Here is a 144,179-nt window from a genome sequence, read left to right on the forward strand (position 1 = left end):
TTTTTTTACCCATGAAAGCTTATGCCCAAATAAATCTGTTAGTCTTTAAGGTGCCACCGGACTCCTAGTTGTTTCAGAAATGTAACTGTTTGATCAATAAGGCACAGACGCAACTCACCCATACATACAAAGATCCCAACATTGTTGTTAAAACAAGGAGAACAGAAATGGAATATTTATACAGCTGTTCCAACCTGCTGGAGAACAACAGTTCTTGAAGTGACTTTGCATTGTATAATGGACTGTTAAAACAAGTTCAAAGAATGTGGAGGAACTTTGTATAAACTATATGAACTTTAAACTGGACATTTCAGCAGCTAGCAGAGTGTTGATGGAGAAACTGCAACTTGACCAAGCATAGCATGCAAAGTTGGCTATTGGATGCACTGCAGAGGGGCCCATGAAAAGCACTTGCAGAAATAAGTTGCTTGAAGGGTTCATGTTTAGTCCATCCACCTGGAAACAGTCAGGGCACACCCTGACCGTTGTGTAGGAGCAACACATTGCTCCGTCCAAGGACGAGGACCAGATATGAACCCTGGGAAGTTAATTAAAGGACAGTAATCATGGGAAGCTTCCTTGGCCTGGCCTCAAGGCCTGAGAATTAGGATTGTAGTAGATAGAGGCTGGAAAATAAGAATATTAATCAAAGTCATGTATTCCTTTGTTGTGTCTTTTTGCGGTGGAAGTAGGTAATGCGCAGGGGGGAGAAATATAATGAAAGGGAAGGTGGAAAGCTGACAGGCAGCAGCCCATTTCAGCTAACCAGCTTCCTTGCTTGGATAAATCTGTGTTCTGTCTCATCATTGAACCGCCACAGTTGCTGACCAAAGCAAACAAGCCAGTGTTCAATGTATGTCCTAAGGTGGTTGTACCAACAGCTATGGCCTAATGTGTCTTACACAAGAGGTGTGACAAGATCTTTTGGAAAAAAGCCTCTGGAAAATTCTAGCCCCAGTTGCAAGAACTCAAAGGTGATGCCTCATTCCCTGATTGGATGGTGAGAGGACAATTGAGGCCCATAATGTAGGCTGTCTGACCTACTGGTTAGAGCCAGGAGTAGACTCAGGGTCAGAAATCACACTAAGGATCAAAGCCAGAGTCAGGATCCAAAGTCACACCCAGGGTTAATACCAGAGTCAACAATTAATACCTGGTCAGGGCAAGGATGCAGGAATCAGGCATAGTGACAGGGACAACGTATGGTAGCAGGAACCAGGCACCCAGTCTCAGAGGTCTGGACAGCAACAGGCCACACAACTAATTGCTCAGACAAGGGATGGGACAGGAAGAGGAAGAGGAGGCCAATCAGCAGTCTACTGTTAGTCATCTCACCCTGGTGAGTCAGTGGTTGTAGCCTCTCCTGGTGGTGTATTAGCAGCAGTACCCTTAACTAGTCCTCAGAGCTTCATGGTGTAGAGGATCAAGCACCCACTTGGCAGCTCTAGGGGCCTGAGCTTGAGACTTGCAGTGCCAGATACAGACAACCTTTCAAGTTCTTTGTGTCTACATGTGTTAATAAGATCTTGGGGCTAATGTAACTTGTTTGGGAAGTAGGTTAAAAGGGTATACTGCTATGGACCCATTGGGATGGAGACTTTAGTGAACTGGTATGTAAGCAATTGTCTTATGCTTTAACTTTGGATTGCTTTTCCTCTGTTGTGTTACCAACTGCAGAGCTCATAACAAATTAAATTGACACAAGTGAGGTCCTATTTTGAGGGACGTTTAGTCAAAAGTCTAAACAAAATCCCTTTTCAGAATAGTGGTTAAGTAGCAGTTATTGTCTATTGTGGTTGTATTATTTGATTCTGAAAACCTGGATAGTTAACATATCAACCAATTTTTTTTATATTAGCAAAATTATAGTCCAACACTATTTTTACCTCCTTATATTCTATACTTTTGGATGCTTTTGCTAAGGATAGTTACGCTATTGAAACTAAAAGAACCCAAAGAAAGGTGGCATGGGTATTCAGCTAAGCAGTTTGCTTAACTAAGATTTGCTTTATACCCTATCTTTCTTACAAGTTTCATAGTGTAATTAAACAGATTCTTGCCGGCAAGTGGCCAGATCCTGATGGATTTTCAAGCTTGCAAATTTGTCTGATAAATTCCCAGAATCCTCTGTCCCCTAAATCTATGGATGAAGCGCATGTTTTGTTGACTTTGAAACCTGCCAAAGACACCATTTATTTTGCCTCTTATAGAGAAATTTCCTGACATTTGCCAAGGTGCTCTGTGGTCTGCGCTGGCTGCTTATTAGTTTCTAGATGGAGTGTAAAGTGTAGTTTTTGACCCTTAAATCCCTAAATGGCTTCAGGCCTTCTTACTTGAGGGAATGCCTCTCTCCCATATTACCACAAATAAGTGGAAGCTCTCAAATTTGATCATTCTTAGTTTAAAAGATGGGGAGCTGATAGCAAAATGTTCACTATGTAGGACTGTCAGCTATGGACCAGCTCCCTCCTTGGTCTGAGCCCAGACCCACACACCACAGAGCACGCAGCAAAAGCTATTTATCAAGGGAGTGCTTGTGCTGTCCAAGCACAGGCCAAAGTAAGGGCTGGCATGGAAGCTGCAATGCCCCAGGAGAATCAGTGGAGGCAGGTGATTCAAAAAAACTAACCATAAATACCAGCTAGACACCCATCAATCAATGACTATAAAGCTCCCAACCTTCACACACGCCTTGACCTCCATCACGTCCCACCCCCTCCAAAAGCCTTGAGGCTTGACTGTGCCCTTGCCTTATGCAAGGAAAGTGCAGGGAAGCAGAGAGGAATAAAGCAGACCTTGGTTGAGCTATTTAATGGCTCCCCAGAATCACAGCCCTGCGATCAGGAGCAAATACAGGTTGCACCTTATCTGCTCCATGGAACAACTGTGCAGAGAGGGGCAGCCGTGGAGTAGAGAAGAGTCTTTATGATATATTTTATACATAAATATGTATAAGCTTGAATATTACTCTGTCCAGTTTCACAGAGTTTAAGGCCTGAAGGGACCACTAGATGACCTAGTTTGACCTCAGTGAAGGCACAGAGAAGGGAAGTGACTTGCCCAGGGTCACGCAGCAAATCCGCGGCAGAGCCAGTAATAGAAGCCAGGTTTGCTGCCTCCCAGACCAGTGCCATATGTGCAGCACCACACATTGCCAGTTCAGTAAATTAAATTAATATATGCTATCCACACATCTTCTGACACAGGGATGCTCAGCACTGGCCTTGAGTCCTGTGACAGCAGAAGCTGTGGACCTCCCTTTGTTATTTTTTTTTTTAAACTAAGTGAAGACAGCTCTAAATAATAATAAATAAATAAATATACACTGACGTGAATTGATCCCTCTGACCGAAAGGGGAAAGTAACTGGATTCCATTTCTGCAGCAGAAAGCTGGGAAGACACAAAATACCACACACATTTGTAACAAAAATGAGTTACTAAGTTTGGTATGTATTTCAACGCATCATCTCCCCCAGCCTCCCTAAAATCCTTAGGCCAGCCCTGTGTATAGCAGTAGGACTTTCGTGAAAAGGAATCAGTTACCGTTAGTTTTTGTGCAAGGGTGGGCAGCAAACATTTCTTTCAAAGGTGAATCCAAGGTCAGTTCTGTGTGCAAGACAAGAATCCACAGGCTGGAATCTTCTGCTGCTTCTTTGAGCAAGGAAGATGAGCAGGGCTGGATTACCCAACAGGCAGAATAAGCACATGCTTAGGCCACCAGCAAAGCACGGGGCACCAAAAAAAAAAAAAGATTTTTTAAAAAAAAAATTTGATATTTCAAAAAAAGTATCGAAGTAGTCATCATGAGAAAAATCAGAACTTTTTTAGACTTCCTTACACTCCACTATACACACTTCCCCCGTTTTTCTGTTCTCTTTTTATTACTTATCCCCACCTAAACCAGGAGGGTGTCCTACTAACGTAGATCGAAATAATGCAAGGAAATCAGATCCTGTCATGTATTGCAATAAATTTGTTTTATTATTGATATATTCTTCTGAGTTATACGTACTTGATTCATTTTCTTTCATATATATATATAGATATAGATATAGATTAGATAGATATAGTGTACATTGTGTAATATTGCGCATCTACTTACTACGCTATAATTGATACATTTGAAGCTCATATGAAGAGGAGAGGTGAAGTGTACAAAGAAGTATCAAATAGATTTTCTTTTCTAAACGATGTGGACTTATCTGACGAATAATATTCACAAGGTACCCAAAAGCTAGTTAACTCATACCCTGTTGACTTGAATATGAATCTCTGTGGAGAAGTACGGCAGTTCTACTGTTATATGCACGCAAAGTTTAATGAAACAGGAAAAACGAAATTCAGTCACATTGATCTTCATGACACAATACTGAAAGACGGAATACAATGTGTGTTTCCAAATGTAGAAATCGCACTACGTATTTTTCTAACATTGATGATTACTAACTGCTCCACAGAATGCTCTTTTTCTCAGCTGAAAAGAATAAAAAACCCTCAGAGAACAACAATGTGTCAGGACAGACTTGATTCACTTTCCCTAGTGTGTATGGAAGCAGACATGCTTCATCGAGTCAGCTTCGATTAACTTATCCAGAATTTTGCAATCAGAAAATCTAGAAAGAAGCTATTTTAATTTCAGCATACATGTAAGTTTTGTGTCATTTCAAAAAATAAAATTTTATTTTATGGTATAGTATTGTTTTTATTTTGAATTACATATGGGGGGGGCACAATAATCTTTTCCGTTCTTAGGGCCTCTAAAGGTCTTAATCTGGCCCTGGAGATGAGCATACCCAACCATCTGCCAGTGAATTCCTGCACCTGAGGTCAGTTTTGGCAAGGCACAGCTTGGGGACATGGTGCATTCTCCAGCATTATAACCAAGCACAATTCCTGTGAACTATGGAGGGAGCTGCCTGGCTGTGTGTGCAGTGGGAAAGGCTCCCTACTCCCATGTTCCCAGCCTTGCACACTAGTGCACCACAGGGCAGGCGTTAGCCCTCAGTACGTGAAGACTTTCAGGACACAGGCACCAACTTTTGTTGGCGCCGGTGGGTGCTTGCGCCTGCCCCGCCCCTATTGGATCCTTCCACAAATCCTCGCCCCAGCCCTGCCTCCTCCCCCAAGCGCGCCACGTTCCCCCTCATCCCCACTCCCTCCCAGGCTTGTTGCGCGAAACAGCTGTTTTGCGGCACAAGCGCTGGGAGGGGGAGAGAAGCAGGACCAAGTGGAACGCTCAGGGGAGGAGGCAGAACAGAGGCAGAGGCGAGCTGGGGCGGGGAGCTGCCAGTGGATGCAGAGCACCCACCAATTTTTCCTCCTGAGTGCTCCAGCCCCGGAGCACCCACGGAGTTGGCACCTATGTTTCAGGATACTTTAGGCTGACAACACAGTGTAAAATGGAAGCTTATTTAGGATGTATTTCTATTATATATTTAAAACACCTCATACTCAATTGGTATACACTGACATAGCTCCACAGAAGACAAGGGAGCTGCACTGATTTTCTGCAGCTGACTATCTGGACTGCTGTGTTTTCATTCTGGGGGGAAATCAATAGCAAATTTCTGTTTTGTTTGTCTTTTACTTCTACATACTATAGTGTTACTTGGCAATATGATGTAAAATTTCCTACTGCAAGTCAATATCACAACTATCAATACTTTAATAAGCCAGAGAGTCATAATTCCAAATTCCATTTTGGGAATCACTTGAAGTTGTTTTGATAAATTATTTCCTCTAGAAACCAAATTTTCCTGACCTGTTTGCAATTACTGCACTAAGGTAGAAAGAGTTAGACTGGACCAGAGGGATTTGCTATCTTGCACTTCAATCTTGGCAAAGATCTATACTATAAGCAGTTTCTGAGAAATTTCTCTAGAGATGTCAGCTAAGCATGCCAGAGGCTAACCTCTTCTTTTGTGATTTGTGACTTGTATTTGCATGATTTCACACTTAATCCATAGTGTAGACTGTCAAATGGACGTTATAACTCAGAATTAGCAATCTAATGTGTGAAGATTGATTGGAAAAGCCTAGAGATCAATTTAAGGTGAAACTCACATGAAAGTTGAAGCTTAATTTTCAGAATGAGTCCAGATATAGCTCCGCAAAAGTATAGTTTTAGTCCTATTTTTTCATTAACAAGAAGTATCTTGTCATATTCATAGCTAGCTCTTTGGCCTACTTATGCCCATATATTTACCACTTGTAAAAGGAACATGTATTTTCCCTATCTTACAGCTGTTGGGCTTTCATAAGCAATACTGTATTTTAAATCCCTCGTGGCTTCAAGGACTAATAAGGCTATCTACAGTCTAAATGATGACAAAACAAAATTCCTTCCCTTCCTAAACTAAATTTCCCCCTTTGACTCCAGCTCTGTAAGAGGATGAGCACCTCCATAAAGCCACTGGGAGCTGAGCACTCAGATGATTGGGTCCCTTCTTCTCCAAATGCACTCACTGCTCAAAAATAGATACAGCATCTGTAAAAAAAACCCCAAAACCTGTATCTACAGCTGTTCTCATTCAAAGTGTTTTATGTTACTTATTATAATCCAGAAATTATTAGCAACTGCCACAGAAGATATTCTAAAAGGCTGGTGTGTTGGTGTGTGTGTTTAAAAATTTTTATACGTTTTTTTTTTATTTCCACAAGAATCTATTACTTTCTTTTGCAGCTCACAGGTGTGTAGTGCTTGCAACAACAGAGTTTATATGTAAAGGTCAGCTAGTGTGTTCCACATTTTCCACCTAATCCTTATGGTCTTATCTGCTGCTATTTTCAATATGTGCTAAACTGGGAGTTAAAAAAATTGTGAAGAAGGTTAAAATGATTGATAATCTGCATTCTCATGAGTTTCACTATAGCACTTCAGTTCAAATATAAGGTGAAACATGACAACTGCTATGTAGAAATTGATTTTTTAAATACTAGTTGGAAATGTCATTTATCAAATAAAACAGTGTCTCATAACTCAATGTCCACTTATGTGTCTTGAGTGACAATAGCTGATTAACATCACAGCTCAGAAAGAATGAGCGTTCTCCTATAGCTTGCTTGGTAGAAGCTTAATGTTTACTATGAGTTTAAAGAGTATTTTTTAATATTTGGAAATTCTTACATAGTTTTATATCAAAAGATGCCCCTCCCTTCCCACTGTTATCTTTGTTATAATCAGTTTGTCTCTAAACTACATGTAAAAAAACAAAAAAAAAAGGATCGAAGTTCTATAATAGCTATGGAACAAGGAACAATGGCAAGGAACAGATATAATTCATATGATCCAGGAAAGAAAAGAAAGTCTACCTTTGTTGTGATCTACTGATTATTTAACAAAATTGGGAATCAGGACTCAAAGGTCTCAGCCCTAGACCAAAGACTTTGCTAAACTGGGATTAACACTAAACTTGTATCAACAACATAAGGAAAATAATCCAAACCTTTCAAATCAATAGATGAGCCAGAGCTGCAAAATTCAGATCCAAAGTTGGAAAACTCCCAAATGGCAGGAGTGTTTGGTTCCAGAGTTTTGGTTTAGCCAGTTGTAGAGAATGGAACCATCCATTATAGTTTGAATCTGTGATCTGGCACCCCTCCCCTACAAAAGTTCAGTGATGCTCAGATCAAATGGCCTGGCTTGGACCCATCTCTAATTAGAGCTATAACTTCTTTAAAAATAAAACATTTGAAATCCAAAAACACTCTGAGTTAAGACCACCCTAAAACAAGTAAAGGCCTGAAAATTGGAAATGCAGAGTTATGGGGCCAGATCCTCAGCTGTTGCAAATTGGCCTAGTTGCACTGACTTACATGGTGCTGCACCAATTTACACCAGCTGAGCCTCTGGCTCATAGTTTCTCAAAAAGGAGTAATTCTACCTCTTCACCCCTTCACTCTGCACACCACTGGTCCTTAGCCTATCTTGGATGTTTTGTTGAATGACATACCCTTGGCTCTGAATCTAGGATTAGCACCTAATATTTGAAAAATGGACAGCATTAAGATAGATATTGGGTTGTCTTTCTCAGGCTTCTGTTGGAATGCTGGACCAAGCTGGATTCCTTTTGGCTAAGAACAAGTTATCTCTACCTCTCATGCACTTTCTCCTTGACATCATTCCAGAGAAATTCAACTGCCTTGATGTTTCATAGAGATGCACAGTAGCATTGTCAGGGAGAGGACCACACGCTCATGCAGCCATTGCTGTACTCTGAAACAAGGCATGGCATGTGCTGCCTTCCTTTCTGCCGTGCTGGCTTCTGACAATAGCCTCTGCAGAAGAGTTTGGGGACCCTGAGCCCCACTCCAACATCTCTTGACAAATCTAGCAGTTCCAGCAGTGACATTAAGGTTAAACCTGTTTTTCAAGGATATTTCACACTTTATGAACTCTGGGAAAGTGACCTTGCTAGCTCTAATCGTACCTTTTTACATTTATTTTAAATGTTAAGTAAATCTGGTTTTCATGAGGTTTTTATATATATAGCTAACGTGTTCTGTTTCTAACGTGGCTGGGGTACATGTGTAAAATGTTTAAATCACATTAAACATACCCAAAATATAATATCCTCCATGCTGGTATCTTGACCTTATTCAACCATATCAAACGCTGGCTACCAGTATCAAGTGAGATTGCTCTTTAAAAAAAATGATCTCATATCTGAGTCAAATAAACTCTGCATAATTAGTAAATATCTTGTTCATCTCTCCATTACCTGTAACTTGAGAGCTCTTCTCATCTTTGATAGCATTAAGACCAACATCTCATTGTTTACATTACTTCAGTCAAGATGTCAATAGCGTACCCAGTTTCTCTCTCCCTCCCAATAAACAGATCCTAGCCAAAAAACTGCAGGTTCAGCTTTTCCATGCAAGATCTTGTGTTAAACATATACTTGGCATCCGGAAGCTACACAACAATACTTTCCTGTTCAGTGCTCTGTAGTTATGTCATTTGTACCTTTCTTTTTCTAAGTTAATTTGTTCTTGTAATTTGTGTTTTTTCAATTTGCTGAGGCACAAGGTGATCTTGTGATTTACAGAAATTTGTCTAGAACATGAGATATTACCCTCTATTCCATTTTCTTGAGCCATCTGAGTTTATGAAGGTTAAACCTGGTAAAAGCTCCAGAAATACAAATTTCACAAGTTAGAATGGGAACTGTTCTATACTTCATGCACAAAGATGCAAGGTCTGACAGCTATTTAAGGAGGCTATGCTGTTCAGAGTTGCACTAACTTGCTGTTTCAGAGCTATTTTTATTATGCTATAATGGGAAACAAACTTAATTAGACCAGTATCTGTACCTTATGCTGCATTGTGTATCCCAAAGTGAGTATTGTTTTTCTACATTCAAATTAAATTTCAGCTTAAATTTCTAGTAAAGAAAATTGCTCACCTGTAATAACTCTTCTGTAAAGATAGCATCGAATTACTCAGACTCTTGGCTCCTTATGTTAGAAACACAATGTCCAAGAATTCTCCTAGCTTTTAGGACCTCTGCAGTACTGGAAGTTGAGCCCCCACCCAAATCCCTCTATTCCAATTGTCAGGGTCCTCCTTAGAACCATCCAGTAACTTCCTGACAACACAGCAAGCAAAAATTCCCATAAATACGCTGTTGAAACAAACACACAAGAGTTATCTGCCAGGATGAACAAAAATCAATGTAATGAGCAGAGTTTGGTTTGGTATGTGGGTGAGTGGAAATCTTGTGTGGTCTTCAAAAGAAAAAGAATTACACATGAACAATTTTCTTTACTTTAAAGGCTAGATTTTGCATTATACTCCAGCCCTTTCACATCACCTGAGCTGCACAAAGGAACCAGATTCTAACCATAACCCACCTGCAAAGAATTTCGCTAAAGGAGAAGGAGGTGAACTGGAGGAATGCTGGCAGAAACATTTCCTGCCCCAGCTGTCCTGATTGCAGTGTAGAGGGTGCTAAGGCTGGAATCTGTTCCCCTATGATGAGCCTCCATTGGCATAAGGTCCCTTAGGACTAGCACTTTCCCCTTTGCCTCTCTACAGTAGAAGAGTTTGTGGAATACAGTGAACAAAGCAGGCCTTGGTTTCCTTTAACTCTGTATATTGACCTCAACCTTTTCACCAAAATGATTCTCCACAGAATAGGAGAGGTTGATTAGCTTCTGAATGATACGTATATGCAGCCATGGATATCTAATTTAAAGCAACAGCTCTTACCACCATAATTCCTGAATCAAAGGTTGCCAAACCAAACCAATACCTTACAAAGACCTCTTTTTCATCTCCTGTCTTACTTCTTGGGAAGAGACTTAATGAGTGAAAACACTATTCTACTATTATGTATTATGCATATTATCATAATACCAAGGAGCCCCAGTCATGGACCACGACCCCAGTGCGCTAGCAGCTGTACAGACACAGAAGAGAAAGACAGTCCAAAGAGCTTACAATACCTGGATACAAACAGAATGACAGGGGAGCACCAGGTTTTTCCTTCTGGGTGTGAATACATGTTCTCTCACTCTGTTCTCCAAACACTAAGCATATAGGCCATGATTCAGGAAAGCACGATTCAGGACAGCACATGAGCATGTGCTGAAGTACTGTCCTGAATCAGGGCCTTAGTCACAGACAGCTCAAGGAGTAACATTGCCTAAGTTGTTCCAAATCTTTCGTCTTCTGCATGTTAGTTCTCAATCAGAATTGCGCTGGCCCTACATCAAACATTTGTATTTCATGGAAGAACAGTTACGAGTTCATGAATACTACATTGTGTATAGATATGGCTAAAAACTGGTGCTTATCATTAGGGAAAATGTGGGTAGGAAAGGATTTATTTTATATGCAGGAAACAACAGATATTTCATTTTGTTTGCACAGAAGTCTGTCTCTTCCTGATATGAATGCTAGGCTGCAAGCACATTTCTGATCAAGGTTAGTAATTAAATTTAGCAGCAAATATGTTTTCTTATCAGGTTTGAGAATTTTTTGCTACCTCAGTGATTTATGTCATGTTGACCTCAGATCAAGGCTGGTATTTTTAATTTAACTGAGGAGAAATTCCTTCATTTTCCAAAAGCATATGGCTTATTGAGGATTCTTTACATTTCCTTGTTATGTTGGGACTGACTTGAAATAGATTGGATTGTTTTTAAAATGCTATTCTGTTTTTTATAAAGGTCATCAAACCAAAGCAAAGGATCAGCATGTCATTCTCCTTGAGTATGTGACTGTTATTACTTTATTCTACCTAATTTAATCATCAAACATATTCATCTTATGAGACGGTAATATTCTTGCAAGTGCAATTATATTTCGCAGTCTGCCTGCTGATTAGGCAGAAACAGAGAAATAACTCATCAGAAAATTACAAAAAGAATTAATCATCAACAACATGTATAGTAAAGATTGCAGTACTTGGTAGTCACTAATTAAACTCCTTCATTCTCAAACGTACTAGCCAAGGCTTAATAGGAAGCATGTATACATACCCAATGAATGAGTAAAGATCACATAACCACTCACTAAAGGTTTACACTTCTAATTGTGCAAGAAAGATGGAGGAATTTATTTGTTTCTTTATGAGGAACTTTATGTCTTAACTGATGGTGTGGAAGATAGTCCCCTGTAGTAAGCATGATATTTCATGAGTTGCAAACTACATCCTGGCCTGCATCATTAAAATCCTGAAACAGAGAAATGAAAAGATAATGTCAAAACACAGATGACTGTGGTTGTTTGTTATTATTACTGAAGTCCCCCAAAATATGATAGATGTTGTATAGACACCTAGGATGACACAGTCCCCACAAACAACAATTTACAATCTAAGGCCTCAATCTTGCTAGCGTGCTTAACTTTATGCACTGTGAACAGTCCCATTGACTTCAGTTGGACAATTCACAGTGCATAAAATTAAACAGGTGCAAAAATCTTTGCAGGATTGGGGGCCTAAGGCTCTGGTCCTATAGGTGACGGTACACAAGCAGACGGCTACATGCACACAGAGCCCCACTGAAGTCAATGGGGCTCTGCAACAGTGCATCACACTATAAATTGCAGGTTAGGAGCCTAACAAAATGTATATGAAAGTGCACAAAGAAAAACTATCACTGTAAGGCACTGAAGAGTTCACCAATTTACCTACTAAAATCCCAGTCTGAAACAATTTGACATTTAAAGCTCAGTCCTGATCTGAGATAGAGTTCATTGACAGATAAATAAAACTCACTGGCACCTATATAGGTTCCTTCAGTCAAGGATCTCAAAATAATATACAAAAGTAGGTATCATTATTACCATCTTTTTACACACAAGTGAGGCACATGTACCCAGGTTCACATAACAAGTCCGTGGCTGAATCCATGGTAGAACCCAAAGTCTCTAGACTCCCAGTCCACTACTGTTATCACTGGAAAACACTGTCTCCCTCACTGGCCATATGAATTTGCAAGCACTGTAGCTGCCTTTAAAAGTTATATAGAGATGCACTATTATGATTACTCAATCAGGACTAACTACTTAATGTTTAAATCAGGTTTGCTTATCCCCATTCCCTGCCCCCCGCCCTGCACATCTGCTTACGAGTTTCACTTTTAAGAATTATTTATTAATGTATTTGCATTTATACACACACTAAAAAGGTGGCTTTACGCTGCCTGTGGTTTTCCCCATGGAATTTAAGCTAATGGTTTAGGATTTACCTACCTGAAAAACCACCTCTGTCCCCACCCCACATTATCATAGTGGATGTCATCAGAGGCACCTGAGCTGTCATATACTCTAGAAGTCCTTCCCGTAAATTACAGACCCACCTCTAAAATAACACTTCAGTATCCCTAAACAGCAGCTATACTACTCAGTACAGCCTATAGCCAGCAAGCTAGCCAACTTAAATCACCATCCTGCTCCAACAATTCTCCTCCGGCTTTTTTCAAAAAAGGTTGAAGACTAGCTTTGCAGCATACCCTACCTCTGTGCTGCTATGGCCCGAGGGAGGTTCCAAAGCCCTGAGGCCTCTTGCTACATCAGCAGGGCATCAGCTCAAGCACTTTACTGATTTACAACACAAACGCCTGGCATGCTGGGATGGTGGATTCTTTGGTCAGTATGCGCTAAGCCATTTAGGGCTCTATAGATCAAAACCTGTACCTTAAACTCCTCCTGAAAAGCCACAGACAGCATAAAGCCACCCTCAGGCCCCCACTCAAGTTCTGTGTCCAGGAGAACCTGGCCGGCCCTGAGGATCAGGCCAGTGTCCAGCAGCTATTGTGAGATGATTGTAGCACAGTCATGGCTATTTCACCTTCCCATCCTCAGGAACCGCATTGCAAACAGGATACTAGACACCCTGAATCAATGGATGCTACCAGATATGATGGTATCCTCAAGAAAAGGGTAGGGGAAATCCATGCCCTGAAGCAGTAATTTTAGCAATAATAATATGGATCGAACACCATGATTTTATATCATATAGTTATTACATATAGGTAGAAAGTAAAGTATTACATTTATGAGGCAAAATATATTTCCTTCATTTAGTCAAAAAAGTTCAAACTGGAAAGATGACATTTTTAATAGGGAGGATAATAAAGTAGTGGAACATCTTACTAAGGAATTCAGTACCCTTTCCACCAGTTGGAATCTTTACATTGAGACTGGATGGCTTCTAAAAGGTATGCACTTGTTCAGCCACAAGTTATGGGCGGGGTGAAATTCTATGATGTGTTATGCAGGTGGTCAGACTAGACTATCACGGTCTCTTCTGGCCTCAAAAATCTATACATTTACTGAAAAATTTAAAGAATGCCTTCAAAAAATGTGGGTCACAAATCAATTTAGGAATAAAGGAACATTTTCACTTGATTCTTGGACAAATGCCAGAGCCTTAGGGCAGGTCTACACTTAAAACACTGAAGCAGTGCAGCTGTGCCGCTGTAGTGCTTCAGTGAAGATGCTACTATGCTGATGGGACAGCTGCTCCCATAGGCATAGTTAATCCACCTCCATGAGAGTGGGGTAAGCTCAGTATAACTGCGTCACTCGGGGGTGTGGATTTTTCACACCCTTCAGCGACGTAGTTATACCAGTGTAAGTTTATAGTGCAGGCATGGGCCTTATATTCCAGCACACTAGTGAGACATTTTCAGTATCAGGCATATTTAATCTCCAGTTTCTATTGTTTTTTAAAAAATCTTAAAGTCAATCATTTCAATCCAGCTCATTTTGCAAATCAGAAAGGAAGAGAATAAGGGGAAAATTAAGTATTAACATCTTTTGTACCTCTATAGCACAACATGACATTTGAAATCATCTCTTTATGTTCCTTTTTTTTTCATTATTTCTTCTGGTATGGGTTCCTCTGCAAGCTGGTTTTGTTCGGATTCTCCCTCTTTGTCTACAAAATAAATAAATAAATGTGATAAAACATTTTATAATTAGATTCTTTGTTTTACTTTAAAGTAATACAGATTTTGACTGCAATAAGTTAGTCTCCCTAAACTATGTAAAACGCTATATAAATACTAATTTATGCTTTCATTAAAGTAACTAGTACCCTTTCAAGAAATAACATTTATAGCTCCAGGAAAAGAAAGCAAAAACAACTTCCATGCTAAATAACCATGTGTGAGCGTTCACTAGACATGATGGACTCAATTCTGTCCCCAGATATGTATGTAGAGCTCCTATTGATCTCAATGAGACATCCACATGTCCAGTCGAGTGCAGAATGTGGTTGGATTATCTTATTTCTTCCTCTCACTCTTCATTGGCAGTCCCTCCCCTGGCCTATGTTTCTTCTGTCTTCCTGCTTTGTAGTTAAAAAAAAGAGCAGCTGGGGCTTCTTCTCTTCCCCTCCAGAGAGGCCAGTGTAAAGGCTCTGGGCTACAAGGATCTTTTTGTCTCTGAAATTAAGGGGGAAGGGGGAGGCAACTCACATCTCCACTGCATTCCAAGAGCGGGGAAGCCTAAGTACAGCTACTTCCAGCAGAACGGTCACAGGTGCCAAAAATGGGATTTACAATTTAATAAACAGATAAATCACCTAAAAGCTACGAATAACAACTGCCATCTAGTCATCTAATTCACTGTTGTCTATCTAGTCCATTCCCCTATCATCGCTTTAAGGACAGTTGTTTTTGTGGTCAGATTCAGTAACAACTCTTGTCCTTTCATGGTGCATAGGCCCAGGCAAGATGTAATGTTTCACAGCATGTATGGCCTTTTGCAGGTCAGAAGTTGGGAGGAGTTTTTATGGATATTGATATCTGAATGATAGTTTGAGTAGACATCGTTTGTGTGTTCTGTGTTACTGTGAAAGAAAATGGCAAGAGGTGATTTTTTTTCCTGATGCAGAAGATCTGCCAAGGCAACAACCAAGAATATACAACAAAACTAATGCATGTTAAAGTGATTCACCTGCATGCTTACAGAGTAGGCAGATTCACTGAAAGAAGTCAAACAACTAGGCATAGTTGATCACAGTTGTTACAAAATAGCCAAGCTACTAATGAAAATAATATAAAACTAAAATAAAAAGGGAAGACAAAAAGCAATATCTAAAAACATTATATGTTCATGAGGCATATGAAATATATAGAGCACATTGTATATGTAGTATGTATATATACATAAAAAATATATACACAAGACATATACTGTTTGCATATACGATTCTGCGTTCACAGTTTACAAAAAAATCAATGAAAGCACACTTTATTTTGTTACTACATTCATGACACATTCCTCTCATCAGTCATCTACTCACAATAAGTCAACCAAAGATTGAAGACATATGAAATCTACATTTGAGAAGAACAGCCAATGGTGTGTGTTCCATAATACACTATTTGGCACATCAGTAAGGCTGCCAACACAGAGAACAAACGGTATTGCAAGGATATTGCAAAGCAACCCATTTTACCACTAGTAGCCAGAGCTGTGCAAATAATTAGCCTAATCTTGCATTCCTTGGGCACCAAAAGCCATCACTGGAAGCAGTGGAAGTTTTAGGTGTATAAAGAATGCAGGTTCAGAACCTCTAAGAGTTCCATACAAGAAAGAGTTTTGGAAATAGAGCAGGTTTTATATAATATATGTTGATAGCTGAACTCTATCAAATCTGTTGCCACAAAAGTAAAAAAATCAAATAGGCAAATGAACTAAAAACTCCAGTTCAACAAAAGAGACTGGAAAACAGTAAGGAAAATGACAAACACCAACTCAGCAGTATTAAGGGGTTTACAGAAAGATACACAATAGGTTTTACTGTAAAGCCCTCCTCCCCCCATAGAGTATATAAAATAGGACTCTATCAGGGTAAAAATGCAATAAACCTGTAAGTACATCTTTGCAGACCCATGAATTAAGAAAGCCAGTGTTGCATATGGTTATCTTTATCACCAAATCTGGAAGTAACAGAACCTGTTTACAGAAAAAAATCAAAGTGTATAATGCTACTGTCCTCACAACATTACTCTATGGATGTGAAACATGGCCCTGTTATCAATGGCACATTAAGAAGCTTGACAGTTTCCATTTGTGACACACAACATCTTCTGGGCATCAAATGGCAGGATTGGGTGTCCAACACAGAAGTTTTGGCAAAAGCCGGTTTGGTTGGTATTGAGGCTCATTTGATTTATGTCCAGCTGGGATGGGCTGGTCATATAATTCATATGCCTGAGACCTGTCTATCAAAACAAATACTATATTCCAAATTAAGCTCTGGCAATTGTAAATGTGGAGGGGAGATGAAACGCTTCAAAGATACTCAAAACAAAATCTGCATACGATGAATAGTTCTGATCTGATCTTCGAGCATCTGGCAGCTGACCACATAGCATGGCACCATGCTGTAAGCATGGGTGTCTGCAACTTTGAGAAGATGTTGCACAGCTGGAAGCACAGCGCCAGGTACAGAAACAACATGGTTGTCAACACAACCAGACAATGGCTCTGTGGTCAGTGTGGTAAACATTGTTCTTCCCAAACTGGTCTATGGATCCATGCAAAGATCCCCTGCTACAAACTATGATTGTTGAAGTCACCCTCAAAATCAGGATGACTGGATAAAAGAAACGTCTGCGAAGGATTACAATTCTCTGAACATCAGCAAACAGCTAGTATTTCACAATAAGATTTTCATATTCTGAACTGATTTTTTGGCCAGAAATACTTAATAACCTCTCCACAGCCTTAGAAACAAATATCCCCTAATCAAGACATTATATGACTCCTTGTCCTTCCAAATTAATACACCTTTACTATTGACAAAATGGCTCATAATAGCCTTGACAGTCGGAAAAATAATTCTCATGAAAGGGTGAAACAGTGAAGGTCTATCTCACACTGAACAGCTAATAGCTAGAATACCGTAGTAGTAAAGATCACACTACTGGAAGAATAAAGAGGAAGACAGTTCAGAATGGATTAGATGAATGAAATAACTACCTAGGACAAGCATTGCTTTAAGTAAAAGCCTGAGTCCACTGCCTTGACAAGGAAATAAATCTCTGCACCATAACCACAGTCATCAAATGTTAACAAATTGTTATTTTGAATATAAAATAATATATGAACTTATGTCTCTGCAAATTTCTCTATCACGAAGCAGTTACAGAACAGATTTTTAAAGGCACAACTCTGCATGCACCTGATGTACACCAGCCAGGTGAACACATAACTACATCTTTAAAAATGTGCATCTAAAAATACCCAAAATATGTACTTTATAATTCATACAATTAAAATACAATACAGTTAATAACAATTTCCAGATGTGTCTTCCAGTGAGGTGTGTTCATATAATAAAAGGTCAAAATGTTATAATACCTTTACATTATAACTTTGCAAAAAGAAAACATAGGCACAGTGTCCTACTGCTATGTTATGAAATTATGAAGGATATACACACAGTATTATAAATCAGATACGACTGTGATATGACATGAAAGGCTGCATGAAACACCTAACTCAGGCACTGATTCAGAAGTTTATTTAAGCACTTGCTTAAGTTCCATTGACTTAAATGGGACTAAAGCACATGCTTAAAGTTAAGTACATGTTTGTGCTTTGTTGAATCAGGGTCTCAAATAACAGTAACATTGGATAGGGTGACAAGGTGGATGAGGTAATATATTTTCTGAGACGAACTTCTGTTGGTGAAGAGACAAGCTTTTGAGTGACAAAATTAAATACAGTCCCATGGAAAGAGCAGCATCCTTTGAAATCCATGCAATAAAGACCATCTATAGAAACAGTAGGAATAGAACGATAATATTCAATATAAAAATAGATTACTTCCGTAACCCCCCTTCAATAGCGAGGCTAATATATAGATATTTAACTGAATTATTGAATATTAAACTAAAAAGACCCTATCACATTATGATCTCCAGTTCAATGAAAACTAAGCACTCATCTGCTGCATCTATCCAGAAATAAATAGTGCTACTGTATTAGCCATCATCTTTTAATTAAGTTTCACTTCTAAATGAAGAAAATGAAAAACAGAATTTTCAGTCACAATATTTACCCTAAACACTGGACAAGGAAGCAGTTCTACAATATGATGTAACTGAGTGAAGTGTCCAATTATAGAATTATTATTGTTCCTGGGCCAGATTTTCCCTTGGTGTAAATCCACAGAAATTAAAGGTCCATAGATGTAACTGATTGTTGTCAGGGGTCTGATTTCCAATGAAGAAAACAGGAAAGAGATTGCAGGAATTGGTAGCAGTACATACAGTAACATTTGCAGTAACTAACTGACATGGCGTTCTAGTAAAATGGTTGTTTCATGACAGGAACCTGTACACATCTCTTTTTTTTCCTTCACCTAGCAGATCAGAAACCTCAGTTTCTGCTAAAAGGACATCATCATCATATTCTCCATGACATACTCATTCCTACAATTCAGAATGATGTGAGCTACCTGACATAAGTAGCCCTAAAAGAAGTGGATGACAAGAGAAACAACAACTTGTACTCATTGGGAACCCTTTCTGACTGCAGGTGAGGTAGGTAAGCATTATCAACATTTGACAGTGGAAGTAACAGACACAGGGTCTAATTCTGACCTAATGTACAACTCAGGTGAAGTCAATTAAATTGTAAAATAAAATTGGGATTTGATCTAGTGTGACTTACACAAAGTTGCATGACTCAAAAATAGAAGTGGGATTACCCACTATCCCCGTGCCCCCAGCACCCTGTTCAATTCTCTGTAACACAATGCCTCTCAGAAGAACCTAAACACATCTCTTCTCTCTGCATCCAGTACATCTAAAAATGAAACTGAGCTTTAAAAAAGGCAGTCTATGAAGTTAATCTTTCTTATAATGTCTACCAAAGAACAGCACGTGAAATAGGGAGAAGCCCTGTATACAGTATTCCAAGTATACCAAGTTAATGGAAAGAAGGGAAGTGAGAGCTAGAGAACAATATAATTTATTTGGCTTTGAGTAGGCTGATTCTGCGTGTCTGAAGTAGATGTCAAAATAGACAGGATTTAAATTAATCACAAAGTCACAATGAACTTTTAAAATTAAAAATTGTTGATCACAAGGCAAGTCAATTTAATCAGTCCTTTTGCATGCTCCACTGATTACTCCAACACTTCCTCATTGTCCATTATATCCAAATACTCTCACACTTGAATTGTCTACATGATCATCAACATCCGATGAAGTGAGCTGTAGATCACGAAAGCTTATGTTCAAATAAATTGGTTAGTCTCTAAGGTGCCACAAGTACTCCTTTTCTTTTTGAGAATACAGTCTAACATGGCTGTTACTCTGAAACCTATCAACAATCAAAGAGATTAGCCTGATTTGAAATCTGAAAGGGTGCTCAGAACAAAACAATTCTTTCACTATGTCTTCGTCTATATTAGATGCCTTTGCCAGTGTGGTAATATCTCTTAGGGCTGTGATTTTTCTTTTTATGACATTTTTATACCATCAAAAGCCCTCGTGTAGATGCAATTACTTTACCAACAAAAACTTTTTTTCAGGGAACTGGTATAAGCCATACCAGCAAAGCACTCTTTTGTTGGTGTCAATTGCATCTACACTTGGAATGTTTGCGGTTATAATTGTACAGGCGTAGTGATACCGACAAATCGTTTCTAGTGTAGACAAGGCCTAAACTTAATCACAGCAGTAACTTTAAAATCATTCTATCTTTGTCCTTTGATTTGTCTAACAGCTAAGTAAGTTTTAAAAATTAGACAAGATGGGTCAAATTCTCACAAATGTGTGTAAAAACACATGAACTATTGCATGCCAACCCTGAATGTCCATTTCCTGTGACTGTGCACATAAACAGCTAGTTATATGCATAAATGGAAACCGTCACACAAAAGGAGGTGCATGTGATGGGGTGTCCACCCCACACAAGGTCTGTGGGGTTACACTGGCTAGCTAGGCCAATTAAGTCCCCAGACTGCATCTGGAGGAGTCAGGGAGCAGGGATTAATTAGATAAGGCTCGACTGGGCAGGAACAGGAGGAGCCTGTATAAAGCCCAGGAGCTGAGAGCAGCTAGGCGCTGCAGGGAAGGAGTCTGCAGTCACCCTCTGGAAGAAGGGAGGTATGTTTGGGACTATAGAGGATAGTCTACAGTTACTCCCTGGGAGGAGGGTGTGTGAGTGGCAAACCCAGACTTCGGGAAGAGCCAGAAAGGTAGGAAAGGCTCAGGGGAAAAGCAGCAAGGTATGGGATAGGACAGATCTTGGGTGCTGATGAGAGGGCCCCAGAACTGGGTCCTGGAGTAGAGAGTGGGCTCAGGTTCCCTTACCAGGCACTGGGGAAGTGGCACAGACCAGGCGGGGAGAGCGGACTTCCTGGGACAGTTTGTCCTGAAAGACTTTGATACCCCGAAAGATGAGGGCGCATAGTGACCTGGCTTGAGGGCCAAGTTACGAAGGAGTACCTGGAGTTGCAAAGATGGGTGGAGAGACTGCCAAAGGAAAGTGCAGCATGTGGAAGGAGCTAATCCCCAGAGTGGCCAGGAGGAGGCACCCCTAGTGGTGAGTGAACCCCATGACATTGCACACATGGTTTTTGTAAAGAGAGATCATGCCTCACTAATCTATTAGAATTTTTGAGGGTGTCAACAAATGTGTGGAAAGGGTGATCCAGTCTGAGATTGTCCCTCACCAAAGGGTCTTAAGCAAAGTAAGCAGTCATGGGATAAGAGGGAAGGTCCTATCATGCATCAGTAACTGGTTAAAAGATAGGAAGCAAAAGGTAGGAATAAATAGTCAGTATTCACAGTAGAGAGAGATAAATAGTGGTGTCCCCCAAGGATCTGTACTGGTATCAGTGCTGTTCAACATTAATGATCGGGAAAAGGAGTAAACAGTGAGGTAGAAAAGTTTGCAGAAGATACAAAATTACTCAAAATAGTTAAGTTCAAAGCTAACTGTGAGGAGTTACAAAGGGATCTCACAAAACCGGGTGACTGAGCAACAAAATGGCACGTGAAAACCAATGTTGATAAATGCAAAGTAATGCACATTGCAAAACATTATCCCAACTATGTATATAAAATGATGGGGTCTGAATTAGCTTCTTATAGCATTTGTAGTGCTTGCCGAGCCATCCAACAGCCACTTAATAAGCTAAATTAGCTGTTACCACTCAAGAAAGAGATCTTGGAGTCATCATGAATATTTCTCTGAAAACATCTGCACAATATGCAGCAGCAGTCAAAAAAACTAATAGAATGTTTGGAACCATTAGGAAAGAGATAACAAGACAGAAAATATAATGCCACTATACAAATTCCACAGTACACACACACCTTTAATACTGCATGCAGTTCTGCTTGCCCCATCTCAAAAAAGCTATCTTAGAACTGGAAAAAGTACAGAGAGAGCAACAAAAATTATTAGGGGTATAAAACAGCTTCCATATGAGGAGAGATTAAACAGATTGGGACTGTACAGTTTAGAAATTGGATGAATAAAGGAGCATATGATAGAAGTCTATAAAATCATGACTGGTGGGGAGAAAGTGAAAGTCATCCAATGAAATTAATAGGGAGCAGGTTTAAAACAAATATAAGGAAGAACTTCTTTACAAAATGCACAGACAATCTGTTAAACTCATCTTTAGGGGATGTTGTGAAGGCCAAAAGTATAACAGTATTCAAAAGAGAATTAGATATGTTCATGGAGGATAGATCCTTCAATGGGTATTAGCCAAGATGGTCAGGGATGCAATTCCATGCTCTGGGTGTCCCTAAACCTCTGACTGCCAAAAGCTGGGACTGGACAACATTTGATAATTGTCTTGTTCTATTTATTCCCTCTGAAGCATCTGGCATTGGCCACTGTCAGAAAATAGGTACTAGGCTAGATGGAACATTGGTCTGATCCAGTATGGCCATTCTTATGTTCTTAAATTCACAATTCCAAGTGCATTTTGCCATGCCTCCTATTATAAGATTCAGATAAAAACTCTTTTCAGTTTATTGTAGAGATAACAACATCAATAGAAACCATTTTATAGCTAAGCTTAATACATTGAAAAGGAAGGTGGAAGTTCATAGTTCATATCTGTATATGAAAGGAAATGTGAGCTTGAGGTCTAAGTACAAAGTAGGATCCATAATGTCTTGAGTTCTACTCCTTACTCTGTATCCCCATAATCTAACCACATGCTATCCAGCAGACATCTATTTAATAGCTCACGTTGTTGTTGTCCTTCATGACCAAAGATGATGCTGATGGCGGTTTTATGTCTTGATGCCGAGGAAGGGATTATAGTCTGTGCCTGCCGAGGTTTACAACTCTGCCTGTATCCTTTAAGATCCATACTGCAGTTAATCTTGAATTGGGTAAATCCATCATTGACCACTGCTTGCCAGCATGATCTGTAAACATCAGTCCAGCTGTCAAAATCAACATTGAACTGTTTCAAGTTATGTTTCAGTGTGTCCTTGAAGCGTTTCTTGTGCTGCCTCATATGCAGTTGCACACTGTGTTTGCCAGACAGCTACTGCTTTGGCATGCTGGTGTCATCCATCCTCAACACACGACCAGCCCAGGGTAACTGTGATTTGATAAACATGGCTTCAATTTGTGTAGAGTGACTACATTCCAGAACCTCATTATTGGTAACCTTATCTGCCATATTTGATGCCAGGTACGGCATACAGATGTTGTAAATGGAACCTATCTAGCAGCTTAATATGATGCCTGTAGCAGGTCCAGGTCTTATGCCCATACAAGAAGTTTGACAGTACAACCACTTTATAGAGTTTAACTAAGTTTGAAGCTTAGTAACATGTTGCTGCCAGACTGCCTTATAGTTTGACAGATGATGAACTGGTCTTGTTGATACAACTTGTCAGCTCCTTGTCTACAGTAACATCATTCGACAATATACTACCAAGATAGTAAAAGTCTGTAACAGCATTCAGATGTGTGTTGCTGATAGTGACTTTTGGTTTCATGTAGGGTTTTCCTGGTGACATGACCTCTGTCTTTTTCAGACTGATTGTCACCCCTTACCTCTCTGCAGACTGCGTGAATCTGTCTGTAATCCATTGTATATCTTCTGGAGTATGTATCTCTAGAGCACAGTCATCGGTATACAGCAGCTCATAAATAATTGCCTTGAAGATCTTCATGGAAGATTGCAGCCTGTTCAGATTAAATAATTTTCCTGAGGATTGGAAATTTATCCTGATACTGGCATTCAGGTCTTTTGTAGCATCATCAAGCATTGATGCATAGAAGAGATTGAAAAAGAGTGGACCAATAATGGAGCCCTGCTTAATACCATTAGTAATAAGAAATGGGTTGGACAGAACACCATCTACTATTTCCATCATGAAATAGTCTCAGAATGTTGGTCAATTTTTCTGGACAACAAAACTTACATAACACTTACCAAAGGCCATGTCTACTGATGGTGTCAAATGCTTTAGCCAGGTCTATAAAGACAGGTTGCTGTTATCTGCATTTCTTATGCATCTGATGGACTACCAATATCAAGTCTGCCATACCTCATGTTGGCCCAAAACTGCATTGCGATTCCAGTAGTGTGAAGTTAATGACGGGGTGGGGGGAAGCCGAGGCACAAAATGAGATCATACTAGCTAGGGACATAAAAGGAAACAAGTACTCCAAATATATTAGAAGCAAGAGGAAGACCAAGGACAGAGTAGACCGATTACTCAATGAGGGGGGAAAGACAACAGCAGAAAATGTGGAAATTGCAGAGGTGCTTAATGACTTCTTAATTTCAGTTTCCACCAAGAAGGTTGGTGGCAATTGAACATCTAACATAGTGAATGCCAGTAAAAATGAGGTAGGATCAGAGTCTAAAATAGGGAAAGAACAAGTCAAAAATTATTTAGACAAGTTAGATATCTTCAAATCACCAGGGCCTGATGAAATGCATCCTAGAATACTCAAGGAGCTGACTGAGGAGATATCTGAGCCATTAGCAGTTATCTTTGAAAAGTCGTGGAAAATGGGAGACATTCCAGAAGACTTGAAAAGGGCAAATATAGTGCCCACTTATAAAAAGGGAAATACGGACAACCTGGGAAATTACAGACCAGTCATCTTAATTTCTGTACCCAGAAAGATAATGGAGGAAATAATTAAGCAATCAATTTGCAAACACCTAGAAGATAATAAGGTGATAAATAACAGTCAGCATGGATTGGTCAAGAACAAATAGTGTCAAACCAACCTGATAGCTTTCTTTGACAGGGTAACAAGCCTTGTGGATAGTGGGGAAGCGGTAGATGTGGTATATCTTGACTGTAGTAAGGCTTTTGATACTGGGTATGTCTACAATGGAAACTTCAAAGTGCTGCTGAGGGGATTACCTCTGAGTGCTGGAAGCCCGGCTCCCAGCGCTCAGAGCCTGTCTACACTAGCGCTTTAAAGCACTCAGACTTGCTGTGCTCAGGGGGGTGATTTTTCACACTCCTGAGCCAGCAAGTTAGAGCGCTATAAAATGTAAGTGTAGACATACCCACTGTCTCACACGACCTTCTCATAAACAAACTAGGAAAATACAACATAGATGGAGCTACTACAAGGTGAGTGTATAACTGGTTGGAAAATCATTCCCAGAGAGTAGTTATCAGTGGTTCACAGTCATGCTGTAAGGGCATAACAAGTGGGATCCCGCAGGAATCGGTTCTGGATCCGGTTCTGTTCAATATCTTCATCAATGATTTAGATAATGGTATAGAGAGTACACTTAATAAAGTTTGAGGATGATACCAAGCTGGGAGGGTTTGCAAGTGCTTTGGAAGATAGGATTAAAATTCAAAGTGATCTGGATAAACTGGAGAAATGGTCTGAAGTAAACAGGATGAAATTCAATAAGGACAAATGTTAAGTACTCCATTTGGGAAGGAACAATTAGTTGCACACATACAAAATGGGAAATGACTGCCTAGGAAGGAGTACTACAGAAAGGGATCTTGGGGTCATAGTGAATCACAAGCTAAATATGAGTTAACTGTAACGCCGTTGCAAAAAAAATAATCATTCTGGGATGTATTAGCAGGAGTATTGTAAGCAATACATGAGAAGTAATTCTTCCGCTCTACTCCATGCTGATTAGGCCTCAACTGGAATATTGTGTCCAGTTCCGCGCGCCACATTTTAGGAAAGATGTGGACAAATTGGAGAAAGTCCAGGAAAGGTCAACAAGACCTATACGAGAAGATTGAAAAAAAATGGGTTTGTTTAATCTGGAGAAGAGAAGACTGAGAGGGGACATGATAACAGTTTTCAAGTACATAAAAAGTTTTTACAAGGAGAAGGGAGAAAAATTGTTCTTAACTCTGAGGATAGGACAAGAAGCAATGGGCTTAAATTGCAGCAAGGGCGATTTAGGCTGGACATTAGGAAAAACTTCCTAACTGTCAGAGTGGTTAAGCACTGGAACAAATTGCCTATGGAGGTGGTGGAATCTCCATCATTGGGGATTTTTAAGAGAAGGTTGGACAAACACCTGTCAGAGATGGTCTAAATACTTAGTCCTGCCTTGAGTGCAGGGAACTGGACTAGATGACCTCTCGAGGTCCCTTCCAGTTCTATGATTCTATGTTGCATAGTAGATGATCAAAGAATATTTTAGTCAGAATCTTTCCAGCCATGGAGAGTAATGAGATACCGCAATAGTTACCACAACTGGACTTTTAACTTTTCCTTTTGTATATGGTGACAATGGTGGTGTCTTTGAAGTCTTGCGGTACATCTTCTGTACTCCGCGTATTGAGAAATAGTCTTTGCAGTCACCTCAGCAGGATCTCACCTCCATACTGGAATATTTCTGCAGGAATGCCATCAGATCTAGGAGCCCTGAACTTCTTTGTGGCACTGACTGCAGTGCTGACTTTGTCACAGGATGGGGCTGCATCCATGTTATTACATGTTGGCTGATCAATTACTGTTATTAATGTCTTGTTTCTGATGTCGGACAGTGTGTTAGATCACTTAAACGCTGCTGTCACCACTGAAGGATTTCTCTTTTGTCAATAGTCAGTGTTAGGCTGTCCACACTCTTCAATACCACTGTAGTGGTATGTGTAGGAACATATATGTCTTCAAAGCAGCACAAAGTCTTTGTTCTCATGAGGGTCAGCATAGCCCTGGATTTCATCTGCCTTGGCATTCCACCATTGATTCTGTATGTCTCTAAACTTAGACTGGATCTCATGACCAGGGATCCTAGAAATCCATTTCCCACAGAAAAACGTGGAATTTGCGTTTTTATAGAATCTTTAATTTTTACATTTTGTGAAAAAATAAAAACATATATTAACTATTAACTAAATTTTACTGAAAGTACCAGTGTTACTTATTCAGTGTGAGTAACCTCCCCCTCTTGTGGTTGATTTTTGAATGTGATTTAAATTTACATGGCTAAACATACTCCCTTACAAGTGCTATGCCTCTCTCAGGTCGGCTGGCAGTAGCGTTGTTGCATAAAGTCCTAATATTCCATGAAACATTTATAATTGGTGTTGTGAGCCACCTACATTCAAATGTGTGACTACAACCACCAGCATCACCACACCTGTGGCTTTGCCGCTTGCCCATCACTGTAAAACTTTCCCCCATCATCAGATCACGGGCATGAATTATTTTCTGTGGTGATGGCTTGTGTCACACCATCCATGCTCTCTTTTCCATTCAGCTGTGCTCCAGCAGCACGCATTCCCAAGAGAACTGGTAAGAGTTAGGGTTCAGGCTATAGCTGTCAATGTGGAATTATTCCATGAGCCCTCTATAGCAGTGATTCTCAAACTTATTTGATTGGGGCCCCTTTCTTCGTGTCTGCAGTCGTTTACACACACACACACAAAGTACACATACAGCAACCCAGCTCTGAAGACAGAGCAGAGAGCAGCGGCTGCTGGCCAGGCACCCAGCTCTGAAGGCAGCACCGCTGCCAGCAGCAGCACAGAAATAAGGGAGGCAATGTGAAAAGTGGTATTTGTCAATATCACTTTTCACAGCAGACTTAACTCCCCATTGCCACCCTTACTTCTGCGCTGCTGCTGCCACCCCGAGGTGGACAGCCAGAGTCCTGCCACCTCCAGGTGAGGGACTGAGGGAAGGAGAGCCCAAGCCAAGGCTATCTCCCAGTGAGGGACTAATTGTCGGGGGGTGGGGGGAAGAGCAAACCCAGGTGGTGGGGCTCTGGCTGTCGGCCCCAGGGTGTTGGGGCTCCAGCTGTCCCTTTTATCCTCGCCTCCCAGGTGTGCATACCCCTTCTGCATGAGCCCCAGCCACCAAGCGTTGACAGCCAGAGCTCTTTTAAAAAAAAAAAAAAAAGCACCCAGCTCGCACCTCCCTTGATACATTCCCGTGCCTCTCTTGTGTAGCCCACCCCATAGTTTGAGAACCACTGCTCTATAGTAGTAGACATCCTCTTGCAATGCCATTGTAGAGTAGAATACTCTCATCAGCCACAGAAACCACAGAAATCAACATAGTAATTAGGGGCATAGGTTAGTGAGTGTCAGGGCATGTTCACTACATTTCTGGGACCCCTTGCTGCTCCAAGATCCCTCACAGAATTTGCCTGGGCATGCAAGGACCCAGTTACCAGTTGGTACCACTTTGGAGGTACTGCGAGGATCTTGCCTATGGAGAGGCTATGTACCAGCAGGGAGGATTCATGCACTTGGTCTCCTTTTCACCTAGATTAGGCAGCCAATGAAGATAGTAGTAGAATCGCTATCTTGATCACCAGCACTAGATATTTCACACAGGCCTGTTCCACTAACAGTGCCGTGGCACTAACCAATCTATTAGCTATGTGAGGCAGCATAAAAATAACTTTGTCAGATTGTTAGCCAACTTTATTTCAAAGAGCAAATTTATAATTTAGCAGCAGGGGAAAACTGATGCCAAGTTCTTTTTTCACTCATACTTATACCCTCCTCAGCCAGTTCAATACACTTATACACGCTGGCTTGCAGCTCAAATTTCAAATCTGCTGATTCAAAAGATTCCTAATCTACATCATTCAGTGTAGGAAACCTACAAATAGAGATTTGACTGGGAGAGTTTATGCAGGAAGGTGAAAGTCGGCTACATCTAACACAAAATTAGGATGACTGTATTACCGTTTTCTGTTGTAAATTTGTCTTGTGCATGAGTTCTTTCTAATCCATCAATAACTGCATAACATACCTTTAGATTCTTCAGGCTTTTTGAGAAAGAATCCAAACATATTTTTGAAGCTCCATTCTTTCTTCTTTTCCTGAAATACAAATCATCAGTATTTTTCTATTCAAGACTGTGACACGTTGACTTATAAGGAAAAATTAAAACAGCTAACATGTATAGAATGGCTACAAGAAAATAAAGGGAGACTTGCTGGCAGGCTACAAATATCTGAAGCATACAAAAAAACAAATTCAAACACAATTTAAATTATTTTCTTGGATACACAAATGCAATTCCCACTGAAGTCACTGGAAATGTCCAGAACATTTCCAAGGAAGAATTTGGCCCAAAAGATAAAAGAGAATTATTTGGGTGTAATTTGGAGTAACCGGATGGAATCATGGAAGGTTAGATATAGTGAAAAACTTCCCGATGGGACATTATTACAGCATTAGGCTGTAAAAGAGCTCCTAAGTGAGTACGCAAACTTTTCCCATCACGCCACCCTTACCATTCACAGAATTTGTCCCCCACCAACTTCCCGTCACCAGCTCTGAAGGCCAGCAGAAGCAAGGGTGGCAATGCTGCTTCTGCTGGCAGCAGCCCTGCCTTCATAGCTGGGTGATCAGAGAGGCGCAGCTGCTGGTTGGAACATACATGTTGTTTGCGGCTCGGAAGGATTATCTTTTTTTTTAATCCCGCTCCCGTACCAATCTGCAATACCCACTCTATTTTTATCCCATTCCTGCTATTATGGCAGTGAGTCCTGCAGAATCCCAGTTTCTTTGTGCCTCCCCAAAGAACCTCTGGTGCCCCCCGAGAGAGGCATGCCTCCTAGTTTGTGCACAAAAATTAGTGGGTGCCAAGCTCCCCTCCCCACACTCCCGCCCGCCAGCAGCCTCCTGCCAATCAACTCCTCCCCCTTCCTCCAATCGCCTCCTGCATGCCGCAGAACACATGTTCTGCGGCATGCAGGAGGCGCTGGGAGGGAGGGGGAGGAGTGGAGATGGGGCGCACGCGGAAAGAGGTGAGGAAGAGGCGGGAGTGGGGAGGAGCGGGGCGGGAAGAGGCAGGGCAAGGGTGGGGTCTGGGGGAAGGGGTGGAGTGGGGGCAGGGCCGGGGTGGAGTGGGGGCAGGAAGAGGTGGGTTGGGGGCTTGGGGAAAGGTGTGGATTTGGGGCAGGGCCTGGGGCTGAGCGGGGAAAATTAGAAGCCAGCACCTGTGACTGCTCTAACTCATTGTTGCATTAATACTTGATCTTCCTCTACATACAATATGCTAATGAATATGGATAAAAACCTAAATGGATGGATAGGACATTTAAAAGTTCAGTTTTGAATGTTCTCTCCATTGTTTTCCTGTTTAGCATTATTGATGACTGATGCTTAGTTTATACAACTTCTAGGTGATCAATGGTGACCTTGTCTAGGTGGGAAGTACTAAAATACTTAATTGTAGCCACAGAACAGTATAAAGAAAATAAGTGGATAAAAAATTAAAAGATACTGTGTGGGCAACATATTATAAAAATCAATAAACAGAATCAATGTGGCTTTGATTTTTTAATCACAAAATTTCTATGCAAGAGACACTTGATCAAACAATCTGAGTTTTATTGGCAGTTCTAACAATATTAATTAAAGAGAAACCCTTTGCTAGTATACTGATAAAGCAACCAAAAATTATCAATTACTGTTATAGTTTTTTGCATATATTCAAGTCCCATAACTTGTTTAAACCTACGTAACCAGCTGTACACACTGATAATATTGCCAGTGCAAATATCTAATTTTCAGTTTAAAATTTTCATGAGAGGGAAAAATAATAATTTCTCCATGATACTTGTCACCTTTAGCTGAGGGTCTCAAAGCATTTTACAAACATTAACCTTTACATTCTTTAGACACACACAAAAAATAGGAAAGAGTTTAATACTCATAAAGGAAGAAGATTTGTAACAATCAAAGTATACAATTCTTTTGGGTATTAAATTTTAAACATCCAAAGTCAAGTTTTGCTTTAAGTTACATGCCTGCAAACCTATTTCAAATGTACATTTCAAATACAATTGTTATCATATTCCCTTTCTGAGTATTAAACTCTTCACTTTTCCCTCTTAGTTTCCTTGAAGCACCTATGTATCTTATGTCTGTTGTTTTTGCAGATTAATACTATTTTGATATATAATGTGTTCTATAACATATTACAGAGATTATGGGGGGGGGGAGAAAAACTTATCTGAATTTGAATGCTTAAAAGTTAGTAACATGCACAGATCCAAACCCCATAAATTATAGAGAGTGTAGCTGGAAGCAGAATTTGGTCCACAGGACATAATGAATTGTAAATACTAAAGGATAATCATGCTGACATGTAGGTTAAACTAATGTATTGGTGTCACATGAAACTAAACTAAATATATATAGAAATGCACATACACTCCCTTCATTAGAATCACAAGTAAAAGATGAAAACTATTTTACTCACATTAATAACATTTTACTCCAACATAAAGTTGTTTAAGGCCTTGTCTCAGGAAAGAACTTACGCATGTGCTCTACTCTGTCCCTAGTCAGGACAGAATTTGTGGTCATGCTTAACTTTAAGCATGTATTTGAGTCCCATTGACATCAATGGGACTCAAGCACATGCTTAAAGTTAAGAACATGCTTAAGTGGTACACTGAATAGAGATACTTTCCTGAATCAAGATGCTTTCCTGAATTGGTGACTGTTAATGGGCTATTCCTGTATATATATTTAATTTGTTTACTACTTCTGAAACACAAAATTTTCACTCTGAGCTCTACAAATGTTTTACAGATTCTCTGTCATATTTTTAATCCGACTAATGCAGTTTTATTAAGTGATTTTTGTACACTATAGGAAGATATTGCCTCTTAACAATGGGTAATTATACATTTCTCCTAAGCGTTGGCCAAGTTTCAATGCCAAAATTCCCATGGGGACAGCATGTATGATCATGTTTCTAATACAGTGAATAGCCTTAGACAAATCGTTCCTGAAAATAGCATGACAACTCACTGTGAGGGGGCTCACTCACTTCTTGTCCGTTCGGTGTGAACCTGCACTCACTCTCTCTGCTCCCAGCACCCCCTGTGAGTTGTTAACTTTGTCAGGTGGGACTTGAGTGGCCCAGTCCTCTGGCCAAGTCACATACAGTCTCTATGCACAGACAAATCCCTTCCAGGGTAAAAGGTCCAACAGGGCCTATCCCTGTGCCCTTGTTAGTCTTTAGCCTGTCTCTAGGCTCAGTCCTCAGCCCCTTCTCGGCTAGCTTTAAGTCCTTACCAGCCCTGGTATACAGCAATGCCCACAGGGCTTCATCTCTGGAGACTCTGCCTTCTCTCTTATTGCCCCAGCTCTCCAGCCAGATCACTCCTTCAAGTTCAGTCCCCTTCTTGGGGTAACAAATGATTGGCCCTTTGCAGGGTCTTCAGTCCTAGAGCCCTTTAAATTCCATCCCTGTGCTTGGGTTTCCACACGAAACTATTTCGACCCCATTTGAAAACCCAGTTTCTTTGCTGTCTGCAATGTTACCCTTTCCATAGCTATGAATGAGATTCATGATGCCCCTAAAAATCCTCTGTAAATCAGGAGATTAGAATTGTGCTCTAAATCTCTCTCCAATAGAGCAGCCCCAGTGTTAACCCACCTGATCTTCTTTGTAATAGGAGCATTAGGGGACGAGCACTAAGGAAGCGTCGTTCTAAGTCAGCCATAAAAATGTTGGCATACTGTGGGGCCATGCGGGTACCCCTATTCTACTTGTGCTACATTGATGCCATCTTCATCATCTGGACCCATGGAAAAGAAGCCCTTGAGGAATTCCACCATGATTTCAACAATTTCCATCCCACCATCAACCTCAGCCTGGACCAATCCACACCAGTGGTCTATTTCCTGGACACTACTGTGCTAATAAGCGATGGTCACATAAACACCACCCTATACCGGAAACCTACTGACCGCTATACTTATACATTCTTCCAGCTTCCATCCAGGACACACCACACGATCCACTGTTGACAGCCAAGCTCTAAGATACAACCGCATTTGCTCCAATCCCTCAGACAGAGACAAACACCTACAAGATCTCTATAAAGCATTCTTAAAACTACAATACCCACCTGCTGAAGTGAAAGAACAGATTGACAGAGCCAGAAGAGTACCCAGAAGTCACCTACTACAGGACAGGCCCAACAAAGAAAATAACAGAACTCCACTAGCTGTCACTTTCAGCCCCCAACTAAAACCTCTCCAGCACATCATCAAAGATCTACAACCTATCCTGAAAGACGATCCCTCACTCACGGATCCTGGGAGACAGACCAATCCTCACTTACAGACAGCCCCCCAGCCTGATACAAATGCTCACCAGCAACCACACACCACACAACAAAAACACTAACCCAAGAACCTATCCTTGCAAAAAAGCCCAATGCCAACTCTGTCCACATATCTATTCAAGTGACACCATCAGAGGACCTAATCACATCAGCCACGCCATCAGGGGCTTGTTCACCTGCACATCTACCAATGTGATATATGCCATCATGTGCCAGCAATGCTCCTCTGCCATGTACATTGGCCAAACTGGACAGTCTCTATGCAAAAGAATAAATGGACACAAATCCGACATCAGGAATCATAACATTCAAAAACCAGTAGGAGAACACTTCAACCTCTCTGGTCATTCAGTAACAGACTTAAAGTTGGCAATTTTGCAACAGAAAAGCTTTAAGAACAGACTCCAATGAGAAACTGCTGAACTAGAATTAATTTGCAAACTAGATACCATTAACCTGGACTTGAATAGAGACTGGGAGTGGCTGGGTCATTACACAAATTGAATCTATTTCCCCATGTTAAGTATCCTCACACCTTGTTGTCAACTGTCTGAAATGGGCCATCTTGATTATCACTACAAAAGTTTTTTTTCTCCTGCTGATAATAGCTCATCTTAATTAATTAGCCTCTTAGAATTGGTGTGGCAACTTCCACCTTTTCAGGTTCTCTGTACATATATATCTTCTTACTACATGTTCCATTCTATGCCTCTGATGAAGTGGGCTATAACCCACGAAAGCTTATGCTCCAATAAATGTGTTAGTCTCTAAGGTGCCACAAGTACTCCTGTTCTTTTTGCAGCTACAGACTAACATGGCTGCTACTCTGAAACCAGTAACTTGACATTCTTTTTTATACAAACCTTTTTTTCAATATCCTCATAGGGACTGCCATCTTCCTCAACCTATAAAAAAAAGATACATGATTAGTCACTTGCACTTTCAGTTGCAATGCCATTACTAACGTTTATCACTCTTTCTTTGCTCTCAGTTTTAATCTCACACACGAACAACATATAAAGAATAGTTTTGACATGCACACCATTTTCCTTTATTTTAAGTTCTATTTAATTTCAAATTGACTTTTTCACTGTATTTTAATGACCTGAACAGTGTTTGTACATTTTTACTAAAAGTAAGTTATAGGCATCAATTTCTCAAGAAACATAGTGCTTGGAGAATTACAAAGACAGACAAGTTTAATCTTTTTTCCATGAAGAATATAATGTCATTATCACAAACACTCAGTTATGCTAACATTTTGGATCAATATTCCAAACTATACATATTTTGTCATTTAATTTTTTTTTATCACTATACAAGGGGTTGAGTTCTGCTTTCAGATATGCAGGCACAATTCCCTTTGTGTTCAATTCTAAGGGCAGAGTATGGCCCTCAGGGCAAAACTGGGATTAGCCCTTTGAAGGTGTGTGTAGAAGAGAAGGAAAGCCACAAGTAGCTCATCCTCTTCTCAAGCAGAAGCATTCTGTAATCTGAGCCTTGAGATCATCCTGTGAATAGCCTACCAGAGTCTTGTGTCTCAGGCCGATTATGGGGTTGGAAGGGACTAGGGAGAAGTCTTCTCTCCCCAAATCTGCAAAGAGCTAGGCAGGTGAAGACTGCAGAGTGGAACATGCTATACTCTTTGAAACAACTCTTTGAAGGGTGTAGAGTAAGTGCCACACTTTGCTCCCCTGACACTCCTGGCAAAATTGCACCTTAAGAGAGGCTTAAAGCTGCAATATGGATCTAAAAATGTAAAACTAGAACTTGGAATAAAAGGGTATTTAAAAATATCCATTAGAACTATATTAGAAGCAGTACAAAGACAGTACAGTACACTGGAAGTATGATCAGACACAGACATACAGAGCCTAAAGTCCTTACTCTGCTTTTACTTATTTTTTTCTCAGACAAAACTGAAAATACTTCTGGATTTGATCTGGTATGACTGTTAAAGGTCAAATAAAGGTGCAAAAACACTCCATGTTTCTTCAAAATTCTTTGTTCTTCCTCTTAAACAGTATCCCTTCAAGTGCCACAAGGTCACTCATTTCATTATTTCAGTCCTCCATGTTCAGAATGATAGATGATTTTCAGTTTCTTTCAAATTTTCTTTTCACAAATGAAGATGTTCTTAGAACTGTTTTGGAGGAACACAAACCCCTAACAACTTTCAGATTTATTCATTTATATATTTGCTAATCAGAGCACTCCTTTGATATCCAATCTCTCAGGGGTAGATTTGTATTTAAAATTATATTTAGCTTCCTCTTCCCAGTATCTGTTTTTGGGCAATGGCACAATAAATCTAGAAGATTCCCCGTTTCCTTCCACGACAATGCCAGTAAAGAACTAACGCCCACATCCTGACTTTATTTGAGTTCTTACTGAAATAAGAGATTCTCTGTATTTCATTTGTGTGTGTCCTTCACACTTGGAATGATAAAACAAAAAATAGTTTTATGTAGTTATTGTCTGTTTCAGGCAGATCCAAACTCCTATGCCCACGTTCCCTGCATATGACTTGGGCCTGATCACAGTTTTGACAGTGACTTCAAGTTCTAAGTCCAAAATTTGCAAAATAAGGTGCTTAAAGTCAGGCTCCTAAATCCATATTAAGGCACCCAAATAAGGATTACAGGGCCCGAACTTTAGGCACCCTTTTTTTTAAATCTCGGACTAAGCCATTAAACTGCCTCAGCAGCAGATGGCAATGCATCTCCCAGCTGTTGAGTCATTACAAGTAGTAACTGCCTCACCCATAATCTTTTCTTTTTTCCACCAAAAAAAGAATCAAATAATGAAAAAAAAATATATTTCCCAGTTCCAGCTAGGAAAAAGAGAGTGAGTGTGTATCAGCAAACACATTCAGAACAAAAGGTTTCAGGATCCAGGTACCATAGTTGGCCTTAGTTTTCACCACTGTTTCTTGTGATCACTGTGGTTTGCAAGTACCTCCTCCCCACTCCTCCTTATGAAAACCCCACTAAAAGAAAAACCGGTTTGCTGGAAGTGAACAGTTAGTTCATGGATTTATTTATTGTTTATTATTTGTGATACTATTAATCCCTGTTCTGATACTGATTAACTCTGTGTTTCAGACATATCATTTAGCATCCTTGTTTCTTCCATATAAACTCTAGATCGGGGTGGTCAAACTACAGCCCGCGGGCCGCATCCAGCCCGTCAGGGCTTTGGATCTGGTCCACAGGATTGCCCCCCATGGTGTGGCAGGCCCCGTGCTACTCTCAGAAGTGGCCGGCATCATGTCCCTGCGGCCCCAGGGGAGGGGAGGGGGGGCACAGAGCTCCATGCATTGCCCTTGCCTCCAGGCACCACCCCCCGAAGCTCCCATTGGCTGGGAACAGGGAATCACAGCCAATGGGAGCTTCGGGGGAGGTACCTGGAGGCGTGGCAAGGGCAGCGCATGGAGCCATGTGCCCCTCCTACCCCAGGGGCCGCGCAGGGACGTGGTTCCAGCCGTCCGGCGTGGCATGGGGCAAGGCAGGTGTGCAGGGAGCCTGCCCTGGCCCCATTGTGCGCCGCTGCCACCCCAGAGCCGCTTTAGGTAAGCGGCGTCGGGCCGGAGCCCGAACCCCTCCTGAATCCCGCCCCACAACTCCCTGCCCTAAGCCCCCTGCCTGCACCCCAACTCCCTGCCCTGAGCCCCCTGATGCACCCCGCACCCCGGTGCACCCCAACTCCCTGCCTTGAGCCCCCTGCTGCACCCCGCACCCCTCCTGCATCCCAACTCCCTGCCCTGAGCCCCCTGCTGCACCCCGCACCCCTCCTGCATCCCAACTCCCTGCCCTGAGCCCCCTGCTGCACCCCGCACCCCTCCTGCATCCCAACCCCCTGCTCTGAGCTCCCTCCCGCAGTCCGCACCCCTCCTCTGCCCCAATCCCTTGCCCTGAGCCCATTCCTGCACCCCGCACCCCTCCTGCATCCCAACCCCCTGCCGCACCCTGCACCCCTCCCGCATCCCAACCCCCTGCCCTGAGCTCCCTCCCGCAGTCTGCACCCCTCCTCTGCCCCCAATCCCTTCCCCTTAGCCCATTCCTGCACACTGCACCCCCTCCCACATCCCGCACTCCCTCCCTCACCGCAACCCCCTGCCCCAGCCATGCACACAATTTCCCCACCCAGATGTGGCCCTCGGCCCAAAAAATTTGCCCACCCCTGCTCTAGATAATGCCTTACTCAAAGGCTCATTGTGATCATTAACTGATGTTTGTAAATGGAAAGCACTATGTGAGAGATTATGAGAATAACATCTAGTTTTGCATTAAATCTTTAAAATAATCTATCAGATTATTAACAGTGTGTCCAGTTCTCTAGCTACAGAGTATAAATTGGTTATAAATCTATGGAAGGGGTTGTGTGTTAATAAACAATGTGATTAATAATTATTGGGCTTATTTTTACAAATAATTATCAAAGGTTTGTTTCTAATTATCCTGTGGAATCTGGGATCAAAGTACTTACTCCATTACTGAACCATTTAGTTACCTATTATTTATGTTGCAAAGGGCACAGTGCCTACAAACCACCCCTTGGCTTACTTGTGGCATTGAAATAAAAACAGAAGCAAATGTGTGTTTAATACAGGCTTGAACCATTTTGATTAAACAATATTGATTACAAACACTTTTCTTCTTTTTATTCCTTTTTTATATCCTTTAATTAATCTGAGAAAACTGTCTTGTACAATATCACACACCTTCGGCCTACAATAAAGATGATTATTTTTGGGTGCACCGAACCTTAATTAAAAGTAAAGCTATCCAACCAAAATCTTGTAGTTATCACAACTGTGGCAGACCAGCCTGTCATCTGTACAGGTTGGTGTACCTTGGAGCCAGCATACACTGCCTTTCACAGCTGCTCTGGGCTTGAAAGTGGTGGAATTTGTGTGCATTAGGCTCTAGGTGCTGAACAAGCTTTGATAATTGTCAGTTTTTAACGCACATTAAAGACACGAATTAAGCAAACCTTACAACACACTTGTGAGGTAGATACTATTACATACATTTTACAGATGGCTAAAGCAAGGCACAGAGACCTTGTCCATGGTCACACTTTGTGGGAGAATTAGGGCAATTCTACACTGCAGCGCTACATCAGTGCAGCTGCACCACTGTAGTGCATCTGGTGAAGATGTGCTATGCTGACGGGAGAGTGCTCTCCCATCGGCATAATTACTCCACCTCAGCGAGAAGCAGGAGCTATATTGGCGGGAAAGCATCTCCTGCTGACAAAGCGCTGTTGTGGAAAGCGCAAAACTTGTATGGCTCGGGGCAGGTTTTTTTCACACCCCTGAGCGACGTAAGTTAGATCAACTTAAGTGATAGTGCAGACTTGTCCCTAGGAAGAGAACCTCGGAATCCTTTGTGCAGTGTTCTGTTCTAATTACTAGACCACACTGACTCTGTTTTTCATTTTATAGTCCCCAAAGGGGAAGGCATTGATACAGGAGCAATGCTTTGCAGATTAACAATTCTCTCAGAATGAAAACTACATGCTGGATGAAATCCTAGCCCTATTGTAATCAATGGCAGAATTCCACTGACTTCTATGGGGCTAGGATTTCTGCCACAGTGTGTACTGCACAAGGCTGAGAGTTAGCACTTTGTCTTAAAATCTTTTTTAAATAAAATATGAATAAAAATCTAAGCCAAGATTTTCAAAAACAAGTGCCTAATGTTAGGTTTGTGAATCCAAATTTAGGGACAAAAATACATGTCCTGAGTTTCAAAATTGCTCAACAGCCAGCTACTTCCCTTGACTTCTGTGTTGGCTGCTGGATGCTCAGCACTTTGGAAAATCAAACTACTTATTTAAGTGCCTAAATATGGACTTAGGAACCTAACTTTAGGCACTTGGTTTTGAAAATTAAGGACATTTACATCACTACAAATGTAGTGCATTTTAATTTATGGTACAGATGGGTTAAGGAAGTGATGATTAGCTATAGGCTAGGTTCAAGTCTCAGTCAAGGCTGGTTCAGTAGCCACTGAAATTTTATGAACTGTTATTGTAAATCTGAGGCCCCAAATGACAGAAATATAGTTAGTTCAGATGATCCTGCAAGATTTCCACTACCTTTGAATAATGTATATTTCATGAGATCAGATGTTCTTTTGAGAGTTCAATGGCATCAAAACCAAAAGAAGAAAATAGATCCAGCCCAGTTTGGGATCCAACATAGGACTAAAGCTACATTAGTTGGTTTGGATCTCAGAATCAAATACAAGTGTTTCACATTCAATCCTGAAATTCAAAAAGTGGTTAGATTCAAGGGTTGCTAGTCTAGTCCACTCTTAATTTACAGATTTATACACTTTCCTCCCTACTGAGAAAACAAAAAAATCTAACCTCATCAGCAAGAGTACTGGCAGGTGCCACAATTTCTTCTTCTTGGACAATCTGAGCTGGAACCTAGGTGAAAAAAAATCAAAGTAATAGACAGAATTTGTATCCTAGCTACTAACTACTTTTCTATTACACTTATTTTGGTTTCAATTTCATTTTAACATACATTTTAAAATAAAATTTTAGTCTACCCAACAGTAATAATAGACAGAGAAATACTAGCTTAATAATTTGTGCTTCAAAATATGTACACACAAAAATTATGTACTTGTTAAGAAACAGAAGCGCTGATCCAGCAGACTTTACTTTGACTTCAGGCTGAATATAGACTTCAATGGGACTTTTGCCTAAGTTATGGCTGAAGGATTTGGCTCAAAGTATTTAAATAATGAAATGTGTATATTTCAGATCAGTAAAAGAAAGTCAGCTCATAAATAATTTATATGAACTCATAATCAACATTAATGTTTGAAAGTGATTTATCACAACCACAAGGAATGAGTGTCAGATGTACAATACCAAAAACATTATACCAAATACCAAAACCTCCTTCCATTATGCTGAAATGGCTAATGATTAGCTTAGTAGAAGGTTTCTGAGTAAACAGGTCATTTAAGGAAGTTTACAAAATAGCATAGTTATGACTATCTCTATAAAGTTTACAGAAATTTAAATCCGCACTAGACTGAATTTGGAATTAAAAAAACTTCAGAAAGTAATTCTAACAGTGAAAAGGAAAAATCTCTTTTCCACAATATACAACTAAAAGTAAAAAGTAAAGTAAAAGAAAAGTAAACCATCTTTTCCTGCTATACAATGAGGATATAGATTAAACACACTGGGCCACAATCTGCACTTCTTTCTCACATAAGTAGTTATATTGACTTTGTAGGGATTAGGTGTATGAGTAAAGCAAGCAGCACTTGATCCATGTCAGGACACCTTAGTTTCCTTTGCAATGTTATGACACCACTTTCTCCATAGAAACAGAGGTATTTTACTTTGCAAGTACCAGCTTAGCAGGTGCTTTGGAATTTTAAAACAAGAATTAATTGTAAACACTAACAGAACATAGGGAGTGAAAGCGACTAGGAGCAGAGAGAAAATTTAGCTAGGAAGGTTTGTGAGAGCAGAAAGCTGCAAATGCTCTGCATAAAGTCAAGGAATTTCATTTTGGCTTGATGGAGTAAAATAAATTTTGGGAAACTACCTGACTAAATATATTCTAAGAAAAATATAAGAGAAGGAAACAATTAACAGTCAGAGTAATGCAAAGTAGCTTTAGAGTAGAGATAACCTTAGATGTATTGTTTTTCCAGGCAAAGAAAAATTTTGCTGCCCCTCCCACAATGCATCTCCCCAAACCAAACCAAAATAAATCATCAGAATTTTATACTACAAATGTAAAATCATATCCATGATGGGATCAACCTTACAAGACTACCTGACAAACAGAAAAAAGAAATGTGTATTTACTGCTCTCTCTCTCATTCTCTCATTTACAACACATTCTATTCTTTTGTATCATATTTCATTTCTTTCTGTTTTCCTCTGTATCATTTATTATTTCTGTTCCCATCCTCCATTTGTCCCATTCTCTCTCTTTCCTTAGGACCTTTATCATTTTTCCCCCTCTAGGGCTATCCCCATATCTTCTGATGGCTTTCCTTCACACATCTTTCTGAACGACCAACTCTCTGCGGCTGTCTTTCTTTACCCTTTGCCCTTCTCTCATGCATTCTGCACCATTTCCTAGAAGCTTAACTTTGCCTCTTCCAAGGATATCCCCCAGTAAAGCACACTGCATTCTAGCCTTATAGTTACTTAGGCACAGATTATTGTGGTAGCGACTTCAAAAGGGTTTATTTCCCGAAACTGAGGGAAATTATGGGCAAAACTAATTGAGAGGAAAAATTTAGACAGAAATACATGAATGAAAATTGGGAGTTCTTTAAGATGAATTTCTTGGATGGCCATCTGGTGAGGCAGAGTGGCCTCCTACTGATGCAGAGGGGGAGGTGTTGCCCCTCGAACCCAGATGTGTGGAGTCCGGCCAGTTATGCTGGTACGCCCTGAATATGAGATTTGAACATTAGACTATAACCTAGGAAATATCTGACTTAGGTACCTGGATGGAGGCCTGAGGCTTGATCACTTTAAGGGAACTGTATTGTTTGGACTTCTGAGTAACCAGTAAGGTAATAAAGAAGCTGTTCTATGCTGTCTTGGTAAATCTAAGTATTGGAATATCCACCAGCTTTATAGGGATTGTCTGCCCCATTTGTTGCAGTTCACCCTAATTGAGTGACTATAGCTGGCCCCCACTGGGACTGCAGTCACATAGGGAAAAATCCATGCTAACAGGGCTAAGGACAATAGGAAGGAGTTTTTTAAGTATATTACAGGGGTGGCCAAACTTACAGACCCCTGAGCAGCATACGACAATTTTCAGAAGTTTGCGAGCCAGGGTACACCTGCTGGGAGTCAGGGCTTCAGCACCTTGGGAGGCACCTGCCGGGGCTCGGGGTTTCAGTCCTGCTCCTGCTGAAGCCCCGAACCCAAGCAGGCACGCCCTGTGAGGCTGAAGCCCCAAGATCCTCCTCCCCACTGGGCAGAAGCCCCTATCCCACCACCCTGCTGCAAGGCAGAGTCCCAAGCTCCCTCCTCAGTCTGGTAGGTGGAGAATGGGGGAGCCCCGAGGGGGAATCTGTGAGCTGCACTTTAATTATAAAAGAGCCGCATGTGGTTCATGAGCCAAAGTTTGGCCATCCCTGGTATACTAGGAACAAAAGAAATCGTAGCAATGGTAGATGGAGATGGTAAAATTATTAATAATGGTGCAGAAAAGACAGAAGTGTTCAATAAATATTTCTGACTTTTTTTAAAGAAGAGGGAGGATGTACTCATATCACATGAGGACGATGAAGCAATTTCCAGTCTGTTAGTTGCTGAGGAGGATGCTAGACAACATCATCTACTAATGATAAACATTTTAAAATCAACAGGCCTAAATAGCTTGCACTAAAGAGTCTTAAAAGAATTGGCTGAAAAAATCTCTGGCACACCGATGTTAATTTTTAATAAATCTTGGAAGACTAGGGAAATTCCAGAACACCGTCAGAGTATTAATGTTGGAAGTGGCAATATTCAAAAAGAGAAAGCAGGATGACCCAGGTAAATATTGGTCAGTTAACCTCACATCAATTCAGGAACAATAATAGAAAAGCTGGTACTGGATTTAATTGATAAAGAAGTATACAGGATTTAATTGATAAAAAAAGAATATAAAAGATCCTTGGATGTATAAACTGGGGAGACAGAAAGTAAAGGTAGACAAGTGATTTTGCTTCGTGTACAGCAGAGGTCAGCAACCTTTCAGAAGTGGTGTGCTGAGTCTTCATTTATTCACTCTAATTTAAGGTTTTGCATGCCAGTAATACATTTTAACGTTTTTAGAAGGTCTCTTTCTATAAGTCTATAATATATAACTAAACTACTGTTGTATGTAAAGTAAATAAGGTTTTTAAAATGTTTAAGAAGCTTCATTTAAAATTAAATTAAAATGCAGAGCCCTCCGGACCGGTGGCCAGGACCCGGGCAGTGAGAGTGCCACTGAAAATCAGCTTGCGGGCTGCCTTTGGCACACGTGCCATAGGTTGCCTACCCCGGTGTACAGCATTGGTGAGACCAATATTTGAATATTGCTTATAGTTCTTCCACCCACATTTTTAAAAGGATGTTGAAAAATCTGAGAGGGTACAGAAAAGAGTGACAAAACTGATTCATAGAATAGAATCATAAACTCATAGAATATCAGAGTTGGAAGGGACCTCAGGAGGTCATCTAGTCCAACTTCCTGCTCAAAGCAAGACCAAGAGCTGGAGAAAATATCTTAAAGTGATACATTTAAAGAGCTCAATCTCTATCTTTTAAAAAAAAAAAAAGATTGAGAGATGACTTAATTACAGTTTATACATACTTTCATGGAGGAGAAAATACCAGACTCTACTCTATCAGAGAAAAGCATAAACAAAAACTAATGACTGGAAACTGCAACCAGTCAAATTCAAATGAAAAGTTAGGTACGCATTTTTAACTGTCAGAGTGATTAACCATTGGTACACTTACCAAAGGAAGTGGTGGAGATTCTCTACCTCTTGATGTCGTCAAATCAAGTTATTTGGTTCAATGCTAGGTAACCAGATGAAATGTAATGGTCTGTTATATAGAGAGGGTCAGATTAGATGACACCTAATGGTACCTTCTGGCCTTAAACCAGTGGTTCTCAAACTTTTGTACTGGGGACGCCTTTCACACAGCAAGCCTCTGAATGTGACCCTCCCTATAAATTAAAAACACTTTTAAATATATTTAACACCATTATTAATGCTGGAGGCAACGCGGGGTTTCGGGTGGAGGTAGACAGCTTGCGACCCCCCTTGTAATAATCTCATGACCCCCTGAGGGGTCACGACTCCCAGTTTGAGAACTCCTGCCTTAAACTCTATGAAACTATGAAGAATCAGAAAGAAATGATGGCAGTCTGGGTTAGCTGTATCTGAAATAGCATCACCACCAAGAGCAGAGATGCATCCAAAACTTTCCTCCTCCTGCCCAAGAATGAGAATAATGAAGATCAAAGACACTTCAAATAGAAGACCATGCCTTCTAGATAGTTCCTCCTCCTCAAATCAGCATCTCCTCCATCTTATCTGTGCTCATTTTTAACCAGTTTCGTCCCAACCACTTCACCACACTTGTCAGATTGAGGACACTGCAAAACAAAAAATTCTCACTATTTCCCCTGAAGTCTTGACATACATATTGGAGAGGATGGTTGGCAAGTTGGAACCCTGCAGTATTCTGCTTGTCAAAGATCTTGGGGAACTAAAATAATGCTTTCATTCTACCCTTTAGCACCTTTCAAAGAGGAAGGAAAGAGTCCACTGAAGGGTTATCTTCCTGAAAGATCCCAGAGACAAGTTATCAAAGCCTAGTAGTTATTAGTATCAAAGGCTGCTGATAGCTTTTGATCCTCATCAGCGTGTACACCATTGCTGAGAGAGATTGCCATCAACAAAATCACCTGTGCAGCTAAAACAAAACCGATAGTGATCTGCAAAATTTGCAAGTTCAAGATACAGCTGGAGCTATTCAGACACCACCTTTCCAATAACCTCCCCCAAAATGAAATGTTAGAGACTGAGACTCTTAACTTCATGAGATTTTTTTTTTATCAGTGCCTCAATAATGGCAACCTGCCCTGTTGAATACTCTTTTTTCCGAAATATGATCTAAAATTAAAATATATTTTCAAATATTTTAATATTTAAAGCCGTGCAATTTGATTAAAAGTGCTTTATGACTAAATGTAGTAAAATGCATGCTCAGCATATGCGATTATTTAAAAATATAAATAAAATTAGTAGTTTGCAATGTTGGTATTTGCTGCTCTATATTAGAAACTCTTTGAGACACTGGTCTTGTCTACGCTAGATAGGCTTTGCTGGTATAGCTATACCAGAAGAGCTATACCTGAAACCTCTCCTAGTATAGATGCAGTCTATTTTATTTTAATTATTTTGCCAGTATAGTTTATACCAGTTCCCTGAAAAAAACAAGCAAAAGGACTTTGATGTCACTATCACCGTGTCTATGCTCCTTACTGTACAGCTGTGCTGGCAAAACTTTTAAATGTAGACCAGGCCGCAGACCAAGGTTTCCTAAGTGTTTAAACAAAGCCTAACACATCAGGAGACCCAAACCTGATTGCTGAAAGCTTTTCATCTTCACCTTCGGACCAAATCCTGATGCCAATGAAGTTAGTGGCAAAAATCCTGTTTTCTTCCATGGACCAGGATTTGACCCCAAGTACTTTAGCATTAAAGGCACAATATCAGTTTGAAATTCTCAGTTAAAAAGTGTGTTGAAAGTGTTGAAAGAGTACCCTGCCCGTTGTTGTGGTTTCAGAGCCCTATTTATTTTTAAAAATACATTTATCTTCCCTGTTGCTGTGTAAAAGATTCACACACAAACAAAAGAGGGAAGTGACCAACTAATGGACTATACAGTGGAGACAATGAAAATTAACTTTACACAATGGGCTATGAAATGCACAAAATAAAAAGAATTTTTGTGGGGAATTTTCTTCCTAAACTTTCAATTATACTGGATTTTAGGGGTTACTTGTATCAATAGTAGACAAAACATCTTCAGAAATAAGTGTGACTTTTAAATTTTTGACAGGTTTCAGAGTAGCCGCCGTGTTAGTCTGTATTCGCAAAAAGAAAAGGAGTACTTGTGGCACCTTAGAGACTAACACATTTATTTGAGCATAAGCTTTCGTGCATCCGATGAAGTAAGCTGTAGCTCATGGAAGCTTATGCTCAAATAAATGTGTTACTCTCTAAGGTGCCACAAGTACTCCTTTTCTTTTTAAATTGTTGGTCACCCTTTAATTATGGGCAAATATCAAAAGCCTGTCTGACTTTTCTAGTAAAGTCTGCAGTGGTGTTCTGCATTGATATCTTCAGCAAAACTGAACAGACTGTCTTCTGGAGAACTGCTTGGAGGGCCTCCAAGATACACCTTTTAGGATTGCAGCAAGATGCGAAAATCAGATAAGCTCTCTGTTTCCATCTTTCCACAAGGTCGTGTTTACCAAGCCAGGTTGGTTCTATGTTAACTATCCCCATTGCAAATTTTATCACAAATCCCAAAGGCTTGTATTATCCAACAAAATTTCTTGACTGGTGATTACATTTCACTTTTTGGTGTTATTTCAATGGGAATGATATTTGTATTCTTTAGCTGATTTTTTTTTCTTGCTAGTCTTAGTCCTAGTCTTCATTTAAAAATTGGATTGACCTAGCTCCATTTCTCAGGCCTGTGAAAAATTTTGCACCCTGTGCATTGTAGTTGGGTCGACCTAATGATTTAGTGTGGCTAAACAGTGAAGAAACACAGTTTAGTATTTCTGATTTCGTAATTCCACTTATCTGTATTTTTTGCCCTAAAGTATAATTTGAAAGTGTCCACTGATGGTAGAATAATGGAAATGCAGTGTTACTCCCTGCCAGTCTCTTGAATGAAATCTTCAAAGAATTTCAGCATTGTAAATATAGTATCAGTTAGAGAGACACCAAAGTTGTATTTAATTTCTTAGTAAAAGAGACAGATGAAGCCACTTTATTTTCAGGATAATCTTTTCATATATAACAGGTTGAGGTCTATCTTGTTATAATATCAGGAAGGAGCTGTGTAACAGGCAGGCCCAGTTCCTGAAATATTATATGAGTTCAAAAATGGCAGTAAAGAAATTCTTACAATAGCTGACCAGTTTCCAATCTCTATATGGCTAGCAGAGTTAATAAAGCATCATGAATAGACAGCTGAAATGTATATGCAAACCCATGCAAACTGTGAACATGAGTCACTAAAGACTTCTTTTAGTATTAGTATCATAGAGGTGAACAACACAGGTATTATCTTTGTCTCTCAACCAATGAGCACATGGTTCTTGTGCTTAAGTATTCAGAGTGGAGAACAAAAGTATTCTGGCAAATTTTTTATTGATCTAATTATCAGTTAGATGGATTTATAATTAAAAGTAAATAATGGGTCTGTACAAGAGCCATTTTTCACCAAGGAGGTGATGTAGTGTTTGGCCGAAATGGAGCACTAATATATGGGAAGCCTCGTTAATAAAGCCTAGAGAGTCAGGTTTCATTCTGCACCTGTATATAGAGCTATGAAAAAAAAAAGTGTCCGGTGATATACCCAGGGAAATTCAGAGAGCGGTGATGATAAAGCATTTTCTGTGCAAGAGTGTGTGACCCACTTCCTTTCAAGGCCAATTAAAACTAGTCACAGAACACAAGAGAAAGCTTCTAAGCTCTTAGCATGCCCTCAACAAACAGCTGTCTTTTTCTCAGTCTCCAAAAGTAACACTATGTAGCTTAGAGTGCAGGCAGGACCAAGTTTATCTCTTACTCTGAGAATAGTAACTTTCAGTTGTTACTAGAATTAGGGGACTTTGTGGGGAAATTAGAAGAAACTATGTCTCCTTTTATAACAGCAGCTGGCACTGGGATGTCTTAAGGAGGAATATGACTCTCAGTCTCTATATGATTAGAATGTATATGAACAGAGAGGCAAAGGAGTGTCAGGTCATGAAGCAAGCTAACCTGAGCTAATCACTCCAAATAAGTTCCTACATATTGGTGGGCTAGTAAGCAGCAACCCACTGCTGCATCTTGAGCAGCATCTGTTCCATGAATAAACAGATGACTTCACTTCCCTGGGCTGTCCATCTGGCACCTTTCACAAGCTCTAAATTCAATTTAAAATACAAACAAAGATTTTACTGTCACAAGTGGTTTGACCTGATAGATGAACTGAATGAGAGAGTTCACAGGAGGTAATAGTTCATTGCCCTTAGGCAATCTCTCTCATTCTTCCTGAAACTGAAAGATGATGGTGTCTTTAATCAGATTTGTTTATGCAAAAAAGAAACATAAAAGCCATTATTTGTATTTGGAGAAGATCAAGATAGAGATGAAGTAGCATATATCATGTATTCTGACTGGTAAACACTTCTCCTTGCTTCATTTTTAAAGTATCAGCAACACTGATGTTTTAACCAGTCTGTTGGAGTACTGTGCAACTATTGTTATCCAGATGTTTAAAACATGGAACTGGTCTAATCCCTTCCTCTATACACAGAGCAGACTGAGAACTGTATCTGTTAAATTAAACATGAGATCTAGGCTCTTCATTGGCTATGTCTACACCACAAATTAACTGTAGCATGGGTAGACATACCCATGACAGCTTTAATCTAGCTAGAGTACATAAAACGTGGCACAGACCCTGACACAGGCTAGCAATCCGAGTATGTACCCAGGGTCCCTTGTGAGGTAACCAATGACACCATGACTTCACTGCTGTTGTTACCCAGGCTACCTAGATTAAAGTATGTAGACCAATGTCTGATGGTTGCCTTAGACAATAACTAGGAATAAACTTACAACAAAAGACAACAAGCCTTTAAAAAAAATTCAGAAGCTGGCAAACATAACCTGCATCTGCCATACAGTCCACAAATACAAGAAACAAAAATAGTTTGGGTCTTGTCCTGAAAGATGCCACAAATGTGCAGAATAGTCACAAAGATATCATGTTAGATCATAAAATCAGAGAAATGTCAAGCTGGAAGGGACCATGAGAGGTCATCTAGTCCAGCACCCAGTACTGCAGCAGGACCAAGTAAACCTAGACCATCCCTGGTCTAACTTGTGCTTAAAAACCTCCAATTGTGGGGATTCCACAATCACCCTTGGAAACCTTAACTATCCTTATAGTTAGAAAGTCTTTCCTCATACGTAACCTAAATCTCCCTTGCTGCAGATTACAGCAATTACTTCTTGCCCTACCTTCTGTGGACATGGAGAACAGCTGATCACCATCCTCTTTATAACAGCCCCTAATATGCAGGTCCTTTATGCAGAAGACAGCCTAAACTATTATGTGGAACAATAAACAGTTCCAACTTTGAGGATCCTAACTACCACAAATTTTATCCCAGTTCTCAATGATCAAGTGACCTCTGAATCTTTTAAGGGGGATTTTCTGTAAAGCAAACAGCTTGAGGTAGGAACCAAGCTGAGTCTGGAGACATGAGGCAGGCCTCACATTCAAGGTTGTCTTCAGAGTATAGCAGAGGCACTTTAAGGAACTAACTGGTTGAATCTTTAATTATTTGAATTAGGATAGTACCTAGAAGCCCAACCACAATCAAGGCCCCACGATGCTAGGTGCTGTACATACACAAAGTAAAAGATCTCCTCCTCCCAAAAGATGTTACAGTCTAAAGAGACAAGAAGATTGATTATCCCTGTTTTAGAGATGGACTTTTAAAGCACAGAGAGATTAAGTGATTTGACCAAGGCCACACAGGAAGTGTGCTGGAAATCAGAAATTGAACCCCGATCTCCTGAGTTCTCATTGCATGCCTTAGCCACAAGACCACCCTTCCATTCTCCGAATGAAGAAGTAAACAGAGTTGTATTTTTATCTTCTTACTCAGCTTATAATACAGCAGTGCAAGGATTACAATTTCAAATAACCCAGTGGAGATGTTCCTTAAATACATATGAAGAGAGCCTCATGCTTGCCTCACACAGAGCTCCAAAGATTTGACTGACTGACTTTTCTGCAATAAGGTAAACCTGGGCACTTTAATATTTATCAGCTCATAATGAAGTTCTTGGTTTTGGAGGCAGAATTCTTATGAACAAATGGAGTTGTGCTTCATACCCTTCATGCAAAGTCACACTCTTATCTTGGTGTTACATTCCACCAAAACTCTTGATGGAAGGAAAAATCTGTCAGATTTGAGGCACAAAATCTTTAAATACCATATACTTAGATCTGAATAAAAGGAGGCAACTAAGCATCCATTAGTCTAAAGTGAATGTTAATATGTAACAATACAATAAGTGTGCGTGTTCACACAATTAAGCGTTGAAACTGAAGTGGGATAAAGAGATTTCCCTGCCTCCGGCAAACTTTCAATTCATCTCCACCTCTGTACATGACTATACATTAGTCTTTCCAGGAATAACATATAGTCCTAGATCCAAAAAATACATTTGAAAAGCAGAGGGTTAGTCTGGTTTTAGAATGCATCAAAAGACAGGTATTTTCAAAATGCTTCTTGAGGTTGAAGCCTCCTGAACACCCTACTGGGGTCTTATCTTTCCATTTGTCAAATACTGCCGAACTGGACATAACCAGTTTTATTTCCCATCCCTTATCACCACAATTTACAAACTATTCAGTAAGCCATGGGATGATTTAAATGTATTGTGGGAGACATTCTGAAACTGCTAGATGAGCCTTTGAGCCTTGAGAGCTGCACTGGAGAGCTCCACTTACAGCTTTTCAAAAGAAGTACAAAGGAGCATGCTCACTGACAGCTGTTCACAACTTCAGAGACTTTATGTTTGCTCATGCCCTGAACAGAAGAAATGCCTCCAGGCACTGTTGTTTGTCTGGTGCAGCTCCTTCTTCCTCCCCACTACAGTGGCTGGTTCTACTTTCAGTAGCTTAATTTGGCTTTTAATGCCTAACTTACCATAGTTGGAGAGGTGTAGCCTGGTGCAATATACACAGACATATACCATGGCTCAATAGCAAAGAAATTAATAGAAGCAACTCCAAAACTTAGATAATTTGTGGAAACATAAAACAAGGTCAAATTTAAGATTCATAGCCATTCTGAAACATCTGGATAACAGTGCTGATAAAACTTCTGCAGCAGTTGATAGCTGATAGCAAAGCACAGCGCTCCAGTCAGCTAACCATGGATTAAGAGACTGTACCAATCTTAGAAACCAGCCTCTTCCACCTCCCTACTTCAACACATATATATTGCCGGCAATATTTCTACAATTTTCTAACTGGGGGTACTCAAGGAACTCAAGGAAATAAGCAAGTTGACATGAGATCATTTAATGTGTTTCCAGATATTCAAGCAGACAGAAAGACAGGCAGACAGAGACACACAAAGAGAATCAGTGATGTGATTCAAACACTTCAAGGCTAGAGAAGCTGAATTTGCTTTTCTTTATTCAATAAAGCTTGTTTTTCATCTGTACAGTAAAGGCTGAATGATTCTTACCCACACTGCAAGAAAAAGCCTAAAGTTCACTTGAAATGAATAATGCATTCACACTCAGTTGTGCTCAACAACTGTCCAGTAGTAAGTTTTTGTAATATTGTGTTGTTATATTGTCTGGGAGTGTCTGCATTTCTGCATAATAATATGATATAGTAAAATCTTAAACCAAACAGTACCATAAAATCTCTATGGATAGAAATGCCATGCTTCAATAATAAGAGCATAGCAGTAGGAATACACTACCAACCTAATGGTGATTGTGAAATGCTCAGGGAAATTAGAGAGGCTACAAAAACTGAAAACTCAATAATAATGGGGGATTTCAACTATCCACATAATGATTGGGTATGTGTCACCTCAGGACCAGATGCAAAGATAAAATTTTAGATAGCACTAATGATTTCTTCTTGGAACAGCTAATCCTGGAACCCACAGGGGGAGAGGCAATTCTTCATTTAGTCCTAAATGGAACACAGGATCTTGTCCAAGAGGTGACTATACCTGAACTGCTCAGTAATAGTGGTAGTAATAGTAATAGTGAATATAATGTAATTAAATGTAACATCCTTATGGGGAGGGGGACATCAAAGAAGCCCAGTACATTAGCATTTAATTTAAAAAAGGGGACCTAAACAAAAACGAGGATACTAGTTAAATGGAAATTAAAAGGTACAGTCACAAAAGTGAAATGCCTGCAAGCTGCATGTTATTAAAAACACCATAATAGAGACTCAAATTAAATGTATACCCCAAATTATAAAACATAGTAAGAAGACCAAAAAAGCACCACCATGGTTAAGCAAAGTAAAAGAAGTGGTCAGAGGCAAAAAACAAAAGAAGGCATCCTTTAAACGTTAGAAGTTAAATCCTACTGAGGGAAATAGAAAGGAGCATAAACTCTGGCAAGTCAAGTGTAAAAGTATAAGTAGGCAGGCCAAAAAGAATCTGAAGAGCAGCTAGCAAGAGACACAAAAACTAATCATTTTTTAAAGTACATCAGAAGCAGGAAGCCTGCCAAACAATCAGTGGGGCCACTGGGCAATCGAAGTGCTAAAGAAGAACTCAAGGAAGACAAGGTTGTTGAAGAGAAGCTAAATGAATTTTTTGCATCAGTTTTCACTACAGAGGACGTGAGCCATTCCTTTTAGGTGACAAATCTGAGGAGCTGTCCTAGACTGAGGTGTTAGAGGGAGGTGTTGGTACAAATTGATACATTAAACAATAAGTCACCAAGACCAGATGGTATTCACCCAAGTGTTCTGAAGGAACTCATATACGAAACTGCAGAATTATTACCTGTGGTATGTAACCTATTGCTTCAATCAGCCTCTGTACCAGATGATTGGCAGATATCTAATATAACTGATTTTTTAAAACAGCTCCAGAAGTGATCTTGGCAATTACAGGCCAGTAAGGCTAACTTCAATACCAGGTAAATTATCAGACACATAGATGAACATGGTATGTTGGGTAAGAGTCAAAATGGCTTTTGTAAAGGAAAATCATGCCTTACCAACCTATTACAATTCTTTGAGGGTGTCAACAAGCATGTGGACAAGTCTGATCCAGTTGAATAAGTTACTTGGATTTTCAGAAAGCCTTTGACAAGGTCCCACACCAAAGGCTATTAAGTAAAGAAAGCAGTCATCGGCTAAGAGGGAAGGTCCTCTCATGCATCAGTAACTGGTTAAAAGATAGGAAACAGAGGGTAGGAATAAATTATCAGTTTTCTCGGTGGAGAGAGGTAAATAGCAGGGTCCCCCAGGCATCTATACTGGGACCAGTGCTGTTCAACATTTTCATTAATGATCTGGGAAAATGAATAAATAGTGAGGTGGCAAAGTTATTACTCAAGATAGTTAATGTCAATGCTGACTGTAAAGAGTCACAGAGGGATCTCAGAAAGCAAAGTAATGCAGATTGGAAAATGTAGTCCAAACTAGACATACCAAATGATGGGTCTAAATTTTTACCACTAAAGAAAGATCTTGGAGTCATCGTGAATATTTCTCTGAAAACATCTGCTCAATATGCAGCAGCAGTCCAAAAAAGCTAACAGAATGTTGGGAACTATTAGGAAAGGGACAGGTAATAAGACAAAAAATATCATAATGCCACTATATAAATTCCCAAAACCAGGAGTCACCAATTGCAGCAGGTTTAAAACAAAAACAAGGAAGTACTTTCACACAATGCACAGTCAACCTGTTCAGCTAATTGCCAGGGGATGTTGTGAAGGCCACAAGTATAACTGGGTTCAAAAAAGAATTAGAAAAGTTCCTGGAGGATAGGTCCATTAATTACTATTAGCCAAGATGGTCGGGGATACAACCCAATGCTCTGGGTGTCCGTAAACATCCAACTGACAGAAGCTGGGACTGGAAGACAGGGGATGAATTGCTTGATAATTGCCATGTTCTGTTTATTCCCTCTGAAGCATCTGGCACTGGCCACTGTTGAAAGACAGCATACCAGGCTATTGATCTGGGTCAAACAATTGATCTGACCCAGTATGGCTGTTCTTATGTTCTTAATAAACCTCAAAGTGCCAGAGTTTACAGAGGGAAATGTTTCTTTTTTTAAAGAACAAGTTACATTTCTATTCCAGTGCTGAATACCACCATAGCTTGGCGCACATATAAATTTTCTAGAGTAAGCCCGGTCCTGCTGCCCAAAAGAGAGCTGTACTGACTGATATTTGGTCTGTTAAGGAGAAAGGGGACAGGAACTTTGAAATCTGTAATTCTGACTGCTTGGCTGGCTACTGACCAGTTCTGGGGTGGCAAGCTTCCAGGTGATGATGGCCACATGGTTCTGAATGGTTGTGGGAGTATTCATGACAGTGTGCTACAGCTGCAGCTCAGGGGTGAGCCCAGGGCAGATTTAGGAAAGTGCCTCCGGCAGAATGCTGGACACTAAGTGAGCCAGCACTCTAATCACTTAGGGTAAGTCTACGCTGCAATGTAAGCCCTGGTTTCAAATTCAGCGTCACGCCTAACTCCTCTTTATCTACACATAAACTGAGCTAACCCAGGGTTCAGACGAAGGGTCCCAGGACCCCACAGAGGTGAAGGGTCTGAGCCTGAGTCAAGCATAGGTCCTGGGACACAGGACTCAAGCCGGGACCCTGGGTTCAAGCCCTATTGCTCTGCAGTGTAAACACAGACCTGCTGGACTGATGCTCTGGGACCCCACGAAAAGTATTCCACAATTCCACAGGACAGCTTTCATTGTCCTCTGGACAGTTAAGTTTGGTGGATAGTCAAGTTTTCCCTCACTGCACCACAAGCAAAGGACACCTTTTGGGAGGGCGCTAGGAAGTCTCGGATATGGGGGGTTGGACTTGGGCCCACATAATGCAGTGTAGATTCCCATCCTAATCTAGGGTTACAAATGAATGTAGATGCTCAAACCCTAGATTAATAAACCATGGTCTGTTAAGTAAAGTTCTGCTAACTCTGGGCTTACACTGCAGTATAGACATAGCCTTTGGAAAAGGCTGACTGGAGATATGCAAGCTAATTAGCCGATCAGGCTAGGAGGGCTCATGAACCAATTAGCCCATCAGCTGAGGAGTACAGAAAGACACAGGAAGGAAGGGAGTCAGGAGAGGACCTGGGCTAGCTGAGTCCAGTGTGTTCAGAAATCTCAAGGAAGGGAGACCTCTGGCCTGGTGGGAAAGGTTTAAACATAGAGAAGCACTGTATATTATATTGCTGCATGGGTCTGCATTCCCATATTGGTGCTAGAAATGTAAATAAATAAATTGAGGTTGCCACTCAATGGGGAGAGTCTCAGAGGTTCCTGGGGTATCTGCAAACAGGGACAAAGTGCACCCTATTACAGTGCCCTTTGTCATCCTCACATTCTGCCACAATGGCTGATCACCCCAAGTCTCCAAAACAATCTGGTACAGCTGCTGTTGCAGCTGCCAAAAGTGCTCGGCATATGGCATCCAAAGCCACAGTCACCTGGCGATGAGATCTCAAATAAATGTTCACCAGTCTCTGTGGATTGGCAGTTGTCAGCATCACAACTTGGAGCACTATTCCAGGATAGCAGACACAAAATGCCGGATGTTTTGAAAATGGAACAGGCTTGCCCACAAGAAATGAATAAGATGGCAGGAGAGGAATCATGGGCACTGTTGAGCTTATCCCCAAGTGCCACAATTCCACTCACTCCCAGCTAACTTCTGCTATGTATCTGTAGCGGGGCGGTCACCCCGCTCCAGCTCAGAAAGGGTTAAAAGCCAGCCCTTGGAGAGGGCTGGGGCTAAGAGCCAATCAGAAAAGACTGGGAGGCAGCCAATCAGGGCCAGGCAGGGCCCTATAAAAGGGCTGCAGGATCAGAAGGCAGTCAGTCTTTCTCCAGCCTTGGAGAGGGAAGGACTGGCTGCCTGCAAGCAGAAGGGGGGTACCTTGGGCAGAGTAGTGCTGGCAGGAGCAGGAGCAGGAGCAGGAGCAGGAGCAGGAGCAGGAGCAGGAGCAGGAGCAGGAGCAGGAGCAGGAGCAGGAGCAGCTCCAACCTGGCAAACTCCCAGGCTGAGGCTTTGCTTCTTAGGCTTGAGGGGGCACTGGGGCTGTGGGGAGCAGCCAGAGTAGGAAAAGGCAGCAGTTCCAACCCCCTGGCTGATGATGAGTGGCCACTTCAGACTACAGTTTGCCCCTGAGGGAAGGGGCTAGATGAAGACTGGCAGTGGGTCACTGAGGTGAGGGGGGCTTAGAGGATTGGGGTTCCCTGGGGAAGGGAGGAGCCCAAGTGTAGGGGTATTGTCACTGGCAGTACCCAGGACAGGAGGCACTGTGGGCCGGTGAGGGATGCGGCATCAGAAGTACTATAAGTGGTCGAGATTGACCAGTAAGCAGATATCGGTAGGGAGACACCGGCCAACAGGAGGCGCTCTGAGGCTGGGATGAGCTAATTCCTGGATGACCAGCAGGAGGCGCTGCAGCGGTGAGTGCACACTGCTACAGTATCCCACAACGCAAAGCAAGAGAAGTCCCAGAATGCATACAGAATAGCAACAAAGCAAAGCACTCCGGGATACTTGCACAGAATGTTGCTCACCTACTCCGCCCAAAGTCCATGCCATGTATACAAACCAATCCATACTGAAACAGAAAATATTTTACAGTGGATGCACGATTATTGCAGACTGTCTAATATGCACCAATCAATGTGCAAGAAATATCAGTGCAAATTAAGACCTCATCTAGACAAGGCCTTATTTAAGGCTTGCTGATCTTTTTCATTAAGACTAATAGAGAAGACATGTGCTTTGATATGTATAATTCAGCAAGGAAAGTGGAAGATCATACACCAAGTTTTTTCACTACTTCTATCTTTAATTCAACCATGGGATTTTTACAGACTAGTAGCTTAGTCAGGTCTCACTAATTTTTCTAATATAATAGTTACAGTAACTTAAACAAAGGGCTGCTTTTGCCCAGAGACTCTAGGAAATCTATTTCTACCTTATTCTTGTCAAAGACAGACAGAGGGAGAGAGGGGATGTGCTAATTAAATTCTTTCTTCCTATTTTAAAGGGCCAAGAATATTTTATACCAATAAATTTATTAGAGGGCAATAAGTTTGCCTTGAATTTACCTGATCAATAGGCATTTCCACTTTCAGATTTTTGTCTTCTTGTACCTCTACTGCCCCTTGAATTTCTCCCCTGGGTTTACCAGCTTTAAAAATACTTGGTGCTGGAAAGTAATGGAAAACATTAGTTATCAAATACTGCTTGTACACCTCCATGAACATGTCACAGTTCCTTGTTCATCAAACTGACATGTAGGATTATTAAAATTCATTATTTTTCTTAGTAAGTAAAGAATCAATTCTATAAGAAGAAAAAACATTAATCTTATTGGCTTTATTTCCAAAAGTTGCACAACCTAATCAGTTTCAAGGAAAAAAATGTATTCCTGTTGAAATATTTTATTTTTGCCTGAAAGGACTTACTAGGAAGTGTTGTGCAGAACACTTGGCCAAAAAAGGGTTATGTAGCAGTGCAAATATCAATGTCTAGTGAACTAAAACTATTACAGAAACAGACTAAAAATGTTGAATTATCAGTCTTCATGCCCTAGAAGAGTAAAGGGCAATCAAATAGCCAAAACATAAATTTCTTCTTGTCTTCTCTTAATTTAATTTATTATGTTTTATTTCTTAATAAAAAGGAAGAATATACATTCAGAAGTTTGAGACAGAATGAAGATCAGCAATTTGCATAATTTAATATTAATATTAATGTATGCAGAGGACCTGATTACCCCTCATGTGCTAGGTTTTGTACAAATGTAAGTAGGCAGGTAGACAACGCCCAGTCTAATGAGTTTACAACCTAAGATGTTTAGAAGAAACTTGCATATAAACAGAGGTAGGCAGGTGGACACAATCCCCACGTGAGGTGCTCGGGCTCTAAAACCCCTCTAAAATGTCTGCTGGTTCAATCCACACTGCTACCCAACAGCTCCAGTGAAGCATGGAACAGCAGATTATGAGCCCTATAGGTTCAAGCATACTGGATGTCCCACCTATAGCAGTCCTGAGTGGCAAAGCCTACTGTGTTCCCTGATTGGCCCAAGAATGCTATTTAAGGTCTGGGGTAAACACCTGGAGGCTGTCTGCACAACTGTTTGGGTCCCTAGATTGCTGCTGCAAACAGATTGTGCTGCACATTCCTGATACCTTACCTTGCTCCTGGTTTCTGACCCTAGCCCTGCTCTTGACACCTGGCCTCACTCCTGGACCCCTGCTCTGCTCCTGACACATCAGTTCCTGGTCCCCTGCTCCACTTCTAATGCCTAGCCCTGCCGTGGTTCCACTAATCCTACTCTGGCTGGCTCATTTGGCTCCAACCCGATGCAGCTCATTGACCTCAACTACGACCTGATCCTATGGCATGACGCTGGTACGGACTGCTGCTTCTGGCCTTGACCCTCTAGACGGAATTCAGACCATGTTCTCAAGTTCCCTCCAACCCAAGCCTTAGCCTCAACCCTGCACCCCAATAGCTGGGATCCTGACACCCCAGGCTAATGATCTTACAATCTAAGAAAAGTTTAGAAATATGTACACAAATATACATAGTATGTATACAGTACAACAGCTATGTTTTTTTTTCCTAAAGTATGATTTTATACAAGAAATAAGTGATATAAATGGATATATTTTCACACTGTTACATTCACCATAAACCGTTCACCATGTTCACCATAAACCGTTCTAAAATGGCTGACCAAATGACATGGACATTGCGAGGAAATTATGGATTAAGAAGTCTGTCTATATGCACCTATATTTTAAATATTGGTTTGTGTGTTTTCTCTGTACTACTTCCAAAGGAGCAATAAATATTTTCACTTCTCTGCTCCTCATACATTATATTTAATAGAAACATTTCAGCAACCATTCCATAGACTTAAAAAAACAAAAATGGAAATAGTTCATCAAAATAAAATTCTTAAAACATAACTGTTGCCTTACACAACAGAAGCAGTATTTCATATTACCCTTATCAGATCCCAGGGGTATAGTCCTTTCAGGTCTTGCCTTCTTGACTTCTTTGCTTTCTTTGGCATAAAAAACTGAATGTGCTTTTCCATCTGCTGGTTTGGGACTTTTCTGTGATTTTGCTGAATGTTTACATGAAGGTTGACTTGCACTGTGTTTCTCTGACTAAATGAAACATTAAACAGAGAACATCCAAATGATTAACAATCTCTTTTATATTAACTGTTAAATATGCCCAAGTAATTTGTTTGCAACTGTGAACATTCAGCATTAACAACAATGCACTTCAGAATCCTTCACATGCATCTGCTTTATTGCTTTAGTTTCTTAGAAGGCCTTTTGACTTTGCAAAGGCTGGAAAAGAGCAATAGCCCTTCCACTTTCATTCCTGCACTGCCGCTATTACAGGGCTGAACAAGGAGCAACAGCTGGAATTGGGAGATTAAATGGATTTTAGACTATTAAAAATTACTAAATGGCTTTCATCAATTTTTACTGCAATATCAAGGATATTTCTATTAGCCTCTAAAGCCTTTTTCCATAATCAGACCATGACTGTAATTTACAATGGCAAAGAACTAATCCATATCATGATTATTGCTGTTATAATGTAGATTTTCATACTGTTATAGTTGCAGTTTTAGATGCATGTGGCTAAAAATTATGACTATGCTTTTTCCAGAGAAGCTGCTAGGTTCCTGTGTGTGGGTCAGCTCATTAGATTTCCACTGTAGGTAGGGACCTAACATTGACAAGTTGTACTTACATATGTATAGACAATAAACATATCTTTATGAGACTTCTAATACAGCAGTCCTTATGTAGAAATAGCATTAAGATAGCAGGAAAGACTAATCAGATTTGCAATTAAAGCTGGTTGAAAAATATGATGGAACAATTTTCTGTCAAAGAAAACATTTTGTGAGACTTCATAGTTTTTAATGAGTTTTGCAACAGGGAAAAGGTTAAAACAATTTAGATTTTCTCATTTCATTTTGATGAGGTCACAATGTTTCATTGGATAAGGTGAAAATGTTTTGTTTTAATTCATTTTGATTCATTGCATTTAGACTTTTATATTATATATAAGTATGCACATTAATGTTTTAATATAAAAGTCTAAATTAAATGAGTCAAAATGAAAAGATGAAATGAAACATTTTGTTATTGCAGTAACATGTTTTTATGTAAATGAAATGATTCAACATTATCAAAATGAAATGTTTCAAAAGTTCCAAACAAACATTTTGGGGGGTTTCACTTCATAGGAAACTTCAAAATTTAGCTTTTGCTTTTTGTTCCAATTTGGAACCAAAAAAAAAAAAAAAAACTTTTAAAAATGTTGACATTTCCCACAGAATGGAAATTCCAGTTTCCAACCAGCTCTACTTGCAACCCCCTTGGTTTTGCCACTTTAAACAGACAGCCCATTAGCTTGTCCTGGGCTAGCTTTGCTAAAGCAAACAAACACTAGTAAAAAACCAAACAAAATAGCACATTTATTAACAAGAGTTAAGGTGTGGAACTACTCAGCAAAACTACTGTGCAAATGGTATTCCAGGGTTCCACTTCCAGAGAAAAATCACACAAGCCGTGGTAGTAATAGGAGACTTTAATGCAGCAAAACCCAAAATGTCCAGTGAGTTCTTGAAATGTACTGAGGACAACCTTTTGTTTCAGAAGGTGGAAGTAGTAACAAGGGGAACAGGCATTTTAAACATCATTCTGACTAACAGGGAGGAACTAGTTGCAAATCTGAAGGCAATCTGGGTGAAAGTGAGCATGAAATGATAGATTCATGATTCTAAGGAAAGGAAGGAGTGAGAACAGTGGAATAAGTACAATAGAAGTCAAAAAAGTCAGAAAATTTTAGGTAAACCCCCATGGGAAGAAAATCTAAGGGGAAAAGGAGTTCAAGAGAGCTAGCAGTTTCTCAGAGAGATAATATTAAAGAAGCAACAGTACACTATCCCGATGTGAAGGAAAGACAGAAAGAAAAGGAAGAGGCCAATATAGCTCCATCAGGAGCTCTTTAATGGCCTGAAAAATCAAAAAAGAATCCTACAAAAGTGAAAACATGGGCAAATGTCTAAGAATGAGTTCAAAAGAATAGCACTGGTATATAGAGACAAAATCAGAAAGGCTAAGGCAGAAAATGAGTTATACCTAGCAAGGGACATAAGGCAATAAGAAGAGGTTATATAAATACATTAGGTACAAGAGAAGGAAAAAGGAAAGAGTAGGTGCTCTTTTTATTGGGGAAAGAGAGCTAATAAGGAATGACCTCAAGAAGGCTCAGGTGTTTAGTGACTATTTTGCTTCAGTCTTCATTAAAAAGGTGAATTGTGACCAGATATTAACAAGGGGGAAGGAACGCAAGACAAAATAGGGAAAGAACATGTTAAGAATATTTAGATGTATTCTCGTCAGCAGGGCTTGACGAAATTCACCTTAGAGTACTGAAGGAACTAGCTGAAGCAATCTTGGAATTGTTACCAATTATCTTGGCGAACTCATGGAGGGCAAGTGAGGTCCCACAGAACTGAAGAAGGGCAAACATAGTACCTAACTTTAAAAGGGGAACAAAGAGGACCCAACGAATTATGGACCTGTCATAAATATAAAGGGAAGGGTAAACACCTTTAAATCCCTCCTGGCCAGAGGAAAAACGCTTTCACCTGTAAAGGGTTAAGAAGCTAAGATAACCAGTGGTAGCAGATGATAATCAGTGGTAGCAGATGACAGAACAAGGAGTCATGGTCTCAAGTTGCAGTGGAGGAGATTTAGGTTGGATATTAGGAAAAACTTTTTCACGACGAGGGTGGTGAAACACTGGAATGCGTTACCTAGGGAGGTGGTGGAATCTCCTTCCCTAGAAGTTTTTAAGGTCAGGCTTGACAAAGCCCTGGCTGGGATGATTTAGTCGGGGATCGGTCCTGCTTTGAGCAGGGGGTTGGACTAGATGACCTCCTGAGGTCCCTTCCAATCCTGATATTCTATGATTCTATGATAACCTCGCTGGCACCTGACCAAAATGACCAATGAGGAGACAAGATATTTTCAAAGCTGGAGGGGGAGGGAAAACAAAGGGTTCTCTCTGTCTATGTGTTGCTTTTGCCAGGACCAGAGCAGGAATGCAGGTCAGAACTCCTGTAAAGAGTTAATAAGCAATCTAGTTAGATATGCATTAGATTCTGTTTTGTTTAAATGGCTGATAAAATAAGTTGTGCTGAATGGAATGTAGATTCCTGTTTTTGTGTCTTTTTGTAACTTAAGGTTTTTCCTAGAGGGATTCTCTGTGTTTTGAATCTGATTACCCTGTAAGCTATTTACCATTCTGATTTTACAGAGGTGATTCTTTTACTTTTTCTTTAATTAAAATTCTTCTTTTAAGAACCTGATTGCTTTTTCATTGTTCTTAAGATCCAAGGATTTGGGTCTGTGTTCACCTATGCAAATTGGTGAGGATTTTTATCAAGCCTTCCCCAAGAAAGGGGGTGTAGGGCTTGGGGAGGATTTTGGGAGGAAAGACGTTTCCAAGTGGGCTCTTTCCCTGTTATTTTTGTTAGACGCTTGGTGGTGGTAGCAATAAGGTCCAGGGACAAAAGGTAAAATAGTTTGTACCTTGGGGAAGTTTTAACCTAAGCTGGTAAAAATAAGCTTAGGGGGTTTTTCATGCAGGTCCCCACATCTGTACCCTAGAGTTCAGAGTGGGGAAGGAACCTTGACAGGACCAGTCAGCCTAACTTTGATATCTAGAAAGTTACCAGAACAAATTATTAAATAATCAATTTATAAGCACCTAGGTGATAATAGGACGATTAGTAATAGCCAACATGGATTTGTCAACAGCAAATCGTACTAAACCAACTCATTTCCTTCATTGACAGGGTTATTGGCCTAGTGGATAGGAGAGAAGCTGGACATGGTATGACTTAATCTCTGTAAGTCTTTTAACACAGTCCCTTAAGACATACTCATAGGGAAACTAGACAAACGTGGCCTAGATGAAATTACTATAAGGTGCAAAACTGGTTGGAAGACGAAACTCAAAGAATAATTGTCAATGGGTTTGCTATCAAACTGGGGGAATATATCTAGTAGAGTCCTTCAGGGGTCTCTCCTTGGTCTGATACTATTCAGTATTTTCATTGGATAATGGAGTGGAGGGTATACTTATAAAACCTGCAGATGACACCAAGCTGGGAAAGACTGCAAGCACTTTGGAGGACAGGAATAAAATTCAAAAGGACCTTGACAAATTAGAGAATTGGTCTAAAATCAACAGGATGAAATTCAATAAATACAAGTACAAAGAAAAAAAATCAAAATGAATAAACTACAAAATGGGGAATAACTTGATAAGCAGTAGTCCTGCTGAAAAGGATCTGGGGGTTATAGTGGATCAGAAATTGAATCTGAGTCAACAATGTAATGCAGTTGAGAAAAAAGCTAATATCGTTCTGGGGTGTATCAACCCGAATGTTGTATGTAAGACAAAGGAGGCAACTGTCCCACTCTACTCTGCACTGGTCAGTTGGAGTACTGTGTCCGGTTCTGGGCAGTTAAAGAGAATGATGATCAGTGTTCCATGTCCACTGAAGGTAGGGCAAGAAGTAATTGGCTTCATCTGCAGCAAGGGAGATTTCGGTTAGTGTGAAGGGGAACACTCACCACCAAGGCTGCCTAATGATCAGGAGGGGATGTGGCAGGTTGACTTCTTCTCCAGCATTCACCTTTCTTGTTACTGCTCTACTCTGCAGTGATCTGTCTTTTCAGTGACTTAGTTCTCCAGACAAGTCACATTTTCAAGTCCACCCCTTTCAGGGTATATATAGAGTCTCCAATAACAGGGAGGTCATCATGATTAAGCAAGGGATTCAGGGCTTCCCCTTTGGGTTGAGGGTCTTGTGGTCCAGACCCTTGCATCTTTAGGGTCTTCCCCCAACTAGGTTCCCCACCAAGAAATGGATTTCCCAAGCTGTCCCTCTTTAAGGCTGGTAAGGGAGCCCAGGCCCACCCTTTCCATTGGGCCCTAATCCAGAGCATAATGTTAGGTAGCTAAATCCTGCACCTTCAGGTGCTATGCAGCTACCTCCTTGGATCACTTCCTACCAGTCCCCTCTCTTCCCACAGGGTAAAGTAAAGAATTAAACACAAAAATAAAGTCTCTAACCTTCAGAGTCAACAGTCCTTTCTTTGTAGGCTTGTTCACATCACTATAGCCAGGCCTCAAGCAGCAGAGCTCAGAGAGTGTAGATCAGCTGACCTCCACTATCTGCCTGCCACGGAGCTACTCTGCTCCCCTTTCTAAGTTCCTCCTCCAGCCTGTGCAGGAGCAGTGGGGCAGGGCCTCCTGGCCCAGAGGAGCTCCATAACCCTTTACTCTCCAGTTTGGTGTTTGTATACCCCGCCACAGTTAGGTATTAGGAAAAACTTTCTAACTGTAAAGGTAGTTAAGATCTGAAATAGGCTTCCAAGGGAAGCTATGGAATCCACATCATTGGAGATTTTTAAGAACAGATTAAACTAAAACCTGTCAGAGAAGGTCTAGCTATACTTGGTCCTGCCTCAGCACAGAGGGCTGGACTAGATGACCTCCAAGGTCCCTTCCAGCCCTACATTTCTATGATTTAAGTTCACTTTGTTTGCAAGCAGAAATATGATTATTGTAAATGCTAGCTCTGAAAACTCAAGCTGCGGTTTCATAGGCTGGGAGTGAGGGGGCGTGTTCTTCTTCTTTAAATAGTGTTTTCAGTAGGGTGTAACCAATGGTATAATTTGGGCCTGCAATTGGAATTTAGGTCAAAATTTTCAAACTTCGTTGCCCAAATCCAAAAACATGGCCTGATTTTCATAGATGCTCCCAGTGATTGGTACTTGGAGGTTGTTTTCACTGCCAAAAATGGTATGTTTTAACTTGAGTTAGATATCTTGTGGCAAAATTCCTACCATAACATACTGTAGTTTTTACTTCTATGTACCTAGTTGAGGTAAACTCCAGGTGAGGGGTACAAGGTTGACCTTGATTAGCAACACTGAAATAAAAACTACCTGTGCCTTGACTCCACAAGGATTTTAAAGCAAGATAGCTAATTCAAGTTAACTATCTAATTGTAAAAATACACCTTTTTTGGCAGTGAAGGCAGACTGAAAATCCAGACACTTTATTTGGGTGCCTAAACACGGATTTAGATGCCTAATTTTAAGGACTCAAGTTTGAAAATTTTGGCCTCAGTTAATTATTTGGTTGATGATTTGGGAGCCAGAACAGAACCTTTCTTACTTTCCTGTTGCTATACTGACTTTACGATGACCACCTTTCCTCTTTCAAGTGGCATTCAGATATGTATGTATCAATTTACGGTGAGCTGTGATTTTTTTTTAAAGAAATCTTTTTAAATTACAACATTTAAAACATAAAAGTAAACATTTTCTTCTCATCTGATTTCTTATATTAGGGATTTCACTGTACAGTAAGAAACACCTTTATACCTTTAACGTAAAAGATATACTGTTGCTTTAATTAGATATGAAAAATGTTACACTAAAATTACATTTATAGATTTTAAAGCAAATCTGAGAAAAATATATGATTTGTTAAAAATGGATATTAGAGAACAGATCCAGAAAAAGGGAAGTACTGTATACTTATTAGTGATAATGGACTATACATCATCTGGAGGTACTCATTCAAACCAGATTCAAAAGACAGTAAAATGTATTAAGCATTCTGTAGAAATATGTTCTATTGCTCTAGAGGTTGCACTTTAGTTCTCTGATGTAACTACAGTATTCTGTCAGCTACTTTAATTTGTTCCCTATCCTTTCTTATGCTTGTATCGACATCATTTTTATCTTTTGCGGGGCGGGGGGGGGGGGAGGAGGGGGACAGGGAATGCTTGGTTGGTAAGTTAACTAGGAACTTATTTATAGAAAACTACTGTGACCAAGAGTCACACGTTAAAAAGTGCTCTTCAGTTTGGTGGTTCAAATATTCTCTATTAGTGCATTAGGAATTTTATCTCACTAGATCAGCTTCCAACAGAAATTTGTCATTGCAATGTATTATAGGTATGTGTGTGTGCGCGCATGTCTGAGGTGCATCTATATTTCAAAGAAGTTCCATCACCTCAGCCCAATCCCATAGAGTAGTGCAACAAGTATCTTTCTCAAACATAATACAAAAGAGAAATGTCTATAGGAGACGTTGGCTACTGCTGCTCCTATGAATCCAAATACTAAAGACTTTGCAGATTTTATACTATCTACCCAATCTAAATTATAAATACATAGTTCTTTTGCTGCTAGGATCATCAGTTCTGCTGTTACATTGACCATTGTTATTCTATAGATCAGCATCACTTAAGAGGTTGTCTAACAAATACTTGTGAAATGACTGTTGGTTGTCATTTAAGTCACTGGAACTATTCACATTCATAAGTGCTGCAAGATGGGGCAGCAAAATGTCATCTAAAGATAGTGTCGACTAACGACATTGTGCCGGTACATTTGCTCATTTAATTTCAGACCAGATAATGTAGATTATTATATTTGGCTAATGGATAATTGGGCTAGGGCAACGTGCATGAAGAACTGAAAAGAAACTGAATGCCAAATATTTTATTTTAGAATATATTTGTAATTTTTATAGTCTAAATTCCTAAGGATACATTCACTTTTAACTTTGTTCCAGGTAAGATGTCAAAAATTACCGAAGTGATCAAGTTCAGCACTGCTGTAAACAGGCACGCTTCCATTGAACTCCTTCCACAAATAAACCTGTCCCTGTACTGAAGTCAGGGAGACAACTCACAATAGTAAGCACTGTGCCCAGTAGTAAGTGTCTGCAGAACAGGACACTTATAGGAGATTTATATACAGTACATGTGTCTTTTAGGTTTAACCTATATTGCCTTAACAATCCATAAAAATACACATAGTTAGAATACAGAATCTTTCACTTCTTGCTTACAGTCTCAGTCCATACTGGATTGGAAATGACTGAATGTTGTTAATATCTGATGTCTGTTCCGTGGCCTATCTGAAATTAGCAAGTAGTCTCAGTACAGTTCCTAGCGAAGTATCATAATTGATGCCAATTGTCACCCTAGCTAACAACCATAATCCAAGACATAAATCAGCAAGGGATTTGAACTACTTTCTCATTTCTAGATGTAGTTTCTCAGTTGGATAGAATTATGCTAGTAAAGGCAATACATGGAAGATTTCATTGTAATTATCCACACTGTGCTTATTTTATAAGTAGAGACCTTCAGTTTCCATTGCTTTACATAAGAACATAAGAATGGTCATACAGGGTCACATTAAGGATCCATCTAGCCCAGTGTTCTGTCTTCCAACAGTGGCTGCTCCCAATGCTTCAGAGGGAGTGAACAGAACAGGGCAATTTATCGAGTGATCCATCCCCAGTCACTCAGCTTTTGCTCTGGCACCTTTTTGGTGTTCTTAATTCACTTAAAAATAAACACCATTTAACCAATCCATATTCAGAAGTTACAATTACAGAAAAGGAAAGAAAGCACTAAACATGCAACATTCTATTACAAATACTATATTTATTCATTAATAACACTTATTTCAAGAAACCTAGTTACATTTCAGTATTATTGTAATAGGTTAGAAAACTGAGATACTAAAAAAATAGTTTCCCAAGACAGCCTTGGATGAACTATATAGCCACCTAAACAAAGAACAGTAGCAGCCTGTTCTGAAGTCAATCCATCTCCATAACAAAATGACTGAAGGTGCATGCAAAAGACATTGTGCTGTTTTCTCAAGTGAATCTCATCAGAGCAGCGTCGTCTGTGTTTTCCATCATATGACATATCTAATCTGAACATGTATTAAAATGGAAGATTTGCTAACATTTGAACTCCAGTGTTGCTTCTTTATGATGTTGATTGATGACGGGAATGTTTCATATTTATCGTGAGATACTGCCTTGTCCCTGAAATTACTAACCTAAAATGTCAAGTAAGAAGCATGTGGCCTTCACTGAGTTTTATTTATATTTTCGGCTTAATTTATTAAACTGCAGTGCCCATGCTATGTACAAAAAAAAATTGCAAAAAATTAAATCTTACCCTTACCTGAATTTTTCACTAGTTACATAATTTTTCTCTTCAACAATTTTTGTGAATGAACTAGTTGTTTTTAATACAGAAGTCTTATATTAACAAGCTTTATTGCGTTTAATTTATGCATTCAGTAGTTACAATCTTACTAAATCTTTCTTTCTAGCAGCTGGAATAGTGATTACAACCTTACGTGTTAGACATGGGTAATCCTTATTGCATGTGTAATAATACAAAATATATCCTATAGTCCACATCTTTTTTCATTATGTTAGAAATGTTCATATTAACAAGCCAGCTCTACAGCACATGAATTTTGAAAGGTTGGTTTCGATATATAACTTCAGCTATTCATCCATCTGAATCAAATAAGCAATCAAGCTACACTTTAACACATTGCACTCATCTATGATACTCTATGTTGTCTGTAATCACTAACACTCTTGTAAGGTCACTTTTCTGCTACTCTTTCAACCCTTCTTCCAATTCACTATAGCTGGATGACGATAATTCTATTAAACTGAAAAAAGAATCAGATACATAAGAGGCAAATCCGACAAACACCATTTTGGTCAAATTAAGATTCATTCTATATTTAAATTACACAAAAATAAAGAACATCTGCCAGAAAAGAGTTTGTGTAAATAAATATTTCCTAAGTGCTTAGTGCAAAATACTACACTTAGTGCTCTATACTATAGTATAGTATAATATTCCTTAAATACTGTTACTTACCTTGGCAGTTCCTCCCATGATTCATCTTTCAAATGTGAATGCATGTGCACGTGCTAGGGTGACCAGATAGCAAGTGTGAAAAATCGGGACGGGGGTGGGGGGTAATAGGAGCCTATATAAGTCCCAAATATCGGGACTGTCCCTATAAAATCGGAACATCTGGTCACCCTAGCATTTGCATACATGCAGATCATTATTAAAGATATACACAAAAATACCACAGGCCTATGTACATTCTATTTGTTTCCTACATTATAAAAATAGTTACAATGCCTCCCCTGGCACCATTATCATCCTGCACTATTGATAATCAAACTGTAGTATGCCAACCCTAATTTACTATGATCTTTTTATCCTGATCCATATTTTTACAACCGTACACCTTTCACAGCAGGGCATTTCTCATTCCTTCACTATAAGGGCTCAGCCTTTATAATTGATGCCTAACCTCCTCCTTTGCACTAATTATTCAAATAAAAGATATCTTCTTACAGGAAACCCACCTTAATGATTTGGATGCAGAAAATTTAGGAAAAGAGGTTGGGGAAAAAGGGTGTTTTAACAATTTCTCCTCCACTGCCAACAGTATAGCAATTTCATTTCACAGAAGACTCAAATTACAAATTTTAGGAGTAATAAAGATGAGGAAGGTAGATTTTTGCTGGTGAAGGCTAAGATCTCTTACACTATATATACCTTAATTAACATATATGGACCCAATAAAGATGATCCAAGTTTTTCTTCTAAAATTAATTAATATCCCACTAGAATCAATCCTAGCAAGAGATTTTAATGAGGTGTTGAACCCCTTTATAAACTAGCCAGTCAGCCCCAGTGTACACAATCATATGCTAGAAAAATTATAAGATTACATAGAAGAATTGGGATTAAAAGATGTATGGTAGTTACAGAACCCTACAATGAAGGATTTCACTTTTTTTTCTTCCCCACATGCCCCATATTCACAAATACATTTCTTCCGATTTCTACAAATCTGGTGGACTCAGTGCTTAATAAAGAAATCAAGTCTATCATGATCAGAGACATTATGATTTTCTCCTCCTGAGCCGAACTAAACTCATAAAAGATGGAGACTGAACCCCTCTCTTTTGAAAAATAAAGATTTTCAGAACTGTGTCACAGAAGAAATTAAAGTTTTTCTTCAAAACGACACACCAGAGATATTCCCATCCATTCTATGGGATACACTAAAAGCATTTATTAGGAGCAGGTTCATTTCCTACTCAGCAGGTAGGAAGAAAGCTAGCCAGGCTCAGTAATTGAAATTATATGTTCTACTTAAAGCTATAGATTTAAAATGTGAAAACTACCCCACCCAAGAAAATCTTAAAAAATTAATTAATCTAACATATGAAGTAAACAGACTGACTTCAGCACAAGCTGAAATTTGCTCTTTTTTTTTTTTTTTTAAGAGTCAAACATACTGGGAGTCGGGGAGAAAATGGGGAAACCTCTCTCATACAGATTAAAAGAGAGAGATCAAAGGTTCCAAAAACATCACTCAAATCAGAACAAGGGCCAATTATTACTAATCAAAAAGAGATCAGTGATCTATTTTTGAAATTCTATCAGGCTCTTTACAATGATGATTTACCTCCTCACCCAGAAGAACTGAATAGTTTTGTTGGAACTCTTACCCTCCCAGAAATCTCAGAAGAGCAGCACCCGAGGCTAACCTCTCCCTTGCAATCAGAGGGAATAATCAAACCCATGGAAGAAATAAGTCTGGGCAAGACCACCAGCCCTAATGGCCTTCTGATAGAATTATATCAAAGTTTCAAAGATATTCTAGCCCCTAAGCTGTTAAATATTTACGAAGATGCCTTAAAGAAAGGTACATTACCTCCTACTATGAGGGAAGCCCTAATTACTGTACTACGTAAACCTGGTAAGGATGTACAAATGTCTTACAGTTATAGACTCATCTCTTTAATCAATACTGGGTATAAAAATACTCAAAAATATTGGCTAAGATGTTTGAAAAAGTAATGAGTGATTTGGTTCACCCCATTCAGCTGTGTTTTATTAAAAAGACATAGTGCAGACAACACATATCTGTTGATTAATGTTATGGCATTCCAGCATCAGTCCTGAAATTCCCATGCAATCATTTCACTTGATGCATAGAAAGCCTTTGACAGAGTGAACTGGACATATCTGTTTCTTACCCTGGATAAATTTGTGTTGGGGAAATCCTTTATTTCATGGATCAAGCTGTTATATTCCAATCCCAACTCTCATCTTCTAACAAATAGCACAATATCCCCCCTCTTTGATATGTTTCAGGGAACTAAACAGGGATGTCCCTCAACCTGCCCCACCATGTTCAGTCTAACATTAGAACCACATGCAGAACTAATTAGGGAACCAAGGGATTCAAGGGATCAAATCAGGGCCTCCAGAGACAAAAATTATTCTATATGCAGATGACATGCTCCTATTGATTAAAAATCCGGATCAAGCTAGTTCAAATATTGTACAAACAATAGATAACTTTGGTAAATTATCTGACTACAAAATAAATTGCGATAAGTCGGAAACAATGAAGATCTTATTGGATTTAGCTGGCAGTAGCTCTCTTATTGGGATATTTAGATGGCAACAGATGCACCTCAGATATTTGGACATCCTGTTCCCTAATTAAATTAAAAACATAGTCAAGCCCCTATTAATCATGATTTAAATAGATGACAGATACTACCTCTCCCCGTTTGGGGGAAAAAACAAAATCAAAATGAATGCCCTTTCCAGAATCCTTTTATGCTGAATTTCCTCCCTATCCACATTCCTATTTTATTTTACCAAAATAGACACCATGTTCAGGTCCTTCTTGTGGGGTGCTGGTAACAAACCCAGAATCTCCTGACCAAGTTACAGCCCCTGTCAAAACAGGTGAATTTAGATTTCTGAACTTTAAACTTTACCATCATGCAATAATTCTTAGCCAGAAACACAGTGGATCATTCCCTTATGCTATAGAATCCTGGATTAGGTCCAGATGGAAGAAGAATTGGTTGTTCCTTTACCACTTTCCAATGCACTGCACTTGGATTACTATTGATTCCCTAAAGAACAATTACCAACTATTGTGGCAGCCAGAAATACATGGCATACCAAGTCTACTAAATCTAAAAACCACCCTCTTCTACATACCAAAGCATCTAGCTGCAGTAACTCAAAACTCTAGAGCTGGCAACCCCATCATCGGGCCAGACTGGATTAGAAAAGGGATTTTGACCATCAGTCAATTTATTGAAAATTATACCTTTTTCCGTTTTACAATACTAAAAGAAAGTTTCAGTCTACAGACTAAGAAGAAGTGGCAATATATCCAATTTAAACATGCCATCTCCCATCTGTTTGGCCCCAATACCTGCACTACCCCCTACCCATTTCTCCAATTATTACTCAGATTGCCAAAACCTATGGCAACAGTACATGCACACTTGGCCAAGAAATTTTAATTAAACACTGATTCCCTAAATAAGAAATGGGAGGAGGAACTAGACAAATTATTCCATCTCTGTTAAACAATGGAAACAAATTTTAGCCAGCGCTCTGACCTGTTTCTTGGACCTCCTTTTAAGATTAATCCAGCAGAAAATCATATTAGAAATGCATTGGACCCCTCTCAAACTGTTCAAACCACGTGCCACTACATCAGAAAAATGTAGGCACTGTGATTCATAAGGACATAAGAACGGCCCTACTGGGTCAGACCAAAGGTCCATCTAACCCAGTATCCTGTCTACCAAAAGTGGCCAGTGCCAGGTGCCCCAGAGGGAATGAACAGAACAGGTAATCATCAAGTAACGCATCCCCTGTCACTCATTCCCAGCTTCTGGCAAACAGAGGCTAGGGACACCATTACTGCCCATCCTGGCTAATAGCCATTGATGGACCTATCCTCCATGAATTTATCTAGTTATTTTTTGAACCCTGTTATGCTCTTGGCCTTCACAACGTCCTCCGGCAAGGAGTTCCATAACCCTAATCATTTTTGTTGCCCTTTTCTGAACCTTTTCCAATTCCAATATCTCTTTTTTGAGATGGGGTGACCACATCTGCACACAGTATTCAAGATGTGGGCATACCATGGATTTATATAGAGGCAACATAATATTTTCTGTCCTATTATCTATCCCTTTCTTAATTATTCCCAGCATTCTGTTCGCTTTTTTGACTGCCGCTGCACATTGAGTGGATGTTTTCAGAGAACTATCCACAATGACTCCATTGACTGGTAACAGCTAATTTAGACCCCATCATTTTATATGTATAGTTGGGATTATGCTTTCCAATGCGCATTACTTTGCATTTATCAACATGAAATTTCATCTGCCATTTTGTTGCCCAGTCAAATTTCATCTGCCATTTTGTTGCCCAGTCACCCAGTTTTGAGAGATCCTTCTGTAGCTCTTTGCAGTCTGCCTGGGTCTTAACTATCTTTAGTAATTTTGTATCATCTGCAAATTTTGCCACCTCACTGTTTACCCCTTTTTCCAGATCATTTATGAATATGTTGAATAGGACTTGTCCCAGAACAGACCCCTGGGGGACACTACTATTTACCTCTCTCCATTCTGAAAACTGACAGCAGACGCTAACTTAACCCATATGCTCTGGGAATGCTACTTTCCAATGCTTTTGGCACAATGCAGAGTTAATTTTTTCCTATCAAATAAAATTGTGTTACAAGCTAAACAGGTCATCTTAAACCTAATGGATGTTAATTGGAAGCTGAATACATCTGAAAAAACTTTGGCTCAGCGGAGCACCAAACGTCTAAAAGACTAGTACTACAAAAACGGAAACGAAGACTGGAGCATAGATATCATAAACTTGGCCACTATGAAAAGAATTGTATTCCACAACAGAAATACCCTAGAAAAACTCTCAGATATGGGATGCTCATCTGGGAGTATTTGAATGACTCTCTTAAATTCATGGGCCTCTTCTTTTTCTTCCCATTCTCTCTCAATCAACTTCCTTCCCTCCCTGTCTTTATCCCCCTTCTCTGAATTTTGCTTCTATTTTTATCTTATTTTAATAAATTCCCTATAGCTTGCTGGATTTTTATAAACAACTTTCAGTTGTTTGTCAACTGAGTAATAAAATATAAATCAATTTATTTGTAACCATTCATATTATATATAATTAAATGTTTCAAATATAGCTAAGATAAGGTAGCACATGATTAATATATTATGAGAAGTTTACGCATTATGACAAGTTTATATATAGTTGTTTTTTTTTCTGTTTTCAGAGTAGCAGCGTGTTAGTCTGTATTTGCAAAAAGAAAAAGAGTACTTGTGGCATCTTAGAAACTAACAAATTTATCTGAGCATAAACTTTCGTGAGCTACAGCTCACTTCATCGGATGCATTCAGTGGAAAATACAGTGGGGAGATTTAAATACATAGAGAACATGAAACAATAGGTGTTACCATACACACTGTAACAAGAGTGATCACTTAAGGTGAGCTATTAAATTAAAAATTTAATAAAAAGTTGATAGAAAAACATTAGGTTGTTTGCATCAAGTGTCCAGTGGGATTTACCTTATTCATAGTCCATAGGTTCTTCTGCTCTGGAGTTTAACATCTACCAGATATTTTCACAACCAGAAAGCATATCTTCCCATGCTTTACTGCCACAGGTAAATCAATCCACTAATCCCTTCTCCACCCTATCCACATCCATCTTCTTCTGTCATATTAGTTCTATATGAGCTCTTCATAATTCAGCATAATCTTGTTTTCCAAAAAGATAATTCCCAATTCTTTTCTGTAGCTTAAAGTCACAGCAACAATCCAATGTACAAAAAAATAATTATACTGGGGCTGTTGATTAATCACAGTTAACTCATGCGATTAACTCAAAAAATTTAATCATGATTAATCGCAGTTTTAATCACACTGTTAAACAATAATAGAATACCAACTGAAATTTATCATAAATATTTTGGATGTTTTTCTACATTTTCAAATATATTGATTTCAATTACAACACAGAATATAAAGTGTACAGGATTCACTTTATATTATTTTTATTACAAATATTTGCAATGTAAAAATGATAAACAAAATGATAAACAATCTAGCTCCTAAGTAGAAATGGTCACTGCTGCTAAGTGCTCACAATCTAAACAGACAATTGACAGTGCCCTGGATAAAGGAAGCAATACAATTTTTGGTTCATTTGGGGGGGGGGGGCTTAACCCTATTCCATAGCATGAAGACTCTTCTCATAAAGTATCTAATTTCTCTAAATTTAAATAATGAAACTACTGAATCTTCCACTGGGATTTACATAAACAAGTAAAGCCAAGATGGGGAGGGCAGCAAAAATAGGGATTTAGTAACAATTTTCTTCAATTGGATTAGAATGAAATTTTTTTTAATGATTACCCAGTTTTAAAATGTATCAATATGTTTTTAATGTTTGTTTGCATTTTATCTACTTGATGTGGCAAAAGCCTAAAATTAAGACCATTTGAGCTGAAATATAAATTAAAGCAGATTTCCCATTATGTAATGAGTTATTTTTATCAAACTGTTAACAGTGAAATATTTTACTACTTCTACAGTGTTGATTGTACAAAAGAAACTAAAATATACTGTAGCAAAAGTATAAAAAATATTAATTTTATTTTTTCACTTACTCTTGCCTTTTTCTTTCTGGGCCTTTTTGGAGACTCACCATATCTGCTATAAAAAAAAATATAGTTACCCTAATATGAGTATTTGTCAATTTTAAACTAAAAAAGAATACTATCCATGCCAATCCATTTCTTGCTATTTTAAACATATTTTAAATGAATGCACTACTTATGACAGCCCTAAAAACTGAACTCCTGTTTCCATTTATTGAATAGATACAACATGGGAAGTGTATAACACATTGTAAAAGATCATACAGTTAATGCTGGTTATTTGCACTCTTGATAAAGACAACTTTCAGTTATTAGCAACATTTTCCCAAGAACCGATCACATCCCACTGACTTTAGTATTAACAGAATTCATATATGAGCAACTCTCATGTCACTTATCGACAACTTAGAACAGGTTCCACTTGTAATGAATCTGCTGGCTCCAAATGTGAGGTAGTACATGACTGTTTGTGTGTCTCCCGGACCTACAGTGCACACACATTACTGCTGTACATGCTTTAGCCAACATTCATAACACACTGCACAGTTGTGCACTTTTGGCTTTGTGTCACAACTTCAAACATGTGGACTGTCTCACCAGTAAAGCTCAGACTCTAGAGGCCCCATGTGAATCCCAGACTAAGCTAGTGTGAGTAGCTGAGAAGTGTGGTGTCTTTAAAATTTGTTGTTTTGTGGATTCTAAAGAACAGTGATGACACTGGACAAATTGTGGCTTAAAACTGTGTGACATTTTACTTTGTGTGACACACCTGAAGCACTGACTGTAAGTATACCAAAATTTCTTTTTTAATTTACCTGTGCCTGTCACATAAACAGTTGGCAGGGAGGGTGAATACAGTCTGACTGTTTTACTTCATTTGCTTAACTTACCATCTTACTGCAGAAGCTACACAGAGAAAAATTGTAATGTTAAAGGAAACAATTTTGTATGTGTGGCTTTTTCATGTTTCCTGTTTATTTTTAACATTGTATCAAACAAAAATACAATACAAAAATACGACTATAGTATATCATTGTACATGTATACTGGTATGTACTGTACACATCCATTTGAAAATGGGGGGCCCTTTCACTTATTGGCAGCTTTCAGATAATGACAACTTTTTGCTGGGATCCAAGAACCTGTTTACAGCATAGTTTGTAACGTACTGAAATGGGATAGCTTTTATGTGCACCACTGACCTCTCTTGGCTGGACTTTCAGACCTACTCATGTGTTTGTGATCATGTCTTCCACTAGTGGTTAGGACATGAACCTGAATACTAATGCAACAGAAGATGTCTTATTTAGACCCTGATCCTGCAAACAGATGTGTCAGTGCTGACTCTTAGTCCTACACAGAACACCTTTGGTTAATATTTTCTGACTTTATTAGGACTCAGTGCAGGAATGAGGGTCTGCACCAGTTCATCTGTTTCCAAAATCAAGGTCTCATTTTGTAAGTTATAGCATCATGTGGTTTTTAGCATAGAACTAAGTGATTTTTAATCTTCACTGGCAACCCTGAGTCCATGTCATCACAACTTGTAGTGTAGCTGATGACTATAAAGTCAGTCTAGCCACAGAATCATAAGCAGCAGTGAAAAATCCCATACAGCTGCCTCCTCATGGGCATGCCATAATTATTTGAGCAGAGGTCCCCACAGAAACCAGTGAAGAAGAATTCTGCCCAAAAACTGATGGCACAATATTCCTCAATATGCTTCAAACCCTGACTTGAGCATGAAAGCATTCAATTTCCAAGGCTGAAATGGATTTCTGTTTGTGCATTTGGGATTATTGTGAAGTATACACATGGCCACTAGCAACTACAGTTAGAACTTTAACTCCCTTTACTTAGGTCCCTCAAAAGACCTTGAAATGGTGACAACTTTTAGTCACTACTGATCTAGATTGAACTGACTACCTACAGGTGAAAGGTTCTGTATCTCAGTGCAAATCCCCCTGAATCATCCAGTCCCTATCAATGCACAATAATAATGTGAATTCTCTTCATAGAGTCTTTTGAACTGGACAGCAGATTTAACAAGTTCCAAAAAAGACTGCTTTAAGTACATGAGAGACAAGGTGAGTGAGGTATATATTTTACTGGACCAATTTCTGCTGGTGAGAGAGACAAGCTTTTGAGGTTACACATAGTTCTTCTTCAGGTTCTTGAAGTACCTGAGGCAGACAGTTTTAACAATACGCAGAAATATAAAATGTCAAAATTCATTAAAACCTAACGGCAAAGCAAATTTTAAAAATATAGAGATTATCTACATACTACTTGCAAAAATACTTTTATAAAACTATTTTTAAATCAAAGTTTTTAACAAAACTACAAACTATTTAAATTATAATATAATCTGCAGTTATTCAAATATAAAAAAAATAAGGATGTTTCGGAGGTCCAGTATTTATATTGCAGGTATTTGTGTTCATTGTATGAGTACTTATATTTTCCACATAGTTCTTTGAAAGGCTTCAGGGAGACGTTCATGGTGCCATAGCACCACAGGATATTACTGTGGCACCATAAATTGCTTCTGGAGATATATTAAGAGATACCAAGATGAAACAAATACATACACTTTTCACTGAGCACATCAGTCCATATGAATTTGAACAATTAACAGATGCACTAATTAGAGACTACATTAGTTGCTAGGTTATTGAGAGAAATTGATTTGACTTTGCAAACAAAAGGATATTTGTAGAATTAGCAAAAACTACGCCTTACAAATGAAAGTGCTAGCAAGCAGCGAAAGAACTGATCACATCTAATTAAAAATAGAATCACAGAATCATAGGACTGGAAGAGACCTTGAGAGGTCATGTAGTCCAGCCCCCTGCACTCCTGGCAGCAATAAGTATTACCTAGACCATTCCTGACAAGTGTTTGTCTAACCTGCTCTTTAAAATCTCCAGTGATGGAGATTACAACCAATGATGGAGAATACAACCAAGACAGATACTAAGCAACCTACAAAGACCAGATTTGATTCCAGTAAATGTGAAGGCAATCACAACATTATGCAAAGATGAACAGCACATTTTGCAAAATGTATATGTACAACCATTTTGCAAAAGTGTATTGCTCTCTGCATAAATTGCAAAACTGCCCTTATCAAGACATCAATGTGGTAAAACCATGATATTTTGGAATTCATGTTCATCACCATATCACAGACACAGGTCTCTGTCTTCCAGTAAAAGTAAAAATCCTAATGGAAAATCTCAGCTGGAAATACAGTGCACAGTAAGAGTAATTCTGAAAGTGTCATTCATCAACATTCTGTTCCCAGTATGGAGAACACTTCGGAAGACCTGGTTGCCAAACAGCACAATATCAAGTGCATAATCCTGGGTCTCCAATAGATGCATTCCTCTTGGACCAGATGTTTTTTTCAGTGTGTTCCCTTTTATTTCTCTCATCCCAAAATGCTGAGGAAGATCAGACAAGATAGAATACAGATGCTACTACTCATAGGTCTAGAATGGGCCTATCAATTTTGGTGGTTCAACCTGCTGGTCCAGGCAGCATAAACTCCAGTGGCTCTCCCCAGCCTGCCAGAACTTTTATCCCAGGAATAGGATCAGATTCTACACCTCAATCCAAGGTGCCCAAGTCTGAGAACAAAGATGCCAGCTGTCTGTGCAACTTGGACTGTGATGGCTCTGAGAGAGTCCAGAAATCTTCTGCTCTGTGAAATGCAAGAGGTTCTTCATCTAAGCAAAACAAAAAGGATCTCATCCTCACCAGTCTTCCATTTTCTTTAATCTGTACTATCTCTTCACTTTAAAATAATCAGGTCTCTCCCACAGTTCAGCAAACATGCATTTAGAAGAGATTTCACAAGTCAAAAACCACTAATGCCCCCTTTGTTGAGATATAAAAGGCTCACACCTTCATTACTCCTTGGACTACCCTTGAGGCTAAGATGTTCAGCCTGGGATAGCACTCTTGCAATCTATCCAAGTAAGACTCCTCAGACCCCACCTCCTTTGGGTCTGGGGATTGGTTTTTAATCAATTATAGTGGGAACTGTTGAAGAAAAAGAACAGTTACTTACCAAGTTAAATTGTGGGAGGTTGGGAAAGATTGCCTGCTTACATAGATTTATGCTACCTGCATAAGTAGGGTCCACATCCAATGCTTTCCAAAAAGGTCCAGGTTTATGCACCAAGGGTTCACACATCACAAACAGAATATCTATGCAAACAATTTGTTAAAGAGCCACAAATACTGTTATGACCCAAGGACCTCCTGGTGCCAACTGACAGAGGGCACAGTAGGGTGCATACAGTTTTACAGGGTTAAATATATTAGTTCACTAAAGTGTGGCATCTGAGGTCTCTACCAAAAGCTAGAAGTCCACTGGTCATAATTGTTGCAAGAAGTTTGTATAGGAAATAGTTCAAGAGATATGTAAAATATTAGGTTCCAAAACGGTTGAAGCAAAGCTTGTGACCTGAGGCGAGGTGAACCTCAGAGCTAACTTAATCACCATGTAGAACAAAAAACATCCATGGAGACAGGCTATGTTTCCTATATGAGCCAGGTGCAGACCTGAGAATTTACAGAAACAAAGGAACCCCAAGCTAAGTTTCTGAAAAGGGGACCTACTGGGGTAAGAGACAATAGCCTGTAACTGCATTTCAAAAAAGGAGAGGGGACAAGATTTTATCCTTCACCCAGGAAACAAACTGAAAGTGTGTGTTTGCTTCATGAAAGTGGGATCACAGCCCAGCCTGGCTGTAAAATTCTGCTAGGACTTTGGGTGAGCATTGTTCTGCAACACATAAAGGTATCTAGTTAAATAAGTCTAGGGTCTAGAATGTATGTTATGATGGTATTTTATATGTAACCATTTGTTTCCAATACTTCTATTTGCTAATACCAGAATCTCTATCATTTGTTAAATAAACTTATATTTGTTTTCATTAGAACCATATCTAAGTGCTGTCTGTTAAGAAGAGTGGTGATCTAAGGTGGAACTGATAAGTTGGGGTATATTGATTCTTTGGGAGCAGCAAATCTGTAAATACTGTGAATGTCCAATGGATCAGGGGCTGGATATTCCAGGGAGATGCTTAGAGGTTGGAGTGTGCCTATTGCTAACCTGCAAAGAGACATATGGGCACGCACAGACCTTTTGGGGTGTGCTTGTGTTGCCCGTATCCAGTGGAGTTGGGGAGCTGACCCCTGGCAGGCACAGGTTTGTAGCGAGGTGCCTCACAGCTCTGGGTACCCCCAGGAAGGGTCAAAGCTATCAGAAGAAACTGTTCTTTATTAAATAAAGAATAAAGAATAAGTCTTCTAAAAAAGTATCTATTCAGGAAATATATCAAGTCAATATACTGAATAAGTGTGTGGCAAGAACTCTACCACATGGAACTCAGCTATAGGTACCTGACAATACAGACTGCACAAGAGGCATTCCAGTAAAATAAGTTCACTGACCTTTAAGAATGGGCACCTGAGCTAAATCAAGGCAAATAGAAGTACATTCAACTATCCACTCTGACAAGTGTAGCTTGAAAATGAGTTTCCCTCAGCTTTAACCCAATATAAGTCAAAAGGAGACGAGGGGATTTGTAAAAGTCCCTCAAATCATAAGTGTAGCAACAAAGAGCTCATTTGACACCAATCTTATGATAAACAGCTTAGCTTGGGGAATGAACACTAGAAGAGGGAAAAATTGGTTCATATAAAAATAAGACTCCCATTGACTTTAACAGTCTTTGTATGGGCTTTTACTACCTACTTTGTCCTTCAGAAAAAAAACAAAAAGGCCTATGAGGGCTTGAAGCTCGCTTCCCCATCTATCTAATGTAACTGCCCCAAATAAAGAATATGAAACGCAAGTGACAATCATTAATAGGCTCAGAGGGAGGATCTTCTCACTTGTTCAAGTCTAAATTAGATTCAAATCATGCACAGAAGCCAAACTGGTACATAAATATGTAAGGCCTTTTAGAAAGTGCCTGACCTATGATTCACAGGGAGAACTTCAATCGTTACAAGATCAATTGCAAGCAATTCTAGGTGAGTTTTGATGGATTAGTCTTCAACCCAGACGTGTCAATGAAATCCAATACACATAAAGAAACAAGAAGCAATCTACCAGATACCACCCATCTAAGCAAGTATATGCTTCAGAGAAGAGGCTTTATGGATAAGGAATTTCTTAGCTTCAAGAGAACTCACATTTGGGAATGAGTGGACAGAGCTATTAAAGTGATTATACATTCCTTTTGGAAAAGCCCAGAGGTCTGTGTTGGGCAGGTCTTCCCTGAGTGTTATCACTTGTGAAGTCTCACACAGTTTGAAAATCTTGTTGTGACCCCTTTTACTCAATGTATATTTAAAGAAACTGGGGAAGACTGCAAGGCATTATGGCTTACAGTGTTACAAATATGCTGATGTAAAGGATACTTACAGCTGAGTTATATCAGCCCTGAACATAACTGTTTCCCTGTGTTCTCAGTATCTGGCTGAGATAAGAACCTTGGTGAAACCAGAGTCAGTTCAGATGGGATAAGGGGATTTTTGGCAGAGAGAAGTGGAGTTGGCAGACGTTACTGCAATACCTGCAAATGAGGGCCTCTGCCTACAAATTTTCGAAGTGATTTGCAATCTCCGGATTTTAGTGGTGTAATTTCTGCTCCTGATAACAGTGGGTTACTAGAAACTGGTTATTTCTTCTTCAACTGGACAAAGGATTGCATCCTTTCATCACAGATGCAATCCTTGCTACAATTATCTATGATCTCTATGCTAACCTCCTATTTACTATTCTTCAAAATCACTCAGCAGCCTTAGCTAGAGGAGTATATTCCGGCCCCCGTTCTGATAGCCCTGGTATCTCTGTGCTCCATATTCTGTGCTGTTTGCCAATTCAGTTTCAGGTGAAATCCAAAACACTGATCCCTTTCTATAAAGACTTCTTACAGTTCAATTAAAGATGAGCTGGATTCACAGATTAAGACGTTGATAACTCAAATACAATATTTATATAAACAGGTGGAAGGATTCAGAGATTGCCACCAGAATTTCCAGAACAGCAGATGCCAGATCACCTACCATTTACATTTCAACTATAACCGTTTATGAATGATGAGATGATCAGTTTTTTTACTGTGTTTATCACCCCGTATCAGAGCACTGGCAATAAAGTTAGATAAAAAGTAAATTGGGCCTTCTAAGTTACGAAGCAAATGATTAGTAGTATTGGAACTGCCAATCACCGTAGAGAAATGTTGATATAGTGGAGTCCTACCATGTCTTTAATTAGCTGAACCCACCACTTAACTGATTTCACTACAGTTGGAAAAAGATGAATAGTCTTGATCAAGCAATTTCTCCTGGAAGAAGAAAAACGATGTGGGCATAAACTAAGGAAGTGTGCGCATACTGTATACAGGCCAAATCTATTAGGATTAATGCTGTTATGAGCTCTAACATTCTAATACAACACAGTCATTTGAAAGAAATCTGAATGCTGGATAAGCAACTTCCCAGAAACAGAAGGAAGGCTGCTGACTTAATGGAGTCTCCAACAATTCCCAAAAAAGCAAGAGCAATAGACTAAAACGGAAGCTGAAACTTCTCTTGTATATCCAATTTAAGGTCTGAAAGATATAAGTTGACAGACTCAAAATGCAGAAATCCACCACAATTTATATTTCAGTGACCAATCAACCAAATACATTTTTATAGACTAAAAGAAAAGGAGGACTTGTGGCACCTTAGAGACTAACCAATTTATTTGAGCATGAGCTTTCGTGAGCTACAGCTCACTTCATCGGATGCATACTGTGGAAATTGCAGAAGACATTATATACACAGACACCATGAAACAATACCTCCTCCCACCCCACTCTCCTGCTGGTAATAGCTTATCTAAATTGATCGTCAAGTTGGGCCATTTCCAGCACAAATCCAGGTTTTCTCACCCTCCGCCCTCCCACAGACAAACTCACTCTCTTGCTGGTAATAGCCCATCCAAAGTGACCACTCTCTTCACAATGTGTATGATAATCAAGGTGGGCCATTTCCTGCAGAAATCCAGGTTCTCTCACCCCCTCACCCCCCTCCAAAAACCACACACACAAACTCACTCTCCTGCTGGTAATAGCCTATCCAAAGTGACCACTCTCCTTACAACCTGCATGAAAATCAAGGTGGGCCATTTCCAGCACAAATACAGGTTTTCTCACTCCCCCACCCCCATACACACACAAACTCACTCTCCTGCTGGTAATAGCTCATCCAAAGTGACCACTCCCCCTACAATGTGCATGATAATCAAGGTGGGCCATTTCCAGCACAAATCAAGGTTTTCTCACCGCCCCCCCCGCCACACACACACACAAACTCACTCTCCTGCTGGCAATAGCTCCCAACCTGAAGCGAATACTCACCAACAACCACATACCACACAACAGAACCACTAACCCAGGAACCTATCCTTGCAACAAAGCCCGTTGCCAACTGTGCCCACATATCTATTCAGGGGACACCATCACAGGGCCTAATAACATCAGCCACACTATCAGAGGCTCGTTCACCTGCACATCCACCAATGTGATATATGCCATCATGTGCCAGCAATGCCCCTCTGCCATGTACATTGGTCAAACTGGACAGTCTCTACGTAAAAGAATAAATGGACACAAATCAGATGTCAAGAATTACAACATTCATAAACCAGTCGGAGAACACTTCAATCTCTCTGGTCATGCAATCAGAGACATGAAGGTCGCTATCTTACAACAAAAAAAACTTCAAATCCAGAGTCCAGCGAGAAACTGCTGAATTGGAATTCATTTGCAAATTGGATACTATTAATTTAGGCTTAAATAGAGACTGGGAGTGGCTAAGTCATTATGCAAGGTAGCCTATTTCCCCTTGTTTTTTCCTATCCCCCCCCCCGACGTTCTGGTTAAACTTGGATTTATGCTGGAAGTAGTCCACCTTGATTGTCATGCACATTGTGGGGAGAGTGGTCAGTTTGGACGAGCTATTGCCAGCAGGAGAGTGAGTTTGTGTGTGTATGGGGGTGGGGGAGTGAGAAAACCTGTATTTGTGCTGGAAATGGCCCACCTTGATTTTCATGCAGGTTGTAAGGAGAGTGGTCACTTTGGATAGGCTATTACCAGCAGGAGAGTGAGTTTGTGTGTGTGGTTTTTGGAGGGGGGTGAGGGGGTGAGAGAACCTGGATTTCTGCAGGAAATGGCCCACCTTGATTATCATACACATTGTGAAGAGAGTGGTCACTTTGGATGGGCTATTACCAGCAAGAGAGTGAGTTTGTCTGTGGGAGGGCGGAGGGTGAGAAAACCTGGATTTGTGCTGGAAATGGCCCAACTTGACGATCAATTTAGATAAGCTATTACCAGCAGGAGAGTGGGGTGGGAGGAGGTATTGTTTCATGGTGTCTGTGTATATAATGTCTTCTGCAATTTCCACAGTATGCATCCGATGAAGTGAGCTGTAGCTCACGAAAGCTCATGCTCAAATAAATTGGTTAGTCTCTAAGGTGCCACAAGTCCTCCTTTTCTTTTTGCGAATACAGACTAACACGGCTGTTATTCTGAAACCTGTCACTTTTTATAGACTGTGACCATCGCTACAAAGAGAATCTACCACATCTGACCAGCATGGAGACCCTTCTGGGTGAGTGCTCCCCAAGATGAATTCTGCAATGTGGAGAACCTTGAGTTGTCTATCTCCACCAGGGCTGAATTTCACCATTAGGGTTTTTGGGGAAGCTAGTGTTTAGCGCTGTAATTTTGCATTATACTGTATAAAATTTATTAGGCCCTTGTATATTTCCAAATGATAAAACTGCCAAAAGATATGTGTAGATCAACATCAATTCTAATCCTACTGGGTCTAGGTTCTACCATTCATGACATTAGTTCAAAAACTAATAAAAGAAAGCTTGATAAGAACAAACCCACTAAAAATATCAATTTTCTAATATCAAACTGATATGAAGCACTTTATATACAACAGGCAATTTACGGAAAAAAGTGAGATTCCATGCATTCGGCTGATTGGTCACTGCAAATTAATGCTTGTAGTATTTTTGTGAAATATAAAAATAAAAATGAAGTTGGAAGGACAACAAAAACAAAAAAGCAGAAGCCATATGAATAAGCTGAACAGTCTGAACCATCCATCCAGTTCCACTATACGAGAGAAAATGATGGATATTTTTCTTCTCTTGATAATAATGACCATTAAAAAACTTGACAGAAAAATAGCTTTAGCAAAGATTACTAGAAAACCCACAAATATTGCCTGATACTTCAACCGTATTTTCAGTATAGCAATCAGTTCAGAGCAGTCAACACACATCCCATAGAGACACTTTACAAAAATTGCTTAACTCAGCAATTCCTGATAGACATGAAAACTAGTCACTATTCAGCAATACCTTTGTCGGTGCCCTTTAACTGACATTTTCTACAGTCTAGAAAACTGTTCATAGACATTCCAAGAAAGAAACCAATTTAATAATTGAATTCAATAAAATTACACTTTTAGCTTTTATTTTAAAAAAAGAAAAAGCTCCAGCAATATAACCCTGGAAAAGTAATTGAAAATACATCTTAGATATGAATGATAACTATGTTTAAATAATAAGAAAATGCAATGAATGTGTGTGTGTGTGAGTGAGAGAGAGAGAGAAAATGCAGTGCTAAGGCTGTGATTTAAAATACACAGAATTAAGAAATTCAGAGAAAACTTCACAACAACAATGTGCACTATGAAAGGGTGTTTTAAAAGCATCACATACTATAACTCTTTGGCAAACATTTGTTGCAGAAATGAATGCCAATATATGCCGGTACAGAAATGGCAGATATTTTAATGGTGAAGCTGTATAAGGCTGGTTATGCAGAAACACGTCTCAGTTTCCCAGGCACATGCCCTGCCTTTACTATTATACGTTAGATAATCTACAAACTAGCAATGACAGCAGTCACTGAGAACATTAGCAAGGTTAAGTCACCATTTGCCTTCAATATTTAAAAAAAAAAAAACAAAGACTGAAACACTTCAGTGAAATGAATCCAAGTATCGGGGGGGTAGCCGTGTTAGTCTGTATCCACAAAAACAACAAGGCATCCAGTGGCACCTTAAAGACTAACAGATTTATTTGGGCATAAGCTTTTGTGGGTAAAAAACCCACTTCTTCCATTCATGTTAGTCTTTAAGGTGCCACGGGAGTCTTCGTTGTTTCAGTTAAATGAATGTATTGATATAGTCAAACTAAGAAATATGAGACAATGCATTGAATCCAGAAAATCCAAAAATCTATCTGTCAGAAACTATAACTATGGACTTTAATCCCACTGAGCACTCTGACTCTGAACTAGTCAAACTCTGAAATCCTATGGGACAACTCGTGTGCTTAAAATTAAGCGCATGCTTAAGTTTTTTCCTGGTTCACTGTCAAAGTCCTCAGCATCTTGCATGATCAAGCCCTCCAAATTAAGATTACATTACAAAAGAGGTTTCAGAGTGGTAGCTGTGTTAGTCTGTATCAGCAAAAAGAACAAGGAGTACTTGTGGCACCTTAGAGACTAACATTTATTTGGGCATACGCTTTCGTGAGCTAAAACCCACTTCATTGGATGCATGCAGTGGAAAATACGGTAGGAAGATATGTAGAACATGAAAAAATGGATGTTGAAAGAAAGAGCTTACCGCTGAACTTCTGGTGAAACTCTGGAAGAACGCCAGTATGGCAAAGATTTAAACTTTTCTTTGCCCACTGCAACATAATAATGATCATCTTCTAAGCCATCTGAGTCATGTACAGCATGACCATCCAATGTGTACAGGCTTTAAGCAAAAGAAATAGAAATAAAGATTAGGAAGTAACAATGAATAGAGTATAATGCAATACTCAGACTTGCAGTGCAAGTTTCAGGGTTTTTTCAATGCTCCACCCAGCTGTGATTCAGGAGAACAGAGGAATTATACATGTTAGGGGGCTTATTCCTTCACCCACTTACTTCCCTGGTCCTTCTCACATGAACAGAGAGCAAAAATACCCAAAGTCCAAAGGTGCAAACAATTCCATGTTTATTGGGGTGAACTTCCAGCAAGCATGGTTCCAGTTTCCTTCCTTAGTGTTCCCCTTCCCAGCTCTGACACCACAGAGCCTTACCTGTGTCCCTGTTCCCATTTCCCCCTTTAGCTAAACATGATTCCAATTTCCCCACCCCCATTCCCCCCACCACACACACACTCACTTCCTGATTGACTGCAGACTATATAGTAAAACTTGAGTTCTGCTTAGCTATACCTTAACCAATCATTTTCCTGAAATTTAACTAACCAATCCTAACATATTATAACATGATTATGTAACCAATTATATCCCACCACCTTAATTAGTTTACACCCAGCAAAATTAATTATACAGCAGACAGGAACAATCACAGAACCAGACAGAGATTATACAGACAAACAATAGCAAAGTGGGAACTATAATGACAAAACAATACAGAAGTGAGGATTTCACATCCCAGCTATTGATAAGTGAGTTCTTGCCAGACAGGATGCTATCAAACTAAGTTTCCTTTTACATCTTCTAGGCACTTCCCTTTCTCTGGAGGCGATAGGCATTATCAGGACAGGACTGTATTCCTAACAGCCCAATAGCACCTTCTTTCAATGTGACTAGTTTGGAATGTGAGGATGTGACCAGTCGCTTCCCAGCTTATGGCTGCCTCTGTTGCTTAGCCAAAGGCCTTAGCCTGACCTTACACCGGCAGACAGTGATTTTGATTCTTTCTTTTATACCTCTATAACTAGCCAAGTGATAAGAATACACCTAAATTCTTAGAGTATAGGCCTTTACAGACAGGCCTGAATAGCTATATCCTAACAATATACATAAATTAAGTTACTATTTTAATACGGGAGGACAATTTAACATTTTATTGCAAAGCCTCAGAAAGCAAATTAAATATTTATTAAATAATAATGACATATTTTATATATTTGCAAGCACCATAGATAGTGCTGGAGGATGTTCAAAAGATATAGACACTTATAGTAGCAGCAGCTGGTGACATGTTTTGGACCTTCAGCAACCTCGTGGGATCGTTGTGACATTAAGCTTCCTACGAAGTTGCAAATCAGCATTGTAGTGAAACATGGGAACTGAGGAAGGCTGAAGAACACTGAATTGACATTTTCAGTTCTTGTCAGCTGCTTCACATCAAGTGGCAGAACAAGATCAGAAATTTAGGATATTTGAAGCCAAACCCAGCAACCACCTCCATCAGCGCTGGTTCAGTTTCAGCAGTTTTCTTGGTATGAACATATCATTAGAATGGAAGACCACTGAATTCCAAAGTGTATATACCAAGGAATGCTGCTACACTGCTGGCGATCACCTGTGCGCCAGAAGTTTCTATGGAATGACACGACTGCCAGTAATGGACATAATCTGAATATCTGTCAATTCAGTCAATTCAGGTTAGGGATGCAGCCAGAGATCAATCCAAGTGGCACTCGATATGCAAGAAGGCCATGTCCCTTCGGGCTTTGCCCTGATGATGATGATGCAATAGAAAAGGAAACAGCTACAATTATAGAGCAAAAGCTATAGTTAAGGTTACAATTGTTTTCTATTAAATGCAGACACAATGGCGAAGATACTCGGCTGGTGTAAATGGGCGTAGCTAAGTGGAGCTATGCCCAATTTCACTAGCTGAGAAGCTGGTAAAATTTTCTAAAAATTTCATGTTTTGGCTGAACATATCCATGCTTTGTCTCCGAATGATGGGTTTTCCTATAAAAACCGAGGAAAATCCATTTAGTCAGTTTGGAGTTATAATAACATGGGGAAAATTACTCTCATTCTGACCAAGATTTTTTTCATGCACATACGGTAACACAAAAACTGCTGAACCTTAAGGGCCACGAGTTACTTCCCCAAAGGTACTGCACACCTCTTGCAAGGAACCGGGCCTTGGGGCTGTCTGCTTGTTTGTTTCAGGGAAGCCTGGCTGTTTAAAAATAGCCAGAGCTTCGCGAACCAGCTGAGCGGTGGCGAACCAGCTGAGCAGCGGGGGACAGCAGAGCAGCACACAGCAGGAGTTTGCCTGGAGTGAGCCCAGTGAGGCTTACATCTTGCCAACTTCTCCGAGGAAGCTCATAGTAGGAAGGTGATATGGAAGCGGGGGGTTCAGCTGTTGTGACCTGCACTGGATGTGCCATGTTTGTCTTTCTTCCACAGGACAGAAGCGACTTTGTCTGTACAAAGTGCAAGCTGGTCTCCATATTGGAAGAGAAGATTGAAGGTCTGGAGCAACAGATAACGACCCTGCGTTGCATACGAGAATCTGAGGATTTTCTGGACAAACGTCAGGATATGCTTCTACAGGCACAAAGCTCTAAAGATTTAGAGCAGGTTGCACAGCGGAGCCAAGAGGCCAGTGAAGAAGCTTGGCAACATGTGACCTCCAGAAGAAGAAGGGGGAATGTCCGAGTTCCAGCAACGCAGACACAGGTAACTAACTGCTTTCATGTTCTCTCCACAGGTACCATTGCGGAGAGTGGACCAGACGATACGTCTGGGGGGAGAAAGCAGAAGGAGACTCCGCTGGTTGGAAGGCATGAGATGCGATGTCCTGAGGTTGGGGGTTCCACGACCACCACTCCCAAGAGAAGGAGGCGGGTGGTGGTGGTCAGGGACTCTCTCCTCCGGGGGACTGAGTCATCTATCTGCCGCCCTGACCGGGAAAACCGAGAAGTCTGCTGCTTGCCAGGGGCTAAGATTCGCGATGTGACGGAGAGACTGCCGAGACTCATCAAGCCCTCGGATCGCTACCCCTTCCTGCTTCTCCACGTGGGCACCAATGATACTGCCAAGAATGACCTTGAGCGGATCACTGCGGACTACGTGGCTCTGGGAAGAAGGATAAAGGAGTTTGAAGCGCAAGTGGTGTTCTCGTCCATCCTCCCCGTGGAAGGAAAAGGCCAGGGCAGGGACCGTCGAATCGTGGAAGTCAACGAATGGCTACGCAGGTGGTGTCGGAGAGAAGGCTTTGGATTCTTTGACCATGGGATGGTGTTCCATGAAGGAGGAGTGCTGGGCAGAGACGGGCTCCATCTTACGAAGAGAGGGAAGAGCATCTTTGCGAGCAGGCTGGCCAACCTAGTAAGGAGGGCTTTAAACTAGGTTCACCGGGGGAAGGAGACCAAAGCCCTGAGGTAAGTGGGAAAACGGGATACCGGGAGGAAGCACAGGCAGGAACGTCTGTGAGGGGAGGGCTCCTGCCTCATACTGAGAACGAGGGGCGATCAGCAGGTTCTCTTAAGTGCTTATATACGAATGCACAAAGCCTTGGAAACAAGCAGGGAGAACTGGAGGTCCTGGTGATGTCAGGGAATTATGACGTGATTGGAATAACAGAGACTTGGTGGGATAACTCACATGACTGGAGTACTGTCATGGATGGTTATAAACTGTTCAGGAAGGACAGGCAGGGCAGAAAAGGTGGGGGAGTAGCACTGTATGTAAGGGAGCAGTATGACTGCTCAGAGCTCCGGTACGAAACTGCAGAAAAACCTGAGTGTCTCTGGATTAAGTTTAGAAGTGTGAGTAACAAGAGTGATGTAGTGGTGGGAGTCTGCTATAGACCACCAGATCAGGGGGATGAGGTGGATGAGGCTTTCTTCCGGCAACTCGCAGAAGTTACTAGATCGCACGCCCTGGTTCTCATGGGTGACTTCAATTTTCCTGATATTTGCTGGGAGAGCAATACAGCGGTGCATAGACAATCCAGGAAGTTTTTGGAAAGTGTAGGGGACAATTTCCTAGTGCAAGTGCTAGACGAGCCAACTAGGGGGGGAGCTTTTCTTGACCTCCTGCTCACAAACAGGGAAGAATTAGTGGGGGAAGCAAAAGTGGATGGGAATCTGGGAGGCAGTGACCATGAGATGGTCGAGTTCAGGATCCTGACACAGGGAAGAAAGGTAAACAGCAGGATACGGACCCTGGACTTCAGGAAAGCAGACTTTGACTCCCTCAGGGAGCAGATGGGTAAGATCCCCTGGGGGACTAACATGAAGGGGAAATGAGTCCAGGAGAGCTGGCTGTATTTCAAGGAATCCCTGTTGAGGTTACAGGGACAAACCATCCCGATGAGTCGAAAGAATAGTAAATATGGCAGGCGACCAGCTTGGCCTAATGGTGAAATCCTAGCGGATCTTAAACATAAAAAAGAAGCTTACAAGAAGTGGAAGGTTGGACATATGACCAGGGAAGAGTATAAAAATATTGCTCGGGTATGTAGGAATGAAATCAGGAGGGCCAAATCGCACCTGGAGCTGCAGCTAGCAAGAGATGTCAAGAGTAACAAGAAGGGTTTCTTCAGGTATGTTGGCAACAAGAAGAAAGCCAAGGAAAGTGTGGGCCCCTTACTGAATGAGGGAGGCAACCTAGTGACAGAGGATGTGGAAAAAGCTAATGTGCTCAATGCTTTTTTTGCCTCTGTCTTCACTAACAAGGACAGCTCCCAGACTGCTGCGCTGGGCATCGCAACATGGGGAGTAGATGGCCAGCCCTCTGTGGAGAAAGAGGTGGTTAGGGAACTATTTAGAAAAGCTGGACGTGCACAAGTCCATGGGGCCGGACGAGTTGCATCCGAGAGTGCTAAAGGAATTGGCGGATGTGATTGCAGAGCCATTGGCCATTATCTTTGAAAACTCGTGGCGAACGGGGGAAGTCCCAGATGACTGGAAAAAGGCTAATGTAGTGCCAATCTTTAAAAAAGGGAAGAAGGAAGATCCTGGGAACTACAGGCCGGTCAGCCTCACCTCAGTCCCCGGAAAAATCATGGAGCAGGTCCTTAAGGAATCAATCCTGAAGCACTTAGACGAGAGGAAAGTGATCAGGAACAGTCAGCATGGATTCACCAAGGGAAGGTCATGCCTGACTAATCTAATCGCCTTCTATGATGAGATTACTGATTCTGTGGATGAAGGGAAAGCAGTGGATGTATTGTTTCTTGACTTTAGCAAAGCTTTTGACACGGTCTCCCACAGTATTCTTGTCAGCAAGTTAAAGAAGTATGGGCTGGATGAATGTACTATAAGGTGGGTAGAAAGTTGGCTAGATTGTCGGGCTCAACGGGTAGTGATCAATGGCTCCATGTCTAGTTGGCAGCCGGTGTCAAGTGGAGTGCCCCAGGGGTCGGTCCTGGGGCCGGTTTTGTTCAATATCTTCATAAATGATCTGGAGGATGGTGTGGATTGCACTCTTAGCAAATTTGCGGATGATACTAAACTGGGAGGAGTGGTAGATATGTTGGAGGGCAGAGATAGGATACAGAGGGACCTAGACAAATTGGAGGATTGGGCCAAAAGAAACCTGATGAGGTTCAATAAGGATAAGTGCAGGGTCCTGCACTTAGGACGGAAGAACCCAATGCACAGCTACAGACTAGGGACCGAATGGCTGGGCAGCAGTTATGCGGAAAAGGACCTAGGGGTTACAGTGGACGAGAAGCTGGATATGAGTCAGCAGTGTGCCCTTGTTGCCAAGAAGGCCAATGGCATTTTGGGATGTATAAGTAGGGGCATAGCGAGCAGATCGAGGGATGTGATCGTTCCCCTCTATTCGACATTGGTGAGGCCTCATCTGGAGTACTGTGTCCAGTTTTGGGCCCCACACTACAAGAAGGATGTGGATAAATTGGAGAGAGTCCAGCGAAGGGCAACAAAAATGATTAGGGGTCTGGAACACATGACTTATGAGGAGAGGCTGAGGGAACTGGGATTGTTTAGTCTGCGGAAGAGAAGAATGAGGGGGGATTTGATAGCTGCTTTCAACTACCTGAGAGGTGGTTCCAAAGAGGATGGTTCTAGACTATTCTCAGTGGTAGAAGATGACAGGACAAGGAGTAATGGTCTCAAGTTGCAGTGGGGGAGGTTTAGGTTGGATATTAGGAAAAGCTTTTTCACCAGGAGGGTGGTGAAACACTGGAATGCGTTACCTAGGGAGGTGGTAGAATCTCCTTCCTTAGAAGTTTTTAAGGTCAGGCTTGACAAAGCCCTGGCTGGGATGATTTAATTGGGGATTGGTCCTGCTTTGAGCAGGGGGTTGGACTAGATGACCTCCTGAGGTCCCTTCCAACCCTGATATTCTATGATTCTATGATTCAATGGGAGTTGAGGTACTGGAAATTATTGAAGATCTGGCACTCTAGTTTTAAAGGGAGAGGCCCACGTTCCATTGCAAAAAAGTGCATAAATTTGTTCACCTATATTTTTGCATACAATTACTGTAACATGTGCAAATCAGGATTTCCAAACGCAGATAGGTAGATGCCAAAATCTAAGTGCCACAAACCTGCATATGTTTTTGTGCATGGACCTCAGACTTCAAAATTCTGGTGCAGAAAACTCAAACTTAGCATCGAATTAGTCCTCTGTGCATAGTGCATTTGCTAACAGAAAAAAAGTTTTTAATTTGTGGTTTTGAATATTTGAAATACTGTAGTGAGTATGGATAGCAGGCAATTTAACCAAATCTGAATATGCACACTTCCTGACATATGAACAGAAGTGTAAATAAAGTAGTGGAGAAAACAGAACACTTATAGATTTTCAGCTGTTTATATCTTTCACAAAATTTCCCTTTTAGGCTTGGAGTAGGTTGGCCTGCTCTTTTATGGGTCAAGAAGCACGGAGCTAGCTAGGCCTGTTCCATCAGACCACCTCAGCAATAGTCAACAGCATCTTAGTCAGAAGGGGCAGAACTAATTGGGTTCAGGTGACAGCCTGAAACATCTAGGCCTCATGAAAGGGCTGACAAGACTATTTGCAGAAGGAATCACACCGGGGCTTCTGTGGAAGGCCCTGAAGCAGTGTCTGGAAGAAGAGATGCGAAGAGAGTCCAGACAGCAGGCTGAAGAGGAGCCCAAGGAAGGTCTAAGAACCTAACAACAAGAATTCTTGCTAAAAGCTGAGGACATATCATCTAGAAGCAACAGAGTAGGGAAAAGACTTGGGTCTACTGGTTGATCACAGTATGATTGTGAGCCATCAGTGTGATGTGGCTGTGAAAAAAAGGCTAATGCAATCCTAGGATGCATCAGACAAGGTATTTCCAATAGAGATAGGGAAGTGTTATTACCACTATACAAAGGACTGGTGAGTCCTCATCTGGAAAAGTGTGTGCAGTTCTGGAATCCCATGTTTAAGAAAGATGAATTCAAACTGGAACCAGTGCAGAGAAGGGCTACTACGATTATCAGAGAAATGGAGAATCTACCTTACAAGAAGAGACGCAAGGAGCTTGGCTTGTTTGGCCTAATCAAAATGAAAGATGAGGGGAAATATGATTGCTTTCTATAAATACATCAGAGGGACAAACACCAGTGAGGGAGAGGAGTTTTTAAGTTAAGGGGCAATGTTGGCACAAGAACAAATGGATATAAACTGGCCATCAATAAGTTTAGCCTTGAAATTAGACAAACGTTTCTAACCATCAGAGAAATGAAGTTCTGGAACAGCCCTCTAAGGGGAGTAATGGGGACAAAAAGCCTCACTTGTTTTAAGACTGAGCTTGATAGGTTTATGAGGGGATGGTATGATGAGACTGCCTACAATGGCATATGCAACTTCTATTAGCAAATATCTCCAGCAGTCAGAGATAAGAAATGAGATGGATACTTACCACAGAGAATTATTTTCCAGGTGTCTGGCTAATGGTTCTCACCCACATGCTCAGAGTCTAGCTAATCACCGTATTTGGGACAGGGAAGGAGTTTTCCCCCAGGTCAGATTTGCAGAGATCCTGGGGGGGTTTCCTCATCCTCTGCAGCATGGAGCATGGGGTCACTTGCTGGTTTGAACCAGAGTGAATGATGGATTATCTGTAGCTTGAAATCTTTAAACTAAGATTTGAGGACTTCAGTAACTCAACCAGAAGTTATGAACCTATTACAGGAGAGTGTGGGTAAGATGCTGTGGCCTGCAATGACTATGATTATGATGGTCCCTTCTGGCCTTAAAGTCTGTGAGTCTAACCTTTTGTTTATGTGAACTTTTTTTTCGATTTTTGTTACCCCTGAAGGGGGTCCGGACTAGACATGACCTAGCCAGAGAGGTAGGTGTGAACAGAAACAGGCTGCTGCAGAGCCAAAAGATCAACAGAGGGTGCTAGGGGCAAAGACTCTGCAATACCATGCTTTGACACCAGGAGGCACTGAATGAAACTGCTTACAGTGCCAAAACTTTACACGCTTAACCTAATGGGACATTTTCCTGGAAAATCTGAGAAAGAATGGTTGAGCCATTTTTGAATTACCATATGTGAGGAGGATATAATATACTTTCTGGTGTAATCACTAAAATGGTTTCACAGTTTAAAGCTGTTTCCTAAGTGGGTGCTTTGAACAGTATGGATTGTCTCTAAACTACTAAGTTGAGGAAGGGACAGAAGTCTGCCCATGGTGTGCGCATTTTATTTAAATTCTAAGGAGAGGATCTGTGAGCAGAAAAGAAAATAAACTTCCCATTAATCTGAAAGGCATCCAAGAGCTTTGAACCCAAAAAAATCTAAATTGGGCATATATGTTGAACCCCTTCCTTTTGCCCTCAGTCATTTGTCTGTCTATATACTGCAAGCTCCTCAGGGCATGATTTGTCTTCTTTTCTGCCTTCTTTCATGCCTTCTTTTCTGTTTTGAAACCACATAGCACACTCTGATCACTACGAAAAAAAATAGTCACTAATAAAACAACAACCTTAGCCAAACAGGAAGTCAGCTGAAGTTACGCCAGTTATAAATTTGACGCACTGTTTCACAATTAAAGCATTGGTTAATCTTATCTTCACCATTATGTTAATACTAGTCCATTTTATCTTCCTGACCCCAGCCCTTCCATAAAGATTGTTCCTTTTCAAGGGTAGAAAAGGTGTCTTTTATGTTACTCTTGTGATCTTCTCCATTAATGTCTGTACTAAATACAAAACACCAGGTTTTTAAAGCAAAGATACATACAATGGTGTCCTGATGAACCAAAACAACTGCTATGAACATTTTTTAAATGTAGATATATAAAAAGGTACTAAACTAAATGCAATAGGAAACACAAATTCTCAGAAACCTGGAAAAGTCCTGCCCTTGATATTCCATTTTCTTTCATACACAACCAATCAAAATATTAGATTGTCATTAATAACTGGTGTAGCATATGAATACAAAAAGAACCCTAAATTGCCAGACTCAGGACTTTTGTATTAAATTACCAGTTGTAATCTTACCTATGAACACCACCGCAGTGAAGAAAGATTTTTTCATTTATTAGTGCAAGGACGCAATTCCAGCTTTTCAAAGTAAACCTGGGTATGATAAATTTTACAGGTGGTTTAAGCATATCTCCATTTGTGAAAACACTGCCAAAAGACAAAAAAAAAGCCATATTTCTTCAGTAGTGAAAGACATAGACAAAAGAAAAACTAAAAATATCAGTTGACAACATTATGTAATCTGGATCGTTAGTAGTGTAGCCATGAAGATTTCAACAATACATTTTAAATCTTAGTCCATTTCATAAAACATGAAAACTCATCCATAAAAAGAAAGAATTGTATCCTTTAATATGTTTCTGTCTGACATGATGGGAGAGTCAGTGAAATATGTCCACTTGGAGAAGCCAAGAAGAATATAGCCCTTGAAAATTCAATTACTTTCTCTCCATATTGTCCAAAGATGTCCTCACAATTCCCAGAGGAAATAATGTACAATCCTTTAAAAGAGATAATAGAATCAATTGATTTCTTCACTGGTGCCCATATTAGAAAGCTGTTCCTACTCAACCTTTAAGAGTGGCTGGAATCACTTTTTGGCTGACCCCTCACTTCTTAGAAGGAGTCACAGTAAAGAAGTGTTGGTCTCTTTAAAAAGCAGTGTTGGTCTCTTTAAAAATAATGTTGCTATTTGGGCCATCAGCCTTATAGGCCCCCTCCATATAAGCAGCCTCACCCTCTGGTGGTAAGGTGGCATTTTATATCAGCAGCAGGGGGCAGGGCCAAGAGTAAGCACTGGCTGACTGCAGAGAATGTTCAGGCTCTTGGTGCGGCTTCCAGTAACTCCAGTGGCCCTAGAACATTTTGCTGTAGAGGGGAAGGAGCACTTGTGCTTCTTCACATGCAGAAAAGCAGCATCCCTACCCCACAAAATGGACAGAAACTCTGAGGAATGACAGAGGATGTGCTCCTTTGATGGAGGAGGAGGGGGCAGTCAAGGTAACCCATATACAGTGTGAAATGAGCTCTCCCCCTGCATAGCCACATAGTTGTACATTGATACTTCTCCATACCGCCACACACTCCACCCAGACTTTTTTGAGGCATAGGTGTTCTTTTCTTTCAGAAGAACAAGCAGCTTCTGCTATCCCACCCCCACACACTTATGCTGATTACATAGGGAGCAATTTCAAGGAGATAACAGGGTTTCTCTCCCTAGAAAGGGTGAGGGATCCTGCAGGCCAAAGTAGATTGAAACAGGAGGAGAAGCTTTGACCTTCTCACCAAGGAAGAGGACCAGCTGTGGGGGAGCGCAGCTTGGCTAACCCAGGGAGTGGAGAGAAAGCACCTCTCTTCTTCAAACCAGCTAAATTAAAAAGACTAAAACTAGTCTATTAGTTCAACCTGACCGTCTTGTCTCTATAAAGCACAGATGGTGATCTGAACAACGTTCGAATATGTTTTATTTCCTTATTACTCTTCATGATGCCACTAACATTCTAATGAGATTTTATCCCATTAACAAAAATGATTAGTGCAACAATCCAAAACTGACTACATTTTTTGTGGACCTGCCTACACTGAAGCACCAAACCGTGCTACGTATCTGGTTCTGCTTAGCATAGTATGGCACATCCAAAATGCCAAAACTGCGTGAGGCTGAACCATGCTTTACAACCATGTGGTGTACACAAGAATTGGCATCAGGTGACTGCAGCCTACACAAAAGCCCTAAAGCAGGGCTGTCAAACTCCTCCTGTGTGGAGGGCTGAGTTACATTCGTAGGTATAGTTGGTGGACTGGAATATACACTTGGGCTGTTTACTATGTAAAAGCAGATTTACACAAGAGCAGATCTCCCACGATGTAAGTGGGAGGTTTGCACAGAGATCACAGATAGTATATGGCCTGTATGTAGCAACTGAATGTTCAGGGTCATATGCTGCGACTCTCACTCACAGTGAGTAATACCGACTCCATAAATGTTAGTCCTATTAAAACCATGTTCCCCTTCTCCTTTTTCTCTTCCCTTATTTTGTTCCCTTTCAACTCTTGTCTACACTACCACTTACTTCAGTATAAATTACGTCACTCAGGAGTGTGAATAATCCACACCCCTGAGCGACGTAAATTACACCAAAGTTAGTGCCGGTGTAGATAGCGCTAGGTCAGTGGGAGAACATAGCTATCACCTCTTGCAGAGGTAGCATAATTAAGTCAATGGGAGAGCTCTCTCCCATCAGCTTAGAGAGTCTCCACTAGTTACAGCTTCCAGATCCTACACCAGTATATAGTAGTTGAGAGCCTGTTCTAACTCCCACCTTTGCTGTAAGTTCCATAATTGACCTTGCATCTGTGCAGAATGAATGTAGCATTTTGGAGAATGCTACATTGGGGCAAGAGGGGAGGGCTGGAAAAGGAGCCAGCTCTGCCAGCTTTATGCCAGAGAATTTTGCTACGCAAGAAGAATTCTCCACTGGCCAGCTATAGCGGGAGTTCAACCACTTTATGATGCCCAAGTGCTGAAAAGCTGCTGCAATACCCGTGAGACTCTACCTTCATGTTTCTCCTTCTCCATCCCAACACTGTTTTATTACATCACATGGGAACTTAGATTATAGGTCACTTGAAACAGGGACCAGGTACTAGTTACATGTAATTCAGGGCACCTAGCATATGTTTGAACACTGTAAAAATTAATTAATTGCCTATTATGAATGTATAAGTGTTTTATTCAGTTCAGCTTTAAATACCCTATGCACTGGGGCTTCCACCCATCCCTTTGACATTTAATTTTCCTCATTATGCCTTTTTCTCCAAGAGCATCTGTGCACTATATTTTGTAAATACACATTGAAGTTACACATTGTGCCATAGTACAACTCCCTTTATAGGTTAATATTGTTGTATGGCCAATGCTTCTCATGAACACTACTCTTAAAAAGTATAAAAAATAATAATCATAATTCCTGGGATGAATAGTACAGTATGTCAAATTGCAGTCAAGAGCAGATATGTGTGTCCGGATGCCACTTTAAAACAATATTTTAAAATGAGAAAGGCTGGGTTTGGAAGATATTTGGGGCCATCTAGTGGAATTTTCAGTAAATTAATATAAAACACAGAGATCATGCATTAAAACAGTGAATTAGATTTACCAAAAAAAGTGTTGCTATGGTAAATTTTAAATACCATTATTTTCTGAACTATGTTAATGGATATAATTTTTACAGAATAAAATTAAGAACAAAATAGCCTACACAAGGGGAAAAGTGCCTGTTGGTGAGAAATATAAAACCGTAGAATAATCCCGAACGATGATTTGGAGGGTCCAATTTAAATTTAATTTAATAATTTAAAACTAGATTAGACAAAGCACTAGAAAACATATTGTAGGGAGCAAGCCATGACTGTCATGGGAATGAACTAGATGACCTAATGGGTCTTTTTTGTCTCTAAGTTCAGTTATATTAATGTACTCATGGAAAACATCCAATGTTTGAGAGTTATGTAAATAAATAAACACCCTCTTCCTTTCTTTGAAGTAGCAATTCAAATCATACGTGATATCATAAATACTCTTTAGTCTACATTTTTTAATCTCAACTCTTTTTGGGTTTGATGCTGAAATTAGTTTAAACTGCTTTAAGGCTATGGAAGATTAAATATTTCAGCACTAGCCTGTTAGTTACATTTATCACCAGAAGCACAATACCTCTGGATTCTGAAAACTGCACTGGCTTCCTATTTACTTCTGGGTGCAATTTAAAAGTTATTGGTTTTGACCTCAAAAGCCTTGAATGGATTGGATCATGATTACATCTGAAACCACCTCTTTCCCCACATAATACCATAACAGATGAGATTATACAAAACTCCTGGGCTAAAAATCTCTTTATTTAATTGCATGGAGTATGGAAGGCAGGGCATTCTTCGAGTAGGATCCTCAAATGGAGGTGTAAAATGAATTCTACATTTGCCAGAGCCCAAATCTGTTAACTTTAGGTCCTAGTGCAACCTCATTTATTTTTCCCAAGCTTCAACTAGGAAAGATAAATTGTTGGCAGAGGGTGATGGTAGAAGCTTAATGATTAATTGGTGGGATTCAGATAATCTTATTATTGTCTTTTGGATTTTGTCACTTCTTGTAATTTAAATATTTGTACATGCATACAGTGGGAACAATGGGCATTTTAAAAGTTGAAAAAATACGTAAATAAAATACATAAACTTTTAAAAGGGCTCTTCTTGGAATGCTCATCGCTTTAAGTAACCTATGAGTATTATCACTGTAGTTCTCTCAAATGGAACTTAAAGTGGCATCATATGTTAAGGCACCACGCATTTTTGGCTCTTCTCCTCCACATCCAGTTATTCCTTCCCCACTTCTTGTGCAACAGAACTGCACTGCTTCCACTGCCCACAGAGCATCACACTTTTAGTAGAGGTAGTGCAGCCATACAACACGCTTCCTTATTAACAACATATGGAGGGCAGTATATTTCACCACAGATCAATATCAAGTGTGACCATCCCTTTGGAACTCCCTCCTTCTGTACCCCTATGAGAGTCTGCTCATTTCTGGTCCCTCCATTCATGGCACTTCACTGTTTTAAAAATCTATTTTAGTGATTCTAATACAGATTTTTTTAAATATGACTTTCATCCTAAGTGTCCTTTTACAATATTATCTGTGACACAAAAAAGCTACATCTACATCCCTAGAATATGTAATTTTTTTCCAAAGAATAGTTTGCTGCAAAAAAAAAAATCAATATAATTATAAGGAATGCGGTGCCCTCTTTCTTGCCCCTCCCTCCCTCCACAATGATAGAGGGAGCCAAATTCTGGTCTGGCTCACACATGATACAAATTACATTTAAATTAATAGGAGCTACACAGTGTGTAAATCAAGACTGAATTTGGCCCTTCCAAATTACGTTTGTTGTACCTGGGCTTCATTATAAACATAATCTTTCCACTGAACTAGACATTTGGAGTTTTGCAGAATATTTAAAACCAAATCTAGAGTTTTGATTCACAACATACTTACTTGATATTACGTGGCTTATTATAGATCAGTTGCCACCTGGAAGGCACACGTATTTTACTATGAACTACTGGTTTAATCTGCAAGAAAAATAAAACACACATTATGCGGGATGTTTAAAACATTTTAATCTTAAAAGTGCTGCTCAGTTATACACATGGCAGACCCAGGTTCAAATGTTATAGAGTCATAGAGCCATAGAGTTTAAGGCCAGAAGAGACCACCAGATCATCTAGTCTGCCCTCCTGTATCTCAAAGGCTACAACACCACTAAACCAAACAACCAAAATTAGACCAAAGTATTATAGACTATAGGAGACTACACTATTATGTCCACAGGCAGTGAACATGAGGGACCAATGTGCACCAGTGATCAAGGCCTCCACAATGGCAGGGAAATGATTAAGTGAGATATACCCAGCCCACACCTACATACTGCAGAGGAAGGTGAAGAAAATCCCAAGATCATGGCCAATCTGACCTGGGGGAAGATTCTGTCCAGATCCAACATATGGCAAGCAGTTAGACCCTAAGTATATGAGCAAGAACCAGCCAGCAAAGCAACTGAGAGAAAGAATTCTTGGTGCCAACTCAGAGCCATGCTCTCCTCCCCTTCCGAGTCTCATCTCTAGCCATGGCCATCCCTGATGCATCCTTCAGAGGAAGGAAATTAAACACACAGAGACATAAGAGATAAAGACATAGACACAAACTGGAAGTGAGCTATGGGCTGCTGATCCCTGCCTTCTACCATCAGAAGCAACCCCATCATACAATCACACTCATAAATTTGTCCAGCTCTCTCTTAAAACAAGTTAAGTTGTTTAACCCCCACAACTCCTATTGGGAGACTGTTCCAGAACCTCACCCCTCTGATGGTTAGAATTAGAAACTTTCTTCTAATTTTGAACCTGAATTTTTTCATGGCCAATTTTTAATCATTTGTTCTTGTGCCAACACTGTCCTTTAGCTTAAATGGATCTTCCCTTATATTCACCTACTTGATGCATTTATAAAGAACAATCATATCCCTTCTCAGCCTTCTTTTTACTAGACTAAACAAGCAGAGCTTACAGTCTCTTCTTGTAAGACAGGCCCTCTGTTCCCCTGATCACCTTGTAGCTCTTCTTGGCTCCTGTTCCAGTTTGAATTCATCTTTCTTGCACATGGGACACCAGAACTGTACACAGTATTCCAAATGAGATTTTACCAGTGCCTTGTGCACGAATACTTCTCTACCTCTACTGGAAATGCCTCCTCTGATACATCCTAGGATCGTATTTGCCTTTTTCATAGCTGTAGTTCATTGGTGGTTCAGTCATTCTGTGATCGACCCACACACCCAGGTCTCTTGCCTCCTCTGTCACTTCCAACAGATTAGCCCCCTGCCTTCTAGCGGAAATTCTTGTTATTAGAGCCTAAGTCCATGATCTTGCATTTTGTACTATTGAATTTCATCCCATTTCTATCACTCTAGTCTTCAAAGTCATCCAGAGTTTCCTGTATAGCATTCTGAGCCTCCTCTGAATTAATAATGCCTCCCAACTTTATATTATCACAACATGGGGGGAGGGATAGCTCAGTGGGTTGAGCATTGGCCTGCTAAAGCCAGGGTTGTGAGTTCAATCCTTGAGGGGGCGATTTGGGGCATAAATTGGGGATTGGTCCTGCTTTGAGCAAGGGGTTGGACTGGATGACCTCCTGAGGTCCCTTCCAACCCTGATATTTTATGGTTTCATTAGCACACTCCTACTTTTTGTGCCAAAGTCATTGATTAAAAAATATTGAATAAGATTGGTCCCAAGACCAATTCTTGAGGAACTCCACTAGTAATCTTCTTCCAGTATAATTCACTTTTTAGAACAAACCATTGTCTTTTCCCCTTAGCCAATTCCTTATTCACCTTACAATTCTTGTACTGATGCCCATCCTCCCTAATTTAACTAACATTTTCACATCTGGTACTGTGTCAAATGCTTTGTTGAAGCCCAAGTATATTAAATCTACTGCACTTCCCTTAACTAAAAAGTCCATAATTTTCCCAAAGAAGGAAATCAGATTAGTCTGATGTAATCTACGTTTGGAAACCCATGTTGCATTACATTTGTAATTATGCGGCCTCTGGCGGGACACTACTGAGAGTATCAATTCAGGACAAATTGCTTAGAGCACGGCAGTCACAGCCCAAGGCTGGGGTTCCTTCAAGGAACACCAAACCAGCCAAACAAAGAAGACTTCGGTTTTACCCCATTGGCTAACCAGAAGTCATACAAGCAATTCCCTCAGACACTCCAGTTTCCCGGTATCACCACTAGCACCGCGCCTTATGGGGATGAATGGTTATGAAAATCAATACCCCAGTAAAAGAAAAAAGGTTTTCCCGATCCCAAAGGGCCAAGCCCCAGACCCAGGTCAATATACCAGTCAGATCTTACCCACAAATCACGCTGTTACAAATCCTTTAGAATCTAAAATCTAAAGGTTTATTCATAAAAAGAAAGAAATATAGATGAGAGTTAAAATTGTCAAAGTAATCAATTACATACAGCAATTGCAAAGTTCTTGGTTCAGGCTTGTAGCAGTGATGGAATAAACCGCAGGCTCAAATCTGTCTCTGGAGTAAATCCACAGCACAGCAGCAAGATGGAGTTTGGAGTCACATGGGCAAGTCACATGTCCAGGCATGACTCAGTTCTTTACAGGTAGAGCAACCATTGCTCACATGCTACCTTGAACGTTCCCAGGAAGGCTCCTCATATGTGGATTGGAGTCTCCCAAGGTCCATTGTCAGTTAAGTGTTTCTTGATTGGGCACTTAATCTGAAGAGTCCCTTCTCAATAAGCTGGCCAACTGCTTCACTAGTGCTACTTAGAATCGAACACATTGAGATACAAGTACATAGCCAATATTCATAACTTCAAATACAAAAATAATAGACACATACAGACAGCATAATCATGACCAGCAAATTACAACCTTTTCATAGACACCTTACTTGACCTCCTTTATACAAGATTTGGTGCAACTATAGGACCTTGGTTGCAACAATGATCTATACGGTCACAGTTCATGTCAATGTCACAACATTCCCTTTACCATTTACTTCCATTAATTTAATTATCATTTCCTTCTCAATTTGTTCTAATTTGTATACTACTAAGGTCAGACTAACAGGTCTGTAATTGCCTGGATCACATTTTTTTCCCCTTTCTTAAATACAGGTATGATGTTAGCTATATGGTTCTACCCCTAAACAGATAGATTTATTAAAAATCCTTGCTACAAGACCAGCAATCTTATGTGCTAGTTCTTTCAGTATTCTGGGATGGAAATTATCCAATCCCCCTGACTGGAGTACATCAAGCTCTTTAAGATTTTCTTCCACCTGAAATTTTCATTTCTAGACACTAACTTCCCTCAGCCATACTGCCTTCACGCACATGTTCCATATTATCATCCTCCCTGAAAACTGAGGCAAAGTATTCATTTCATTTTTGGGCCATACTTAGATTATACTTTAGCTCCGTCCCATCCAATGGTCAGATTCTGAAGAGCATCATTCTGGAGAAACTGTCGGAGGCTCGAAGAGCCCCAAGTTTTTCATTGTTTTACCTCTCCCATCCTCAAGGCTTAGTGTCACCACCATCCCGCATCCTTCCACGAGAGGATTCTGTTCAGAGACTGCTGACACAGTTTGATCAACCAGAGGGATCACTGTCAAGTGGCATAATAAACTCCTTTCCCTGAGAGACTAAGCAGCCTTTCCAAGAAGTGAGAAAAAGGGACTAAGACTCAAACAGGGTCTCACACAACAGTTCAGAATATAGTAATATAGTAATCACAGCAGAACACGGATACTAAGCTGTCCTGATTTTTCAAAAAGCACCCCCACACAAGTACTTAAAAAAAAAAAAAAGAGACCATCATATAAGTATTTGCATATTGACTCCCAACTGCTTGACTTGAATTCTAGAGCCAGTTTGGCATCCTAAGAACTTGTGACAGCAAACTAAGGAGACAGAAGGAGTATCACTAACAGGGCACCCAGTAATACATACTCAGATCATAAAACTGCAAGTGCATCAAACGCCTTGAAAGCTACCCACATAAACAATGGCTGGAAACAAAGTGCTAAAAGTCACAAAGAAAACATTAAGAGAGATACATGAGGATTAGCACACAAACACATTAACCGAGATACCAGTGGCCAAATTCTGCATTAATTTATAATTAAGGATGCGAGTCTGTCACGGAGGTCACGGATGCCATGACTTTCCTGGACCTCTGTGACTTCCACAGGTGCAGCGGCCAGTGCAGCTGACCCCAGGATCACCCCAGCAGCTGGCCCCAGAGCTAGCTACTGAGACGGCCCCAGGGCCAGCTGCACCAACCACTGTTGGGGCAGCTCTGGGTCCACCACTGTTGGAGCAGCCCTGGGGTCAGCCACACCGGCCACTGCTGGAGCGGCTTGAGGCCAGCTGCTCAGGCAGTCCTGGGGCCAGCTGCACCAGCTGCTGCTCAAGTGGCCCGATCCAGCTGGCCCCAGGGGCTATGGAGCAGCAGCGGTCCTGGGGTGGCCCAGGAGCAGCGGTCCCGGAGCAGCAGCAGTCCCAGAGCGGACCCAGAGTAGTGTCCCCGGGATCCTCGGAGCAGTGGGTGGCCGAGGGGCAGTCAGCTTCCACCGCTGGAGCAAGGGCTGGCCATCAGGCCTATTTATAGTAAAAGTCATGGACGGGTCACAGGCCATGAATTTTTGTTTATTGCCCATGACCTGTCCATGATTTTTATTAAAAACACCCATGACTAAATCTTAGCCTTATTTATAACCTATGCAATCCCAATGCAATTAATTACTTTGCAGGGGCTGTAAACCATTGCAGAAGTTGGCTCTTCTCTTCCAAAGGTTAGTGAAAAGACAAAAAAAACAAAAACTGATTCAATATGCAGACCATAACAGTATATTTACTTATGCTTTGATGATTTGCCTATGTGGGTGTGTATTTACTAATATCACTGAGCAATAAAACTATGGAACAATCTTCTGTATGATTGTGTCAAAATATGCAAACAGACTTCCAGTCAATGTTCTCGGTTAACTGTTTTATAACACATCAGGAACCCTGTAAAAGTAATTTGAATTTTTTTCTTTATTACTTTACAAGTTTGTTTGATAAAGGTAATAGTGTTAATGTAATATATTTTGACATCTTTAAGGCATCTCACTTGGTACCACATATCATTTTGATTAAAAAACTAGAACAATACAAAATGAATGTGGCACACATTGAACTCATTAAAAGCTGGCTAATAGAGAAGTCTCAAAATGTAACTGTAAGCAGGGAATCTTCAAATGGGTATGTTTCTAATGAGGTCCAGCAAGGATCACTTCTTGGCCCTATGCTATTTAACATTTTTATCAATGGCCTGGAAGAGAACATAAAAATCATCACTGATAAAGTTTGCAGATTACATAAAAATTGGGGGAGTGGTAAATAATGAAGAGGACAGGTCACTAATACAGAGAGACCTGGATCATTTGGTAAGATGGGTGCAAGCAAAAAATAAAGTGTTTTTAATATGGCCAAATGTAAAGATATACATCTAGGAACAATGAATGCTGGCCATACTTACACGATGGGGAACTCTAACCTGGGAAGCAGTGACTCGGAAAAAGACTTGGGGGTCATGCTGGATAATCAGGTGAACATAAAATTCCAGTGCAACACTGTGCCAAAAGGACAAAGGCAATCCTTTAATGCATAAAACAGGGGAATCTTGAGTAAGAGTAGAGAGATTATTTTACATCTGTATATGGCACTAATGTGACCCCCGCTGAAATACTGTGTCCAGTTCTAGTGTCCAATTCAAGAAAGATGTTGACAAATTGGAGAGGGTACAGAGAAGAGCCACAAAAATGATTAAAGGATTAGAAAACATGCCTTATAGTGATAAACTCAAGCTATTTAGCTTAAACAAAGAAAAGGTCAAGGTGTGACTTGATTACACTCTTCAAGTACCTACATGAGGAACAAATATTTGATAATACGCTCTTCAATCTAGCAGACAAAGTTATAACACAATCCAATGACTAGAAGTTGAAGCTAGACAAATTCAGACTGGAAATAAGGTGTAAAATTTTATTAGTGAAGGTAATGCCATTGGAACAATTTACTAAGAGTTATGGTGGATTCTCCATCCCGGGCAATTTTTAAATCAAGACTGGATGTTTTTTCTATAAGATATGCTCCAGGAATTATTTTGGGGAAGTGCTATGGCCGGTGTTAAGGAGCTGTCCAGAGTATTTTGGGGTGACTGACTGCAATGGGGTTGGTGAGGTCTGAAGGCATGGAATAATAAACAGTGCTTAATAAAATGATGTAGTACACATAAATATGGATTTATACACTAGTTTTATTTATGTACGGTCATTTGAGTTATTTTATTCACATAAATATAATAAAATGGTTTTAATGGATAAAATGAAACAAATAATTCCCAAAAACTAAAATGAAAAATTATAAAACAATGTCATGGGGCTCAACTTATAACACTGAGTCCAACAATCATTTCTGGGTTAGCCATTACCTTAAGGGCAAAGCCCTAAACCAGAAATCACGAAGGAATCATTCCTGCAAACACAATGGGACTACTCACATGAGTAAGGACCACTCATGCAAAGGTTTTGTGGACTGGGCCTGTAAGAGATTGGGGCCTGTCTTATAGTACCCTCTTCCAGCTGGACCCTGGCTTGCTCTTGCTGAGCCAGTGCCTTCCCTGGGGGAACTCTGCCTGAACCTTCTCGTCGAGTCCAGGGAAAGTAGTTTCCAGCATGATCAGTTGTTGTGGTTTCTTTTTCTTTTTATTTCAAGTCTCCTCAACAAACAAGATCAAAACTTCCCCAAGTCTGTCCCTATCCCACTCTCTGACCTGGGAAGAAGTAGGAGCACTTGGTCACCCAACTGGAATTCCCTGGCTCTAGCCCCTTTATTATACTGGCACAGTCCATCACGAGTCATTCCCTGTTGGATGAGCCCAGGTTGCCTGCAGCGATAACATACCAGAGCCATTCACAGGAGGGCAATGGTGGTTCCTTGAAAGCCTGGGACTTTGGAGCCCCTGTTCTGGGTGTAGGGTCCCATGGGTGGGGTAAAATTTTGGTAGATTCTCACTGGGTTGGTAGGTTATCATCTCTCGCTGCCTTTCTAAGTGTGGCTAGCTGACTGAGAGTCTGGCCTTCCCACCTGCAGGTAATTCAGCCTCCAGAAATCTCTCAGTTGTCTCGACCACCTCTGCCATGGATGCGGGCCAAAACCGTCGAACCCAGGCTTGTACCAGCATATGTGTAGATATTGTTCTAGGCCAGTGTTTCCCAAACTTGGGACGCTGCTTGTGCAGGGAAAGCCCCTGGCGGGCCCGGCCGGTTTGTTTACCTGCCGCATCCGCAGGTTCGGCCGATCGCAGCTCCCAGTGGCCGCAGTTCGCTGCTGCAGGCCAGTGGGGGCTGCGGGAAGCAGCACGGACCAAGGGACATACCAGCCACCACTTCCCGCAGCCCCCATTGGCCTGCAGCAGCGAACCGCGGCCAGCGGGAGCCCCGATCGGCCGAACCTGTGGACGCGGCAGGTAAACAAACCGGCCTGGCCCACCAGGGGCTTTCCCTGAACAAGCGGTGTCCCAGGTTTGGGAAACACTGTTCTAGGCCAATATTGTCAATAAGTTCCACCATAGTCTTAGCCTCTGGGTTTAGTTATTGGGTAGTCCCAGAGCCACTGACCTACTGCCCAGGGGCATGCCCCATTAAGGAATGTCGCCATACCAAAATATCTTCCAATAAGCTTCTGTAGAGAGACCAGGGCAGTCCATGATGGCAGCCTTTTGCATTGCATAGGATTGTGCTTCATCCACACTCGGTGACCAATACACTGCTTGGGCCTCACCAGTGAGTTATGGGACCAGTCACGCTGCCCAGGAACTCTTCTCCCAGCCCACTCAAAGGTGGTCAGGTAGGTCTCTGGGTCATCAGGTGCTGCCCATCTTGGTCAAGGTGAGACTGGGTGAAACTCTGGGGGAGGACCATCCCTCCATGGCTGTTTCTGTCTCACCATAGCTGCTATGAGATTAAGCAGGCCATATCTACTTGGAACAGTCTGTTCCACTCAAGCTCAGATAGCTGGGCTTCCTGCAAACATTGCTGAGAGGCCAGGAGTACCTTCTGGGACTGGTGGTTCCTTACATTTTCCACCTGCTCTTGATTCACAATCATCTGGAGTATCTCCTCCATGGCCCTTCTTTATGGAAGGGGTTCAGATCTAAAGGTACTGTATGTAAGAGATTGGAGCCTGTCTTATAACTCCTTCTTCTGGCTGCACCCCAGCTTGCTCTTTCTGAGCCAGCGAACTCCCTGGTGGAATTCTACCTGGAATCTTCTCACTGCGTCCAGGGAAGGCAATTTCCAGCAGGGTCAGTTTTTGTGGTTTCTTTTTTCTTTTATTTCAAGTCTCCTCAACAAACAAGATCAAAACTTCCCAAGGTCTGTCCCTCACCCCCTGTAGTTCCTCATTCCAAAGATCCTGGCTCTTACCTCAGAGCTTTTGATAACAGGATTTCCCCAGTCTCCTTTCTGTCCATTTTTGCTTCCAGGAGCAGTTCTTCCCAGCAGTAGCTCCAGCCTCTAGTAGGTACTGCAGTTCCTCCTTTCCGTTTCCTGCTACTCCTTTTATGAGCATCAGCAAGTTAAGCTGCAGGTCTATTCCTGCAGGTGCAGCAGGAGGGGCTAATCAGCCAGTCAACCCACTGCTGGCCTCTAACCTCAGTCAAATAATAACCCTTATACCTTCACAGGGCCCATAATCCGTATATGGAATTTCAATGAACAACTATTCCTTAGGGAGCTTGAACAGTGGTTTCACTTTCAGAAAACACTATAAACTAGGAGACATTTTGCAAAGCATAATGGGTGACAAACAGAGAATACAGAAAATATAGCAGTTTAGATTAACTGTTAAAAACTAGGTCAGAAGCACGATTCAGAGAATTCATCAGTTTAATTTGAACTAAGGTGTTTCAGTTCCTACAGGAGTAAGAGCTACTGTTTGTTGTATTTTTATTACTTTTCTCCATGGCACCAAAAAGCAATAATTGACATTATCCTACTCAGTTTCACTACTTTGCCAACTGCACCATAGCGAGGCACACTATGCCGGAGCTGCACATGAATGATCCTACTCTGCCACTGGGAATGCTAGCCTTTCCCTCCCCCTTCCTCCTCTTCCCTGACAGTAGCATATGATCAGTACTGAGGACCCAGCAGAAGCAAAAATTAAAACCAAAGTAGAATTGCATCAGTTCTACCCTACCACGCTCACTAGTGCTGCTGGCAAAGTACCAAAAGCAGGAGTGGCACAGACAGTTTTTCTAGTCAAGGATCCTGGGCTTAGGTATGAAAGCGACTGGCAACACAGAAAAGCCTCTGATGATATATAAGGGTATGATTCTGTCACAGAGATCACAGATTCTGTGACTTTCCGGGACTTCTTCCACAGTGGCAGGGCTGGAGCAACTGTCAGCCCCAGGGCCACTGAAACAGCAGCCCCAGGGCTAAAGCAGCACCCGGGACTGGGTCAGCCTTCCTGGGGCTGGAGCAGCAGCAGTCAGCCCCTGCCACAGAGCAGCAGAGGGGCTACAGCAGCTGGTCAGCAGCCAGGCCCGACCTGCCTGAGCAGCAGTCTCCAGGGCCGCTGGAGCAGCAGTCAGCCCTGGGGCTGCCGGAGCAGCTGGCGAGCGGGCTGACCTTTGTAGCAGCAATCCCCTGGCCACTGGAGAAACAGCCCAGGGCTGAAGTAGCGGCTGGGGTTGGGTCAGCCCCCCTAGGGCTGCAGGAGCAGCAGCGGGCGTGGAGCAGCTGCCAGAGGTCAGCTTCCCAGCTGTGCTCAGCTGTTATTCTCCCCAAGGGTATTTTTAGTAAAAGTCAGGGACTGGTCATGGGCTTCCATAAATTTTTGGTTATTGCCCACAACCTGTCCCTGACTTTTACTAAAAATACCCGTGATGGATTCTTAACCTTAATGATAAATATGTATAGCACAGATTCTCCCAGACGACTTTTAACAAACAGTATTAAAGGGATGCGGTGGCCATGTGTAAGAAACCACAAATTTCTTGTTATCATGTGTCATATTTAGCCTTCCCTTCCCCCCTCTCCTTCCACCTCAATGAGTGCCATTACAGCCCAAGGTATAGCACATGTTAACTACTTGTGCAGTGATTTTTTTCCACTTTTTAATCCCCTCTTGTTCAAGGTACCAACCTCCAAGTACTGTTTGAACCCTGAGGCTTCAGGAGAGACAACTACCACTTCAAACAAACAAACCAACCAACTTACAGAACCAACTACATAAGCTAGCAGCAGGGGAAGCCTCTTATCCCAGAGTTGAAAGGATGGGTTGCTGGGGCAATATGCAGCCTAGCTCTTCTGCTTTCCCACCTCATGAGTCTCCTTGCCCATGTGATACCCACAGGACAGGGTGATGGGGGGAAGAGATAGCTCAGTGGTTTGAGCATTAGCCTGCTAAACCCATGGTTGTGAGCTCAATCCTTGAGGGGGCCATTTAGGGATCTGGGCCAAAAATTGGGGATTGGCTCTGCTTTGAGCAGGGGGTTGGACTAGATGACCTCCTGAGGTCCTTTCAACCCTGAAATTCTGTGGGTTGTTGGGGCCATGTGCTGGGTCCGGGAGTGTCATGAAGGGAACCCAAACTGGCTTTTTTCTCCAACCCTCTACATACAACATAGTACTGGTAAGTGTTAACAATTCTCAAAGAAAAGGTTGCAAGAATCCTTTATAATTCAAAATGTTGGGCAAACTTTATATCAGCTCCTCCTGTAAGTATTTGTTGAGCACAGACAGTGGGCTCAGTACTACATACAATGAAAAAGAAAGATGTAATCCCCGTCATCCAAAAAGTCTTACAATCTAAATCGAAACCTACATGCAAATTTAACAGCCCCAGTGAAGTACTGGGCTCCCTCACTTACACACCAAGTGACAAAACTGGGCTCTGCGTGATGTAGACCTTGCTAGGCTCGTGCAGGTTCTGATTCTGAGCTAAGCAGCATGTTGAGGAGTTTAGAACATTAGGATAATCTGGAATGCTGTTGCAAAGGTGATGAAGGGACTGAAGAGGTGAAGAGAGACTTAAAATACACCAGACCAATTAATTTGTCTGTGGATTGGACTTTTGAATTTTTTAGTCAAAGTCGAGCTAAGTACACTTTCTAAAGCTAGAGATGTCCCGGCATTTCTTTGCATGTGACCAGAAGTTACGTGTACCTTGAAAAAACTCTGTGACAATGGTCTTGATCTTGCCACTTTCTCCTTTGAGTACTCCTTTCTCACCATGTTTCGAATGGCATCCAAGGATTAAGAGAAATTTCCCAGAAGACTCTAAAGACTCCAAGCACTGGCAAATTAATCACAGATCCCCTGGATCTCTGCATCTGTGTCCTGGCTGTCAGGGATCCATGGCCCAAAAGAAATTAGCCACAGATCCAACTGTGGCAACTATTTTTGGAGAAGAGAGGGCTAAGAGGTCCAGGAGGTGGGGATTCACGTGTCCGTTTGAGTTAACACCTCTTGCCCTATTGTGTCTGAATTTAGCATGCTACCACGCTATGCACTGTGTGCAAAACCAGAGCCCATAATGCAAAATACAGCAGCATGAAAAATTCAAAATACAAGATACAGGAAACAGGTCTGCAAGTGTTTGCAAAATGAGTACTAAGCCTACTTGGCCCACCAGACGATGAAGACATGAAATGGCAGCTGTTGTATTTCCAACTCCCCTTTTTAAAGGAGTAATAAATAAATAGTGGGTAGAGACTAAGGATTTGTCACGTACAAGTTTACAGATTTGAAATCGAAATCACCCTTTAATAGTTTTGCATAATCTCTCCTTTAATTTTTCTAGTCTTCAATTCTCATTTCTGTCTCACTTCCATGGAAGGTGCAAGGTAAAGAAAACATAACATAAGAACATAGAAATGGCCATACTGGCTCAGACCAAAGGTCCATCTAGCCCAGTATCCAGTCTTCCGACAGTGGCCAATGCCAGGTGCCCCAGAGGGAATGAACAGAACAGGTAATCATCAAATGATCCATTCCTTGTCAGCAATTTCCAGCTTCTGGCAAACAGAGTCTAGGGACACAATCCTTTCCCGTCCTGGTAATAGCCATTGATGGACCTATCCTCCATGAATTTATCCAGTTCTTTTTTTAAACTTGTTACATTTTTGACCTTCGCAATATCCTCTGGCAAGGAATTCCACAGGTTGGCTATGCGTCGTGTGAAAAAATACTTCCTTTTGTTTGTTTTAAACCTGCTGCCTATTAATTTCATTTGGTGACCCTAGTTCTTGTGTAATGAGAAGGAGTAAATAACACTTCCTTATTTAATTTCTCCACACCAGTCATGTTGACTCTTCCCCAACAAATTATGTTCATCTAGGTGTCTGACAATTTTGTTCTTTACTATAGTTTCAATCAGGTTGCCTGGTACTGAAGACTGGCTTACCGGCCTGTAATTGCCAGGGTCACCTCCGGAGCCCTTTTTAAAAATTGGCATCACATTAGCTATCCTCCAGTCATCTGGTACAGAAGCTGATTTAAATGATAGGTTACAGACTAGAGTTAGTAGTTGTGTAATTTCACATTTGAATTCCTTCAGAACTCTTGGGTGAATACCATCTGGTCCTGGTGACTTATTACTGTTTAGTTTAGCAAGTTTGTTCCAAAAACCTCCTCTAATGACACCTCAATCTGGGACATTTCCTCAGATTTGTCACCTAAAAAGAATGGTTCAGGTTTGGGAATCTCCCTCACATTCTCAGCTGTGAAGACCGATGCAAAGAATTCATTTAGTTTCTCCGCAATGGCCTTATCATCCTTGTGTGCTCCTTTAGCATCTCTATCGTCCAGTGGCCCCACTGGTTGTTTAGCAGGCTTCCTGCTTCTGATGTACTTAAAAAAAATTTGCTATTACTTTTTGAGTCTTTGGCTAGCTGTTCTTCAAATTCTATTTTGGCCTTCCTAATTATATTTTTACACTTCATTTACCAGAGTTTATGTTTCTTTCTATTTTCCTCACTAGGATTTAACTTCCACTTTTTAAAGGATGCCTTTTTGCCTCACACTGCTTCTCTTACTTTGTTGTTTAGTTATGGGGGCTCTTTTTTGGTTCTCTTACTATGTTTTTTAATTTGGGTTATATATTTATGTTGAACAGCCTCTATTGTGGTGTCTTTAAAAAGTTTCCATGCAGCTTGCAGAGATTTTATTTTTGGTGCTGTACCTTTTAATTTCTGTTTAACTAACCTCCTCATTTTTGTGTAGTTTCCCTTTCTGAAATTAAATGCTACAGTGTTGAGCCACTGTGGTGTTTTTCCCTGCCGGGACTAGCTGCTCCAAGAAGCAGTCATTTAAGGTGTAAAGAAACTTTATCTCTGCATCCTGTCCTGAGGTCAATATAATTGAAATCCCCCATTATTACTGAGTTTTTAATTTTAATAGCCTCTCTAATCTCCCTGAGCATTTCACCGCCACTTTCACCATCCTGGTCAGGTGGTCTGTAATATATCCCGACTGCTATATTCTTATTATTCGAGCATGAAATTACTATCCATAGAGATTCTATGATACAGTTTGGTTCACTTAAGATTTTTACTTCATTTGATTCTATGCTTTCTTTCACATATAGTGCCACTCCCCCACCAGCACAACCTGTTCTGTCCTTCAGATATATTTTGTACCTTGGTATTACTGTGTCCCATTGATTATCCTCATTCCACCAAGTTTCTGTGATGCCGGTTATATCAATATCCTCATTTAATACGAGGCACTCTACTTCACCCATCTTATTATTTAGACTTCTAGCATTGGTATATAAGCACTTTAAAAACCTCTCACTTTTTAGCTGTCTCCCATTACATGATGTAACTGAATGAGACTTTTTTTCATTTGACTGTTTCTCATCAGATCCTACCTGTATTTTATCATCTTCTCTTCTCTTTACTAGCATGTAGAGAATCTCCATTAGTAGATCCTCCCCTAAGGGATGTCTCTGTCCGAACCACATGCTCCTCCGCACCTGTCGGCTTTCCCCCCGCCCTTAGTTTAAAAACTGCTCTACGACCTTTTTAATTTTAAGTGCCAACAATCTGGTTCCATTTTGGTTTACGTGGAGCCCATCCTTCCTGTATAGGCTCCCCCTTTCCCAAAAGTTTCCCCAGTTCCTAATAAATCTAAAACCCTCTTCCCTACACTATCATCTCATCCACACATTGAGACCCTGCAGTTCTGCCTTTCTAACTGGCCCTGCACATGGAACTGGAAGCATTTCAGAGAATGCTACCATGGAGGTCCTGGACTTCAATCTCTTATTTGGCCTTCAGGACTTTTCTCTTATCCTTCCCTATGTCAATGGTACCTAAATGTACCACAACCACTGGCTCCTCCCCAGCACTACACATAAGTCTATCTAGATGTCTCAAGAGATCCACAACCTTTGCACCAGGCAGGCAAGTCACGATGCAGTTCTCCCGGTCATCGCAAACTCAGCTATCTATGTTTCTAATGATCGAATCGTCCATTACTAATACCTGTCTCTTCCTAATAACTGGAGTTCCCTCCCCCGGAGAGGTATCCTCAGTGCAAGAGGATACCACAACATCCCAACTATGGAATCGTTTCCCTCTGCTCCAGTTGGATGTTCTCTTTCCCTGAGACTTTCAATATCCTCAACAGCACAGAGGCTGTCATACCGAGGGTGGGACCGTTCTACTGTGTCCCGGAAAGTCTCATCTATGTACCTCTCTGCCTCCCTTAGTTCCTCCAGTTCCGCCACCCTGGCCTCCAAAGCCCGTACACGGTCTCTGAGTGCCAGGAGCTCCTTGCACTGAATGCACACATAGGCCACTTGCCCATAGGGTAGGTAATCATACATGCTGCATTGGGTGCAATAAACTGGGTAGCCCCCACTCTGTTGCTGGACTTCTGCCTTCATTCTCTTTTTATTCCTGAAGCTCGTTCCTTTGTCGTTGTTTTGTTTTTAACGGGGGGTGTTTTTTGGCTTAAGTTTAAAGAAGTTTAAAAAATGTTAAGTGTACCTAGCCCCCTCTCACGCTCCCCCTGTAAACTCCTTTGCAAAACTCCCCTATTAGTCACTTCTGTTTGCTAGCTCTTCTGGTCACTTAGGAGCAGGCTTTTTGAAGCCCTGGTCTTCCAGAGTAGCCTTCAAACCTTCCAAGCCTTCCTGAGTAGCCCTGGTCTTCCTGAGTAACCATATCCATGTTAAATAAAAATGTAATATGGATATGGGTTAAGCCTTTTTATTTTCATCTTCGGATGCAAATCCTTAACCCTATGTTTATGGGTTATTTTTGTAACAGAAATTAATATCCCTTATATTCTAGCTAGGGATTGCTTACATTATTTATAAAGTGCTGTTATCAATGTCACCTGAAATTAACACTTTCAAATACTATTAGGTGCACAGCCTATAAAAAAAGAGAAGGTGCAATAATTACTGTCTGTTTGGTAAAAATTCATAAAATTTGTTCTTTGAGGCAGTCTACAGGTAATGGAGAACACAGTGATACAGACAAGAAAAGCCATGACAAACTGCAAGTGTGATGTGTATCTCAAAGGTAAGTGCAGGAATCTAAAATTTGGGACAATTAATTTCAGGCACGTCTTGTTCTTCATGAGCATCATGACTGTACATTATCTTTTCCGATAAAATTGCAAATGAAATCTTTAACTACTTATTTATTTAGGAAGTTTTAATAGGTTTACAAATCCTTACCATGTAAATATTGGATATAAAACAATAATCATGACAATAGTGAACCTTTGTTTAGAGAAACACATATATAAACTGTATGGTATTAAGAGTTGGAGAAATTGTGGCAAGAGAGGTTTCAAGGATATGTCCAGTGATTAGAAAGTATTGGAGTGCAATCTTTTTTTTTTTTCTTTTCGTGCTTCAAAATTTTCCTTATGAAAGAAACAAAGATACTGCCAATTAATAACCTAAGTCCTGACAATATGTTAAAAGGGTAGTGTTAAGAGTTATATACTTACCACCACTGCCTTCCGTCGTCTTTGTGGTTTTTTTATGCTTATATGAATATAACTGCAGAAGGGGGAGAAAAAGGAAAATTAGACAAAATATATTCATCTGTTTCAATAGAGTAGTAATTTCATAAAACATTTAACCGAGTTGTGACACCCTTAATTAGTGACAAAATATTGCAGGTTTTAGTCAGTTTTGGTATATTTTATAAATTGGGAGGATGGGCATGTGGTTTAGGCACTGGACTGGGATTCAGTATATTTAAATTTATTCCATGGCTCTCCAACAGACTTGTTGCAAGTCATTTAACCTCTGGACCTTCGCTCCCCATCTGTAAAGAGGAAATAATACTCCTGTCTTTTCAGACTTTGTCTGTCTTGTCCATTTATTTTAGATTGTAAATTCTAAGGGGCAGGGACTGTGTGTGTACACAGTGCACAGCACAATGGAGCTTCAATCTCATTTGGGGTCTCTGGATGCTTTTTATTTTTTAAGATGCTGATATTGTAAGTTCAAAAGAACATTGCTGAGTTATTGAGTATCCTGCAAAGATCCTCTCCATGATCTTGAGTTGGAGTTGAGAATGCACAACACCTCTCCAGAAGATTCTTCAGCAGCTTGTATGATTGGGTCCTAAATTTGAACTACTCTATTTTAAAACTGTTATAAAATCCCATATGGATTCCAAATATGATGTTCTTTATTTGTTTTGTGGTATTCTGTTTTGATTTGTTTTGTGTTATTACATCATCTTCTCCAATGCCAAGTTCTGTTCAAAAAGCAGCTGTTATTTGGAATAAACAAAAATGTTTATGGGCCCACTAATGGCACTATAACAGCAGTTATCTTACACGCTTTCCAGAAGTGGGTCAACATCAGATCTTTGGACTTGATAAGAAACTATATAAATTGATTTCCGTTAAAAACTACTATGTGAATTTCAGTTTCACATTCAAAATGCAGGGAAAAAATAATCAGTAGTGCTCAGTTATGTCCCTTTCAGTTACTTGCTGTTGGAACAACAAACAATAACGAAATTTTGTTCATTCACAAATACCCAGGCAAACATGGGTATTCATACAAACTGTACCTATTCTCTGTGAGTTTCTGCAAACAAAAACATGCTCACAGATGTTTTTTAAAAAGCACAATCAAGGCCATAAACACAGTCTGATCAAACAGTAATTCAGAATTCAAATAAATGTTCTTGAGCACTTGTTCTACAGCATTTAACCAGCCCAAATCTACTCAGGAATAATTTCCAGTTTCCCCAACCAGCAGCAGCAACCACAGCTGGTGCATGAAATTTGTGCTGCCTACAGTTTTTCAGTGAAGCTGACTGGAATCTTGTTAATTTCACTCTGTTCTTCCTTTGCAAAATTAGGAGACACATCAGAGGCAGTGGAGTTGTTTGAACATCTGGAATCACAACTCCATCATTTCCATTCAAGCTCAATATAGAGCATAACATTTTAGAAGCTATAGTGTCTGCAAGATGGCCCTTCCTATTGTAATTTACCAGCTGCTGTCAGTACCACTGCCCTCATTGGGGTAGACTCCAAACTTTGTCCTTATACTAATACTGGAGATTCTCTTTAAACCGAATTGACCTTTAACCCATTAACTCATGTTAAACCTACAAATTGCCTTGTCTTCACTAGGATTTTACCACTTATTAAAAAACACACCTTTGTTCCTGGTGAAGAGAAGGCCTAAGTGTTGGTACCACCTGCTTTGAAACTGTCTTCGCTAGATGGGACACTTTACAGGTGGGTACAGAAATGGGTAATTATATGAATTAATCATAACAAGTTCACATTTTAAAAAGGCAAATTACTTTTCACTATTTATACTTTATTTGCTTTTTGCATTTTTATCAGCTTGGACAAGTAAAACTCAGTGTTGCCAGTTTCACATTTATTCATAGATACTAAGGTCAGAAGGGACCATTATGATCATCTAGTCTGACCTCCTGCACAACGCAGGCCACAGAATTTCACCCACCCACCCTTGTGAAAAACCTCTCACCTATGTCTGAGCTACTGAAGTCCTCAAATCGTGGTTTAAAGACTTCAAGGAGCAGAGAATCCTCCAGCAAGTGACCCGTGCCCCATGCTACAGAGGAAGGCAAAAAACCTCCAGGGCGTCTTCCAATCTGCCCTGGAGGAAAATTCCTTCCCGACCCCAAATATGGCGATCAGCTAAACCCTGAGCATATGGGCAAGATTCACCAGCCAGATACCACAGTCAGTTTCAGGTTCTCAGTGCAGCCACATTTTTATTGCAAACCCTGCAGAGAAATGTAGAGTTGTTTAAAGCCAACTATTTCCATTAGCTATTTTTTTTTCCCCATTTTAACTTTTGGAAACACTTCTATTGGCTTTGGTTTGTCAATGTAGTCCAGTGGGTATGGAGGGCAGTGGTGTCGGACTCAGGAAAACAGTATTCCATTCCTCTCTTGGCCACAGATTTACTGTGTAATCGTAGGTAACTCAAGTCTTTGTGCAATGTTTCAGGCCCTTTCGCCCTTTGTTAGTTTTGTCTAATTAGTTTTGTCAGCTCTTTGGGGCAGGGACTGTCTCCTATTATGTATTTGTACAGCACCTAACGCAATGGACCCCTGATCTCTATTAGGGTTTCTTGGAACTATGGTAATAATAAAAGATTTGTACAAAATTTAAATGTTGAGCCAGTTTTTCATACTTACTCCAGTTTTTTAAACTTTTCCCGCCCGGCGGCCACGTATTTGCCGCCCTGCTTTAGGTCGGACAGGTTGCGGAGGCGGTGCCCTTCCTGGGGGGTGTACAGGGTCCTCACGCCAAAGGGCACCTCCACCCCTTCGTTCAGCAGGGCGATCAGCGCCTCGAAAGTCTTCACGTAGCGATGGTTGATCACGAACTTCCTGCCCGAAAAGAAGGGGTCCCCGTTGCGGTACACCAGCAGCGTGCTGGCTGGGGTCACCCCTGTCAGGCTGTAGCTGGCCCGGGGGCGAGGCGATGGCACCATGGCCCCGGGGAAGGTGGGCTGGGAGGGGCAGGTGAGGCTAACACACACCATAACCCCCCCGCCCCCAGCCAGGGCACGGGTGGGGGGCTATTCACAGCCGCTGTCCGGCCTCCTGAGCTGTACCAGGCACCAGCTGGGGCTGCTCCCCAGGCCTCCTAATTCATAGCGTCCCCAGGCGGCCCTGCCCGGCCCCCACCCCCGGATCGCAGCAGCTGTCCCGAGCCGGCCCCTCTCCCCTCCCGGCACGGGGCTGACGTGACCCGCGGGGATTGTGATCCCCATCCCCGCAGGCAGGGGGCAAGCCGGGCCCTGGGGCACAGACTGGTCTCCCCGGCAACCTGCCGAGCGGGGGCCCGCCACCGGCCCGCCATCAGGACAGCGCGGCCGCGGGAGTCGGGACGAAAAACCCGGCCTCGTCTCGCCCAGTCTCTCCTTCCTCCGGGGCCACCTGCCCGCGACAGCCGCACCTCTCCTGCGGGCACTCAGATCCCTCCGCGCGGAGTCTGCCCCGCGCCGGATCCCCTTCCGTCCTCCTCCACCTCACCCCCTTCTCCCACCCCATCAGATCCCCTTCCTTCCTCCCTCCCTCCCTCAGTCACCTCTGCCCGGCCCCCATCAGATCCCTTTCCTTCCTGCCCCCTTAACGCCCTTCTCCCACCCCATCAGATCCCCTTCCTCTTTCCCCCAGTCACCTCTCCCCGGCCCCCATCAGATCCCCTTCCTTCCTGCCCCCTTAACGCCCTTCTCCCACCCCATCAGATCCCCTTCCTTCCTCCCTTCCCCAGTCACCTCTCCCCGGCCCCCATCAGGTCCCCTTCCTTCCTGCCCCTTTAACCCCCTTCTCCCACCCCATCAGATCCCCTTCCTTCCTCCCTCCCTCCCCCAGTCACCTCTCCCCGGCCCCCATCAGATCCCCTTCCTTCCTGCCCTCTTAACCCCCTTCTCCCACCCCACTCAGATCCCCTTCCTTCCTCCCTCCCCCAGTCACCTCTCCCCGGCCCCCATCAGATCCCCTTCCTCCCTCCCCCAGTCACCTCTCCCCGGCCCCCATCAGATCCCCTTCCTTCCTCCCTCCCTCCCCCAGTCACTTCTCCCCAGCCCCCATCAGATCCCCTTCCTTCCTGCCCCCTTAACCTCCTTCTCGCACCCCACTCAGATCCCCTTCCTTCCTCCCCCAGGCACCTCTCCCCAGCCCCCATCAAATCTCCTTCCTTCCTGTCCCCTTACCCCCCTTCTCCCACCCCATCAGATCCCTTTCCTTCCTCCCTCAGTCACCTCTCCCGGCCCCCATCAGATCCCCTTCCTTCCTGTCCCCTTACCCCCCTTCTCCCACCCCATCAGATCCCCTTCCTTCCTGCCCCCTTAGCCCCCTTCTCCCACCCCATCAGATCCCCTTCCTTCCTCCCCCAGTCACCTCTCCCTGGCCCCCATCTGATCCCCTTCCTTCCTGCCCCCTTAACCCCCTTCTCCCACCCCACTCAGATCCCCTTCCTTCCTTCCTCCCCACCCACCATCACTCCACCCCCTTCTCCCACCCCACTCAGATCCCCTTCCTTCCTTCCTCCCCACCCACCATCACTCCACCCCCTTCTCCCACCCCACTCAGATCTCCTTCCTCCCTCCCCAGCCCCAGTCACTTCACCCCATCTCCCACCCACCATCGGATCCCCTTCCTTCCTCCCCACCCGCCATCACTCCACCCCTTTCTCCCACTCCCATCAGATCCCCTTCCTTCCCCCCAATCCCCAGTCACTTCACCCCTTCTCCCACCCCCATCAGATCCCCTTCTTTCTCGCCACCCGCCATCACTTCACCCCCTTCTCCCACCCCCATCAGTTCCCCTTCCTTCCTCTTGACCCGCAACCACTTCACCCCCTTTGCAGAAATCCCCTCAGTCTCTCCTCCTTTCTCCCTAGCACAAAATTTCCTCAAACTCTCTTCCTTGCCTTCCTCCTACTTACTATTTTCCCATCATGTCACCTTAAATTCAGGTCTGTCATTGCTCCCTCCCCCTACGTTGTAGCCCTTCCAAAAGCCCAGAGAACTCCCTTTGGCACAAACAAGCTAGTGGAATTTTTGTCAGAGAAAACACCCCAGTCTAGTTAAAGAGGAGAAACCGGTAGAAGACTCATTTTAAAGTCATTGGTTCCACATTAGAGTAAGGTGGCACAGGACTGCTTGACACATTCTGGCAGCTGTCCCCAGGGAGGGAAAAAAGCAATTTTAAAAAAATAGTGCAATCACTTCTGTGGTTCTCCAACTGCAAAAGCTTGATTGCTATTGCTTTAAATAGATCATTTCAGTTTGTGAGTGATTATTTGTTACCAGTTTTAGAATTATTTTCAGGCTCCTTGGGGACTTTGTCATGCTTCTCTTGTGAGAGATTTATTGGTGGGAAATTCTCATGCTGTGACACGGTGAAGGAGGGAACTTTCAGAATATTTGTAGACAGAAATTTGAAATGTGGTATTGAAAAAAAATCTCATAATTATGGGGCAGATTTTAAAAACGTCAAAATTTATTGAGTGTTAAGGAGTCTCTCCTTCCAAATGAGATTAATACTTAGCCAAAATATGTATGATTTTTTACTTCTCATTTCCTGCACATCTCAGTTTTCTTTCCCTATGAGATTGCTTGTTTTGGTTATCTGAGTTCTTTTAACCCATTTCTTCACCTTCTGTTAAAAAAAGGGGGGGGGGCTCAGTTTCTCATAGCACAGAAAAGGATGCTCAGATATTGAAAGTTCTTGTGTGGGAGTGGTCTACTAAAACAAAAGCTAGAACTGGTAACCTGTATGTCATGTTGCTATATAGAAAACAAGACAACAAGGAGGAGTCAATCTTACAATAACTGAAGAAGGGGAGAAGAGGGGCCAAAAAGCTAACTGGCTTCAAGACAGAGCTTGATTTACATTTATGGAGGGGATGGTATGATGAGACTGCCTACAATGGCATGTAGCTGATCTGTGACGGCTAGCAGCAAATATCTCCAAAGGCTGGTGATAGGACACTAGATGGGGAAGACTCTGAGTTACTACAGCAAATTCTTTTCCAGGTGTCAGGCTGCAGGGTCTTGCCAACATGCTCAGGAGTCTAACTGATCGCCATAGTTGGGGTCAGGAAGGAATTTTCCCTCTGGTCAGATTGGCAGAGACCCAGGGCGGGGGAGGGTTGAATGGGTCAGGTGTCACTTGCAGATTTAAACTAGTATACATGGTGAATTCTTTATAACTTGAAGTCTTTAAATCATGATTTGAGGACTTAAGTAACTCAGCCAGAGGTTATGGGTCTATTACAGGAGTGGGTGGGTGAGGTTCTGTGTCCTGCAATGTGCAGGAGGTCACACTAGGTGATCATGATGGTCCCTTCTGACCTTAAAGTCTATGAGGGACTGCGTAGATAGGGGGAAACCCACAACATGATAAAGCAGCCAACTAAAGGATAGAATAAAAAGTAAGCTATAAAGGTTAATAAACAAACTGGAGAAAAGCTTCTTTCTTAGAACAAGACATGACACATATTAGATGACTCATGAGAGGAAGGATGGTCCAGTGGGGAGGATGCTGGCCTGGCACTTGTGGGTCCAATCCCCTGTTCTTGTGTGATGTTTAGCAAGGTATTTAATCTCTCTGTGCCTCCATTCTCCATCTGCAAAATGGGGATAGCTGCATTTCCCTATCCAGCAGGGTGTTATGAGGAGAAATACATTAAAGATAGGGATCACAAATACCTTGGATAGATTGTAGTATTACAGAATAAGCACTTTTCACTGACACTTCATAAGAGTGATAAAAAACATAATACCAACGATGTCAGGAATATTAATTAGGTGTAAATCAAAAGCATAGATTACAAACAGTATACGTTATGCCACAACATATTTTGAATGCTCTCAAATACAGTGCATTAAACAAGTAAAGTCAGATACAATTCTGTAATACCCAGTTTTGACCCTATATAAAATATACATTATGTCAAATTTCACAGTGACAGACTACTTACATATAAAGAAAAAGCAGTCCCCATTTCATGGGCAATTCAGCTTTAACTACAGAATCACTGCCAGTGCCTCCATAATTGTTACAGACAATGCTATTTTACATTCAATTATTATGCAAAATTCCAGAAAATTGTTTGCCATATCTGCCTTCATATATATATCATGCGGCATTTTAATTACTACAATATAAGCTTGAGTACAAACAATTAAAAACCCACCCACATTCACCCCCCATAAAGATGCCTGCCCATGGCCCTAACTACTCTCCATCGCCATCACACCACTTCCCCCCAGAAGCCATTGTGCAAATGAGAGGTGCATAGGGAACAAGGCAGGTGTGTGCCCAGAGTAAGGAAAGCAAAGCAGTAGGTGGGGCCACCTTTTCCTGCCTGCAGTATATCATGATCATGTGTCATCACACAAAAAGCCTCACCATGCCTTGTGGAGTCAGCCCCAGGCTGAGCACTTTTTTCTCTCCTCATTCAGCATAATCTAGGCCCAGGGTCACAAAACTGGGTGCTTAGACCTATGCTTCTGAAGCTATATTTGGGCACTGACCTGATTTTTTTTTTAAGTGCTGAGCACCCAATAGCTCCCACTAATGTCAAAGAGAACTCCAGGATGCTCAGTATTTTTGAAAATCAGGTCACTGATTTAGATCGCTAAATAGGGGTTTAGAAGCATAACTTTAAGCACTCTTTAAGCATAACTTTCAAGCATAGGCTCGTAGAGAAACAGACAATATTTGGGTGTTAGATTACAGCAAAAAAAGTGCAAGGCAAAGCAGGGTTAAAATCATTCTGTGTGTTTTCATAAAGAAATATATGTTTCCAAATTCCACCAATATATTGACACACTTGAGGCTGACAGAGAGACACAACCTGTCTTTCTTCTTAGGGTTTGGAATCTTGGCAAAATAATCCATGAGCGCACTTTGTACTATCAGAAGGATAGGCTGTAGAGATGCTTATGAATACATAATTTATATAATGAATAATTATGAAATGGCTGAATATGAGAACTGTAGACATGAGTGAAAGCTGTAGAACATAAGTAGATCTTTTTGATTGGCTTATAATTAGGACAGACATAACAATAAAGCATAGCCTGTCTCTGATTTATTTGTATTTAAAAATGCCATTTCTTTTCACCACTAAGACACTACAGGCAGTACATTTTAGGGTAATTAGTGGATTTACAAAGTGGTTAAAATAATTTGGCCTTCAATTTTGATTCTCACCAAGATGAGCTATGATCACCCAGGAGTGCACTGTGTTATCATTGATGTATTTTTGGGGGAAAATCAATTTCAGCAAAAACATATTACTTTCCTTATATTCCTAGGAGTACAGAAGTCATTGTATTATGGTACAGCCATGAGACATACAGAATTGTTATGTTTGAATTATTGCTGGGAAAAAGTCATGCTTAGTTTAATGAATGTGTACCATTCAACAAATATATTCAAGTTTATATAATATGGAAAAAAGTGAACATCCATTCTATAACCCTTAAAGCCTTTTTTAGAAAATCCTCTTTGTTCATTTGCTTGTATAAAATAGAGCCCGCGGGAAACCCCAGAGACGCATCCTACTTACACCTCCATCAGGAACAATAATGAGTCTCACGAGTGATTACATCCTGCATTTCCAGGGCAGTACCGTCGAAGAAATGCCTCTACACCTACAAAACACTTTTTTAAAAAAGCATTATTTCAATACAACCAATAGGCTATAAGCTAACAGTCCACAGTATTCATGTGATCTAGAAATAAAAGCCTTACCTTTGTAACAGAAAGCAAAGGGTTCCATTTTGGATCCTGTTTAAGGTTCCATTTCTGTGTTATGCAATCTTTTTCCTTCTTGTGCGTTCAGAACACAGGCCTCGAGTTTGCAGGTATCTGGAAAATTACCTGACAGCAAACAGTAACATGTTTTTGTATATTTTTGTTGCATTATAATTATTTTCTTAAGATAAATTTAGTTTATAAAATAAATTTAGGCTTTCAGAACTGAAACACAGAGTAATGAATTTCACAAAACACAGAATTGATTCTTTACGTTTATACTGCAATTATGACTAGAAGAAATAAGTAGAGCTGCACAAATAATTAAAAAGCTATTTACAAATATTTTAATATAAAAAAATCACAACACGTGTATTTATTCATGAATATTAGTGAATTATGCACCCACCTCTATCACCAGGACCAATAACAACCACATAATTTATTCCATAAATTCCACATTTGTCATACTATATTTGTTCAATAAAACACATTTTTTCTACAAATATTTGAAACCAACTGCTTGGAGGAATATGGTTTGACTCTTTGTAAGAACTGATATAAAGTGCTCAGATTCTCCAATCCATTCGATCGTGACTTCAATGAAACCAGGATTTTAATGGCAAAATACTCATGGATTTCAATGGAGCCAGGATTTCACTCAGTGACTGCCCTCAAAGATTCCCCCAGCATCGAGGAATCCTCCCCTGATTAGGGCAGCTATAGTGGCTTCTATGCTACCCAGTCCTGGTGCCGATATGCCCAGCAGAAGGAAGATACACCCTAGGTGCCTCTGAGCTTAGCTGATCATCAACTGCTGAAACAGTTTAACTCCACCTTTGCCCAGTAACCAGTGGTCCTGCACAATATATCTATGGTACAACATATGGTTTTGGTATGATCAGTCAAATACAGGGGCCAAACAAGCAGCATTTGTTTTACCTTTAAAGTGATAAGTGTCTATTTCAATGTGAGTTATTACACAAGGATGTGCCAGCCGGAAAACTGCCCATTCATTCCCTGGTATGAGGAGGATACCTTTGTCATCAGCCTGAAAATAAGAGGGAAAAGCCTTTTACGTGGTTCGGTGAATTACAAAAATCAAAAAGGTAAAGGCAAGATGGTACATTTTTGCATTTACTAGCTGAACTTGATTTCTTAAAGGAAAAAAGTATAAGGTATGTTTTACTTTCAAACTATTGAATTAATCTGATTGAACACAGGATCCCCCACCTCCCTTCTAACAATGAGAAATTTTTCTGCAAAGAGTTATATTAAATAATATATAAGCTACCTTCACGGAATGGTTTAGAGCTCTATTAATAGGACTGAGTAAGATATGGAATCTGCAGGTCAATACAAATATAATGCATTTAAAGAGAGAATTCACAAACAATTCAGTATGTTTTCTTATGAATAGCTGTAAGATGACAAGTAGTTTCTCTTCAAGAAGAAATCCCATTTTTAGAGTCTGAAAGCCAAAATCATCCTAATCTTAAGGTTCCATTAAACAAAAGTGAACTAAAGGAGTAAACAAAGTGATCCCTTTCCAGTTGCAAGTGCCGGCATTTCAATCATTCCACATATCACATCATATGTAATTCTTACAATAAGCATTCAACCTGTTTTCCATTATTTAGGGCTTCTTTTGAGGTCAGTGGCAAAACTCCTATTAACTGCAATGAATGCAGGATTAGGCCATTAATAATTTGCTCCCTTTAAACCTGCTTGCACATTTCTCAATAAATATTGCATCCTTTAACTTTATTATTATATCCATTTGTCTCTCTGTTAAGAACCTGCATTCCCAAAGATGATAATCATCTCTCCTTTTAGTATAGTTCATTTCATTATCAAGAAAGGTTAAGAATCCAGATAGAGATGGTGAGAAAAAGACAGACCATAGGGGGCCTAATAGTTTTGAACTAGACCTAGAGAATATATTGCAATGCCTACAATATGAGTTGTTGCTACTTCCTGGGAACACAACACACACTAAGAAAAATTTATTTTGAGATTTTTTTTAAATCTTCACAAGTTTCACTAACACACAAACACACCTATACACACACACACACACACACACCCCTTGGGGATTTAAAATGAAAATCTTTATGGAAAAAATAATTGTAAACAGATCTAAAAATAAGAACTGTAACTCACATATTCCTTACTTTTAAAACTGGTGGCCTGTCCAGTCTTCTTGCTGTTTCCCAACCATCTTCCATGGATGTTGCTCTTCCTATCCCTACAAAAATAGGAAACTGAACTGGCTCCCCCTTCAGCTCCTGGAAACCCTGGCTGATAAGTCCTTTTTGTGAATTAAGCGGCACATACAGTCCAGCAGAGTATCTCCACCAAGTGTCTTTATTGATGTTTATATTCCAAGTGCATCACAACATAGCAGCAGTCATGTGTAGCCCCGCTCCTTTCTTTTCCTGTCGTTTTATGGTGCAGCAGACTCAGCATGTGAGACTATGAGCGTCACCTACCTCAGTTTTCACATAAGCAAAAAAATCAATGTCCTGTATCCTTAAAAAAGTGAAGTGATGCTTTTTTAAATGTTACTCCACTTTCCCAGTACTCTCACCAGTCCTTTTGGACTATCTTCTCTCATCCCGAGGCATCTTGGATTCTTTATGACTAACTTTCTCTCTATGTAATTGTCCTTGCATTGCCACAGCAGATGCTCAACTCTTTCTTGACTTTGCATGCATCACACAACCCATCTTTGTGCTTGTTTAGCAAATTTAAGTTACCATTCAGATCACAGTGACCTGTTAGCACACTAAATATAGTTAATTCACTTCTTCTATCATAGTTATTAAGTACACTACTATCCTCAAGTTTAGGACACATTTCATAGAACCTTCTTCCTTTTTTCTCTTTGGCCCATAGTTCTTGCCATTGCTTCTTAAGTTCTCTCTTAACCAAACTTCTGATGTCCTGTTTATGCAAAGGTATCTGTATATCAACCTCCCCATTTTAAATCATTTGTCACTGCTTTATCTGCCATTTCATTGCCCAGTACCCCAACATGCACTGGAATCCACACTATTACAATGTGTATACCCATTTGTACTACCTATGTAGTAAAGAACAATAGTTCATTGATTAAGTCATTCCTGTTTTATGTGGCTTCCTTTCTAATCACCGTTATACCTGATAAAGAGTCAGATAGGATAGAACAGTCATAGCTGGGCATACATCTCTTATCCAGGTGAATCTATTTGTGTCCCATGGAACAGATATGGTGAATGCTGCTATAGCCATGATATGTCCATGATTGGACCGTCCTTTTTGGTGCAGGAGAACCATATGGTGTAGTGGGATCACATCGTATTGGAAACCTGGGATAACCAGCAGTGGCTTCAGAACTTCTAAATTAGGAAACAGACCTTCATGGAGATGTGCGATGAGCTTGCACCAAACCTCCCACACCAGAACACTCGATTCAGAGAAGCCATACTAATGCAGAACCAAGGGACTATGGCCTTGTGGAAGCTAGCAACACCAGACAGCTACCTGTCAGTTGCAAACCAATGAGGGGTTGTAAAGTCCACTGTTGGCATCATAGTTGTGCAGGTTTGCAAAGCAATTAACACTGGGCCAACAGTGTGCCCGTCAATTCAGCCATCATAATGACCACAAAATTGGATAGATTCATAGATCTCTGAATTCCAAATTCAGGGATACAAAAGGCCATTCCCACTCTACCTGTAGTCTTCAGTAGAGTCATTGGTAGAGGTTTGCCATGTATAAACTCCTAAATCATAGTCATCATATTTAATGGTCCTGCTCTTCCCTTTGTTTTTCATATAATTCCAAATCCACAGCTAGAGAGATAACTGTCCAGCTGTAGTTCGATTTCCCATGACTAAAGATTTTAATTTCTCCCAGATCTTCCTTTTCACCCAAGTCTTTTACCCACCTTTTGACCCTATTAGCATATGGGAGTTTTTGTGACGCCCAGTTACTTCTTGTTGACTTAATTCCCAACAATCCTCATATACTTGCTTTGTACTCTTATCTTCACTATTTACATTAACCTGAGCCCAAAAGGCAAAATCTAACAATTTTATCCTTAAATTTATAGGCATTTCTCCGGTTGGTATGTGAAGCACACAAAGGAGTTGTAATACTTGCACCACATGCACCTCACAGAGCTTGGGCTTGGATCAGCTTTCTTTTCTTGTGTGTGCTGATTTAGAAGCTGAATTAAAGGCTTAGCATCCATAATATATAACTGGTCTTTTTAATGTCCTATACAGCAATAACAATGTGTTCTTATCTGCACCCCAATTATTCCCAGAAGATTCATCCTACCTTTACATTTGACCTTGATATTATCTATATGACCTTTTCAAGTTAGTTTATCATCTCACATAACTCCTAAGAATGTAATATTTTGAACTACCTGTATTCTTTCTGTATAGAGATATAGGTTCCATTCTTTCCCAAACTTCTTTGTTGTGAAGATCATTCCCTTTGTTTTAGCAAGTGAACTTAAATCCCCAAGTATCTCCACATTCTGAAATTCCCGAACGCCTCTTTCATTGTCTCCACAGCTATCTTAAGTCTTCTATGCTTGGCCCATATAACACAATTATCAGCAAACAGAGTAATACCTATTCCTGCCCATATATTCTCCGGGACATCATTAATCGTAATGTTAAATAGGGTTGGGCTGATAACGCTCCCCTGTGCGCTGCCGTTAGTAAGTTTATAAATATTTTAAAAAGCCGCCACCACCCTGACTTGTATGGTTCTATCACTTAAGAAATCTCTTATCCATCAGAACATGCTTCTTTTTATTCCAGTTGCGGCTAGCGTATACAGCAAGCCTTCCCTCCATACCATGTAAGATGCTTTTTCAATGTCCAAAAAACTGTCAAACTCTCTGTTCCTCATGTTTTTTTGTATTTCTGTTTCTAATCTTACAATATGATCAGCTGTGCATCTTACTTTCCTGAAACCACTTTGTACACAATTTATTTCTTTTTTTTCCCCCAAGTATGCTACTATTCTCTAATTTATCATTTTGCCCACACACAATGTGAGGGCAATAGGTCTGTACGCATCAGGTACTGTGCTTAGTTTACTATGTTTTGCTTGTTGCCAATAGTATTCCTTTTCCCCATATATTATTATATAATTTCAGTAAAACTCTTACACTCCCTTCTGATAGGTGCTTAAGCATTTCATTATGTATACTATCTTTACCTGGGACTGTTTTTACTTTTGTCTATAGCTTTTTTGAGTTCCTATATGCCAGTGATTCTCAAACTTTTGTACTGATGACCCCTTTCACACAGCACACCTCTGAGTGCGACCCTGCCCCCATATAAATTAAAAACACTTTTTTTGTATATTTAACACCATTATAAATGCTAGAGGCAAAGCAAGGTTTGGGGTGGAGGCTGACATCTCATAACCCCGCACATAATAACCTCACAACCCCAGTTTGAGAACCCCTCTATATGCTGACATTTTCATTCAATATGTTATCTTTATATTCTACTCAGCCATGTAAGAATATATCCATCCATCTCTGCTCCGTATTCTTTGGATACAAATTCTTCTATTCCTTTTTCTTCTTCCTAATCTGAAGCAATTCCTCACCCATTATTTCTTCTCCCTCATTTTCCAACATAACTTCCAGCCTTTCACTTTCAGTCTGTATTTCCAGCTCTGGTCAGCTACCAGCCCAAACTGCCCCTGAGTTCCAAGCCCAGCTCTCAGTCTCTCCCATGCTGTTCCTTAGCTCTGCCTTTTTTATTGCTTGCTTTCTTCTCAGAGCTACCCAGCTGGTGAGCTAATTTCCTCATTAGCTCCTCAGGTTTCCTACAGGTGCAAGCCAAAAGGGAGTCCCTGGTAGCATGGCTCCAGTGGCAGCTCACTACCAGGGACCTGAGGGGTATGGGGAAAGACCATGCCAGGGAGTTCAGAACCTCTATATCAGGGTTAGGCAACCTATGGCACATGTGCCAAAGGCAGCATGCAAGCTGATTTTCAGTGGCACTCACACTGCCCGGGTCCTGGCCACCAGTCCGGAGGGCTCTGCATTTTAATTTAATTTTAAATGAAGCTTCTTAAACATTTTAAAAACCTTATTTATTTTTCATACAACAATAGTTTAGTTATATATTAAAGACTTATAGAAAGAGACCTTCTAAAAACGTTAAAATGTATTACTGGCACGCAAAACCTTAAATTAGAGTGAATAAAGGAAGACTTGGCATACCACTTCTTAAAGGTTGCCGACCCCTGCTCTATATGGATGTATCCTGCAGATTTCAGGATATCTGCCCTGTTTGGGGCAGCTTTTCTGTGGTGGAAGGAATAAAACCATACTATCTACATGCTACAGGGGATTCTCCATGAGGAAATCCTTGTGGTCTTCTTTTTAAAAAGTTCCTTCCTAAGTTTTTGCCACAGGAGAAGATAATCTGAGCTCTGGCTACAGAATGAGCCCTCTAAATGTAACAATTTACATTTACTACTGAGCAGTGGCCTAGAAGTGAAATCCTTGTTTACAGATGGCATTAGAAATCCTGGCCCATATGGAAGATTGCATCTATCATAAATTAAGTTAATAAAACAAATATATTTAATTGGTAAATTCATATAGCTATGTGGGTAGGGCCCAGACCTGCATCTCATGTGATTTTTGTTTGAGAAAAGACTACAGGACTGAATCATAGTTCAGTAAATTCGACTTTAAACCAGTTATCGTAACTACTGTGACCAAAGAGGGAGTTTTTGTTAAACTACATAGGAGAATGATTAACATTGATTTTATGCTGTGAATACAGTTTACTTTTAGTATTTAAAACCAGAAATAGTAATGCCTTTAACTTACCTAGAATATTTCTTGGGTGGCCTAATTGAGCACTGCTAAATCCAACACAAATACCCCCATTCTCCATTGCCACCAAGTCATCCGGGCCAGAAGCTGACCAGTCTTTCTGCACAACACCATACACTTTGAACGTGCAATCCCACCATCTGTCAAAAAATAAAATTAAAGTGAATGATTTTTATCTTTAAGAATGAATAGAACCATGAGGGCCATGCTTATACATATTCAGATGCAGTGTACAGCACAGATGGCAAATGCAAGATATACTGTACTTTGCTTTTAATGTACAGACACTGGAATGAAAGGAAAGGGTTTGGATTTCAGTGTGGAAGCTGATCATGACACGTTTCCACACTGGGGTTCTTCAGTTTATTATGTCATTAATAAACATCAAGGCCAGAAGGATATCCGTGATACATATCAGTGCACTAATAATCCCAGTGCAGTAATATCTGAGAATACTGTCAATCCCTTTAAACCATTGTGTAGAGTTTATAAAAGTTTATAAAATTCACACTGAGAATCAAAGAGCAAAACTGATAGAAGCATCAAACAAGCTTTATAACAACACAGTTCTGGATATATTTGTGCATTCTAGATATACTTGGTCCTGCCTCAGTGTGGTGGGAATGGATTAGATGATCTCTTGAGATTCCTTCCAGCCTTACATTTCTATGATTGCTCCAAAGTTTCTTCTAGGAGTATGCCTTCTCACGAGCATTTCAGAAATTTGTTAAAAAGCCAAAATATTATTTTAAATTCCATTTGAACAGTTTATTACAAAAGAAGCTGCTGTTATACTGTGCATCCTTTATCCAGATGTATACTAATGCATTAGGAAATTTAAATCAGGCAACTGTCATGACTGGGGATTGGGTAGTCATGCCTAGTGGTCGGAGCAGTGATGGTCAGAGGCCAGGAACAGCACCAAAGATCAGCACTAGAGTCAGGAACCAGGAGTCCAAGATCAAGAGGGGCAGGCCCAACACTACAACTGGCAGTGGCGATAGAGTCCATCTTGTTGCACATGCAATTCCTGGAACTCCTCCTGGGCTTAAACAGGGTATCTGGACCAATCAGGGGCCACAAATGAAGCTGTCTTTCTGAGATGGTACTTCTTGTGGTATTTATCTCCACAGGAGCTACACAACCGTGTGCATGGCTGCCGGGCAGTGGTGTATATATTTTTTAAATTGAACTCACCAAAAAACTAATTAAACTCACAAATTTGGAAATCCCAAGATATGCACATAACAGAAAGAGGCTTCTCTGGCTGACCTCTGGTCCCTTGTAATTGCCGCAGGAAGGCCCCATTCTGACTGGCAATGAGCTTTCTGCTCCAAGCCACCAACTTTTATGTGCAGAGCTACTTTTTCTGTCTCCCTGTTCTGTTCCATCCTCAGCCACTTTCTCTCCCCTGTTCACCCCATACTGCTTCCTGTGCCTGCTTCACACACAAATACATAAGTGAGATCAGCATCAGGGGGAGGCAGGGAAATGAAGGAAAGAAGGCTGGGAGAAAACAGGTTGTTCCTACCAGAAACAACAGTGTTAGCCAGGACTGACATTGCTCAGGAGGCCTGGTCTGGCACCTCTTCCATCTCAGGTCCTCCTTCCTTCACAGTCTAGCGCTCTGGCCCTGGAAAAGTGCCAGACCCCTGAAGGTATTAAACTGCTCGGGACAGGCTAGTTTCCTAAGGACTGAAGTCTATCTCACATAATTACAATCACCTTTGGATCACTAAATGCAATCCAATGGTCACAGAGAGGGTTATGTGCCTAAAATAGATTTCCACTATTTCCCTGTTAGCTGATGTGTTCATTTTGGAACTATTCACTATCAATTGTCTGAGGCAGGATTGCCTGATCCTGTGACCCAAAGATAAAGAAACCTCAGCATATTTAAGGCAAAAAAGACCCAAGCCTAAAACATTAGCATTCATTGCATGAGGAGCCCAGCATTTGAGGGTACATTTCCTTGCTTTTCTGCTGATTTCTAGAATTGTCAGATCTTGCTGCATTCATTTTGAATTTCACAGGACATTTTCTGGTTCTGAACCCCAAAACACCAAGTGAACTTGATGAGACGCAAATGAAGACAACTGACTTAGAATCATGAACCCCATGTGTTGGAGGGTTCAGGAACACAGTCTAGTCCCCAGTGCACAAGGGGCGAACTCCAGATACCTTTTGAACACCTGTGTAAAAGGAAGGGCTGTTGGAGAGAAAGAGGAAGGGAAGAAGAGAAGAGGACAATATTTGGAGGAAGTCAGGGCTCCCTACCTAGACTCTGAAGGTTAGGCTAACCTCTAGTTGGGAAAAATTTTGTTTGTAACCCTTTTGCTTTTGTTAACTTGTTTGCTTTGTATTTATAAAGATTATGCCCTGCTAATAGACTTTACTGCCTATTGTCGTGTCTTGTTTCTGCTTGATCATCCCACTAGCCAACCAAAAGCAGCAAAAACCTAATCCTCATACCAAGTCTTATACCTAGCCCAGCACTGTCCTAGTTACTTTATTTCAAAGTACTTGCTCTCTTCCTGTTCCGATGGCAGCAGTACGTGAGATTGGATAGACACAGAACCAGCCAAGAAGTTGTTAAATACCATAGTTCAGGAGTGTCTCTCTCTCTCTGTATATACATATATATATACACACATACACACACACACATACACATACACATACACACACACACACACACACACTACATAATATATATTACCTGGATATATAAAAGTCAATTACCTGGATAGATATTGAGCCTTATATGAGTCCATTCTCTCTTACAGCTGGCAGAAAAATAATTGTGGCTAGTATCAAGGTATCTTGGTTTCAACTCTTTCATAGGAACCAGAAGAGTCCATTCATCTGACTTCATCTGATAACAAATATTAATTAATTAGTTGTCTGGGTCAACGTGACGGATATTCTGCTTTAGTCCATATGTTTATTAATTAGAATTAATACCGCCCAGTATGTTCTGATATATTTGAGCCCTTATTTCTCTACCCCATACTTGCTAGAATTCCTTTATTAATCACCTGTGTTTTACAGGTAGGGTTGGGATGGTATTTGCATTCTAAGCCCCAGTGTTCAGCAGCTTATACAGTTCCAAAATAAGTACCTTTGAGTTGAACTTTCAAAGAAATTCATCTGTCATCTAAGAAAGTTTGAAATAAACCATCCATTTTTGAGGACTGACCATTCAAATGAAGGTGGGGTGTTCTTTGATTAAATGTATAGGGAAGTACTTTTTATTTTCCCAATTTTTTATTTACAAATAAATAAATACATGATGCTAATATAATGTCGAAGCTGAGATTTTCATTGCAAAACAAAAATGAAATAAAGAATTAAGGGGCTGTATTCTGCTCTCAGTTACATTTGGTGTCAGTCTGAAGTAACTCCATTGGTTTCAGTGGGGTGACTTTTGATTTACACTAATGTAAATCTAGTATATATTCCTAGAACAACCTTCAATCCAGATGTAATGCAATACAGACTTTATGGGTCTGATTCTGCAGTCCTTACTCAGGCAAATATCCCACAGCATTCAAGGAGGGAAGAATGGATGATCTTGTGGTTTGGAGTCAGGAAATTGAATTTTTATTCCCAGGTCTTCCACAGATTTCCTATGTGACCTGTACATGACCATTTTCAAAAGTGCCTTAAGTTTGGGTACCCAGCTTAATATATTTAAAGTATCTAAAGTCTGGCGCCTAAAAATGGAGGCATCCAACACGAGGCCACAGGTAAGCAAGATTCATTGGAACAAACTGGAATTAAATGAAGAAAAGCCTTGTACAGGACAACGAAACTGTCATGGCAATTAGATACGTCACATTAATGGCCTGTTTATTTTTTTTAAAACATAATAAGTGACTTGAGAACTCTTGAAAGGTGCCAGCCCTGAGAAATGAAGTCCTGTACTCAATGCAGAGGTACAGCACAGGCATGCAAACTTCCCTAGGCTGTCCTTCAGATATGTCTCAACACCATTTTGGAGGTGCCCCCTCTAAGTGTGAAGGGATAATTCAGTGTCCATGCCCACTAAATTGTTGTCCTCTTTGATGACGCTGCCAAAGTAAATATGCTCGTTAAAGCCATCAGCACAATTGGTATTATGGGCACCTGCTCACAAGGATCTGGATTCAGACCAACACTCATTCTAATAATAGATCTCTGAAAAGCCATCACAGTTCAACATTAACTCAGAATCAAATTAGGCCTAATCAATCCAGAGTAACCCCACCGATATCAGTGAGATTTTTGCATGTGTAATGATCGTAGGAACTGTTTGCTATCTGTTTTTGTATTTTAAATAGAAGTATTTGAAAGTCATCATAAATTCTAATCAAAGCTAAAATGTATTTTAAAGTTGCTTCCTCAAAAGCGGTGCAGTCAGAGGAAGAATGTGTGCAAAGAAAACTAGTTAACCTAACTAGTTTTAAGATGGAGCTTGAAAGATGTATGAACAGGATTATATGGCAGGGTTGTCATCAAAAAGCAGGGAACTGGACTCTGGGACATAGGAGGTCCCTTCCACTCTTCAGTTCCTATGTTCCTAAATGTTTGTGCTATTATTTACTAGGAGATTAAAGGAAATGGTAGTTGAGGCAGGGGGAGAGGGGAAATCCCACTTGATTCATTGAAATAGTTTCCACTGTCCTGTAATGCCTGAATTCTGATTACACCTGGGTACCTTTCAGAAGTTATTATTACAGTAGTAATGAGACAGCAGTTGAAATAAATCAGTAATCAAGAATCAAAAAGTTTGGTAATCATAAACAAGACTGTACAAATGTTTCCTTTATTAAAAGTAGCAAGAGCCACCTGTCACAATGAAGATGTCAGAGGTAATAGGGGCCACCACCCTTCATTATTACCAACTGGCTCATTGTACAGCTACCTTACCGTCACTTTGCACAAGTGTAAATGACTCCATAATGGAAAAGACAATGCAGAACCAGATCCTTTGTTTCTGGTTGCCTACAGGCTATAATATTAAGCCTAGTGTTTTGGGGCATGTGACCAGGCACTATTAGTAGCATCTTGGTCACTGAGGTTGCTCCAGCACTGAGAAGAGTACAGGCTTAATTGAAACCAATTAATCAATTTCCGTTGGGGATCACTGACAATTGGGTGGCGATTGCTAGGCTAATGGGGCAATTGGCTCAGTAATTGGGAGGATATTAGTGGGCGGAACATAGCATTCAGAGGGTGAGCCTGGGCTGAAGAGTGAAGATTGTGTGGAATCTGCTACTTGCTGTAACCCTGCACTACCCTGTGATACTTTGTAAGGAAAGAATAAATACACATGTGGTGAACTTGTGTGGGGTGTTTGTGACTGAGACACCACACGGACTGCCCAGGCAGTGCACTACATGGGGTAGTGACTGAGGTGCCCTGAAACAGGGAGGTATCTGGCCCTTCTTTTATGCTCAAAACAAAAATGCACACGCAAAAATTCCTTCTTTTTCATGTCTAGAACTGGTCAGATGTTTTCTTGTGGAAAATTCTGTTCTGTGGAATTGACGTATTCCTGCGGAATGTGTCCATTCAGTCATAATGTTTGATGGAAGCCAGGCATCTGGTTTCCTGCCAGTGTGCCCACCCACTGCCTGCCTCCCTGGGCTCCCCACCAGCTGCTTGGCAGGCTGCCTGGTAGGATATTGGACAGCCTAGGGTCCCTCTGGCTCCCTAGGCTGCCCAGCTTCTCACCTGGCAGGCATCCACTGCACAGCCAGGGAAGCCAGACAGACAGCCCAGCTCCCCAGGGTGACCAGCTTTCTGGGCTCAGGCTCTCCAGCAGCCCACCAAGTGAGATGTTGAGGAGCAAGGGCTCCCAGGGTCACTAGGCTAGCCTGTTCCAGGCTCCCCAGCTCCCAGCCTGCTAAGGGAGCTGAGTGGTCTGGTAGCCAGCTCTATGGGCTACTCAGAAAGCTTGGTGGCCCACTTCCAGCCTAGCTAGCTTCCTGGCTCTAAGGGGTACTTGGGGAGCCACTGGCCATCTCCCTGATTAGCTGGCTTCTGAGGGGTGGCCAGGTCCCTGTTACCTAGCAGCCCACCTGGCTGACTCCCCAGCAGGCATGATCTCCAGGCTCCCGAGACAGCCTGTTCCCAGGCTGCCCAGCTGCCTGGCTAGTCACTTCCCCAGGCTCCCAGGGAAGCCAGCCAGCCAGGGAGCCTGACAGGCAGGCAGCCAGCAAGCCAAAAATCTCCATTTTGGTTCTCCCAAAACTGAATGTTTCTGGAAATTCCTTCCTGCACAAAATTTCAATTTAACATTTTGTTCTGGTCTGGTTAAAAAAAAAACAAAATTCAAGAATATATAGTTTTTCCTGGGAAGGAATTTCCATTTTTCAGCCAGCTATATTCATGTTGTTAACACTGGGCTTGTTCTTGGGCCTTGTTGTGGTTTTATTCATGGTTTTTGCTTGGTGCATCCCTCAAGTTTCTCAATCTCTAAGGGTATGTCCCCAGCTTGAGAAGACATACCTGCACCTGCTCTGATCGAGCTAGCACACTAAAAATAGAGTGTAGCGGTGGTGGTGCAAGTGGTGGGAGGGGCTAGCCACACTAGCATCTCTGACAGGATTGTACTCAGCAGGGGGGACACTAGCTCCTCATGCTGCTCAAATCTCCACAACTACAATCTATTTTTAGTGCACCAGCTCATGGGTTTTCAACATGTGGTCCGTGGATCCCTGGGAGTCTGAAGACTATGTCTGAGGGGTCTGTGATATGTTGTTGTTACCACAGAACTGTGGTTTTCAACAACCCGTGGTCCACAGATTTTTGGGGGTCCGTAGACTATGTCTAAGATTTTCGAAGGTGTCCGCACCTCCATTCAAAAATTTTTAAGGGTCCACAAATGAAATAAGGTTGAATACCTCGGCAATAGCTTGATCACAGTTGGACTGGGTATTTGTCCTCAACCTCCCCTTCTCAAAGTGTAGATATACCTTAGGAGTGAGACTCCTGCCTGGATGGCATCTTTAGAGAAAGAAAAATCTCCTACCTAGTAATTCTGCTTCTCAGAAGATTTTATCATTTAGGATTCACATTCATCCACCCACCCCCTCAAAGTTTGAAGGGAAGCCTATTTATTTTTATTTATTTGTATTGCACTAGCTCCTATTGTGCTTGGCACTGTACAAACACACAGTAAAAAGGTAGTCACTGCCCCAAACAGCAATCCAGGTTAACGACAAGAGGCAAGAGTTGGACGAAACCAGCTAATGGGTGGGATGCAAAAGATGAAGTAGCAATGGGAAGTACTCCACATAACGCACAGTGAACTTGTGGAACATATTGCCAGGAGAAGTTTTAAAGGCCAAAAGTATAACAGGGTTCAAAAAAGAATTAGACAAGTTCATGGAGCATAGGTCCATCAATGGCTATTGGCCAAGAAATTCAGGGACGCAACGCCGTGCTCTGGGTGTCCCTAAATCTCTAACTGTCAGAAGGTGAGACTGGATAACAGGGGATGGATCTCTCAATAATTGCCCTGTTCTGTTCTTTCCCGCCAAAGCTTCTGGCACCGGCCACTGTCAGAAGACAGGATACTGGGCTACATAGGCTGTTGGTTTGATGCAGCCTGGCCATTCTTATGTTCTCATAATAATGCAAGCATGTTTTTGCATAATCAATGCACACAATGGGGTTTGCTTTCTGCACAGACATCTCCAGCTGGTGGTGTTTATCTCTACATCTTGATCGGTTTGTATTGTGCTGCATTTCAGAGGCATTAATTTTTCAATGATTGGCTTGATGCTATTTGGTGAACTTTTACTTCTTGCTAATTTAGGATGCGACTGGAAGCTTCTAGGGATTACAGTTACGTTCCACACACAACCACCATTGGGGACCAAGGTGGTCTTGTGCTTCTACCCACTCCCACTGCCCTTAGACAACTAAGGAAGTTCTGCCTGTCTCAACTAGGGAGCCAAGAACAAGAATCTTGCAAAGGGAGAAGCATAATTACAAGGTAAGTAATTTCCAGTAAAGCCAATGGTAGCAGCAGCGGTGGCCGGGAGCCCTGGGCCCTTTTAAATTGCTGGCCCCTGGTCAGCTGCCCCTTTTCCCCCTGTTGGCAGCCCTGCTGGTAGGGTCCCTACCGGAAGGGCCACCAACGGGGGGTCAGCAACGTTCAAGTGCTGCTGCAGCAGTGCTTTAATATCGGTTGGGTACAAGCCAGTACTGCCTTCTTACCAGTACGCCGTACCAGCCCACTTTCATCCCTGGCTCCGGTACTTGCTTGTTCTTAGCCCTGTCTCACGCCAAGTAACCGAACTCTGACCCTCTCCTCTGACTCCTCACTTCTGTCTTTGGCTCTGACTCTAGGTTCTGACAGCTGACTCCCGCTCTAACCACTAGGCATGACTGCCCACGTCCTGGTCTCTGACAGTAAGTTACAGTCCCTGCCTCTGAAGCCTAAAATCTTAACAGTCCATGCATACCCTCCAAAGTGGGGAATGTCAGCCTACTATACCTTCAAGAGATTCTCCGCAGGAGCAAAAAAGTCATCCGTTGCAAATAAAACCTACACAAATAAAAAAAATAAAAATAAAATAATTTTAAATATATACTATTATATTTCATTTCATTTCCTAGTGCAATGTTAAGTTATCCAGTAAAAAAAAAATATTAAGTTGCCTAAAGGCTTATAGACATATACATATAAGACCATATTTTAAAAAAAAATTATTTCTTTGTATGCATTTCTCTTTCCAATACTCCAATGAACCTGCATAGAACCCCACTGAATTCAATTGTTTGTTTGAGGATCGGGACCTTACTCTTCTTTCTCCATCTTTGTATGCATTTCTCTTTCCAATACTGTACTCCAATGAACCTGCACAGAACCCCATTGAGTTCAATTGTTTGCTTGAGGATCAGGGCCTTACTCTTCTTTCCGCATCTTTATTTACAAAAAATTTATCTACTGCTGTGACATAGGGAAGGGTTTGTTTCATTTTCTTTGTAAATAACTCATGATGCGTACACCTGAAAAACCTCCACCTTCTTGAGTGGTTCTTCAGACTAGAAGCATTGTTATAAGGATTCATATGACATGATGCAGAAAAAACAAGTGGACAAAATATCTTTTTAATCACAAACCAGGCCACACCTGGCCTTCCACTGAGGATTCTTATTCTCCGTAGCTGCAGGACAAGAAGCCCTGCTAGTGGAGGTATACTACTGGTACCTCCATCAATGAGATGCAATCCTATATTTGTGAATATGTATTTCTGTTTTGTACATATATATGCTAAACTGAACAATCTTAAGGACATGGTTCATTTTACAGCAGAGCACCTTTTTCTTTAACCTTCACCCAGTATTGAGAAAAAAAAGTTACATTAAATATATTGTGGGGGACTTCTGTCCCCCAAATGCATTCAGAAACTAAGAATAATTCTTTAATGTTTTAGGTGAAAAATCTTTATTTAATGAGCAAATTGAAAGAACTAGCTGGAGTCTCATTCAGTGTGAGTCAGTATACAATTTTTACACATCAGCATCAGTATGGAGTTGTCAGAGCATACAAATTCACTGCATTCTCCACATTGCTTGTGGTCCTCCCGATCAGCTGACCTTGGGCAAATTTAGCAGAGTCCACTGCTGAGTTTGCTAGGTGCTCCCGTGGTGGCTGTTTTTTGATGGTAGCCAAGGGATGAGAGTGCTGCTTTGATCGGGATGGTGAGATGTTGTGTGTGAAGGATTCTTCTCTTTATATGTGCATCTACAAGTCATTCTCCTCGAGTGACAAGGAACAAGAGCCTTCTTTGTCTTGGGCAAGTGTGGTGCCAAGCAGGATTGTCACTGACCTAAGTGATGAAACTTGCAATGCCAGCAACATCAAGCATGTTGAAGAGAAGAACCATTTGTCACCTATTTGTCTTGCATCTGTAGGAATTCCTACATTCCTGCAAGATGGTCATTGTTATCGACACCACTTTTGTCACTCTACTGGAGAATTATGTGGGGTTTCTTTTTTGTCTCCTTCTACAACCTTGTCGTAATGCATCATCAATAGCATTATTACTGACTTGCCCTTCTTTGGAGCATAGGAAGCCAGGATGACTGACCCAGAAAACCCAAACAGGATGACAATTTTCTCTGTTGCAAAGTGGATGTATATCATTGGGTATATCTAGCTCCTTTCATCAGATTGCTCCAACATAGGTAAAAATTGTGTTGACTAGATCTTCAGAATTTGAACACTAGGAAAGACTTTGTGTTCAGATTATAAAACTGCAAATTAAGACTTGTGGGTTCTATTCCTGGCTCTGCCAAAGACTTCCTGTGTGACCTTTGGCAAATCTCTTAATTTCTCTGTGTCTCCTTTTTCCCATCTGCAAAATTTGGATAATAATACTTAGCACACAGGAAGGAATGCTGAGAGACTTAATTCACTGGTGTCTGCAAAACACTTTTAGATCCTCAGTAGGAAATAGCTGTAGAAATGTCAAGTATAATTTGCACTAAAAGCACAATTTGTGTTTTGAAATGCATACATTTACCTTTCCTCCTACAGCTTCACATGCCAAATCATTCCGGTGGAGAAAGGCAGGTCAAACGTGAGGTTTTTCTCCTTTGAGACGATCAGCCATCTTTCCTCTAAAAGCAGAAGTGAAGTATTCTATTCTATGCGAAGACGAAACGAGAGAAATGAAAAGGAGCATGTTCAGCATAACTTCTCATTTCATTAATTCTGTCCTGGCTTCTCAGCCGTCAGAGAAAACTTGGACTCCAGGAATGGGTTATTTACTTGCTGGAAGAAAAATAACTAACTATCTGAACAGTCAGGATACGCTTTTATCATCTCCACTGATTTATAATATGCATCTATCGGAGATAAACAAAAATATGATTAGGTGTGGGAGTTAAATCAAATTTTAATAAATAAAAAGTCCACATAT

At 40.9% G+C, this 144,179-nt stretch overlaps 2 protein-coding genes across 2 annotated transcripts; both read right to left on the minus strand.

Moving 5' to 3' along the window:
- Positions 1 to 4,001: 4,001 nt before the first annotated feature.
- Positions 4,002 to 120,601, minus strand: DCDC2C (doublecortin domain containing 2C). Its single transcript, XM_074947702.1, has 13 exons — positions 120,303 to 120,601; positions 117,604 to 117,655; positions 101,472 to 101,548; positions 96,434 to 96,565; positions 86,846 to 86,983; positions 75,128 to 75,173; positions 58,609 to 58,774; positions 56,696 to 56,796; positions 39,406 to 39,468; positions 33,891 to 33,932; positions 28,683 to 28,752; positions 14,277 to 14,385; positions 4,002 to 11,680 (listed from the first exon to the last, which is right to left on the minus strand). The coding sequence occupies exons 1-12, from the start codon at positions 120,599 to 120,601 to the stop codon at positions 14,312 to 14,314; spliced, it is 1,260 nt and encodes a 419-aa protein (XP_074803803.1). The 3' UTR covers positions 4,002 to 11,680; positions 14,277 to 14,311.
- Positions 120,602 to 126,141: 5,540 nt separating this feature from the next.
- On the minus strand, positions 126,142 to 143,870 carry ALLC (allantoicase). Its single transcript, XM_074946817.1, is given in 11 exon segments — positions 126,142 to 126,229; positions 126,231 to 126,277; positions 126,351 to 126,458; positions 126,460 to 126,512; positions 127,329 to 127,437; positions 128,561 to 128,634; positions 133,249 to 133,380; positions 133,383 to 133,394; positions 135,997 to 136,129; positions 141,746 to 141,796; positions 143,781 to 143,870. Coding segments are annotated over 11 exon segments (897 nt in total).
- Positions 143,871 to 144,179: the final 309 nt, after the last annotated feature.

This window comes from Natator depressus, chromosome 3, assembly GCF_965152275.1.
Source record: "Natator depressus isolate rNatDep1 chromosome 3, rNatDep2.hap1, whole genome shotgun sequence".
NCBI lineage: Eukaryota > Metazoa > Chordata > Testudines > Cheloniidae > Natator > Natator depressus.

Coding starts and splice junctions, on each gene's coding strand:
- DCDC2C (XM_074947702.1), bottom strand. CDS start 120,601: ATGGTGCCATCGCCTCGCCCCCGGGCCAGCTACAGCCTGACAGGGGTG. Junction 86,984..96,433: donor CACTGCGGTGGTGTTCATAG/GTAAGATTACAA, acceptor TTTTGCTTAAAG/CCTGTACACATTGGATGGTC. Junction 58,775..75,127: donor CCAGAAAGAAAAAGGCAAGA/GTAAGTGAAAAA, acceptor TGTTTCATTTAG/TCAGAGAAACACAGTGCAAG.